The sequence below is a fragment of the Sapajus apella genome, unplaced genomic scaffold, assembly GCF_009761245.1.
Source record: "Sapajus apella isolate SASKATOON/1434 unplaced genomic scaffold, GSC_monkey_1.0 scaffold77, whole genome shotgun sequence".
In the NCBI taxonomy this organism is placed as follows: Eukaryota; Metazoa; Chordata; class Mammalia; order Primates; family Cebidae; genus Sapajus; species Sapajus apella.
Genome location: NW_022437017.1, coordinates 3,627,599 through 3,763,459, shown reverse-complemented (window position 1 = coordinate 3,763,459; position 135,861 = coordinate 3,627,599). Strand labels below are relative to the sequence as shown.

The 135,861-nt window shown below is 55.4% G+C and overlaps 8 protein-coding genes, 1 long non-coding RNA gene, 1 other non-coding gene and 1 pseudogene across 17 annotated transcripts; 7 read left to right on the top strand and 4 right to left on the bottom strand.

The window, feature by feature from the left end:
* Positions 1-17,567: 17,567 nt before the first annotated feature.
* EVI5L (ecotropic viral integration site 5 like) lies at positions 17,568-50,321 on the top strand. 4 transcript variants are annotated; one of them, XM_032251967.1, is made up of 20 exons: positions 17,568-17,731; positions 32,133-32,316; positions 33,062-33,251; positions 34,144-34,368; positions 34,482-34,556; positions 35,224-35,349; positions 36,578-36,721; positions 36,824-36,913; positions 38,384-38,481; positions 38,572-38,632; positions 41,606-41,659; positions 42,671-42,703; positions 43,753-43,893; positions 46,140-46,268; positions 47,457-47,597; positions 47,702-47,857; positions 47,973-48,119; positions 48,326-48,421; positions 48,514-48,609; positions 48,753-50,315. In XM_032251967.1, the coding sequence occupies exons 2-20, from the start codon at positions 32,180-32,182 to the stop codon at positions 49,029-49,031; spliced, it is 2,418 nt and encodes an 805-aa protein (XP_032107858.1). In that variant the 5' UTR covers positions 17,568-17,731; positions 32,133-32,179; the 3' UTR covers positions 49,032-50,315. The 4 variants fall into 4 exon arrangements, with proteins under 4 accessions (XP_032107858.1, XP_032107861.1, XP_032107860.1 ...); XM_032251969.1 differs by having other exon boundaries at positions 17,601-17,731; positions 32,137-32,316; positions 48,753-49,031; XM_032251968.1 differs by lacking the exon at positions 17,568-17,731 and adding an exon at positions 26,576-26,656 and having other exon boundaries at positions 48,753-49,031.
* PRR36 (proline rich 36) lies at positions 50,292-59,243 on the bottom strand. The gene is made up of 7 exons (XM_032251966.1): positions 58,830-59,243; positions 57,967-58,241; positions 57,744-57,846; positions 57,387-57,499; positions 54,659-57,295; positions 53,560-54,488; positions 50,292-50,834 (listed from the first exon to the last, which is right to left on the bottom strand). The coding sequence occupies exons 2-6, from the start codon at positions 58,232-58,234 to the stop codon at positions 53,971-53,973; spliced, it is 3,639 nt and encodes a 1,212-aa protein (XP_032107857.1). The 5' UTR covers positions 58,235-58,241; positions 58,830-59,243; the 3' UTR covers positions 50,292-50,834; positions 53,560-53,970.
* A 6,783-nt stretch (positions 59,244-66,026) lies between these two features.
* On the bottom strand, positions 66,027-66,145 carry LOC116532924 (annotated as a pseudogene).
* Positions 66,146-67,073: 928 nt separating this feature from the next.
* LRRC8E (leucine rich repeat containing 8 VRAC subunit E) lies at positions 67,074-80,441 on the top strand. Its single transcript, XM_032251965.1, has 3 exons — positions 67,074-67,306; positions 73,133-73,275; positions 77,071-80,441. The coding sequence occupies exons 2-3, from the start codon at positions 73,138-73,140 to the stop codon at positions 79,321-79,323; spliced, it is 2,391 nt and encodes a 796-aa protein (XP_032107856.1). The 5' UTR covers positions 67,074-67,306; positions 73,133-73,137; the 3' UTR covers positions 79,324-80,441.
* Positions 80,442-82,822: 2,381 nt separating this feature from the next.
* Positions 82,823-93,578, top strand: MAP2K7 (mitogen-activated protein kinase kinase 7). Of its 4 annotated transcripts, XM_032251957.1 has the most exons (12): positions 82,823-83,106; positions 84,844-84,891; positions 89,009-89,150; positions 89,317-89,383; positions 89,515-89,628; positions 89,717-89,836; positions 89,980-90,087; positions 90,176-90,355; positions 90,445-90,525; positions 90,638-90,780; positions 91,357-91,402; positions 91,509-93,578. In XM_032251957.1, exons 1-12 carry the CDS (start codon positions 82,983-82,985, stop codon positions 91,641-91,643), a joined length of 1,308 nt encoding a protein of 435 aa, XP_032107848.1. In that variant the 5' UTR covers positions 82,823-82,982; the 3' UTR covers positions 91,644-93,578. The 4 variants fall into 4 exon arrangements, with proteins under 4 accessions (XP_032107848.1, XP_032107851.1, XP_032107850.1 ...); XM_032251959.1 differs by lacking the exon at positions 84,844-84,891 and having other exon boundaries at positions 82,858-83,106; XM_032251958.1 differs by lacking the exon at positions 84,844-84,891 and having other exon boundaries at positions 82,900-83,106; positions 88,994-89,150.
* A 1,203-nt stretch (positions 93,579-94,781) lies between these two features.
* TGFBR3L (transforming growth factor beta receptor 3 like) lies at positions 94,782-98,648 on the top strand. The gene is given in 6 exon segments (XM_032251963.1): positions 94,782-95,492; positions 95,494-95,635; positions 95,715-96,026; positions 96,536-96,656; positions 96,759-97,179; positions 98,474-98,648. Coding segments are annotated over 5 exon segments (948 nt in total). The 5' UTR covers positions 94,782-95,358; the 3' UTR covers positions 96,998-97,179; positions 98,474-98,648.
* Positions 98,649-99,199: 551 nt separating this feature from the next.
* SNAPC2 (small nuclear RNA activating complex polypeptide 2) lies at positions 99,200-102,749 on the top strand. Its single transcript, XM_032251961.1, has 5 exons — positions 99,200-100,057; positions 100,966-101,085; positions 101,246-101,314; positions 101,581-101,890; positions 101,987-102,749. The coding sequence occupies exons 1-5, from the start codon at positions 99,875-99,877 to the stop codon at positions 102,304-102,306; spliced, it is 1,002 nt and encodes a 333-aa protein (XP_032107852.1). The 5' UTR covers positions 99,200-99,874; the 3' UTR covers positions 102,307-102,749.
* A 1,229-nt stretch (positions 102,750-103,978) lies between these two features.
* On the bottom strand, positions 103,979-105,658 carry CTXN1 (cortexin 1). The gene is made up of 2 exons (XM_032251964.1): positions 105,462-105,658; positions 103,979-105,059 (listed from the first exon to the last, which is right to left on the bottom strand). The coding sequence occupies exon 2, from the start codon at positions 105,037-105,039 to the stop codon at positions 104,791-104,793; it is 249 nt and encodes an 82-aa protein (XP_032107855.1). The 5' UTR covers positions 105,040-105,059; positions 105,462-105,658; the 3' UTR covers positions 103,979-104,790.
* Positions 105,659-106,215: 557 nt separating this feature from the next.
* TIMM44 (translocase of inner mitochondrial membrane 44) lies at positions 106,216-124,796 on the bottom strand. Of its 2 annotated transcripts, XM_032251955.1 has the most exons (13): positions 124,487-124,796; positions 122,645-122,740; positions 117,428-117,598; positions 114,613-114,693; positions 113,787-113,936; positions 113,562-113,701; positions 113,246-113,331; positions 112,632-112,724; positions 112,424-112,548; positions 110,964-111,014; positions 107,565-107,654; positions 107,145-107,255; positions 106,216-106,801 (listed from the first exon to the last, which is right to left on the bottom strand). In XM_032251955.1, exons 1-13 carry the CDS (start codon positions 124,529-124,531, stop codon positions 106,682-106,684), a joined length of 1,359 nt encoding a protein of 452 aa, XP_032107846.1. In that variant the 5' UTR covers positions 124,532-124,796; the 3' UTR covers positions 106,216-106,681. The 2 variants fall into 2 exon arrangements, with proteins under 2 accessions (XP_032107846.1, XP_032107847.1); XM_032251956.1 differs by lacking the exon at positions 122,645-122,740 and having other exon boundaries at positions 124,487-124,611.
* Positions 124,797-131,585: 6,789 nt separating this feature from the next.
* Positions 131,586-131,692, top strand: LOC116532932. Its single transcript, XR_004260999.1, has one exon. It is a non-coding gene; the product is annotated as a U6 spliceosomal RNA (small nuclear RNA).
* A 912-nt stretch (positions 131,693-132,604) lies between these two features.
* Positions 132,605-134,929, top strand: LOC116532640. The gene is made up of 2 exons (XR_004260925.1): positions 132,605-133,005; positions 134,808-134,929. It is a non-coding gene; the product is annotated as an uncharacterized LOC116532640 (long non-coding RNA).
* Positions 134,930-135,861: the final 932 nt, after the last annotated feature.

The window sequence follows — 135,861 nt, the reverse complement described above, 5'->3', positions numbered from 1 at the left end:
ACAATCTGGTAGGGCGAGTCTTTTTATATTAACTTTTTTCCCCTAAAGTGCCTTACAATTCATAAAAATTTATTCTTCCACATAAATTTTAAATAAGTTTGTTAAGGCCTTCAAAGAAATTGAGCTGGAATTTCTACTTAGTTTGTAGTAAATTTGTAGATTACATTGGGAAGAATTAATACTTTTATTCAGTTTTTGGTTTTTGGTTTTGTTTTTTTTTTTTAGACAGAATCTGGCTCTGTCACTCAGGCCGGAGTGCAGTAGCTTGATCTCAGTACACTGCAAACTCCCTGTCCCGATTCAAGTGATTCTCCTGCCTCAGTCTCCTGAGTAGCTGAGATTACAAGCACCTACCACACCTGGCTAATTTTTTGTATTTTTAGTAAAGATGGGGTTTCACCATGTTGGCCAGTCTAGTCTAGAACTCCTGACCTCAGGTGATCCACCCACCTTGGCTTCTCAAAGTGCTGGGATCACAGGCGTGCTATTATGTTAATTCTTCTGACATCTGGAAACATTAGCGATCTTTATCTAAATCCTTTTTATAGTATTATCTAATTAAATTTAATTTTTTTCTCTGCAAATGTCTTATACTGTTTCTTGTTTGTTTGTTTTTGAGACAGAATCTTGCTCTGTCATTCAGGCTGGAGTGCAGTGGCACAATCATAGCTCACTGCAGCCTGGAGCCTAGACCTCCTGGGCTCAAGTGATTCTCCCACCTGTCTTCAGAGTAGCTGGGACCACAGGCACATGCCACTACATCTGACTACCTTTTGTATTTTTTGTAGAGAGGAGGGTCTCACCATGTTGCCCAGGCTGGTCTTGAACTCTTGGGCTCAAGCAATCTACCTGCCTCAGCCTCTCAAAGAGCCAAGATTACAGGTGTCAGCCACCACACCTGACCCGATTCTTAGATACACAGTAATTTGAGTAGCTATTTTAGAGGCTTTATTTTCCATTAACTTTCTAGTTTGTTGTTTCTATTAATTTTAGTAATATGATCACTCTGTGCAATCTTTTTCTTAGTTGCAACGTTTACATTTATTCTTCTATGTAGACGATAATATTATTTTAAAATACCTGGCACATGACAGGTATTCAATGTTTGTTGAAAGAATGCATGAATATTGAGAGTTTTTGATGAGCCCAAGATGGTGCTAGGTAGACATACATAACTTCGTTTGTTTATCACAGTGTTTCTTTGAAAGAAGCCCCATCACTGTACTCTTTTCAGGGTTGGTAAAATAAAATTGGGGCTTGTAGGCTGGGTGCGGTGACTCACACCTGTAATCCCAGCACTTTGGGAGGTCAAGGAGGGTGGATCACCTGAGGTCAGGAGTTCAAGACCAGCCTGTCCTACATGGTGAAACACGATCTCTACTAAAAATACAAAAATTAGCCAAGTGTGATGACACGCACCTGTAATTCCAGCTACTCGGGAAGCTGAGGCAGAAGAATTGCTTGAACCTGGGAGGCGGAGAGGCGGAGTGAGAAGAGAGAGAGGCTCCTACAGGAGCCTGAGACCCGGGAGATGGAGCCTCGGGTGCGTGGGGGCCCTATGGTCCTTGAGGCTGGCCCCGGGGTGGGGAAGGGGGTCCCCTGAGTCCTCCCAAGTGCCCCGGCGGGCGTGCGTTTTGGGGCAGGGGTCGTTTCAGCCTCCAAGCAGACGGCGGCGCTGAGTGCCCTGAAGGACGAGGTCGGAGCCTGCCACAGCTGCTGTGAGGGGGCGCGGCCGAGGCTGTGGGCGCAGAGGCGGAGGCTTGTGACCGGAATGGAAGGGGGACCGGGGATGGGGCCTGCGGCGCGTGGGGCGGGGCGCGGTGGTCTCCAAAGTCCCGCCACATCCTCGCCGCCCTGGCCCCTCTCTCCCCGCGGCTCCCAGGCTCGGGGACGCAGGCAAGCTGCAGACCAAGCGCGCGGAGCTTGGGGAGGCGCAGGCGAAGCTGATGGAGCAGGAGAGCGCCCTGCGGGAACTGCGTGAGCGCGGTGAGGGCCGGACGCAACCCCAGCCCTGAGCCCTGGCCGCGCCCCCGAGTCCCTACCCTATCCTGGGTGCCGACACCCGACCCCTATCATGCACTCCGTCCTGACCCTGACGCTGAATTCTGACCTTGACTCCGACTCCTAGCGCCGGCCACAGCTGGACCCTGCCTGGTTGTAACCGCCCTTGACCCTGTGCTATCCTGAACCTTGGCACCCCAGGGTACAATGACCACGGACAGGGGTCCTGACCTTTAGCTAGTTATGACCCTGCTCCTGACCTTGACCCTAGCCAAAATCCCCGCTCCCTTGGCCCCGCAGTGACCCAGGGCTTGGCTGAAGCCGGCAGGGACCGCGAGAACGTCCGCACTGAACTGCTACGGGCGCTGGAGGCCGTGAGGTTCCAGCACAGTGAGCCAGACCGGGTGGGGTTGGCAAGGCGGGGCTGTAGGGACGTAAGTGAACTCTGCCCGTATGCCTCGCCGGCCCCCCTCTTTGACCTTGGTCTGGTCCTGTGGTTCCACCCCTGGCCCCGTGGGGCCAAACCCCTAACCCTTGCATCCTCTCGGTGTGCTCTCCCTGGAAACACTCGACCTCTCTTACCCTTGCCACCCCGCGGGCTCCTGTGAGCCGTGCCGCACGTCGTGGATGCCCTTCGGGGGACTCCTGCTATTTCTCTGTGCCGAAGACCACGTGGGCAGAGGCGCAGCACCACTGCGCCGATGTCAGCGCACACCTGGTGACACGGCCTGGAGGAGCCGGTGCGCAGAGGGAGAGGGCGTTCACCCGAGGGGGCGTGGCCGGGCGGTGGGGCGGGGCGAGAGGGGACAGGGCGGAGCGGACTGGGCAGGCTCAGGTGTCTCCTTTCTAGGTCTTCCTGAGTCGTCACACTAGCGGCCTGGAATACTGGATCAGCCTCAGGGCCATGCAACACCTGCGCAAGGTTCAGGGCTACCGGTCCCACTGAGTCCCACTCAGCTTCAGGTAGGCGAAGGGCTCCTGGTGAAACCTGGGGGCCACAGATTAGACTCTAGACGTGCTTTGAGGCCGAGGCGGGCAGATCACCTGAGGTCAGGAGTTCAAGACCAGCGTGGTCAACGTGGTGAAACCCGTCTCTACTAAAAGTACAAAAAATTAGCCGGTGTGGTGGGGGTACGCCTGCAATCCCAGCTAACCCAGGAGGCTGAGGCACGAGAATCGCTTGAACCCGGGAGGCAGAGATTGCAGTGAGCCGAGACCGCGCCACTGCACTCCAACCTGGGCGACAGAACAAGACTACGTCTCCAAAAAAAAAAAAAAAAGGCTGGGCGAGGGAGCTCAGGCCTGTAATCCCAGCACTTTGGGAGGCCAAGGTGGGCGGATCACCTGAAGTCGGGAGTTCAAGACCAACCTGACCAAAATGGAGAAACCCCATTTCTACTGAAAATACAAGCTTAGCTGGGCATGGTGATTTATGCATGTAATCCCAGCTACTTGGGAGGCTGAGGCAGGAGAATCGCTTGAACCGGGAGGTGGAGGTTGCTGTGAACCGAGATCGCACTATTGTACTCCAGCCTGGGCAATGAGTGAAACTCCATCTAAAAAAAAAAGACATGCTTTGGCCAGATCTCAGAGACCACTTGGCTAGGGCTCCATGCTTAGGGATGGGCAGGCTGGACCCTAGGAACTGCCACTGGATTAAATTCTGAGGGTTAGTAAGTTATATCCCAGATGTATGCTCAGGTTAGACACTTGAGTTGTCTAGGGTAGACCCAAGCAATAAACAGGCTACAGCCTGGGAAGGAAGGCAGAACCTCGGGTTCATCCTCAGCCTAGATTCCCAGCAACACCCCATTCAACTGCTGCAGCCACTGGTTACAGGGGGAACCCCGTGAATCTTGGGGGCGTGAGGACTGTGTCATGATTCTGAGCACAACCTGCCATGTGATGAGAAGGCTGGCTGGATCTGTGAGAAGAGGCGTGGCTACGGACCCCACCCAGTACCCCAGAGCCATGCCCAGTGCCCAGTGGGATGCTATCCACTATTCCGGCTCCTGGAACCCAATGCCAGGGATTTTCTTTTCCCCTCCCACCACTACTGAGAACCAATCAGCCCTGCCCAGTGCCTGCACCTCTGCTCTGACCTCATGCAGACCTAACCTAACCCAGCCTTCACTGGCTCCAAAAATCTCCATTTCTGGATGTAGGGCTGTTGGCCCCACAGGGTCGTGGGGTGTCCCTTATGCTGTGCTGAAGTGCAGGATCTAAGAATTAAAGAGACAGAACACTGAAGAACTGGTGAAGAGCATCTGGACTCGGGGGACCACGCCACAAATGAGCAGAGATAGGTGAGACCCTGAACACCCAGAAGCGTCTGTATTTATTAGGTACAAGCAGGGGGAAGGGTCATAAGTGAGGACATCCTCTATAGGCTTAGTGATAGGGCATACATAATCACATGAGTCACAAGCGAGGGGGCCACCCCATTATGTCACCTGGGCAGAGAGTAGGGGGCCGTACCGTGCGCAGTAGTAGAGGGTCCTGTACAGAAAAGGGGTCCACCCCCATTAGGTCACCGAGGTGAGGAGGTGGGCTGTGTGCAACAGGTGTCATGCACAACACTTCTTACCTGGGGGCTGGAGACTTCAAAGGATTTCTAATAGAAGGATACTGTAAGCCAGTGCAGTGGGAGCTGACAGACTTGTGCTCTTCTCTTAAGATATTTATGGGAGGATGATTTGAGCTAGCACAGAAGTGAGAAAAGACTGACAGGGTGTACAGCCACCGTGACTGGTCACACAGAGGGGTTCTTCTCCCTCGGTTACTTCCAGGATCTCAGGCCTGAGGCCCACTTTCCACAGGAACTGGATGCAAGGTGCTACAACTCCTTTATCAGGAGAGGCTCTTGCTCCAAGCCTGCCATACAGCGTCTGCCCTTTCAGGCAGGGACGCCACCGCCTGGGTCTTTGGTTCTTGTCCTGGTCTGCCTGTTTTCCCATGTACTGCTTCTGCTCTGTGACTGCTCTCAGCATTCCTCCTACTACAAACTACTATATGGTTATATGGAAGGATTCTATAAATCAGCACTAAATGTGTCAGTACAGCTCCGACTACATCCGTTATATGATTACAGAGAAAGAGTATATGGGAGTAAGTATGATTATATATATAAGCTAGATGTAAGTAAGCAGTGAGTTATACTTCAGGCACTAATTGTGCCTGGGGTCTGCACAGTTCTCCTTCCTTGGTGCCCATGGGGGGTGTTACCCACACTGGATCCCAGTGGTCTGACCCCACCTCTCCTCCTAGCCAAGGTCAGGCAACTGAGGAATGGAGCTCTTTGGTCTTCCTGCACTTTCCCCTAAAGGGGAAAATGGTACTTCCTGCAAAGCTCTCTTTACAACCTGGGGGAGCATCAATAAAGGCTTTAGAAATGGATCCAGACTCCTGGCTCTGGTGAGCTCTTCTTTTTGTTTGGATTTATTTATTTATTTATTTATATTGAGGTGGAGTCTCACTCTGTCACCCAGGCTGGAGTGCAGTGGCACAATCTGAGCTTATTGCAACCTCCACCTCCCAGGTTCAAGGGATTCTTGTGCCTCAGCCTCCTGAGTAGCTGGGATTAAAGGCGTGTGCCGCCATGCCCAGCTAATTTTGTATTTTTCAGTAGAGACAGGGTTTCACCATGTTGCCCAGGCTGGTCTCAAACTCCTGACCTCAAGTGATGCACTCACCTCGGCCTCCCAAAGTGCTGGGATTACAGGCCACTGCACTCAGCCTGACAACTCTTTTTCTTTCTTTTTTTTTTCTTTTTTTTTTTTTTAATAACAACGGGGTTTCACCATGTTGGTCAGGCTGGTCTTGAATTCCCGACCTCAGGTGATCCGCCCACCTTGGCCTCCAAAGTGCTTGGATTACAGACGTGAGCCACCACGCCCAGCCGACAACTCTTTTTCTTTTCTTTTTTTCTTTATTTCATTTTGTAGAAAGGGGAGTGTCAGGTCAGGCATCGTGGTTCACGCCTGTAATCCTAACACTTTGGGAGGCTGAGGCAGGCAGATTGCCTGAGCTCAGGAGTTCAAAACCAGCCTGGGCAACAGGGTGAAACCCTGTCTCTACCAAAAATACAAAAAAATTAGCTGGGTGTGGTGGTGCGCACCTGTAGCCCAGCTACTTGGGAGGCTGAGGCAGCAGAATCGCTTGAACCTGGGAGGCGGAGGTTGCAGTAAGCCAAGATCGCACCATTGCACTCCAGCCTGGGCTACAGAGCAAGACTCCATCTCCAAAAAAAAGAAAGAAAGAAAAGAAAAGAAAAAGGAGGGTCAGTATATTGCCCAGTCTGGATTCAAACTCATGGGCTCAAGCGGTCCTCCCACCTCAGCCTCCCCAGTAACTGGGACCAAGCACTACCACACTCAGTCCTTTTTTCAGGAAGTTTGGTGACACCTAGAGGACGAAAAGAGGTTTTTTTTTTTTTCCCTAAGAGGAGAAAAGCCAACCTGTGTTCCTGGAAGTCTCACTGTGCCAGGGCCTGAGACTCGGCTCATCTGCACCACCAGGAAATGCAGGCTTCAGAGCTGCGGCAACGGCTGACCCAGGAGCCAATTCTCCTTCTGGGAGATCTGCAGGCCAGCAGTACCAGGAGGGGCTAAGACTCAATGTGAGAGAAATGAGCAAACCTGGCGGGGCAGGGTGGCTCACGCCTGTAATCCCAGCACTTTGGGAGACCAAGGTGAGTGGATCACTTGAGGTCAGGAGTTTGAGAACAGCCCAGCCAACATGGTAAAACTCTGTCTCTACTAAAAAAAAAAAATTTTTTTTAATTGTCTTGTGTGGTGGTGCACACCTGTAGTCCCAACTACTCGGGAGGCTGAGGCACAACGATCGCTTTAACCTGGAAGGTGGAGGTTGCAGAGAGCTGAGATGGTGCCACTGCACTCCAGCCTGGGCAACAGAGCAAGTCTCTGTCTCAAAAACAAACAAATAAAAATGACCAAACCCATAGATAGGATGGTGATGAGCTCTGCAGAGCGTGGGAAATGCTTGGGAGAAGGAGGAAGGACAGCATGCCGGGTGGAGGACCCAGTCAATGCAAAGGCAAAGAGCCAGGAGTGTGCACTCTGTTCTTAGTTTTTTATTTATTTAGAGACAAAGTCTTGCTCTATCATGCAGGCTGGAGCGCAGTGGTGCAATCATAGCTCACTGCAGCCTTGAACTCCTGGGCTCAAGCGATCCTGCTGCCTCAGCCTCCTGAGTAGCTAGGACTACAGGTGCATACCACTGCTACAGGACGGGGGCTCGATCCAGACCCCAAGAGAGGGTTCTTGGATCTCACACAAGAAAGAATTCAGGGCAAGTTCATAAAGTGAAAGCAAGTATATTAGGAAAATAATTGAATAAAAGGATGGCTCCTCCATAGACAGAGCAGCCCCGAGGGCTGCCAGCTGCCCATTTTTATGGCTATTTCTTGAAGATATGCTAAACAATGAGCGGATTATTCATGCCTCCCCTTTTTAGACTATACAGGGTAACTTCCTGACGTTGCCGTGGCATTTGTAGTGTCATGGCGCTGGTGGGAGTGTAGCAGTGAGGGTGACCAGAGGTCACTCTCGTCACCATCTTGGTTTTGGTGGGTTTTGGTCGGCTTCTTTACTGCAAGCTGTTTTCTCAGCAAGGTCTTTATAATCTATTTTGTGCCAACCTCCTATCTCATCCTGTGATAGAATAGCTAACCATCTGGGAATGCAGCCCAGTAGGCCTCAGCCTTATTTTACTTAGCTCCTATTCGAGATGGAGCTCCTCTAGTTCACACACCTCTGACACCGCCACGCCTGGCTAATTAAAAAATTTTTTGGCTGGGCATAGTGGCTCACGCCTGTAATCCCAACACTTTGGGAGGCCGAGGCAGATGGCTCACCTGAGGTCAGGAGCTCGAGACCAGCCTGGCCAACATGGTAAAACCCCATCTCTACTAAAAATACAAAAATTAGCCAGGCATGGTGGTGGATGTCTATAATCCCCGCTACTTGGGAGGCTGAGGCAGGAGAATTGCTTGAACCTGGGAGGCGGAGGTTGTGATGAGCTGAGATCACACCATTGCACTGCAGCCTGGGTGACGAGAGCAAAACTCCATCTCAAAAAAAAAAAAAAAGAAGGAGACTTCCTTGAGGAGGTGGTATCAGATGACAATGAGATTTGTTAGTAAAAGAGGTGGGCCAGGCGTGGTGGCTCATGCCTGTAATCCAGCACTGTGGGAGGCCAAAGTGGGTAGAATGCTTAAGCTCAGGAGTTTGGCACCAACCGGGGCAACATAGTGAGACCCTGCCTCCACAAAATAATAATAGTAATAATACAAAAATTAGCCTGTCGTGGAGGTAGCCTGCCTGTAGTTCCAGCTGCTTGGGAGGCTGAGGTGGGAGGATTGCCTGAGCCTGGGAGGTCGAGGCTGCCGTGAGCCATGATCATGTCACTGCACTCAAGCCTGAGCGACAGAGTGAGACCCTGTCCCAAAGACAGAGAGAGGGGTGAGATAATGGAGGTGAATGGGGGATGGAGGAGATGTGTGTCTGTGTATGGTGCCAAAGTTGAACCAGGAGGCCGGGCACAGGGCTTACACCTGTAATCCCAGCACTCTGGGAGGCCGAGGTGGGTAGATCACAAGGTCAGGAGTTCAAGACCAGCCTGGCCAAGATGGTGAAACACCATCTCTACTAAAAAACACAAAAATGAGCCAGGCGAGTTGGCAGGTGCCTATAATCCGAGCTATTCAGGAGGCTGAGGCAGGAGAATTGCTTGAACCTGGGGTGTGGAGGTTGCAGTGAGCCAAGATCGCGCCATTGTGCTCCAGCCTGGGCAAGAGAGTGAGACTCCATCTTGAAGGAAAAAAAATTTGAACCAGGAAGTGGTGTGGAGCCAACATTTTACTCACTGACTTAGTTTATTCACTAGACATTTGTTGAGCACTTACTAAGTGCAAGGCACTGATGAACACCAGGCCTATGGCACAAATCAGGCTAACACTATCCCCCACTGGGAGCTCATAGTCAGAACAGAGGAAACAGATCAAAAAGCAGGGAAATGCTGCACAGGATGTGTACAAGGGGCTGGGAGAGCCCAGAGTAGGCACCTGAATCCAGGGTGACTTCCTGGAGGAGGTTTTATGTAGACGGAAAGGTTATATTCTAAAGGATGAATGCTACAAAGAGAACACAGCTGTGGGAGAAAGAGTGTTTTTCAATGAGAGGGATCAGCTGTGCAAAAATTAAGGAAGTCAGGCCAGGTGTGGTGGCTCACGCCTGTAATCCCAGCACTTTGAAAGGCCAAGGCAGGTGAACCATCTGAGGTCATGAGTTTAAGACCAGCCTGGCCAACAGGGTGAAACCCTGTCTCTAATAAAAATACAAAAATCAGCCAGGTAAGTTGATGCACACTTGTAATCTCAGCTGCTCCTAAGGCTGAGGCAGGAGAATTGCTTGAACCCAGGAGAGAGAGGTTGCAGTGGGCCGAGGTTGCACCATTGCACTCCAGCCTGGGCAACAAAGGTGAAACTTTGTCTCAAAAAAAAATCAGGAAGTCAAAAAACGGATGTAATATTTTGGAGGAACTGAAAGTTATCCAGTGAAACCTAAAAGCCTCAGAAGGGAAAACAGAGGGCTAGTCCCTAATCCAATCCCGAGACACTGAACACCAAGCAAAAGGGCTGATAACTGATTAATATGAGGAAATACCCTACCCAGGAGAAAGTATCGTGTTTGGCTTTCCAGCTGGGGGCAGGAAATTGATGTTCTCGTTCTGCCAATGTGTCTCTAGAGCTAAGAAAGTCCCCACCCCTTCAGGAAGCCCAGCTAAGCACAAAAAGCATATCAAGCTGTGCAGACCTGACCTTGGACCTCGGCTCTGCCTCTTGCTGGGTTGGCATGAGCAGGTCATCCGAAATCTCTGAGCCTCAGTTTTCCCCATCTGTGAAATGGCAACACAGACCTACTTTACAGGACTGTCGTGAAAAAGAACTTTGCTCAGGACTCTTGGCACCATGTAGGTGCCCAATAAATGTCATTTCCCTTCCACCCCCTTCTTTTTATTTTTTAAAACTTTTTTGAGAGGGAGTTTTGCTCTTGTTGCCCAGGCTGGAGTGCAATGGCATGATTTCAGCCCACTGCAACCTCCACCTCCTGGGTTCAAGGGATTCTCCTGCCTCAGCCTCCTGAAAAGCTGGGATTACAGGAATGCGCCACCACACCCAGCTAATGTGTGTGTGTGTGTGTGTGTGTGTGTGTGTGTGTGTGTGTGTGTGTGTGTGTTTTAGTAGAGATGAGGTTTCACCATGTTGGCCAGGCTGGTCTTGAACTCCTGACCTCAGGTGATCCACCCACCTTGACCTCCCAAAGTGCTGGGTTTACAGGCGTGAGCTACAGCGCCCGATCCCACCCCGTTTTCTTTAAGAAATAAAGTCTCCTCCAAAAGATCTACCACCTATTCCCAAGTGGATCTCCCACAGTCTGTCAACCATTCCACCAGTTAGGTCATTCTGGTCACGTCAACCACTTCTGCACCACAAACAAACAAGCGATACTAATTTATCAGTTTATTCCTTTAACATACATTGATGGAGAAAAAGAACCTACCACAAGCCAGGTACTGTTCTTGACACTGAGAATATACCAGATTCCATCTCTTCCCTTTGATCAGCCCTCCCCTAGTTGCTTTGTAAACAACCTTATTTACAAATAATCATTTATTTGTTTATACCTGTAATATCAGCAGTTTGAGGGGCCAGGGGGAGAGGATTGCCTGAGGCCATGAATTTGAGACCAGCCTGGGCAACATAGCAAGACCCTATCTATACAAAACATTTAAAAATTGGCTGGGCGCAGAATTACAGAATCTCAGCAATTTGGGAGGCTATATTCCTCCCAAAGGAATATCTTGAATATCTTTCAAAAATTTGAATATTTGAAAGATGTTGAAATTTTGAATATCTTTCAAAATTTATAGATAAATATAGAAATGTGTGTGTGTGTGTGTGTGTGTGTGTTCCCATTTATCTACTAAGGGCTCTTTGGGAAAATGAGACCAGCCTGGGCAACATAGCAAGACCCATCTCTACAAAAAATTTAAAAATTAGCCAGGCACAGTGGCATGCTCCTGTAGTCCTAGCTACCCAGGAGGCTGAGGCAGGGTTGGGGAAAAAAAAAGCCTGGAACATCTAGTTAGGCCAGAAAGGAATTAAAAACGATCAGCAAAAAAACCGATAGGAATACGTCAAAGGGACCCAGAAGCCAGAGAGAAAAGCTTTCACTGGCCAAATTAAAGATAATTTAAGCATCAAAGGGGAAAAAAAAGAAAGTCAGCAAAATGACAGAGTAAAATTTGCCTTTCTACAAAAGCAATGAAAAAAATGGTAAAATTTGACAGAATCAACATTTTCACAACTCTGGAAATTAACCAAAAGCCTGCAGTAATTTGCAGAGCATTTAGTTTAAAAAACACACATACACATAAAAAAAACCCAGCAAGCTCTGTAGAATTTTAACTCACTCTAGTCTTAACCCCAGCTAATGAAAAATCTTAAAAGGAAAAATGAAGGCATTAGATGTCCTGAAGAACTTCTGAAAAATTCTGACATATTTCTGGGGACACGGAAGGCCACACGCACATGTGCATGTTTAGGAAAGACCTGAGACAGGCCTAAGCTCATACCTATGGCTGACTTTGAGACTCTATGCAAACAGGAAGTGAGAGCTAAAGCCGAGTTGTAAATTTCCTGGGTGAGTGTTGAAGGCGTGTCCCTAATATGTACACAGAGCTCTTTGGCAAACACTGGGAGGCTTTTGATTCCAGACATTCAAGGAAGTCTCTGTCCAGTCATTAGCTAACCATGAAGCTAATTGAGCAGAGACTTCAGTGGCCATACATGACAGAAAATATAGACTTTACAGAAGTAGTTCAGAAAAGTGATTACATAGGCTGGGCATGGTGCTCTCACCTATGATCCCAGCACTTTGGGAGGCTGAGGCAGGTGGATCACCTGAGGTCAGGAGTTCAAGACCAGGCTGGCCAACATGGTGAAACCCCATCTCTACTAAAAATCCAAATTAGCTGGGTGTGGTGGCACGTGCCTGTAATCTCAGCTACTCAGCAGCCTGAGACAGTAGAATCGCTTGAACCTGGGAGACAGAGGCTGCAGTGAGCCAAGATTGCACCACTGCACTCCAGCCTGGATGACAGAGCAAGACCCTGTCTCAAAAAAAAAGTCATTAAACAAATAACAACTATAGCAAACAGTAATAGCGATAAATCCTGAGAAGAAAGGAAACTGATTTTTATAGTTGCTATGTTTCATTTTCAACAAAAATTATAAAACATGCAAAGAAACGAGCTAATATTACCCATACATTGTGGGGAGGGGTATTAAATAGAAACTGTCCTTGAGAAAGCCCAGAAGTTGGACTTCTTAGACAAAGACTTTAAATCAACCATTTTAAATATGTTCAAAGAGCGTAAAGGAAATTATATCTAAAGACCTTAAGAAGGGTGGGTGCAGTGGCTTACTCTTGTAATCCCAGCACTTTGGGAGGCCAGGGTGGGAGAATCAGTTGAGGCTAAGAGTTTGAGACAAGCCTGGGCAACATAGTGAGACCCCATCTCTACAAAATAAGCAATTTTTTTTTTAACTAACCAAGCATGGTGGTGCACACCTGTAGTTGCAGCTACTAGGAAGGCTGAGGTGAGAAGATCACTTGAGTCCAGGAAATCAGCTTCATAATGAGCCATGATCGTGCCACTGGGCTCCAGCCTGAGCAACAGAGCAAGGCCCTGTCTCATAAGCAAAGAAGAACTAAAGAAAAGTATTAGAATAATGTGTCACCAAATAGAGAATATCAATAAGAGATGGAAATTATAAAACAGAAACATACAGAAATTTGGGAGTTGAAAAGTACAATATCTGACATGAATATTTCACTAGATCATGGCAGATTTAAGCAAGCAAAAGAAAGACTCTGCAAACTTAATAGATCAATGAGGTCAATTGAGGTTATCCAGCTTGATGAACAGAAAGGAAAAGAAGTGAAGAAAAATTAACAGAGCCTCAGAGACTTGTGGGGCACCATCAAGTGTGCCAACATATACTAAAAGTCTCAGAGGGAGAAGAAAGAAAGAAAGGGGTATAAAGAATGTCTGAGAAGTAATGGCTGCACACTTTGCAAATTTTATGAAAAGTGTTATCTACACATTCAGAAGCTCAGAAAACTTCAATTAGCATAAACTCAAAGAGCTTCACACCAAGATAGATCATAATCACACTTTTGAGAGACACAGACAAACAAAGAATCCAGAAAGCAGCAAGGGAAACATACCTCATTATGTACAAGGGATTCTCAGTGAGATTAACAGTTGATTTGTCAACAGAAACCATGGAGACCAAAAGGCAGTGGGATGACATACCCAAGGTGCTGAAAAAGAAAAACCATCAACCAAGAATTCTATATACAGCAAAACTACATTTTCAGCCATAAACAGGAAGGAAGCACTGATGTATGCCACAACATAGATGAAACTTTAAAACATTATGCTCAATGAAAGAAGCCAGATGCAGAAAGCCACATACTGTGAGAATCCATTTATATGAAATGTCCTGAGTAGGCAAATCCATAGAGACACAAAGCAGATTAATGTTTTCCAAGGCTACAGGGAGGCAGGAATGTGGAGTGACTGTTTAGTAAGTATGCGGGGGCTGAGCATGGTGTCTCATGCCTATAATCCCAGTACTTTGGGAGGCCAAGGGAGGAGGATTACTTTAGGCTAGGAGTTTGAGACCAGCCTGGGCAACATAGCAAGACCCCCATCTCTACAAAACATTTAAAAATTAGCTGGGCATGGTGGCACATGCCTATAGTCCCAGGTACTCAAGAGGCTGAGGCTGCACTCAACCATGATCGTGCCACTGTGGTCACCCTGGGTGACAGAGGAAGACCCTCTCTCAGAAAAAAACAAAAATAAATAAGTATGGGGTGTTCTTTTGGGGTGATGAGAGTTCTGGAACTAGACAGTGGTGATGGTTGCACAACATTGTGAACATACTAAATGACACTGAATTGTATACTTTAAATGATATGCTTTAAATGGTAATGTTTATGTTATATGTATTTTACTACAATAAAGGAAATGAAGGGAAACCTTTAGGATGAAATGAAAGAACACTAGACAGTAACTCAAATCCAGATGAAAGGCCAGGCATGGTGACTCATGCCTGTAATCCCAGCACTTTGGGAGGCCAAGGCAGGTAGATCACTTGAGGTCAGGAGTGTGAGACCTGCCTGGCCAACATGGTAAAACCCCATCTCTACAAAAAAAATACAAAAATTAGCTGGGTGTGGTGTCGTGTGCCTGTATTCCCAGCTACTTGGGAGGCTGAGGTAGGAGAATCGCTTGAACCCAGGAGGCAGAGGTTGCCGTGAGCTAAGATTGTACCACTGCCCTCCAGTCTGTGTGACATAGTGAGACCCTGTCTCAAAAAAAAAAATAATAAAAACCACATGAAGAAATAAAGAACACTCTCCTACCACTGGCATTTTCTGCAATCGCCTCCCAAATAAATTTCTTTTGTCCTCAAATTTGGGTCTGCTTAGTGTAGTGGACTTGGGCAACTTGCCTAGGTTGGAATCCCAGCCCTACCACTTACAAGCTGTGTGACCACAATCGATTGTTGACCTCTCTGTGTCTCAATGTTCTCCTCTGTAAAGCAGGATAATAACTGTGCTTTTCTCCTAGTGTTATTGTGAAGACTGTTAGTGTCCCCCTCTCCTGCCTGTCAAAGGTCACCAGAATCACACGTGGTTGAACAAATGTCTTGTCTTGCCTTGTCTTTTCCTTTTCTTTCTTTTCTTTGAGACAGTCTCGCTCTGTTGCCCAGGCTGGAGTGTAGTGGTGCAATCTCGACTCACTGCAACCTCCATCCCCCAGATTCAAGCAATTCTCCTCCCTCAGCCTCCCGAGTAACTGGGACTACAGGCGCGTGCCGCTGCACCCAGCTAGTTTTTGTATTTTTAGTGAAAACAGGGTTTCACCATGTTGGCCAGACTGGTCTCGAACTCCTGGCTGCAAGTGCTCCTGCCTGCCTCAGCCTCCCAAAGTGCTGGAATTGCAGGTACAAGCCACTGTTTGCCCCCGCCCCACTCCCCTGGATTTTTCTGTTCCTCAGAAGCTCCAGCTCACACCAGACTACTATGACCAGAGGTCAGTCCTGGGGAGAAAATCGGGTAGTGGCAGCAAATCCCGAGACTTCGGTTCTCAGTCTCCCACACTGACAGACCAGAGACAGCCAGCTCAGGGATTGTCCCTTGCTGATTCTTTGACCCCACCAGCCGTGGCCTCGTACCTGCGCTCCTGCTCTAATTAATATACCCCACAACCCATCACAAACCATGTCTGATGGGGTCCTCAGCCCCCTCCCACCCAGGAATTAGAGGACAATGTTGATGAGATTGACTTCGGCTACAGACTCCAAAAATCCAGTCAACTTGTGATTTTGTCAGGACTATGAAATGCCAAGCACGTAAGCTAGCTTTAAAGGAAGAAAGGAGACCAGGTGCGGTGGCTCAGGCCTGTAATCTCAGTGCTTTGGGGGGCCAAGGCAGGAGAATCGCTTGAGCCCAGGAATTTGACAGGCGCCTGAACAACGTAGGAAGAATAACCCATCTCTACAAAAAAAAAAAAAATTTTTTTTTTGAAACAAGAGTCTCGCTGTGTTGCCCAGGCTGGAGTACAGTGTTGAAATATCAACTCACTGTAACCTCTGCCTTCTGGATTCAAGCAATTCTCCTGCCTCAGCCTCCATAGTAGCTGGGATTACAGGCCTGAGCCACCACACCCAGCCTAGTTAACAGTTCCAGAATATTAGCAGGTGCAATACAGACAGGAAGAGGGAGGGAGAGGCTGAGAGAGCTGACAGAGGCCAGGGCCATGCGTGGATGCCAGTCACTGCTTGCAAGACCACACAGAATCCTCTACTACAGAGAAGGTTGAGATCTCAGACCTTAGGAAGTCCTGACACACCCCTCCCTGGGTTCAGCCCTCCCTTCCCCATTCTGAACTTAGGACATCTACCTGGGTGAGGTGGCTAATGCCTGTAGTCCCAGCATTTTGGGAGGCCAAAGTGGGAGAATCTGGAACCAGGAGTTCCAGACCAGCCTGAGAAAGACCCCTGTCTCTACCAAATAATTAGCCGGGCACAGTGGGTGCACGGCTGTAGTCCCAGCTACTTGAGAGATTGAGGCAGGAAGAGTGCAGGAGTTCGAGGCTGCGGTGAGCTATGTTTGCATCACTGCATTGCAGACTGGGACAGAAAGCGAGACCCTGTCTCTGAAAAATAAATAAATAAAAACACACTTATGACGTCACCCTCTGCTATGACAAGGTCCCTCTCTGCCCCACCCCCTTCGGGGCCCGTCCCTGCATCTTGGGGAGGAAATATGTCCATTTTGCTCAGTCTCGCCCGCTGTCAGTAACTGTCCCTACTACATATTCCTGTCTAGCTTGAGGGATTCTCCACCCCTCCCTTCTCTGTTACGAGAGTCACGGGCCCATTCATTCACTCATCAAACGTTATAAGCAGTTCCCGCGCTGGGGACTCGAAAGAGACCCGACCTAGGCCCTGCATTCCGACTCCCCGAGGAGCTATCAGCCCGGGAGGATGGGGCATGGGAGGGCCTATCCGTCCCCACGATCACCGCGCGTTCCGAGCTTTGATGGAGGAACACACGGCGCTGTGGGCTTCAGAGAAGACACTTAACCTGGCCTGGCCTAGGACAGGGGACGGGCCTGACTCTTTTATGGGACCCCACCCCCAATCCCAACCGCACCGTCTCCAGCACAGAACTGGGCTCCTGGAGGATACAGTGCCATCACGTCCCTCTTAGTCTTCAGGATTTCTGGCCACGCCCCCTCTCAGCCCCAACCCACGAGCCCCTCCCTTACCTGACCCCGCCCCATCCCTGGCCTAAGCCACACCCTCCCTTAGCCCCACCCGCATTTCATTCAACCCAGGCCTCGAGCTCCACCGCCCAGGACGCCAATGCGCGCACCAATCACACATACCCATTAGTCAGAGAGTGCCACTTCCCCGCCCTCCTTTAGTATCATTGGTTCCCTAGGTGTCAATCTTCGTTATAGCGCCCCCAGCAGTTGCCAGGGCCCAGGTTTGAGGGGCAGATAATAATGAACGTCTCGGGATGTCTCGTTATTGGGCAGAAAGCCCGGCTCTGGGCGGGGCTTAGTGCCAAACGCTTGGCCGCGTCTACCTAATGTTCCTCAGGGCCGCAGTCTTTCCTCAGAGACACACCCCTTCCTTCCTTGCTATTGGCCTCATCACGTGTTCATCAACAGGATTCCTCATTCCGATACGCAAAGCTACTGGTCCTTCTCGCTTCCCTCATTTTAATTCGCTCGCTCCTCAGAGGCGGCAACCTTCTGACCGTAGCCAGGGCCCGCCTCACGGAATGGCCACGGATTGGTCAGAAGCCTCGTCACTCCTAGCTGGTGGGCGGAGCCATAGTGCCTAGGGGAGGCGAATTGGCGGACGGGGCCTCGGGGGCGGGGCAGCGGCTCCTGTCAGCGGGTGAAATGGCAGCGGCGGAGCCGGCGGCGGCCGTGGTCCCGGGGGGCGGCTGAGGGGGCCGGGCCGGGGCTGCGAGGCGAACGGCGCGGCTGGGATCCGGCGGCGCAGCCCGGAGCGGCGAGGCTCGGCACGGCGATGGCGGCGCGCTCGGCGCAGGTAGGGCGGCGCGGGCCGGGCCTGCCCGGCGCCTGTTCAGGCCGGCGGCTCCGCGATGCGGCCGGCGGGGATCTGGCAGGACAGCGACTCGGGCCGTCGTGCCCCGGAACCCGTGCTGGGAGCCTCGGCATCCCCAGCCCGGGACCTTCGGGGGACCCTGGCCCCTGCTCGCCCTCGCTGTGGATCCCTCCAGATCTTACCCGGGATCCCCTGCATGATCCCCCTCCCCCACTCCAGCCCCTCCCCATGAGGACCTCGCAGGCCCAGGACCCCCGTCCACCCTTTGCACTGACCCTCAGGACTCCTCTCCGGGAACCTCTTCAGGGGTCCCCATCCCCCACTCCGCCGATCAGTCCCCCACAAGCGTCCCCCAAGCCCAACAACCCCCACCCACCTTCTGCCCTGATCTCTCAGGACCCCTCCCTTGTGAACAACACTTGCCATCCCCTCCCCGCACCCCCTCACTTCACATCCTCCTATCTTCGGCCTAGAACTGCCCCCACCTCTCCCCGAGGAGACTAGCCTCAGGGCCCTACCCGCCCCCCATGCTGACCCCACAGGACTCCTCTCTGGCCTCTGTAAGTCGGACTTCCTACCCCTGCCCACAGCCCTCAGCTCAGCCTGCTAGCCCATCTCCCACCCCAGCTGCCCCATGCCCAAGGGCACCCCTAAACATCACTCCCCGGCGTCCACCCAGCACACTCTGGTAGTTCCACTGATCCTGCCCCATCTGGATCTTGGCTTCCTGAAAAATCCACCCATGCTCAAGACCTGCCAATGGATATTCTGAACCACCCCACTCCCCATTCGGAGCCACCCGTCTTTCTGAAAACCCCAATTCTCTCTCTCTCTCTCTCTCTCTCTCTCACACACACACACACACACACACACACACACACACACACACACACAGTGGGTCACTTAGATTCCCCAGCACACATAGAAAAACTTAAGAGCTCCAACACAGACCCCAGGAATATCTGCCCCTGCCCCCACTCACTCAATATCTCTGTACCCCTCCTCAGATTCCACCCGTCCAGGCCCTCCCAGAGCCCCCAACAGCTCCCCCAGCTCAAGCAGAGACTCCAGACATCTTGAGGTGCCTGCCAAGCCTTGGGAAGCCAGTCTGCCCCTCCACCAAGCTGGCGCCCACATTGGGGCCCTGGAGGGTGGCAGGGCCCCAGAATGCCCTAGCACCTGCCCCTGTGGGAACCTGCCCCAGGCCTCTGCTGAGTTATCCATTCTTCCCTGCTGTGCCCTTTCAAAGGGAAGGACGCTCACTTTCTCTCCTACACTAGTGTCCCAAAGGAACTGCTGCCCGCCCCCGATTTATGCTACCTCCTGGTGGGAAGGGAGGGGGTTCAGACAGCTCCTGGCTTTGGTCCTGAAGTCTGCCCAGACGGGTAAGACCAGCCTCCTGACCCCATCACACCTGCTGGCCTCAAATGGCAGAGCCAGCAGGGCAGTCCAGGCAGCTCCTCGGAGCTGGTCCCTGACGGCCCAAGCGAGTTGTTTCACCCACAACCAGTGTATTTGGCCAAGACAAAACAGCTTCCTTCTCTCCTGGCATTTGAGACCCGGTGGGGCTGGGTCGGGGCCTGCTAGAAGCAGGCAGCTCTTTGTTAAGGAATATTTTCAGAAGGGAAAAATGTGCTGAAGAGGCTCTGGTGGAACATGAATGAGTTGTCTGCTTCATTTTATTCCCCCTCAGCCGGGCTGTGATTGAGCGAGAGGACCCGCGTTCCTGTGTCTTTCCATCTTATGTGGCTCTTCCTGTCCATCCCACCACCCTCCTCACCCCAGCCCCGGCCTCCTGGTCCAAACTGTAGGTTCCCCGGGCTTCTGTGGTCAACGGCGGGTGGTTTGGAAGAGATTGCAGGTGGCTTGGCCCTGGCACAGGGATGAGACGAGACAGGAGAGGAGACACTGGCGCGAGACTGTGGCCAGGACTGCAGGGGGTGAGGAGGAGCTGGACCAGTCCAGCCCCACGCAGCCTGGGCACTGTGCATCTGGGGTCCTTCTGACAACATAACCGTGCTCAGAAAGCCTGAGGCAAAAAGCCCAGGCTTCCTTGTGGATATTACTAGCGGATTCTGGACTGCCCCGGGAAAAAGCACGTTTAGGCTCAGTGCCTCAACTTCCCCATCTGGAAACTGGGGTTGGGGGAGAGTGGCTAAATCCTTAGAACAGAACTTGGAACTGCAGGGAAGCCAGGAGGCTAGGGTGTGGCCCTGTGTGTTCACTGGGTGCTGTGGGGATGAGGATGGTGTCCTATGGGTGCCTGTGAATCACTGGCCACCCAGGTCCCTGCTGAGGTCTTAGGTGACACCTCATTGGATAGTGGCCATCTTCCTATAGCTGAACTGTATTGCAGGGAGCCAGCTCGAATCAGAGCTGGGAGGATGAAGATGAGAGATGGTCTGTTGCAGGATTTGTGGTTATATACAGGGGCTTCCAGGAGGATCATGGGGGGTGGGGTGGGCGTGAGGGGCTATCACATAGCCATCCTGAGTCCCAGCCTCTACCTCTGACCCCCCACCTAGACCTCTGACACCCCACATAGACCTCTGATGCTGGGTAGGAAGAGGTTTGTTCTATCCACTTGCTGAAGGAAGGCTTGGAGGAAAAGACTCCTGAAGGTCACGTGGTATCTCTTATGCACAGGAAACTAAACTCCACAGCCTCCTTAGGGTGGAGTTTTGTGCAGAGACAGTGGGCTATGAAGGCTCTCTGGGAATGACCGTGAACTCTGAAAGAAACCACGAGGAGGGCTTGTCAGCGATACAGTTTTCCCCCAGACTGGGCTCATGGAGGTGCATCTTTGTGTGCTTTGAGAGGTGCGGGAAGATGAGGAGGAATGTATATTTCAATTTCCTCATGCAGAATAGAGATGCCAGTTGTTACAGGGAAGCCCTGGGCATGAAGTCGGATGAGGGGGTATGAAGGAATGTAAAGTGTGTAAAATGTGGTCCCTGCCCTGCATCTAAAGCCCCTCTTGCTGGCATGCGACAGGCCCCGCCCACGTGCTCAGCACCATGCCAAGCACCATTGACATATTATCTCATTTAATCCTCCCAACAACTCGGAGGAACCAGGATTCCAGCGCCCGCCCTTGCCATCATGGCCTGCTGCCTGCTGCGGGGAGCTTGAGACAGAATTATGCACAGCAGGCTGCAGTGGGAGCCTAGAAAAAAGGCCTGATGCCTCCCTGGGGTGTCGGGGAAGGCACAGTGGGGATGACGTATGGACTGGGTCACAGGCAGGCGTGGCAGGGAAGGGTGTTCCAGGCAGCAGAAGTGCTTGCACAGAGGCCCAGGAGGCAGGAGCAAGCATGGTGTTCAGGGAGGTGTGTCCCTGCACATCCTTTGATGAGCTTCTTCCTACAAGCCCTTGTGTCCCCAATGCGATCTGATCTGTACACCTGGCACACACCGTGGGGAGCTCCCCAGCAAGGGGGATCTCTTGTTGGGAGAACTTGAAAAGGCAGCAAACCTGCTCTACCCAGGGAAGACTGCAGCACACATATGCTGGAAGTCCAGGCAATAGAAGGAAGGAGATTAGTTTAGGAGAACTAACTCAACCCATCAGGGTCAGGGAGGAAACTTACCCTTTTGAGGGAGATTGGGAAGGCCTCATTGGCATGACTGACCTGTACTTTCATTCATTTCTCAGCATACCACTATGTGCTTGTGAGAGTGTTTCACTGGAATCTGAGGCCTGGCGTGGTGGCTTATGCCTGTAATATCAGCACTTTGGGAAGCTGAAGCGGGAGGATCACCTGAGGTCAGGAGTTCGAGACCAGCCTGGCCAAGATGGTGAAACCCCGTCTCTACTAAAAATACAAAAAAATTAGCAGGTGTGGCGGTACACACCTGTAGTCCCAGCTACTCAGGAAGCTGAGGCAGGAGAATCACTTAAACCTGGGAGGCTGAGGTTGCAGTAAGCCGAGATCATGCCACTGCACTTCAGCCTGGGCCACAGAGCGAGACTCCATCTCAAAAAAACAAATTAAAGTTAAAAAAAAAAAAATTAAGGCCGGATGCCGTGGCTCACACCTGTAATCCCAGCACTTTGGGAGGCTGAGGCAGGCGGATCACCTGAGGTCAGGAGTTCGAGACCAGCCTGACCAACATGGAGGAAACCCTGTCTCTACTAAAAATACAAAATTAGCCAGGTGTGATGGCACATGCCTGTAATCCCAGCTACTGGGGAGGCTGAGGCAGGAGAATTGCTTGAACCCAGAAGGCAGAGGTTGCGGTGAGCAGAGATCACGCTATTGCACTCCAGCCTGGGCAACAAGAGTGAAACTCTATCTCAAAAAAAAAAATTTTTTTTAAGAAAAATGAGGGATTTGCCAGAAGGGAACCTATTATAACAGCCAAAAGTAATCTGTTGAAATTACAGAAGAGAAAACATTTTTTTTAGGTCAGAAAGGACTCCGCAGGTCAGAATACTTCACCCCTCTGATTTTAGCCCAAAGGTGTGTGCTACTGTTGCTACTATTGTTACCAATAGCAGTGATTCTAGCTTTACTGTGTTTAATCTTTAAACAGGATTACCACAGAAAGGCATGGCCTGTTGAAGAGGAGAAGTTTATTTATCCCACAAATATGGGATGCCTGTTAGACTCTAAAGATGCAGTAGTGGGCTAGACAGTGCCAGCCGCTGCCCTGGTAGAACTTTCCATCCAGGGGAATAAATATCGCAGACCAGGCTTGTCTTAAGCACATGACAGGTTTAAGCTCATTGATTCCTGTGAGGTACAAAACCTGTGAGGTTGATACTGTCATTAGCCCTGTTTTCAGATAAAGAAACTGAGGCAGGCCGAGTGCAGTGGCTCATGCCTATAATCCCAGCACTTTGAGAGGCCAAGTCAGGGAGATCACTTGAGGCCAGGAGTTTGAGACCAACCTGGTGAGACTCTCTCTCTGCAGTAATAATAATAATAATAATAATAACAACAAAATTTGCTGGACATGGTGGCAAGTGCCTGTAGTCCCAGCTACCTGGTAGGCTGAGGCAGGAGGATCACTTGAGTTCAGGAGCTGGAGGCTGCAGTGGGCTATGATTGTGCCACTATACTGCAGCCTGGGGGACCAGAGCAAGACCCTGTCTCTAAAAATAAAATAAAAATAAAAATAAACAAACAAACATTGAGGCAAGGCTGGGCATAGTGACTCACACTTGGGAGGCTGCGGCAGGATAATTGCTTGAATTCAGGAGGCAGAGGATGCAGTGAGCCAAGATCATGCCACTGCACTTCAGCCTAGGTGACAGAGGGAGACTCAGTTTCAAAAAAGAATAAAAGAAAAGAAAGGGGTAGAAGAGGGATTTGAACCCAGGCTGCAAGCTCTGAAGTTCTCACCTGGAGCCAAGAGATCTGGGATAACAACCTGCACTCCAAGGCCAGGGATATGGAACTCTCCGGGGCCATGTGGAGGGACAGTTAGACCAGGCAGAAGAAGAGGTCGGGCAGGAACCTCTGAATTCCAGCCGCTGTTCTTGATACCCAAGGGGCAGCTCACCTGTCAGTTGCCCACCCACCGCTTGCCAAGGAAGAGAGGACCTAAGCTGCTAGGTTGGGCCACTTCCCCAGGGGTCAGAGCCAGCCAGGACAGCAGCAGTCTGCCAGCCTCCAGCCACAGTGTGTCAGGTGGGACAAACCGGGGTCACGTGGCATCTTTTGAGGCTTTAGATTCAGAAATGAGTCTGTGTCCCTGGCAATCATTAGACGTGGAGGAATCAGAAATGTGGGGTAGGGCCGGGCACAGTGGCTCACGCCTGTAATTCCAGCACTTTGGGAGGCCAAGGCAGGTGGATCACCTGAGATCAGGAGTTTGAGACCAATCTGGCCAACATGGCGAAATATTGTCTCTACTAAAAATACGAAAATTAGAAAAAAAAAAAAAAATACGAAAATTAGTTGGGTGTGGTGGCGGGTGCCTGTAATCCCAGCTACTCTGAACAGGAGAAGTGCTTTAACCCAGGAGGCGGAGGTTACACTGAGCCGAGATGGTACCACTGCACTCCAGCCTGGGTGACAGAGTGAGACTCCATCTCAGAAAAGAAAAAAAGAAGGAAATAGGGGGTAGGGGAGAAAGGGAAACAACACTGAAAGAAAACTTGGGGTCTTCATTGCTGTCTCTGAAAATGCCATGGACTGAAAGATGTGTCATATGCTCTTGCCCACTCTCCCTGTTGAAAATAATGACTGCTTTCACCGAATACCCGCTGCACTTGGGGTTTTACATATGTGTATCATTCCCAAAGTAAAAGAATACAGAGAGAACTGCAGCACAGCAGGTGGATTTAGGGCAAAGGCTGTACAGTCAGAAACCCAAGTTCAAATCCTTCTTCCTCTATAGCCTAATAAAGGGACTCTGTGTGCCATATGTCACTTGTGTATTAAAGCCATCATTGGCTTTTCTGCTTACACTGTACAGATATTTCTTTTCTTTTTTCTTTCTTATTTTGAGATGGAGGCTCACTCTGTCATCCAGGCTGGAGTGCGGTGGCACAATTTTAGCTCACCACAAAGTCTGCCTCCTGGGTCAAGCAATCCTCCTGCCCCAGCCTCCTGAGTAGCTAGGATTATAGGCATGTGCCACTATGGCCAGCTAATTTTTTTGTATTTTTGATAGAGATGGGGTTTCACCATGTTGGCCAGGCTGGTCTTAAACTCCCGATCTCAAGCGATCCACCCTCCTCGGCCTCCCAAAGTGCTGGGATTACAGGTGTGAGCTACCACACCTAGCCTTTATTATTATTTTTTAAATAGATGGGCTGAAGCAGAAGGATCCCCCGTGACCAGGAGTTCAAGACCACCCTGGGCAACAGAGTGAGACCCCGTCTCAAAAATAAAATAAAATTAAAGGCCGGGCACGGTGGCTCAAGCCTGTAATCCCAACACTTTGGGAGGCCGAGGCGGGTGGATCACGAGGTCAAGAGATCGAGACCATCCTGGTCAACATGGTGAAACCCCGTCTCTATTAAAAATACGAAAAAAAATTAGCTGGGCATGGTGGTGCGTGCCTGTAATCCCAGCTACTCAGGAGGCTGAGGCAGGAGAATTGCCTGAACCCAGGAGGCGGAGGTTGCGGTGAGCCGAGATCGCGCCATTGCACTCCAGCCTGGGTAACATGAGTGAAACTCCATCTCAAAAAAAAAAAAAAAAAAAAAAATAAAAAATAAAATTAAATAAGACTGTATTTTGTAGAACTCTTTGAGATTTATAGAACAACTGAGAAGACAATACAGAGAGTTTCCATGTGCCCCATACCCAGTCTTCCCTATAGTTAATGTCTTCTATGAATATAATATATTGTTGTAATTAATGGGCCAGTATTGATACATTATTATTAACTGAAGTCCACACTTTATTCAGATTTCCTTTGTTTTTTCCCAATAAACTTTCTTCATCCCAGGATCCCACATGACACTTAGTTGTCATGTCTCCTAACCTCCTCTGGGTTGTGACAGTTTCTCAGACTTTCCCTGCTTTTCGTGACCTTGACAGGTTTTTGGTTTTTGTTTTTGTTTTTTTTTTGTTTTGTTTTGTTTTGAGACGGAGTCTTGCTCTTATTGCTCAGGCTGAAGTACAATGACATGATCTCGGCTCACAGCAACCTCCGCCTCCCTGGTTCAAGTGACTCTCCTGCCTCAGCCTCCAGAGTAGGTGGGATTACAGGTGCACGCCACCACACCCAGCTAATTTTGTATTTTTAGTAGAGACAGGGGTTTCTCCATGTTGGTCAGGCTGGTCTCGAACTCCTTACTTCAGGTGATCTGCCTGCCTCAGCCTCCCAAAGTGCTGGGATTATAGGTGTTAGCCCAGCCAACCATGACAGAGGAGGGCTGAGTAGGTGTTTTGTGGAATGTCCTCTGATCCTGATTTATCTGGTGTTTTTCCTTTTTTTTTTTTTCTTTTGAGACGGAGTCTCGCTCTGTCACCCAGGCTGGAGTGCAGTAGTATGATCTCGGCTCACTGCCACTTCGGCCTCCTGGGTTCAAGCCATTCCCCTGACTCAGCTTCCTGAGTAGCTGGGATTACAGGTGTGCGCCACCACACCCGGCTAATATCTTCTTTTTATATAGAGACAGTGTTTCACCATGTTGGCCAGGCTGGTCTCGAACTCCTGACCTCAAGTGATCTGCCCACCTTGGCCTCCCAAAGTGCTGGGATTACAGGTGTCAGCCACCGCGTCCAGCCTCTCTGGTGTTTTTCTCATGTTTGGACTGGGGTTTTGAGGAAGAAGATCACAGGGGTAAAAGGTCCTTCCTGTCACATCCTATCAAGGGTACACATTAGCCACGTGACTTATCACTGTTGATGTTGACCCTGATCACCTGCCTGAGTGACATGGAAAGTTTCATCTTCATTTATTCAACAAACATTTGTTGAGCATGTACTGAATGCCAGATGGTGCATCAGGGACTTGGAGTAGAGAATGGAGAGGCTCTTGTCCTCGAATCATGCATGACCCCATAGGGTGGGTGGGCAGGCAGGCAGGTATAGACATAATTGCCTTAGAATGTGCATTGGGCTTGGGTGAGAGCAGGAGGGTAGGTGTTTTCAGGGAGAGAGAGGGAAGTGAGCCAGGGTGCTGGAAGAAGGGAGGTTGACAGGGAATTTTTCACAAAAACAATGGCCAAACAAGCCGGGCACAGTCCCAGCACTTTAAGGAGCCGAGGCGGGAGGATTACTTGAGCCCAGGTCAAGGCTGCAGTGAACAGTGAGCTATGATCATACCACTGCACTCCACCCGGGGAGACAGAGCAAAACCCTGTCTCTAAAAAGAAAAAACAAATCCAAACCAGGTCTTGGAGAATGCCCTTCCAGTCAGAGGGAACAGAGTGTGCACAGACAACAGCAAGAGGAGACCCATGTGCCTGGAGGACTGAGTGTGCCAGGCAGGGTAGAAAGAGGTAAGGCTGGGAAGGGCGTGCATGTCTTGCAAAGACATCTGGGCTCCATCTTACCATTGGGAGCTGCTAAAGGGTCTTGGGCAGGCACGTGACCTGGCTAGAGCTGCAGTTCTGTATGGTTCTGGTGGCCCCATGGACAGAGCATCAGAAAGGACAGAAAGCCCAAAAGATGTGGCAGGCACCATCAAGACAGCAGCTTTGGCTGAGCAGGATGGCTCACACCTGTGATCCCAGCACTCTGGAAGACTGAGGCGGGAGGATCACTTGAAGTCAGGAGTTTAAGAGCAGCCTGGGCAACATAGTGAGACCCCATGTCTATGAAAAAGTAGAAAAATTAGCAAGGCATGGTGGCGAATATGAGGCCAGGCTTATTCACTCCTGTAATCCCAGCACTTTGGGAGGCTGAGGCCGGTGGATCACCTGAGGTCAGGAGTTCAAGACCAACACGGCAAAACCCCATCTCCACTAAAAATACAAAATTAGCCAGGCATGGCGGCGCATGCCTGTAATCCCAGCTACTCAGGGGGCTGAGGCAGGAGAATTGATTGAACCTGGGAGGTGGAGGTTGCAGTGAGCCAAGATTGCACCATTGCACTCCAGCCTGGGCAACAAGAGCGAAATCCATCTCAAAAAAAAAAAAAAAAAAAAAAAATTCACCCATTAATGCTTACAGTTTGGTGGCATTTATTCCAATTGTGGTGTTGTGTAACCATCGCCACTATCTAATTCCAGGACCTTTCTATCACCCAAAAAAGAAACCCTATACCCATAAGCAGTTTCTCCCCACTCCTCCCTCCCCCTGGTCTCTGGTGACCACAAATCCACTTTGTGTCTCTGTGGATTGGCCTGTTCTGGACATTCCGTATAAAGGGAGTCGGACACTGTGTGGCCTTTCGTGACTGGCTTCTCTCACTGAGCGCCATGTTTTCAAAGTTCATCCATGCTGTGGCCTGTGTCGGTGCTTCACTACTCTTCATGGCTGAGTAATATTCTACTGTCTGGGTAGACTGTGTTTAGTTGATCCATTCACCGCTGATGGACATTTGAATTGTTTCTGCTTTTTGGCTTTTGTGAATAACGCCACTATGAACAGATGTTTGCCATTCTCTTGGTTGATCCCTGGGAGTGGATTTGCCGGGTCACATGGTGACAATGTGTTTAAGTTTTTGAGGAACCCCTTGGCTGTTCTCCATCCTACCGTATCATTTACTGCAAGCATCTATCTCAATCTGAAGGAGTGTCTGGGTGATTATTTTTTGGTATCCGCCTCAGACACTCCGAAATGGCAGGGGGGATTCCTGCCCCGGTGGGGGAAACACAGAACATGCAATGCTGGGTGAGCTGGGAGCAACTCTGGTAACTTTGGCCAGTTCTTGAGAGAAAGGAAAAGCTAGTGACATACATTTGGTCATGTAAGCCCCAAGACTGAGATCGCCAAGGGCATCAAGGAACAAGGCCAAGGCAGGACCTGGGGAGGAAGAGGTGCCACATGGGGGACTGAGAAGTCCTGGCCAGAGACAGAAGGGAAGCCAGGAGCCCAGCCCTCATCAGCCAGCGGGGAGGGGGCTTCAGGAAGGAGGAAGCGTGCCTGGCAGTGCCCCCAGAAGGGACAGCAAAAGGGAGGTTTGAAATGCCCAGCATTCCAGCACTTTCCGTCCCCACACCTCCCATGACCCCCAGGCACAACCCCTTTCCAGTGCTCGGACCTGGCTCAGCTTCCTAAGCTATGAGCGGCCCTATGGAGGTGTGGCTAGAGGTGCTGCTGTCAGGGACAGGGGCCAGGACCCCCCTTCAGATGGCTGAGGAACAGTTGAGGTGAAGCACTGAAGTTAAGGACATGGAGAGGCTGCGACCCAGACCCAGAGGCCAGTGGGTGGGTCGCCAAGGTTCATGCCCATCTAGCAGGGGGAGATGGAAAAGGGGCCTTCCCGCATCACTCCCTGCCATGTCGCCTGCCAAGACAGTGCCCAGCCCTCAGGTGGCCCTCAGTTAGAACCAGGAAGGAGTGATTGGGCCAGCAAGAGTCATGGCACCGTCGAGGAGGTGCAGGGCTGCCAACAGAGTCAGGACAGCAGCCCGCCTCCATCCCAAACCCGCTCTGTTCCCAGAGGGTGAGGGCTGCTCCGAGCAGGAAGTGTGTGTGAGCGTGTGTGTGTAGAGGGGTGGGAATCAATGTGTATGTGTGTGAGTGTGGGTGGGTGAGAATGTGTGTCAGTGAGTATGTTTTGAGAGGTATGAAAGAGTATGTCTGTATGCCTGAGTGTGTGTGTATGTCCTGTGCATGTGTATGAGGTGTGTATTGAGTGTGTGTGTGAATATGCATGGATGTGTATTATGTACATGTGTATGTGCTAGTGTGTGAATGTGTATAGGTATGTGTGTATCCAGGTGTGTGTATGTGTACATGTATGTAAACAGGCATGGATATGTGTGTATCAATTATGTACATGTGTGTGAAAATGTGTGAATGTGTATGGGTGTGTATCAAGTGTGTGCACGGATGTGTGTCTGAATTGTGTGCATATCAAGTGTGGGTAAATGTGTATGGGTATGTGTATATTGAATGTGTGCATGTGTATGCATGTGAAGGTACATGGGTGTGTGTGTATCCGTATGTGAATGTGTGCAAATATACATGAGCATGTGTGTATCAAGTGTGTGCCTGTGTGTGAAGGTACTGGGTGTGTGTATCTGAGTATGTGAGTATGAGTGTGTGTGCAAGTGTGCATGGGTATGTGTGTATCAAGTGTGTGCATGTGTACGTGTGTGTGTCGAGTGTGTGGATGTGAATATGTATAGGTGTGTGTGAATCCAAGTGTGTTCATGTGTGAGTGTGTATGAATGCATGGGTGTGTATTGAGTGTGTGCATGTGTGTATGTACGTGAAGGTACTGGGTATGTGTATCTGAGTGTGTGTGTGTATATGAATATGCATGAGCATATGTGTGTCAAGTGTGTGCATGTGTGTGTGAATGTGTTGAGGTGTGTGTGAATAGGCATAGGTGTGTGTATCCAAGTGTGTGTATGTGTGAGAGTTTGTATGTGAGTGGGTGTGGGTGTGAATGAGTGTGTGTACATGTATGAGGGAGTGGGGGTGGCTGTGAAGAGTGTGTGTGTGAGAGTGCATGTGTGTTGTGCATGCACACACGCTTCAGGAGGATGGTTTCCAGTGTTGAGAGAGTCTGAGGATGAGTGGAGAGAAAGTTCCGGTGAGATCAGAAGGTTCCTGCCTCTCAGACTGCAGGTTTCAGCCCTGCTTATTTAATGCGTTTCACTTGCTGTATGAAACACACACGCATACCTGATAAACAGCTGAACAACTTCTGCTAGTGGACAGCTCCGGGGTTTGGGGATTTTAAAAATCAGAAACCGAGGCTCGGGCAGAGATTGGGTGGGGCTGATGCCCTGGGCTTTGGTTTCCTTGGTTCCAAAGCTCTCACTGCCCCCCAACTCCATCTGTGGTTCTGAAACTCCAGCCTCACCTCCATCACCTCCTCCCCATTCTCCCAGCTCTGAAGCTGCCCTCCCAGCCCCTCCCCACCCAGAGAGGTCCTTCTGATCAGCGCTTCTTGTCCACAGCTCCCGTTTCTGCCCTGCTGGCCTCAGACTTTGACTCTTTGGGAGGCCCCAGAGCAGCCCCCACTGTCCCTGTCTTGAGAATAATTAACTCCTGTTTAGGTGGTACCCAGCAGCTTGGTCTTTGGGGCAGGTAGCTCCAGCCCACTTGGCAATGAGAGAGTTCCTTCCACTCACCAAAATCCAAAACCCTCAGCACCTGGCAAACTAGGGGAACACTCAAGGGCCCAAGGTAGAACCAGCAGCCCTGGGGAGCCACAGAGGCCTGGAGGAGGGCTCTGGGTCCCCATGAGGTGAAAAAAGAATGGCACACCTCCCCCAACCCCATTCCAGGAGGACTGGGGTGGCCAGGGTCAAGTCTACCCAACTTATGGGCCTTCAGGGTTGGTTGGGGGCTGAGTCTGGGCTGTGGGAATGTGCCCAGTGACCCAGCAGTAGTCAGGCAGGTACAGAGTGGTCTGCTGTGGTCGCCACTGTCCTCCTGCCTCCTGGGGTTCCGGATGTCCCCACTCCAAGGACCCAGCGAAGCCCCCTCTGTAGGTAAAGCTGTCAGCCAGGTCAAGTGGGGCCAAGTGGCACAAAGCATGCCGGGCAGTGGGTGGAGGATGAGAGGCCATGCAAATAAGGAGGTGGGAGTAGGGTTTCCTTCCTGCCACTAGGATCCTAGGTATCCTGATCTTCTCAGATGCTGGGGGCCAGCCTGGGCTCACCAGGAAGAAGCATAAAGGAACGCCATCCCCAGCCCCTGCCTCCACTCTCATAGCTGCTCCTTTCCCCCAGATCCCCCCACTAGGGGTCCCCTGGCCATCAGCCCCTACACAGGCCACAGCAGAACCCAGGAGCCCTGGCCCCAGGATGGACAGTGATAGCCGATGCCCACGGGGCTGTCACTGAGTGTCAGGATGTTCTGACCATGTTATGTGCAGTCACATGCTGAGTTTCCACAGCCACCCTTGAGGCTAGGTCCTGTATGATCTCAGTGTATGGAGGCTCAAAAATGCCGAGTGACTGGCCCAAGGTCACACAGCTGGTGGAGGGGGAGCCACGCTTCAGATGCAGATCCATTTGAGCCGAGGGCCTTTGTTTTGACATGGCACTGATCTGCCTCTACCAGGCTGGCAGAAGACAAGACGCCAATGTCCTTGAAGCCCCCATTAGGGTCAGGCCAGATGACACCAAAAAAGGATAGGAGAGATGTGTCTGGGACTTACCCAGTACATGGCAGGCTGAGATCTGGATACAGATCGGAGCCCATAGCTCTGGTTCTGTATCTGCCAGGGCGCAGATTCCCAGCACTCTGCCACGTCCCTGGCTTCCCAGCCCAAGGGGAGTCAACTCTTCCGGCCGTTGGCAGTGCCAGACAATTAACAGTCGAGAGTAATTGCTCCTGACCATGCCAGCAGCCCACTTTGGCTGATGAGATGGGGAAAGTCAGACATTGATGTGGGGCTCCCAGGGCAGGCCACGGAGGGACGGACACTGAGCTGTTAGGAAGGGCCGGTGAAGCAGGGCTCCTGCACCCCGAGGTCCCAGCAGAGTCCGTGGAGCCCTGAGTGATGGGGAGCCTCTACCCCGGACTCTGCTCCAGACTCAGGAGTGTTGAGTTGAGCCTTGGCCTTCATGCCCAGGGACAGCAGGATGGCTTGGGTCCTGGCAATGGTCCTCCTGTCTCTATCCAGACACCCAGCCTGGCTACACAGGCAAGGATCCCAATCGCCAGGGTCTCCAACAGAAGGGGCAGAATGGCTGTCACCTGGGCTGGGGTACATGGGGATGAGAGGTGCACAGAGCAGGGGGACCAGAGGTGGGAAGCCCAGGGTGAGGAACTGTCCCAAGGGTGGGCAAGTAGGACAGGGTGGGCACCCACCCAATGCCGACCATGCGTGTCTCTGGCCCCCAGACAGAGCTGTGAACCAACCCCGCTTGTGGCTAACAAGTCCACGCACCATGGCGAGCCCCACTCTGAGCCCTGACTCCTCATCCCAGGAGGCCCTGTCGGCCCCCACCTGCTCCCCCACCTCTGACTCCGAGAACCTCAGCCCCGATGAGCTGGAGCTGCTGGCCAAGCTCGAAGAGCAGAACCGGTGAGTTGGGGGCTGAGGTAGAATCTTGGAGAGCAGCCTGGGCCCCCACAGGAGTTCCCAGGTGCCCTTCACACTCAGAGCCAGACCCAGTGTGTGCAAGGTGACAGCCACCTCCAGATGCTGGATGAGGGACACCTCCTTTCATCCTCCCAACCCTAGCTGAACATACGTGTCCCCACCCCATTGACATGAGACCGAGGGTTTGAGAGATCAACCTAGTCTGTGAATCCTCCATGGTTGATACAGCCAGGACTGGAGGAGGTATTGAGTCGGGCCTTCCTGCTTTCCTCCTCTGGCCCTGCCCCTGTTTAAAATGCAGGTTTTAGGCTGGACATGGTGGCTCATGCCTGTAATCCACTTTGGGAGGATGAGGTGGGCGGATCCCCTTGGATCCCCTTAGGTCAGGAGTTTGGGGCCAGCCTGACCCACATGGAGAAACCCTGTCTCTACTAAAAATACAAAAATTACCCGGGCAAGGGGGTGGGTCCCTGTAACCCAGCTACTTGGGAGGCTGAGGCAGGAGAATCGCTTGAACCCAGGAGGCGGAGGTTGTAGTGAGCCAGGATCAAACCACTGCACTCCAGCCTGGGCAACAAAGCAAGACTCTGTCTCCAAAAAAAAAATAGAAAAAGAGAGACCTAATCCCTGGTGTCCTCTGAGACCCCAGGGAGGATAGGCTGGTTCCCCAAGGTTTCCTGTCCCCAGGAAGTCACTGGTGCCCCCTCCGCCGGCCCTTCCTGCCCAGGCTCCTGGAGGCTGACTCCAAGTCCATGCGTTCCATGAATGGCTCGAGGCGGAACAGCGGCTCCTCGCTGGTGTCCAGCTCCTCGGCCTCCTCCAACCTGAGCCACCTGGAGGAGGACACATGGATCCTGTGGGGCCGGATCGCCAACGAGTGGGAGGAGTGGCGGCGCCGGAAGGAGAAGCTGCTCAAGGTGGGGGATGCCCAGGCAGGCAGGGCAGGGCCAAGGGTATGGGCTGGTGGCATGGTCACTCAGCCACCTGGCAATGCCAGGGTCTGTAGGGCTCCAGCCTGGGCACAGCAGCAGCAGTGGAGATGTGCAGGCACTTTGAGGGTGTCCTGCCAGGGCACAGGGACAGGAGAGAGGGAGTGAGGGTGGCACTGGACAGGCCCTGCACCTCGGGTGCCCATATGCTTGCTGCCCTGAAGTGCCCACAAAGGATTGGGGCGTGGTGGCTCACACCTGGAATCCCAGCACTTTGGGCGGCTGAGGTGGGAGGATCGCTTGAGGCCAAGAGTTCGAGGCCAGCCTGGGCACATAGTAAGACTCTAACTCTATAAAAAGTTTAAAAATTAGTCAGATAGATTCACCCCCTACCACCCGGCACTGCCTCAGTAAAAAAAAAAAAAAAAAAATTAGCCAGGTAGGCCAGACACAGTGGCTTCTACCTGTAAATTGCAGCACTTTGGGAGGCCGAAGAGGGCAGATCACTTGAGGTCAGGAGGTAGAGACCAGCCTAGCCAATATGGTGAAACCCCGTCTTTACTAAAAATACAAAAATTAGCTGGGCGTGGTGCCATGCACCTGTAATCCCAGCTACTTGGGAGCAGAGGCAGGAGAATCACTTGAATCCAGGAGGCAAGAGGTTGCAGTAAGCCAAGATCACACCACTGCACTCAAGCCTGGTAACAGAGTAAGACCCTGTCTCTAAAAAAAGAGAGAGAGAAAAAAAAAAGGATTGGGCACCATGAGTTCTGTGCCATGCTCAGAGCTGGATGAGCCACACCTGAGGAGCCAGGCCGGGTGGCCACAGGGAGGCTGCACTGGGACACAGTCCAGCCTGGCCTCCCACTCCCGTGGCCAGGAGCTGATCCGAAAGGGCATCCCGCACCACTTCCGGGCCATCGTGTGGCAGCTCCTATGCAGCGCCACGGACATGCCAGTCAAGAACCAGTACTCCGAGCTGCTCAAGATGTCCTCACCGTGCGAGAAGCTGATCCGCAGGGACATTGCCCGCACCTACCCGGAACACGAGTTCTTCAAGGGCCAGGACAGCCTGGGCCAGGAGGTCCTCTTCAACGTCATGAAGGTGAGCCCAGGGGCTCCCCACTCCCTCGGCCTCAAAGGAAGGAGCAGTTCCCCTGTTCACTGGCTGTGCTGGGTGGCGGGACCCTGCCCTGAGGATTCGCCATTCCCTTCCAGGCATACTCGCTGGTGGACCGGGAGGTGGGCTACTGCCAGGGCAGCGCCTTCATCGTGGGGCTGCTCCTCATGCAGGTAGGTGGCTGGGGGGTGGCTGGGCTCCTGCCAGATGACAGCCTACCCTGAGCTCAGTGCCCAAGAGGTGGGCAGAAGTGGCATGGCCTCTTTCTAGCGTCTCACTAGGGGCAGATCCTTCCTCTCCATCCACACCCGTGACCTCTGCCCGTCCCCAGGCCAAGGCCCAGCGAGGGGCACCTGTCTGGTTGGGTCCTGTCCGCTGTATTATCCAGGACAGAGACAGGGTTTGCAGGGACAGGTTATCTCTTTCTGCCACCTCTCAGGGTTGGACAGGAACTTCAGGCTGGGAACTTAGGTCATCCAGCATGGTGTTTATGGATCTTGGGGTCTCCTGCAGAAAAACCAGAAGGCTTAGGACAGGGAGAAAGGATGTGGCTGGGAGTGGACAGGAGGTATACTAACCAGGTGGGCGGTGGCAGTGGCCAGCCCTGGGTTCAAGTCCAGCTCCATTATTTCCTGCCGAGTAGCCCCTGACAGGTGACTTCAGCCTCAGGTTTTCCTTCAGCAAAACAGCAAGTGGGGACACAGGGACAGCAGTGTGTCATGAGGGTCTAGGGAGCCAGGTACTGACATGGACACGGGCCCCTGTACCCCAGGGCCCTGATGAGCAGTGGGATGCCCCTTTCCCCTGCCCTGAATCCCCCCACCTGCCGGTCCCCTCCAGATGCCTGAGGAGGAGGCCTTCTGTGTGTTCGTGCGGCTCATGCAGGAATACCGGCTTCGGGAGCTCTTCAAGCCCAGCATGGCCGAGCTTGGGCTCTGCATCTATCAGTTTGAGTATATGCTGCAGGTGAGCAGGGCCACAGGTGGGCAGGGCCCCAGAAGGGCAGGGCTGGCACCCCAGGCCATCCCCAGGCATCTCTTGGACTGAAAATTCCAAGCCTGTGAAATCACACCTGGGTGTTCCAACTCCAAAAGGCACTCCTCTCCCCATGCAGCCCTGCCCTGAAGGATGCTTGGAGGGACAGGAGAGCCACCACTTCAGGGGTGCTCCCAGGACCACTGAAGCAGGGGGCAGGACAGGCTGACATGGGGCACACCCTAAGCCACCCACCTGTCTGCATCTGAGTATGGTGGAAGGAGGGAAAGGGTTGTCTGCCTGCCTGATTACCGGAGAGCTGCAGACGTCTGTTTATAAATAGCAGCCCCCGCAGGGCCTGCTCCTGGCTGGCAGACAGAGCAGCTGAGGCCATGCGCAAACACACACACACACACACACACACACACCACACACACACACAGGCCTGCCCCAGCTGTCATGGCAGGTGGGGCTGTGCAGTCATTCATGGATGTGACAGCCCTGCTCCCCTGGCCTGGAGCACGTGCAGTGCTGTAGCCTAAGGGGGCCTGGTAATACCACAAGCGGGAATCCTGGGCTGCAGAAAAGACGCCACCCCACCCAGGCTGGGTAGTGGAGTTCTCCCACAGCCAAGCTTGAAAACCCAGGGCACAGAGAGCCCCTGGTGCTGGGAGGAAGCCCGGGATCCTAATGCTTTCCCCAGCCTTGGTTTCCCCAGCTGTCTGCCACTTTCTGGCTGTCTAGAGTTCAGGCCGGTCGAACACAGCTTGCACAAAGCTTTATGCTGGGGGCTGAAAGAGGTACATCAACTGGCGGTTCATGTAACAGGGTGAGGGTGGGGCTTCCCCCAGGGCTAGCGACTGTCACTCGCCTGTGTTCCACCTCTGGCTCTCCGGGTGTCTGTGGGGAGTGATCCAACTCCCCCAGCCTCAGACACACCCTCTCAGGCTGTCGTGAGGACCCCATTAACTGCCACGAGCACATGGCCTACCCAGGGCAGGCCCCCGACACATACAACTCTTGCCACCCCTGCTGCTCAAAGCTCTGGGGTACTTCGGCTTCCCCCAGACAGAGTGCTGAGGGAGCGCCAGGAAGGGAGCCTCAGGCTGCCTAGTTCAGGTCCAGGAAGGCTCCCTGGAGGTAGGGACACTGAGGCCCAGCACCCCTGGGTGGGAGGGCTTCCCCCTCACTGTGCCCACCCGGCCTCCCACCCCTCCAGGAGCAGCTCCCAGACCTCAACACCCACTTCCGCTCCCAAAGCTTCCACACATCTATGTATGCCTCGTCCTGGTTCCTCACACTGTTCCTGACCACCTTCCCGCTCCCCGTTGCCACCCGGGTCTTCGACATCTTCATGTATGAGGTGAGGACCGGCGGGGCTGGGGAGGGCAGCGAGCCGCCTGGGGGTGGCTGGAACAGGAGTCTCCCTGCCCTCCTCCTCCCACTGCTTTTGCCGCCTTTGCAGGGGCTGGAGATCGTATTCCGAGTGGGCCTCGCCCTGCTGCAGGTGAACCAGGCAGAGCTGATGCAGCTGGACATGGAGGGGATGTCCCAGGTGGGCCGGGAGGGTCAGGGCTGGTGGGGCTGCCCCCAGCCAGGGACTCCGGATCAGAGAGTGCTCTCTCAAGTGACAGAAAGGGCCTGGCTTCAAGGGCGGAAGGTGGTGTGCCTGACATCCCTGATCTGTTCCCATCTGCTCTGGTCCCCTGAGGTCTCCCTAAGGGATCAGGGGACCCCACCAGGCTCTGCCAGACACAGTCCAGGGCCAGCAGCCTGGCTGCAGGGAGATAGGAGGCCAAGGCCCAGGCTGAGCCCTGGGAGGCCCACTGCCCACCTCCAGCCCCCAACCCTGCAGGTAGCGTGAAGCCTGATGGCAAATCATGAGTCTGGCTAACCATGAGGGCCTCCCTACCCTGCCCCCGGCCTGGTGAGGGCACAGGAGGGAGTGTGGGGTCTGGACAGCCTCACACATTGCCCTGTCTTGGCCTGGCCTGCCGGGAGGCCCTGCTGCTGGCCAGCCTGCCTCCCACTGCCATTTCTCTACCATTCAGGCCCCTGCCCCCTCCCGGCGTTCTCCAGCTGGTGCTTCAGGGAAGAATGCACAAAGGCCATGGTTGTGTCCATGAACACGGGCAGGCATTGTCCACAGCTGCCAGAGGGACCCAGCTGGGCCGGGAGTGGGAACCGTGTCCCCCCTCAGCCTACCTTAACCCTTTGCACAGGCCCCCTGCATGCCCACCCTCCTTCCCCCATGAAGGTCGCCTATGTCAGCTCCCCGACCCTCAGCCTTCACTCCCAGGACAGCCTCCTTGGTCTGCTCTTCTTTTTTTTCTTTTTCTTTCTTTCTTTTTTTTTTTTTTTTAGTCAGAGTTGCTCTGTGGCCCAGGCTGGAGTACAATAGCCCGATCTTGGCTTACCGCAACCTCCACCTCCCAGGTTCGAGATTCTCCTGCCTCTGCCTCCTGAGTAGCTGGGATTACGGGCATGTACCACCATGCCTGACTAATTTTTGTATTTTTTAGCAGAGACAGGGTTTCTCCATGTTGTTCAGGCTGGTCTTGAACTCCTGACCTCAGGTGATCCACCCACCTCGGCCTCCCAAACTTCTGGGATTACAGACATGAGCCACCGCACTCAGCCTATTGTTTGTTTATTTGTTTGTTTGTTTGTTTTGTAGATATGGGGTCTCACTATGTTGCCCACACTGGTCTCAAACTCCTGGGCTCAAGCGACTCCCCCCTACCTCAGCCTCTTAAATCATCGGGATCACAGGCATGAGCCACCACAGCCAGCATCTCCCTTGCTTTTCTTCTGGAACCAAGGCCTTGGCTGCAGGCAGCCCCTCATTCCCTCTCCTCACGCTCAGTCTTTCTGTTGCTCCACAAACACTAAGGACATGGCATACAGGACATGGTGACAGCCTGGGCAGACTGGTTCCTGCCCCCTCCAGGGCAGCAGGGCTCAGGCGGCCCTGGTGGTTAGGGCCTGCGTGTCCGTGACCTGGTGACCGGCTGTGTCCCCACAGTACTTCCAGAGAGTGATCCCCCACCAGTTCGACAGCTGCCCAGACAAGCTGGTCCTCAAAGCCTACCAGGTCAAGTACAACCCCAAGAAGATGAAGAGGTCGGTGACTGCTGGGTGACCAGGGTACTGGTGGGAAGGGGGTACGTCCCGAGGACATGACAGTAACCACATGGCCCTCCCACTTTGCAGGCTGGAGAAGGAGTATGCAGCCATGAAGAGCAAGGAGATGGAGGAGCAGATCGAGATTAAAGTGAGTACAGGGGCCCAGGGGCGGGGACAAGGATGGGAGGCCCTTGGGGGCTGCCCTCCCTACTCTAAAGAACGGCCACTAGGGGGCAGGCCTGCCCAGCACAGAGGCAAGGACGGCCAGGCCTCTGCCCACCTGTGCCTTCCTTCACCTGTTAGGCCAGCGTGTGAGCACCTCCCCTGGCTGACACAGCGGTAACCAAGACAGTCAAGGTCCCTGCCCTGCTGGGGCGCCCCGGCATCACGGGAAAGCAATCAATAAACCACTGAACTAGAGTGTGGACTCTAAATGCTCCGGACAAGGATGTGCACATGGCAGGCAAGCCTGACCTGGGCAGAGGCTCCCAGCCCAGGGAGTCGAGGGCTAAAGGCCAGGGGCAGCAGTGTGCCTGGGGCTGGAGGAATTTCAAGAAGGCTGCAGTGGAGGAGCCCCCAAGCAGGGCCCAGACACCAGGGTATGTAGGGCAGAGTGCAGGTGCTCATCCGGGATCCCTGGTTCCTGGGGCATCTCGCCCGCCAGCCCTGCTAGGCCAAGGGGTTCTCCGACTGTGCAAAGCTGCTCTCTCCTTCCCTGTGCATTCTTCCCTTTACACGTGATTTTAGTTACTCAACAAGCATTTATTGCCGGGTGAGGTGGCTCACACCTGTAAAACCAGCACTTTGGAAGGCCAAGGCAGGTGGATCACTTGAGGTCAGGAGTTCAAGACCATCCTGGTCAACATGGTGAAACCCCATCTCTACTAAAAATCCAAAAATTAGGCCGGGCGCGGTGGCTCAAGCCTGTAATCCCAGCACTTTGGGAGGCCGAGGCGGGTGGATCACGAGGTCAAGAGATCGAGACCATCCTGGTCAACATGGTGAAACCCCGTCTCTACTAAAAGTACAAAAAATTAGCTGGGCATGGTGGCGCGTGCCTGTAATCCCAGCTACTCAGGAGGCTGAGGCAGGAGAATTGCCTGAACCCAGGAGGCGGAGGTTGCGGTGAGCCGAGATCGCGCCATTGCACTCCAGCCTGGGTAACATGAGTTAAAATCCAGCCTGGAGTAAAAAAAAAAAAAAAAAAAATCCAAAAATTAACTGGGCGTTATGGTGCATGCCTGTAATCCTAGCTACTCAGGAGGCTAAGGCAGGAGAATTACTTGAACCCAGGAGGCAGAGGTTGCAGTGAGCTGAGATCACACCACTGCACCCCAGCCTGGGCAACAGAGCGAGACTCTATCTCAAAAAAAAAAAAAATTTGGTTCAATTCATTCACTTCAGAGGACAAAAAGAAAAAAAAAAGGCATTTATTGAGTACCTGCTGTGTACCAAAGTCACAGCTGAGACTGAGGGCACCCCAGTGCAGTGATAGGAACAGACACAGACACAAACCCAACACAGCTGGGCTTCATCCTCTTCAGGGGCATAGCCACACAGTGGCTAACACTAGAGCCCAGCAGACCAGAGTTCAGATCCAGTTCCAACAGGCATGATGGCTCACACCTGTAATCCTAACACTTTGGGAGGCCCAGGTGGGAGGGTGGCTTGAGGCCAGGAGTTGGAGACCAGCCTGAGCAACATAGCAAAACCCCATCTCTACAAAAATATTAAAATAAATACAAAAGATACACGCAACTTCTGCAAGGATGGCTGTGCTTGATGCTGAAGCACATCAGGTTGAAGCCAGAGAGATGACAGGGAAAGCCGGGGATCAGGGCAGCAGATTGCTATGAGGATTGGAGAACTGTGCCTGAAATAGCTCTGACCCAGCCGAGCTGAGGGACTAGGGCAATGCCCTGCCACGCTTTGATGACTCAGTTTCCCCACATGACTTGCATCAATGACTATCAAGTCTGCGGTTCTCTCTAACTGAATTTGCTTCCTGGGAATGTTCTGGATGTTTCCATCACCTTTTCTTCCCAGAAGAAACCCAGGAAATACTGTGTGTCACCTGCAGTGTGGCAGGACCCTCACTCACCTGCCAATCCAACAATTTCTGTACCACCTTTGTATCAAGCAGGGGGGTGCAGGTAGACAAGATTCAACTCGTTTGCAAACCTCACCTGCTCCCCAGAGATTCCTGGGGGAACCTAAAGTACAAATATCTTTTTTTTGTTGTTTTTTTATGGAGACAGATTCTCACTCTGTCACCCAGGATGGAGTGCAGTGGTGTGATCTCAACTTACTGCAACCTCTGCCTCCTGGGTTCAAGTGATTCTCCTGCCTCAGCCTCCAGAGTAGCTGGGATTACAGGCATCCGCCACCATGCCTGGCTAATTTTTCTGTTTTTACTAGAGGCTAGTCTCGAACTCCTGACCTCAGGTGATCCGCCTGCCTCGGCCTCCCAAAGTGCTGGGATTACAGGCATGGCCGCTGCGCCTGGCCTAAAACTGCAAATATCTAACCAAAATCCATAAACACAGAATGGAAGGCAAGAGCAAGGGAGACAACTTCGAAACCCCAGCCAGGGAACAGTGAAAACCAAAGGGGACAGCTTGCTCTCGGCCAGGTCATGGGAATGTAATTGTCGAGGAAGGATGAGTGATCAGCACCCTGAACCCAGACTCCAAGAGGCGCCTGTCCCCGGAATTGAACCTGGGCTCTTGGGGCAAAGCAGTGAGGGGTGGGTGGGGGCTTCGAGACAGTGGCTTCCCCCACAACCCTGGGCAGACTGACCCACAGGTGGGATGGAGTCTTCTGAGGAGGTGTGGGTACTGACCGGCCCCCAAACACACCCAGGGCCACAAATGCACTCACTGTTATTTTTACTGAACCCAGGTTTGTTTTAAAACTTTTTTGAAAAAAATCAAGCCAGTCTGAACAGGAAGTGGCCCTGTTTTCTGAAATCGCTGACCAAGAACGTAAGATGCTGGCTGCGCCCTGACTGGAAAAGTGGCCTGGCCCTAAGGGGACTGACCTTGGCGGTGGGTGAATGAGGGGTACGTTTAGATAGGTGTGGGAGGGTGGGCTATGACGTGCTCTCCCCCCACCCCCATAGAGGCTTCGGACGGAGAACCGGCTCCTGAAACAGCGGATTGAAACCCTAGAGAAGGTGAGGGTCATGGCCACCGTGGGGACCAGGTCGCCGTGGGGCGTGGTCCACCATGCGGGGCGTGGCTGCCAACCTGGGGCCCGAATCCTCCGAGGCTTTTCCTCCCTGAAGGACTAAGTAGTCCTACTCTCCTGCCTCAGGCCCAAGACCCGACCTGAACCCGATTTGGGGTGCCCTATAACTGGGGGCGACTCGTATTGTGATTAGTCCTGGAGTGCAAGCGAGTTAAAACTCGCAGTGGCCTGCAGCCACGGGAATCCATTTGTGTTCCGCGCCCTCCCCAGCTGCGCGGATGGGGAGGGGTGAGGAGGAGGGAGAACTGCTGCTTTGATGGGCCACAAGGCACCCCACCCTGTAATTTGGAAGTCTCACCCTTAAAGGAAAGGAAATCGAGTGGAGGAGGAGTGTGGCGCCATGGTGGGGAGCCGCAGCCCGGACTCTGCTCCCCAACATGTTAAGGATGGGGGTGGAATCGGGGGCTCCCTGAGCCCCAGCCCCGGGAGCCCCCACTTCCTACTCCTCACTCGTCCTCACTTGACCCTCCACTAGCCACGGGAAGTGGGTCGGTAACTGGATTTGATTGCCCTCACCCCAAAGCCTTGTTCTGCCTTAAAATTAAAACGCACCCCTCTCCTCCCCTACTATCCGGGAGGTCCGCATGAAGCCGAAATTCCCCCTGCCCCCCACAGTTTTTCCAACCAGCCGCCTCCCGGCTGGCCCTGGAGGGTGGGACAGTGGGTTTCCCAGCCCTGCAGCCTCCCCCGCAGCCGCGGACAACCCCGACCTCCCTGCTCACACCGAACCCCTCTCCAAGATGGAGCTGGCTCTGGCTTTGGTCTTCCTCCGGGTCCTCTCCTGCTGGTTCTCTGGTCTTCCCTCCTCTCTCCCCCGCTTCTAGAGATAGTCCACTGCGTTAGTGACAAGTGGTTCTTGTCTGTCTCCCCTCTCCTGTCCCTGCGCCTTCCGCTCTGCCTCCTCCCCCTGTCGCTGGGAATCCCCTTCGCCCGGTAGGAGAGCGCTGCTCTGGCTGATAGGTTAATCCAGGTACTGTAGCTTTTTATCCCCTCTCCGGATTCCTTCCTGGCCCCTTCCCTGCACCCTGCACACGACAGCCAGTAACCACCTCTTCCCTGCCATCCTGCGGGCAGGCCTGGCGCCATGCATGGGGCAGCTGGGGACCGCTTCTGGGGGACACAGAGGCTTCCCGGGGGGCGGGGCATGTGAAGTTGGGAGAAGCGTGTGTGTGTGGGGGGTGTCTGTGAGTAGGTTTGGGTGTGAATGTCCACACGCATGTACAGAAAGCTTCCTCCAGGCAACACAGGGTGGGGACCCAGGAGGTCTGGGGAACCTAAGAGCAGATTCACATCAGGCCCTGGTGTGTGCAGTCCTGAGGTCACAAACACACACACACATACACATGCACATGCACACAGGCGCCCTGGCCCTCACGCTGCTGCTCTCTGCTCCTACCTGCAATGCCTGCTCCCACCTTCTCTAGCTCACCTGCTCCTGCTGCCACCTCATCTTGAATGGCTTTATCTGGAAGCTCCCACCCGCCACCTGGTGGCTTTGAGCCTGGGATGGGGCCCAAATTGGGTAGGGGATGAAGATGATGCGGGGGGGTGGGAAAGGGGTCTTAGCCCCAGACCCCAGGACTGGAGATGCCCCTGGGAGAGAAGAATGCCCCCTGGAGCCCAGGTCTGTCCTGCCGGCACCTCAGCTGTCCCCAGATCCTCACCTTCACCGGCAGAGTCCGGCATGAATAGGCACAGTTGGCCTCGCTGTGCCCCTGCTCCTGGATAAGGACCCCACCTGGAGCAGAGACCGAGAGACAGAGCAGGGAAGGAGATGGAGCTCTCCAAGCCCAGGGCTGGCTCTGTTCCTCCATGCTCCTCCAGGTGTCCTACTCCTTCCTGTCCCCCACCCACGTCCCCAGGCCCAGTGGGGCACCCATTCCAGGCTCTGAGTACGGGAGGCACCCCTCACTTCCCCCTTCTTCCACTCTCTGGACCTCCCCCTGTGGCGGGAGGTAGGGCCTGGGGTGGGAGCCGAGAGTCACGGCCTCCCCTTCCCCCGGTCCTCGCTGTGCTCAGGGGCAAGTGACACGGGCTCAGGAGGCAGAGGAGAACTACGTCATCAAGCGGGAGCTGGCGGTGGTGCGGCAGCAGTGCAGCTCGGCGGCTGAAGACCTGCAGAAGGCGCAGAGCACTATCCGGCAGCTGCAGGAGCAGCAGGTATGGGCGCGGGGGCGGGACTGCCGAGGGCACGCCCCGCGCCCCCGCCCCGCGGTTTTCTTTCAGAGCTCAGATCTGCCCGGTCTCAGCGCCTGGCCCTCCTGTTCCTTTCTGGTGTAAGGGGAGCCCAGAGACAAGCCAGATTCTCCCCCAGCAGCTCCACATTCCGGGACATCCTGATCTCCATTTCCTGCCACATTGGTGGGGTGTCTGCAGTATCTGACTTCCCAGCCCCCAGCCTCAGCACCGAGGCCTCTGAAAGACCGGGTGGTCCCTGCAGGGTTCCCTCTGTGTCTCAGGCAGCAGATAGGGCTGTGACTCCTTACAGAGGCCCTTGCCTTTCCCCAGGGTCTGAAGGATTGTTGGGTGTCCCCTGGGGGCCAGCCATGAAGAATGGGAGCAGGGCAGTCTGGGGCTCTTTGGGGAGCTCTGAGCCGGCAGGGTGGGGTGAGGGGGCACCCTGAATCTCTTGTGGGCCATCAACTTTGGATCCTGTGATGGGTAGGCCCACGAGCTGGGGCCCCACCCCAAGATCTGCTTTTCCTGAAAGCTTTTAGAACTTACCTGCGACACAGTGAGGTGGCTTACACCTGTAATCTCAGCACTTTGGGAGGCTGAGGAGGCCCTGGAGGGTGGGACAGTTGGCTTTCCAGATCACCTGAGATCTGGAGTTCCAGACCACCCTGGCCAACATGAGACACCCCATCTCGACTAAAAATAAAAAAAATTAGCCAGGCGTGGCGGTGGGTGCCTATAGTCCCAGTTACTCAGGAGGCTGAGGTAGGAGAATCACTAGAATCAGGGAGGAGGAGCTTGCAGTGAGCTGAGATGGCACCATTGCACTCCAGCCTAGGCCAGAAAGCAAGACCCAATCTAAAAAACAAAAAAAAAAAAAGAACTTTGCAGCTGCACCCAGCAGTTGGCCTTCCTGATAGCAGGGACCACTGGTGGCTGCAGCCCTAAGCCCTGCAGGTCCACAGCAACACATGCCCTGGAGGGGCAGGGAGGGACGCTGTAGGCCCTGCTGCCATCCTGGCCTGACCCAGCAGGGCCTGGCAGTGGGGTGTGGGTTGGAGAAACCACGGAGTGCTTGAGAAAGATGGGCCATCCAATACAGAGGTGCCCCCTCCATCCCCAGGCCCAGAGACTGTGACTCAGGCCTTGGCCCGGGAATTCTAGCTGATCCCCTGCTCCAGGGGAGGGAGAAGGGAGGGGAAGCTGTTTCTCACTGTTTCTCACTTGTCCCCATGAACCACATCGGTATGATGCTGGCGTTGTAGCCCTGACAGTCTTTGAGCACTCTTGTCCCACCTTGCTCTGAGGCAGCATGGACATTAGGGAAACTGAGGCTGGGTTGATCCCACCCACTGCATGATGCCCACTTTCAGACCAGTTAGACTCTGCCAGCCATCCCTAAGTTCTGGCCTTGGGGGATGCCGAGATCAGGGAGGCCCAGGGCCATCTCCTCAGGCCCAAAGGGAGGCCACTGCAGGCAAGATGAGGTGGCCCAGAGGAGCCACAGTCTAGCAGGGCCTCCACATGGGACCTGGATGCCATCTGGGCCAAGGCAGGGCCACTGTCAAACATGGATCTCAGAGACCCACAGGAAGAGGGTGGGTGGCTGGGAGGGCTGAGGCAGTCTCCCAGAGAACTGCCCTGCCAGGTTACAGAGCCAGTGAGGGAGCTCGGCTCCCACCCCAGGGGCCAGGTGTCCTTTTTCAGGTCCAGGTGGCAGTGTCCATCACTCGGGGGGCCCCCACTGGGAAAACTCTGAGAAGCCAGGGCACAGCAAGAGGGTGATCCCCACAAACTCTTTCCCCATCCTTCCCTGCTTTAAAATAGGGGGCAGGATGAGGGAGAGAGGTGGAGAGATAGGGGCACAGCTCCAGGCCCTACCCCAGCCCCGGCCTCACCCGCCATGTGGCTGGGACCATGACCACCCAGCGGGAACCCATCTCCCACTCTCACGAGTGATCCCGGAAAACCACAGTCACTGGGGTCCCTTGGGGCATCTGAAGGCCAATCAAGTCCCCTTTCAGAATGTCCCCTCTGTTCAGCCTTTCCAGGGAAGAAGCTGGATCAGGCCAGCTGCATGGGTGCCAGGACCTCTAGGCCCTCGGCTCCGAGCATCAGGGTGTCCAGCCTGGGACCCCTTCTGAGCCCCCTTCTCTGCTGAAGGGCCCTGGGGAGGCTGCCCATCCTCCAGCCATGGCCTGGGGCCCCACGCAGCTCTCTGCCTCCGACAGGAGAACCCACGCCTCACAGAGGACTTCGTGTCCCACCTGGAGACGGAGCTGGAGCAGTCAAGGCTTCGGGAGACAGAGACACTGGGGGCCCTTCGGGAGATGCAGGACAAGGTTCTCGAAATGGAAAAGGTGTGATGGGGAGGCAGGCAGGTGTCAGGGGGACCCTGGGGCACAGGACGGGTCCTGGGTAAGCTTTGGGGGTGACCCAGGTCAGAATCCCCCACCCCCATGCACACACGCATACATAGGCGCATACATGACCCCAAGTGGGGCATGCCCACCCCCCTGTATTAGGCAAACTCCAGCAACATGGTGGCTTCTATGAGCTTCCTGGATACCCCCATCCCACCTGTGCATGTTTTCCCCAGGTACTGGGTTCCAGGAAGGCGGGAGGGAGAGAGGAGGATGGGGGAGGGGGACAAGAAGGAGAGAAAGGAAGACCCAGACCCATTAGGTCTGCCTCCCTACATATTGCCATGGTGACACCCATCCCAGGCCTTCTGGGTCCCTCCCAAACTGCTCTCTAAGTTGGCACTGAGTCTACTCTCCCCCAGAGCTCCCAGAGGAAGGAAAGCACCCAGGGACCCATTTGCACATTCAGCAGGAGCCATGCCCCACCCCCTCAAGCCTGCACTATTTTGGGATTCCTCCCAAATCAAGGACTGAGAGGCCATCTGCTTCCAGGCCTCCATCACCAGCCAAGAGCTAGGCTCCCCTCCCACCTCCCTCCACTTCACAGGGAAGTGTGCCTCCAGTACACGCTGCTAGATCCGTCCCAGCTCTAGACCCAAACACAGTGCAGACCTCATCCAGAAAGCTGGGTTTGGGTCCTGAAGCACAAATCGTCCATCACTGAGCCCTGGGACGCCAGGACAGCAAGATTCCATCTTAAAAAATGGAGCCTGTTCCCAGGAAGAGGGACTGCCTGGCCTGGTGTGGCCTGGCCTGGGGGCTGGAGGGCAGATGGTGTTTCTGCTGGGGCAGGTCCTCCATCTGATCATGTCCCTGAGGGGATGGATCTCAGACCTGGCTGTTCTTAGCGGTCACGTGTGTGCAGGACGCCCCTTTATGGGAGTTGCCCTAGGACAGCCCTGTGAGAGTAGGTGCTATTACCACACCCATTTTACAGCCGAGGAGCTCCAGCCAGGTTCCACAGGCGGGTCCGCTCCCTGTGGGCCTTGTCCAGGGCACCGCCCTCCACCATCTGAGCCGCCCAAGGCAAAGCTCAGAAGGAAATGTGGCTGGGGACGTTGGTCCTGCAGTAAGAGCCATGCGGCTGCGCTGCTCCGCCAGGCCCTGACCCCTCTCTCCCCGCAGAGGAATAGCTCGCTGCCCGACGAGAACAACGTGGCGCAGCTGCAGGAGGAGCTGAAGGCGCTCAAGGTGCGAGAGGGCCAGGCGGTGGCCTCGACGCGGGAGCTGAAACTGCAGCTGCAGGAGCTCTCGGACACCTGGCAGGTGAGGGCCATGTGGGCGCCGGCAGACAGAGCACCCCCCTGGGGCGGTCCCCTCGGGGTCCTTGGGCGGAGGTTGACCGCCGGCCTCTTTACATCACCCCCCAGGCCCATCTGGCCCGCGGCGGCCGCTGGAAGGAGTCCCCACGGAAGCTGGTCCTGGGCGAGCTGCAGGACGAACTGATGAGCGTGCGTCTGCGCGAGGCCCAGGCCCAGGCCGAGGGCCGTGAGCTGCGGCAGCGCGTAGTGGAACTGGAAACGCAGGTGGGCTGGGGGTGGCGGGGCTGCCCGTCGGGGGAGCGGCATGGTGTCAGTGGCAGGCCCCTGGATTAGGCTCTGACCACCGCTGTCCTCCCTTCTCCCTTCCTCCCACCCCCAGGACCACATCCACCGCAACCTTCTGAACCGCGTGGAGGCGGAGCGCGCGGCGCTGCAGGAGAAGCTGCAGTACCTGGCTGCACAGAACAAGGGGCTGCAGACGCAGCTCAGCGAAAGCCGCCGCAAGCAGGCCGAGGCCGAATGCAAGGTACCTTTCCCCCGGGCCCCGCCCTGCCGGTGGCACCATCCCCGAACGCTTCCCTACATGAGGCCCCGCCCCCAACCGCCCCTGCCCGTGGCCCCGCCTCCTGATCCGCCCCTGCCCGCGGCCCCGCCTGCGCCCCCGCCCCCTGACTCGCCCCTCGTCGCGGCCTCGCTCCGCCCACTGACCAGCTCTCCTTTCCCCGACCCCAGAGCAAGGAGGAGGTGATGGCGGTGCGACTGCGGGAGGCCGACAGCATGGCTGCGGTGGCCGAGATGCGGCAGCGCATCGCTGAGCTGGAGATCCAGGTGAGAGGCGAGGGCGGGACCAGGGTCAGGGACTGGGCCGGACCCCCGGCCCAGCCTAGCGCTGACCCCTCGTGACTTGGCCCACCCGGCAGAGGGAGGAAGGCCGCATCCAGGGCCAGCTGAACCACTCAGACTCATCGCAGTACATCCGAGAGCTCAAGGACCAAATCGAGGAACTGAAGGCCGAGGTGAGCCGGCTCGGGGATGCCGGGGACAGGCCTGGGTGTCGTCGGCCCGGGACGAGCCGAACGCCGGTGCCTTGCAGAGGATGTGGCTGGGAGGGCGGGACAGAAGGCCGGTCCACGCCTGCAGCGCCCGTCCCCCGCCCCAGGTGCGGCTGCTGAAGGGCCCGCCGCCCTTCGAGGACCCGCTGGCTTTCGATGGGCTGAACCTGGCGCGGCACCTGGACGAGGACTCGCTGCCTTCGTCAGACGAGGAGCTACTCGGCGTAGGCGTGGGCGCGGCCCTGCAGGACGCGTTGTATCCACTGTCCCCGCGCGATGCGCGTTTCTTCCGCCATCTGGAAAGGCCGGCTAAGGACAGCGAGGGCAGCTCAGACAGCGACCCCGATGAGCTGGCCGCGCCCTACAGCCAGGGCCTGGACAACTGAGTCCGTGCCCCGAGCGCCCGGAGGCGGGAGGCCGCAGCCAGGGGGGCACCCGGGCGGTCCGCGTTCTGCCCCCCACCTGCCGCACTTGACAAACTCCGTGCCCTCTGTGGCTCTGCCACCCCTAAAGCGAGGCCCGGTGAGGCAGCGCAGAGGGCAGGGTCCAGCCTGGGGCTCCTTAGGACCCCAGGGCAGGCTCTCCCTCCTCAGCAGTGTTTACCCATTTTGGTCTGTACCCCTCCGGGCCCTCTGGCATTCTATGGGTGCCTGGAGGGGCTGACTGCCCTCTTAACAGGAGGGCAGAGGGCTGGGGACAGACGACCCAGAGGTCCCAGCACTGAATGAGCAGGCAGCTCCCACCTCCCAGCAGGCTTCCTTCTGGGACAGGGGCGGCACAACTGGGAAGCACCCAGGAGCTAGATGAGGCCTGAGGAAGGAGGGCGCCAGCTCTGGGCTGGACATCAGCACCCCACGACACTCCTTGGAAGGAGGTGACCATTGACTAGCCCCTGGCCGTCTCTAGGGGAATCAGGCTGCTGGGGACAGAAGGCCAGGCCGGCCTCTCCTGCCTGGTGCAGGCACCATGGCCCCTGCAGCAGAAACCAAAGTCCCCCCTACTGTGTGCTGGGCCGCCTGGGGAGTGGGTGGCCAGCGGGAAGTCTCCTTGCTTCTCTGGGGCCAGAGCAGCTTCAAGGAAGTGAAGAGACCCTTCTCCCCAGCACCCTAAATCTTCCTCTGGGAGACACTCGCGCCCCTTATCCTGGCCAGTGATGGAGGGGTATCTCTGTGGGGGTCCTTGGCCTCCATCAGTAGTACTTCCCTTTCTTCCTGTGTCCCCAGCCCCATCCTCAGCCAGGGCCAGGCCCCCGGGCAGGACCTTCCCAGTGGAGCGGCCTCCCCTCACCTCCTCCTGGTGGTCCCGTGGTCTCTGCTGAATCAGAGCTGAGAACGGTGCCAAAATCCAACGATGCCCCCCAGGCCCCTTCCTCCCTGCTCCCCACCCCCCGGGGTCTTGTGACCCTGGGGGCTGACCCCTTCGGTGCTCCTGGAGCCTCCAGTAGAGTAGCGTCACAAGCAATCTCCCTGGCGCTTCCTAGGGTGGGGACCCCTGCTCTGTCCCCGATTCCTGGCCGCCCACTCTTCAGTGTTATGAAGCCTGGGGACTGGGGCAGGCACCCTCGGGGCTCTCCCACACGTCCCCCACACTGCCCACCACCATTTTGCACACTGCCTGTTCACTCCACATGTCGCCCAGGCAGGAAAGATGGAAAATAAAGTGTATTTACAGAGTCACAGACTGGCCTGTGGGCTGGAAGGAGAATCACAAGCAGCGGTGGGTCCCCAGCCCTGGGACAGAAAACCATGCCAAGGGAAGGGATGAGCTCCTCACAGTCTCATAGAATGGGGGTGGGAGAAGACAGAAGGGCATTCGGTTTGGGGGCAGGGCCTGGTTTCCCACCTTGGTGAATCAACTTGGGCCTCTCCTGAAGGAGAGAGGCACGCTGAACTGCTGGGCTTCAGGAAGCCCAGGACCCAGTTGCATGCATTCTGCTCACACTTCCAGGGGCGTCCTGGGGTGCTCTGCCCTGTGCCTGGCTCTGAGGGTGTCTCTAGTAGAGCAGAGAAGACAAGCACTGGGCAGGGGGGAGCTTGCATTAATGTGGTAAGTGCTCAATAGACAAATGTGCAGGGAGATCAGGGAAGGCTTCCTGGAGGAGGTGGTGTCAGGACCTCTTCCAGGGAGAAAAGCATGAAGATCAAACCAGCAGGAGGCATACGGTTCCCAGGAAGGAGGAACAGGAAAGCCTGGGTGTGCAAGATCAAGAAGGGACTGCTCACATCAGGAGAGGGATTTTGGGCTTTGGACTGGGGGCTATGGGGAGCCCATGGAGGGCTTAGGTGAGAGGGCCCCATCAGATGGACCACAGAGTCTGTGAGGGAGGCTAGTGCAGGGAGGACAGTGGGTGGGGGACAGAAAGAGTCCTTTGTAGGATTCTCCACAGAGGTTCGCAGAGTCCCAGCTGTTGGGCAGCAGTGGTAGGGAGGGGGTGGAGGACAGAGCCAGGCCAGGAGTGGCAAGGCAAAGCTTCCTAGAGGCAGAAACTTTTTTTTTTTTTTGAGATGTAGTCTCACTCTGTCGCCCAGGCTGCAGGGCAGTGGCATGACCTCAGTTCACTGCAACCTCCATCTCCTGGGTTCCAGTGATTCTCCTCCCTCAGCCTCCTGAGTAGTTGGAAGTACAGGCACCTGTGACCATACCTGGCTAATTTTTTTTTGTATTTTTAGTAGAGATGGGGCTTCACCATGTTGGCCAGGCTGGTCTCAAACTCCTGACCACAGGTGATCCACCCACCTCAGCCTCCCAAAGTGCCAGGATTACAGGCATGAGCCACCCAGCTTGGTCCCTAGAGGCAGAAGCTTAATTGGGTTCAGGCAGATGCCAGCCAGGGCCTGCCCTCTGCACCCAGTGTGGGCCCACAAAGTACCCCTGCCCCCATGCCAAGTGCCCCATGCCTGCATGACAGCCAAGCAGAGGACATGACCCTGGTTGTCCCATGCACTGTCCTATCATGTGACAGCTCTCCTGGCCACACACATGGTATAGATGTAACCCTGAGACCCTGACAGTCACTGTCCATGCCTCCTGCTCCCACGGTAATTTTACCCCTGCTGGCTCCCCAGGTTGGGGCAGGATCCCAGAGGAACAGTCTGAGGTTCTTCCCTGTCCTTCCTGGCAGCTGGTTTTGAGCCCCTGGATGCCCGGCATGTCAGGAGTCAGCCTTGGGCTTGTTCCAGAGTCTGGAAACAAGGACACCCAGGTCCCCACCCCCACCAGGGCCCAGCTTGAGAGGACCCCTCTATGATTTGCCACAAAACTCTGAATTTGACCGAGGAACTGTGCTGGTGTACTCCTCCTCTAGCTCCCAGGGGTGCAGGTGGCAGCACCCCTCCAGGCCAGAGCCCATTTCTCCTCATCCCCATCTCTGGGATGGGGACAGACAGAGCTTGCTGGTCTGTGACTGACAGGAACTGGGCCATAGGAGGGCATAAGGGTACTGGGTCCAGGGGCAGAGGCAGGGCCGAGGGCGCAATGCCAGATCCCACTGTCTTCTTACCCGCCTGGGGATGTGCCATCATTCTTGGTGCCATGCAGAAGACTCGGTGGGAGGGGGGGAGGGGAGGAAAGGCCTATTGGGGAGGTCTTTGTCAGGGCAGTTGGGAACAGGGAGAGACCAGGCTCGGGCTCAGAGGCTCCAGGGTCAAGGTGACTGAGATGGGGGTTAGAGTTGGGGTTAGTTGGGGGAAGAAGGGCAGGAAACTGATTAGGCATTTGGGAATCTGATAATGCCTGAGGAAGGCAACAGGGAAAGGACGCCTGTGGGGGTGGGATGCCCCATGTGGCACTTTGAGGACACCAGGAGAGAAGGTACAATGTGAGGACTACCCCGTCTCCCACCCAGTCCTGGGAGAGGCCACTTTGTCCTGCAATCCCCTACCAGAGCAGTTGTCCCGGGACCCTACACCCACCGAGGGGACATAGGAAGGGGCCTGCATCCTTGCCTCGGTGCTCTCCGAGCTTCCCACCTGTTCCCCTGGAGTGCCAGTTCCCTGCATCGAGTTTGAAAAGTATTCCAGGCCAGGTGTGGTGGCTCACACCTATAATTCCAGCACTTTGGGAGTCTGAGGCTTGCAGATCACCTGAGGTCAGGAGTTTGAGACCAGCCTGGCCAACATGGTGAAACCGTGTCTCTACCAAAAATACAAAAGTTAGCCGGGTGTGGTGGCACGTGCCTATATCCCAGCTACTCTGGAGGCTGAGGCAAAAGAATCACTTGAACCCGGAAGGTGGTGGTTGCAGTGAGCCAAGATTGCACCATTGCACTCCAGCCTGGGCAAACAGAGCAAAACTTCGTCTCAAAAGACTAACAAATAGGCCAAGCATGGAGGCTCACACCTCTAATCCCAGCACTTTGGGAGGCCGAGGTGGGCGGATTACGAGGTCAAGAGATCAAGACCATCCTGGCCAACATGGTGAAACCCAGTATCTACTACAAATACAAAACTTAGTTGGGCATGGTGGCACGTGCGTCCCAGCCACTTGGGAGAATGAGGCAGGAGAATCACTTGACGCGAGAGGCAGAGGTTGCAGTGAACTGAGATAGCCCCATTACACTCCAGCCTGGTGACAGGGCAAGACTCAGTCCCAAAAACAAAATAAAATAAAATAAAAAATAAATAAATAAAATAGAAAAGTGTTCCAGTCACTCCTTCACCTCGGCCACACACTGGCTCATCTACTTTAGCGCACAGCCCCAGCCAGGCCCCTCCAGCGCCAAAGGTTTCCACCGGAAGTCGGACACCAAGAAGCCCAAGTTAACGCACGCGGATGGGTGCATCGCACCAGATGGCTCGGACTCCGCAGGGACCTGCAGTAGCCCCACCTGGCCTGCCCCTTCTCTCCCACAAGAGGAAAGCCGCTCTTTATCCAGAGCTCCAACCGGTTCTCGCACAGCCCTCAGCAAGGCCTTACCTGGCCTGGTCTCCCGCGCCGCTCAACCCCTGGAGGCCCCCAACCCCGGCCCTCGAGGCAACAGAGAAGGTGTGCAGGCCCCGGTGTCCCAGTTTTATTGCAAACTCAGGTTGTGCGGGATGGGCAATACAGGGGACACGGGGCGGGGCTCGGGGAAGGGGGTGTGTCCTAGACCAAATGGGCGGAGCTCGAGAGGAGGGCCTGGGTCAAAGCTGTGGGTAGGTCTCAAGCCTCCGGGGCCAAAGGCAGGGGTGGAGCTTGGGCCAAAAGACTCAGGCTCTAGGGGGCTGAGACCGATCCACCGAGCGTTTCTCCAGGGCAGTGGAGGCGGGGTCTAAGACAAACAGGCGTAGCCGGAGGATCAGATCCTAAAGCAGGGGTGGGATGTAGCAGGCGGGGCTGTGGTCTGGCTCAGTGGAAGGTCTCCACCTCCACCACGGTCCAGTCACCCTGCGGGGAGGCCACATCGTCCGGAGAGAAGCTTGTGACCGAGGTGATGCTGGCACGGGACTCGTCCAGGGGAGACAGCAGTTCTGCCCAGCGGCCGAGTTCCGCGTCGCTGAGTGCAGCTCGGGCGCTCCCCGTGACGCTACCACCACCCGCGCCTCCTGGGTCCCCGCCGCTGCCGCCAGCGGCACCCTCGGCCGCCGCCAGAAGCAGCGTCCGGCTCAGCAGGTGCTGCACGACGCTCGCCTGCAGCGCCCCCAGTGGCAGCTCGCCCAGGCGCGCCTGCTTCGGGCTCCGGGAGGACGCCGCCGCCCCGGTCCCTGCCGCCGCCTTCCCACCGCCCGCGCTGGGCCCGGGTGCGGGCCCCGGATCCGGGGCGCCTGAGGCGGGGGTCGCCGACTCGGGCCCTTCAGTCTCGTAGATGGTGCACAGACCCTCAGCAGAGCCTGGTCCGGCAGCGGGAGGCCAAGGCAGCTGCGCACCTGCGGGGAGAGACGCCAGGTGGGCCTTGGGCGTGATAAGCCACGCCCCCGTATCAAGGTCACGCCCCCTTGCCTAAGCTCCGCCCCGGACCTAGCTGTCCCGACCACGAGCTGAGAAGCCCCGCCTCCAACCCCACCCACAGCCAGGCCGGGTCTGAGGTGCCTCTTACCTGTGGCTCCGCGGAGCGCCAGCGGTGGAGCGGGGCCTCGGCTCCAGGAGGCCGGGTGGCAGGCGGCGAGCTCTGCGTCGGGAGGCGGGGAGGCTGCAGCACCGCCTTCGGGCCCGCTGTCGTAGCCACGCAGCTCCTCCGGAGTGCTCGTGGCGCTGCTGCTGTGGCCGGCAAGGTCCGGGCCGCTCAGCGTGCTGGACGGGCTGCGCGAGGGCGGCGGCGGCGGGCCAGGGGCCAGCGCCAGGGTCAGCCGTGGACCCGAGACAGAGGTATCTGGACCCGGGGTTGGGGGACGGCGTGGGGCCAGCAGGGTGGGTGAGGAAGGCGGAGAGGGAGGGACCTGCAGGAGGGGCGCGGGTATAGTGGGTGGGGCTTGTGGAGGAGGCGTGGCCAAAGGAGACATTGTGGGTGAGGCGGAGGGAGAGAAAGGGGCCTGCCCAGGGAGTGAGGTAGGGGGAGAGGGAAGAGCCTGCAGAGGAGGCGCGGCCAAAAGAGACATTGGAGGTGAGGCAGGGGGAGAGGGCAGGACCTGCAGAGAAGGTGCGGCCAGAGGGGGTGGGGCCTGTCGAGGGGGCGTGGCCAAAGGAGACACTGTGGGAGAGACAGGGGGAGAGGGTGGGGCCTGCAGAAATACGGCCAAAGGGGGTGGGGTTTGTGGAGGGGGCATGGCCAAAGGAGACACTGTGGGTGAGGCAGGGAGAGAGGAAGGGGCCTGCAGAAGGAACGTGGCCAGAGCAGTTGGGGCCTGTGGAGAGGGTGTGGCCAAGGGAGACAGAGGAGGTGAGGCAGGGGGAAAGGGAGAGGTCTGCAGAGGAGGCAAGGCCAGGGAAGGTGGGGCCTGTGGAGGGGGCGTGGCCAAAGGGGACAGAGGGGGAGAGGGCAGGCCCTCCAAAGGGGGTGAGACTAGAGCAGGTGGGGCTTGTGGAGGAGGCGGGACTATGGAAGATGGAGTCTCCGGAGGGGGCGTGGTCAATGGGGAAGGTGTTGCTTGCAGACGGAGTGGAGCTGGACAAGGTGGAATCTCCAGATGGAGTGTGGACAGGGAAGAAGAAGCTGTCTGCAGAGAGGGCGGGGCTAGGGAAGATTGGGTCTCCATAATGGGCGTGATCAGGGAAGAGGGAGGTGCCTGAGGAGGGTGGGAGGCAAGAGAAGATGGAGCCTGCATAGGGGGTGAAGCAGGAAGAGTAGAGGCCAGCCGAGGAGGCGAGGTCAAAGAAGGTTGGGTTTGACTAGGGGACATCGTCAGGAAAGGTGCGGCCTGCAGACGGGGTGAGCCTAAAGAAGTTGTGGCCTGCAGAGATGACAAACCTGGAGAGGAAGGTGCCTGCAGAGACAGTGAGGTCAGAGAACGTGGAACCTGTATTGGGTGAATGGTCTGGAGAGAGGGCGGAGCCTGCATAAGGGGCGTGGTCAGAGACGGTGGGGCCAGGGGTGAGGGCGGGGCCGACAGAGGCAGTGGGGCCAAAAGAGAGGGAGAAACTAGAGGAGGATCCTGCAGAGAGACTGTGGTCAGAGGAGAGGGAGAGGCCTGCAGAGGCAGTGTGGCCAGAAATGGAGAGTTCTGCGGAGGAATAGTGGCCAGAGTGTGGGGCGTGGCCTGGGGAAGCTGGGGCGATGGGGAAGGACTGGCCTGCGGAGGGGACGTGGTCAGAGCAGAAAGGCCTGGTCGAGGGATTGTGGCCAGGATAGGGGCCGGATTCCCCAGAGATGTTGCTGGAGAAACAGGGCCTTGTAGAGGAGAGATGGCTAACAAAGGAGGTGTGCCCAAGGGAGAGAGGAGAGTCGGAAGAGAGGGCAACGCTGGATTAGCCTGGGTGGGGGGCATACTCTGCAGAGGGGATGAAACTGATGGCGAGAATGGAGCCACAAGAGCGCCTGTGGCCACGGGAGACACGCCTGCTTCTGGAAAGGATGTAACCGGCTTTGTGGGTGGAGCTTGCGAGGGGGGCGTGGCTGGTGGAGAGGGGAGGGTCTGTAGAGAGGGTGGAGCAGAGGGAGAAGGAGGGGCTAGAGGAAGGGGCGTGGCCAGCAGGTAGGTAAGGTTCTGTGGGTGGGGCGCGGCCGGCGGGGTGGGCAGGGCCTGACTTTGGAACAGGGCTGGCGGAGGGGGAGTGACCGGTGGAGAGGGAGGGAACGTCGCTGGCAGGGGAGTGGCTGCATTGCAGGGAGGTGGTATGGGCCTCGCTTTGGTACCCGGTGGAGAGGGTGTGGCCAAATGAGAGGAAGAAAGAGGGCCCAGTGCTGGGGCTGAGTCCTTCTTTGAGGGTGTGGCCTGCGGGTGACGCAGGGCCTGGAGCCCTTTCGACTTGGGCTGCGAGGGATGCGCAGGAGCCCTGGGTGTTCCGCGGGCTGAAGGCCCAGAACGGGCTGGGGAGGAGAGAGGGGTGGTGCTGGAGCTCAGGGGGTGGGAGGCCGGCCTCTGGAGACCCCCACCGGCGCTGGGCCGCCTCCTGGCAGCGGGGCTTGGCTCGGTGGTGCTGTGCTCCGAGGCGCTGCTCACTGATTTCCGGGGACCCTCTGTTGAGGGCCGCGGCCGGGCACTCGGAGCTGGCCGGGGGAGCCCCACCTCGGTGCCCGTAGCCCGGGACCGACGGGCCATGGCCGGGGAGGGGGTTCCTGGGGTAGGCCCAGAAGTGTCTGGAGAAAAAGTAGAAGGCTAAGGGTCACCGATACCTCTGAGCCGGCCCCCCTCGCTGCCAGGAACCCCACTCCTCTCCAGGTCACATACCTCTCCGTGCCCCAGCGCTCAGGGCACTCCTTTTGGGAGCCTCCGTAGCTTTTCCTCTGGCCACAGTTTCCTCTGCTGGGGTCCGGAGTCCCTTCTGGCCAAGAGGGCCTGGCCTGGAGACAGAAGGGGCCACGCTCAAGGTAGAGCCCTAGGTCCTTGTTTGGCTTCCCAAGCCTCTATTTTCCCATCTGTGAAATCGGCATGCGTCCTCTCTAGGACCAATAATGGCTTTCACCCTATTTGTGCCCAGTGACCTGGACACAAGTGCTCCCATGCCCCAACTTGTGTAAAATAAAAGGTTCCAGACTCTGTAATGCTCACCCTGGCTTAGGGGACTGGGGAGAGGGAGCACATTACCTGGTGGTCCCACTGGCACGCCCTAGGCTAGAAACAGGACCTGGGCTGGTGTTCTTGGCAGGAGGAACACGATCGCCCCTCCCAGGGGGTGGGGGTCTGGAGGCTGCGGGGAGAAGGCCGAGTCAAAGGTGCCCCAGAAAGCTGGTGGAGGGGGGACGGGGCAGGTAGTAGGAGCAATAGGGAGGGAAGATGGGGTCAGAGCTGAGGAAGGAGGCTGGGGTACCTGGGTTCCGAGAACTTGTCCCAGCACTCCGAGTTGGTCCCGCCCTGGGAGCAGACTCGGGAATAGTGGCCCCGCCGGTGCCCCCAGCTCTCTCTGCCATACGCCTTCGCCCCGCAGCTTCCGCAGCTCCCAGAACTCGGAGGGCTGCGGGGGTTACTGGGGGAGGGGGTCGAGGAGAGCCTGGAGGCCTGGGGGTCAGAAGTCCAGGAAGGCGAGCAGCTGGTGTCCGCGCGGCGCCCCCTGCCTTCACCTTGTCCCTCTTGTCCATCTTGCACCTGAAGAGACAAACCGGTCCTCATCCCAGGTCCTGGACAGCTATGCCGCCTCCAGACACCTGGACCCTGGCACCTCGATGCCCTTTCCCAGCATCGCCAACCATGGACACCCAAACCTCGGCCTCAGCTTCCATCCGCTCTGCTCCCACACACCCACACCCACTCACCAGCCCCGCTGCTCTTCGCTGTCCCCAAGTCCCAACCCCCACCACTTTTCCCCAAAGCGGAGAGGCCCTGCCCACCCCAGCCCGCCGCCTTCCCCGCCTCCCCCGCCTCGGCTCCAATTCAGGACCGACCTCCACACTCCTACCCCTTGCCCCCTCAGGGATCCATACCGCCAGCCTCTAGAGCAGGGGACTACCACAAGCTCCAGATGCGGGAGACCGAAGTGCACGCTCGGGTCTCCCCGCCACCCTTCAGCGGCCTCCCCCGGCCTTCCCGAGGGATGCCTGCACCTGCCGGGAGGCAGAGCGGCCCCGCTGCCCGCGAACGGGCTCCGGGAGACAAAGAGCTGCGTCCGGGCCCGACCCCTCCCCCAGCCGGGCCTGGCCCGCACCCGGCCTCTCCACCTGCTCACGTCGCGCTCACCTCTGGCTCCGGCCTCCCGCCGCTCCTCCTCGCAGGGTCGCCTGGGGTGGGGCCCGGGCCGGAGCGATGCTGCGGCCGCCAGCGGCGAGGAGGCGAGGCGAGGGGAGGGGGCTGCAGGCGGCGGCGCCGGGGTAGCCGAGCCGGTCCCGCCCCTCGCGCGCGGGCGGGGGAGCCGGGGGCGCGCGCTCGATCCGGGAGCGCGGCCGGCGGAAGCGCGCCAAGGGGGATGGGGGAGAAGCGCACGTTGGAGAGAGGGACGGCTTCTCTTCGGTCCGGGAGAAGCCTGTTTCCCCTGCTGCGCCTGAGGACCCCAGAGAGTTAACGATTGGGACTGGGAGCAAATCCCTGGGGTCCTCCACTGTCCTCCCCAACACATACACCTGCCCCGACCAACACCACAACCACCTGGCGACCAAGGACTGTCTGGACGCGGATAGGCTGGGCCCTGGCAACCAGGAGGCGGTACCACCGCGCCGCTGGCCCACCAACCAATCCGGCCGCTCAGTGGCTGTGGCACTGTCCTGTCCTTCGCGTCTGTGAAAGCCAGGCCGCCCAGGGTCTCTGGAGGGCAGCTGCTCCCCTCACACCCTAAGGTGTTCCCCAGACCCCAGGAAACCCCTTATCTGATTGGGGGTTCGGGGGACTGCTAGGAGAATGCTGCCCTGGGAATTTCAGGGATGCAGAGTAGACCCCAGACTTTGGGGAAGAGAGAAAGAAAAGAGGACTAGGAGGGAGAGCGACAAGGGACACAGAATCTAGTGAGAGGTGACCCAGGCGTCTTGCAGGGTAGAGCACCCCACCCTCCACACCCTCCCAGCTCAAGGGAGGTCAAGTCAGCAGAGGCATCCTGGCAGAGCTGGGCTTCCGGAGGACAAGGTTATGTCGACCTGGGAGGTGTGAAAACAAGTACATAAGGCCAGGTGCGGTGGGTCACGCCTGTAATCCCATCACTTTGGGAGGCTGAGGCGGGAGGATCATTGACTCAAAAGTTCCAGGCCAGCCTGGCCAACATGGTGAAACCCCATCTCTACCAAAAAATACAAAAATTAGCCGGGTGTGCTGGGGAGCGCCTGTAATCCCAGCTACTTGGGAGGCTAAGGCAGGAAAATCACTTGAACCCAGGAGGCGGCGGTTGCAGTGAGCCAACATTGTGCCATTGCACTCCATCCTAGGTGGCAGAGCAACTGTCTCCAAAAAAAAAAAAAAAAAAAAAAAACAAGTTCATGAAGGGCAGAGAATATCCTGTACAAGTGTCCCAGCCCAGCCAGAGCAAGTGGAAGGTGCCTTGTTGGTGACTTCAGCCAGAGCAGGGGACTCCGCTGGAGAGCTGTGCTCCAGGACTGTGGCATGAAGAGGGTGGGAGCCTGAAGGTGGAGATGGCGATTCCTCAGGTCCCTCTCCATATAAGGAGAGTCTGGCCTTGTCACCTCTGTCGCCCAAGTCCCCTCCTCATATGGCCTCCATGAGTTTTCCACCTGGATGTCTCATCCCTTCAGACTCACAGCCACTCCTTACCCTATTCCAGAAAACCATCACCCTCTGCCCCATCGACACCCTATTGAAAGCTCATATGCACAGTTCACTCCCCCCTGAACTTCAGGGGGCCTCCATGCACAGGAAACGGATAATGCAACTTGACATTGGGTGAACTGGGGTGGAGTGGGGGAAATTGTGCCCATTTGAGGTTGCAGAAATGGAGGGTAGAGAAAAATGGCAGAACTGGATATCCTGCTTTGGCCTCCAGATTGGATCATTCTAGGCCTTATCTTCTCCCTCAGTTTACCAGTGATCACCAGTGTGAACCCCTTGTGGCATGACACCAGTCTGTTTCCCTGTCTATCCACCCACACCCACTGCCTCCTCCCAAGTCACATCCACCTACACGGATCCCTGCCCTCCTATTTATTTTTTTATGTAGAGACCAGGTCTCGCTCTGTCACCCAGGCTGGAGTGCAGTGGCATGACCTTGGCTCACTGCAACCTCTGCCTCCCAGATTCAAGTGATTCTCCTGCCTCAGCCTCCTGAGTAGCCAGAACTACAGGTGCTTGCCAGCACACCCAGCTAAATTTTTGTATATTTAGTAGAGACGGGGTTTCACCATGTTGGCCAGGTTGGTGTCAAACTCCTGACCTCGTGATCTGCCCACCTCGTCCTCCCAAAGTGCTGGGATTACAGGCATGAGCCACAGCACCTGGCCTATTTATTTATTTTTGAGACAGGATCTCACTCTGTCATCCAGGCTGGAGTGCAGTGACACTATCATCACAGCTTCACAGCTCACTGCAGCCTCGAACTCCCAGGCTCCAGTGATACTCCCACCTCAGCTTCCCAAGTAACTGAGACTATTTGGGAGGCTGATGCAGGTGGATCACTTGAGGACAAGAGTTCCAGACCAGCCTAGCCAACATGCTGAAACTTCATCTCTACTAAAAATACAAAAAATTAGCTGGGTGTGGTGGCACATGCCTATAGTCCCAGCTACTCAGGAGACTGAGGCACTAGAATCACTTGAACCCAGGAGGCAGAGAGCCGAGATCATGCCACTACACCCCAGCCTGCATGACAGACCAAGACTCCTTCTCAAAACCAAAACAAAACAGGCTGGATGCAGTGGCTCACGCCTGTAATCCCAGCACTTTGGGAGACTGAGGCAGGTGGATCATGAGGTCAAGAGTTTGAGACCAGCCTGGCCAACATGGTGAAAACCCATCTTTACTAAAAATACAAAAAGTAGCCAGGCATGGTGGTGTGCACGTGTAATCCCAGCTACTCGGGAGGCTGAGGCAGGAGAATCGCTTGAACCCGGGAGGTGGAGGTTGCAGTGAACTGAGATTGCGCCACTGTACTCCAGTCTGGGTGACAGAGCAAGACTCCATCTCAAAAGGAAACAAACAAACAAAAAAACCAAGTAGCTGGGACTAAGGGCCACCCCATCAAGCCAGGCTGTTTTGTTAATTTTTTTTTCATCTTCCTTCCCTGCCCCCTCACCAAGCTAAGTTTTAAATTTTTTGTAGAAGAACAGGGTCTCGATATGTTGCCCAGACTGGTCTTGAACTCCTGGGCTCAAGTAACACTTCCACCTCAGCCTCCCGAAGTGCTGGAATTACAGACAGGAGCCACCTCACTCAGCCTCTCCTGTCTTCTGACTGTGATGCAAGGGTTCCTCCAGGGTACACGAAACCCGCCCCGTAATTAATTGGGATCTGGACTCTGCCCTCTTATAAAAACACTCCCAAAACCTCCATCCACATGAGGGATGAGTAACATGAATCAAAGTGTCCCCTACAATGGAATGAAACTTGGCAATAGAAAGGAACAGACTACAGCTATGCTCAAAACAGGGACTAATCTCAAAAGCACGCTGAACAAAAGAAGCCACAAAAAGCACACACTGTATGATTCCATTTATAGAACATTCTAGAAAACACAAGCTAATCTGTAGTGACAGACAGCGCATCAGTGGTTGCTTGGAACAGGCTGGAAGGGATGCTGGATGAACTACCCAGCATAGCCACTGGCTCAGGTGAGGGCCAGGCAACTGTAGTCCCAGCTACTGGGAAGGCTAAAATGGGAGAATCCCCTTGAGCCCAGGAGTTTGAGGCCAGCCAGGGAAACATAAGGAGACCCCATCTGTAAAAGAAAAATAAATAAATAACAAATACATATATATTTTTAAAGTGTGAGTTTTTTTGTTTGAGACAGAGTCTTGCTGTGTTGCCCAGGCTGGAGTGCAATGGTTCAATCTCAGCTCACTGCAACCTCCACCGTCCAGGTTCAAGCAATTCTCCTGCCTCAGCCTCCGAAGTAGCTGGGATTACAGACATGTCCCACCATGCACAGCTAATTTTGTATTTTTAGTAGAGATGGGGTTTTGCCATGTTGGCCAGGCCAGTTTCGAACTCCTGACCTCAAGTGATCCACCCACCTTGGCCTCCCAAAGTGCTGGGATTACAGTTGTGAGCCACTGGGCAGGAATAATACATACTTTGTTTAAGCTAGTAAATTTGGGGGTAATTTATTACAAAGTCATAGTTAACTCACATTCTAAAATCTTAGAAGCTGGGTAGTAAGTAACAAGTACTGAAGCTGGGCGTGATGTCTCATGACTGTAATCTGAACACTTTGGGAGGCTGAGGAAGGCAAGTGAATCACCTGAGGTCAGGAGTTTGAGACCAGCCTGGCCAACGTGATAAAATCCCATCTCTATCAAAAATACAAAAATTAGCCAGGTGTGGTGGCCAGTGCCTATAATCCCAGCTACTCAGGAGGCTGAGATAGGAGAGTCGCTTGAACCCAGCAGGTGGAGGTTGCAGTGGGCCAAGATTGAACCACTGCACTCCAGCCTGGGAGACAGAGAAAGACTCCGTCTCAAAAAAAAAAAAAAAAAAGCTTATTTCAGCATGTGGTTGCAAACAAATCCCCAGGGGATGAATCCCAAGAAGCCTCTCAGAAGACAGGAAGTAAGCTGGGCATGGTGGCTCATGCCTGTAATCCCAGCACTTTGAAAGGCCAAGATGGGAGGATCTGCTTGAGCCCAGGAGTTTGAGACCAGCCTGGCCAACATAGCAAGACCCTGTCTCTACAATAAATAAATAAATAATTCACCAGATGTGGTGGTGCATGCCTGTGGACCCAGCTACTTGGAAGAGTGAGGCAGGAGGATCAACTGAGGCAGGAGGATCACCTGAGGCCAGGAGTTCAAGGCTGCAGTGAGCTAGGATCATGCCACTGCATGCCAGCCTGGACAACAGAGGGAGGAAAAAAAGAGGAATGAAGAAGAAGGAGGAGGAGGAGGAGAAGGGGGAGGAGGAGGAGGGGAAAGAAAGAGGAAGGAAGGAAAGAAGAAAAAGAAGAGAAAAAGGAAAAGAAGAAGGTCGGGTTTGGTGGTGCATGCCTGTAATTCCAGCACTTTGGGAGGCTGAGGCAGGAAAATTGTTTGAACCCAGGAGGTGGAGGTTGCAGTGAGCCCAGATCGTGCCATTGCACTCCAGCCTGGGCAGGACTCTTATCTCAAAAAATAAAATAAAGAGGAAGACAGGAAGAATTACTCCAAAGGAGAGACAAGCTTTCTCACAGGTCCCTTCCTTAAAGAGGTCTTCAAGGAAACCCTTATCCCCTGCTACCCCTTCACCTTGTTTTCTTACATACACAACAGTTGTCACTAACTGGCAATACCTTGTTCTTTCTTTCTTTTTTTTTTTTTTAGACAGAGTTTCTTGTTGCCCAGGTTGGAGTGCAATGGCTCAATCTTGGCTCACCACAACCTCTGCCTCCTGAGTTCAAGCAATTTTCCTGCCTCAGCCTCCCCAGTAGCTGGGATTACGGGAGTGTGCCACTAATTACATCCAGCTAATTTTGTATTTTTAGTAGAGATGGGGTTTCTCCATGCTGGTCAGGCTGGTCTCGAACTCCCGACCTCAGGTGATCTGCCCACCTCAGCCTCCCCAAGTGCTATGATTACAGGTGTGAGTCACCTCGCCCAGCCTTGTTTGTTTTTAAGAGCTGTGTTGGGCTGGGTGTGGTAGCTCACGCCTGAAATCTCAGCACTTGGGGAGGCCGAGGCAGGTAGATCACCTGAGGTTGGGAGTTTGAGACCAGCCTGACCAGTGAGGAGAAACCCCATCTCTACTAAAAGTACAAAATGAGCCGGGCATGGTGGTGCATGCCTGTAATCCCAGCTACTTGGGAGGCTGAGGCAGGAGAATCACTTGAACCTGGGAGGCAGGGGTTGCAGTGAACTGAGATAGTGCCTCTGGCACTCCAGCCTGGGCAAAAAGAGCAAAACACCATCTCAAAAAAAAGAAAAAAAGCTGAGTGCAGTGGCTCATGCCTGTAATCCCAGCACTTTGGGAGGCCGAGACAGGAGGATCACGAGATCAGGAGTTTGAGACCAGCCTGACCAATATGGTGAAACCCCATCTCTACTAAAAATACAGAAATTAGCTGGGTGTGGTGTCGGGCACCTGTAATCCCAGCTACTCAGGAGGCTGAGGCAGGAGAATCACTAGAACCCAGGAGGTGGAGGTGGTGGTGAGCCAAGATCGTGCTGCTGCACTCCAGCCTGGGTAACAGAGCAAGACTTTGTTTAAAATAAGGAGCCAGTTCTGTGTGGCCACCCAGGCTGGAGTGCAGTGGTGCAATCATGGCTCCCTGTAGCCCCCAGCTCCTAGGCTCAAGCGATCCTCCTGTCTCAGCCTCTCGAGTAGCTGGGACTACAGGTGCACACCCCCACAACTGGCTCATTTTTATTCACCTATTTACTTATTTTTGAGATGGAGTCTTGCTCTGTCTCCCAGGCTGGAGTGAAGTGGCGCCATCTCAGCTCACTGTAATCTCTGCCTCCCAGGTTCAATCAATTATCCTACCCCAGCCTCCCAAGTAGCTGGGATTACAGATATGTGCCATTATGCCAAACTAATCTTTCTATCATTTTATTTATTTATTTATTTATAGAGATGGGATCTCACTATGTTGCTCAGACATATCTCAAACTCCTGGGCTCAAGCGATCCACCCACCTCGGTCAGCCTCCCAAATTGCTGGGATTAAAGGCATGAACCATCTCACCTGGTGTCCTTCATTTGTTTACAAGCTTAGTGTCTCTCTCTTAGGACCGAAGCGCTCACAGAGTCGGGAGCCCTGCTCATCTTGTTCTGCAAGGAAGCTTCAGGTGCTTACAGACAACAGGTGCTCTTAAAGATCTACTAAATGTGCAAGGAACGTTTGTCTTTGGACTCCCTGTGGTGGTGCCCAGAGGGTCCCTGACTTACGAGTTTCCAACCCTAGAAGGTTCAGGTCTCATGCCGTCTGAGACCTGGTCAATGTCAGGACTTCTTTTACCCTGTGAGGGATGACTTTCCCTCTCCCACCCTAAGTCCAGGTAGGAACATTTCTGTGGATGGTTTTTGTTTTGTTTTGTTCTGTTTCGAGATGTAGTCTCGTTCTGTCACCCAGGCTGGAGGGTGGTGTCCTCGATCTTGGCCCACTGCAACCTCTGCCTCCCGTGTTCAAGCGATTCTCATGTCTCAGCTTCCCAAGTAGCTGGGATTACAGGCTCGAGTCACTACGCCCAGCTAATTTTTTATTTTTAGTAGAAACAGGGTTTCACCACGTTGGCTAGGCTGGTCTCAGGTGATCTGCTCACCTTGGCCTCCCAAAGTGCTGGGATTACAGGTGAGAGCCACCATGCCCAGCCCAACTCTTCAGCACCCGGTATTCTTAGGCAGTCTCCCATCCAAGTACTAATCAGGTCTGACCCTGCTTAGTTTCCAAGATCAGACAAGATCAGGCACTTTCAGGGTGTTATGGCCATAGACATATCCATGGTGTTTCAGATCGAGAGCCAATCAAGGTCCAGCTCCACAGGTTTGCTCATCTAAGACTCAGCTCAGGCCTCCCTAGGTGGGGTGGCCAGGGTGGGGGTGGGGAGGCAGGGAAGCTGGCCTCTGAGAGCCCTCTAGCCACTGTGGTCCCCCACCCCCCACCTGGAGGGCAGGTCACACGGTTAGACAGGTGGGCATCCCCACTCTATTCAGCTTCCATGGGTTCAGCCCAGTTCCTGCCCCATGGCCAGAGCACCAAGGGAGAAGCCCTCTCCTCCCCTCTCCTCTCCTCTCGTCCCCCAATTCCACACCCAACACCTGAAGACTCAAGTCACCTGTGCCTTGATTGGGCTTTAAGGCCAGGTGACTGGGCCTTGGGGAGCTGGAGGAAGCCTTTCCACACTTTTTTTTTTTGAGACAGGGTTTTGCTTGGTCACCCAGGCTGGAGTGAGGCGGCATGATCATAGCTCGCTGCAGCCTCTCAACTTTCCAGATTCAGGTGATCCTCCCACCTCAGCCTCCAGAGTAGCTGGAACTACAGGCACACACCACCACACCTGGCTAATTTTTAAAATTTTGTTTTTGTAGGTTTTAAAGTTTTTGGTAGAGCTACGGTCCTACTATATTTTTGAGGCTGGTTTCAGACTCCTGGGCCCAAGATATCCTTCTGCCTCAGCCTCCCAAAGTGTTGGGATTACAGGAATGAGTCACAGAGCCGGACCTCCACTCTTTCTTGACAAGGTCTGTAAGACCAGGTTCCCAGAAGGGTGGTGATAGAATGGCTTTGGGAGTTCAGGGTCTCCAGCTTTCTCAGTTTCCCCTAGGGTCCAGGCAGACTGCACAGTTGCAAAGTTCTAAGACCCCCGCATCTCCCGCCAGCGCCGAGCCCACCAGGGCAGAGTAGGATACGACCACTTTCTTCCCTCAACCCCGGAGATCGCGCGGCGCCTGGAGCGGGGTCGACCTGGGCGCGCCTGCGGCGAGGCGGGGCCGAGTCGTCGGGGGCGGGGCAGGGCGGGGCGGCTCCCGGGCTGCTGTCCCCGCCCGCCCTGACTCACCCTCGCGGCCCGCCCGGGAACTCTGCGGGAGTCCCGGCTGCTCCGCTTTGCCGCTTTCAGGAACCCAGGAGTTGGGCCCAGCGTCCCTCCCGGAACGGTGAGTAGGTGGCTCTTTTCCTCTGGGCACCCCGAGGTGGCGGGGTGGGAGTCGGGCTGGGAGTCCCAGGGCAGAGCCGCTCCAGGTGCGCTGACCCTGTGGCCGGGGCGGGCCGTCCGGACACACCAGGAGTGAGTGGGGGTGCGGGCGCAGGCAAAGGGAAACCTGACCCACGAGGTGCGGGTCCTGGGAGCCAGGCGGGCTTGGCTGATGAAGTTCAGCAGGCTGGACTTGACTTTGGGGGTCTCAACCACTTTCCCTTCCCCTTGGCATTTGGGAAGACATTGACAACTCATCCCCGGGAGCTCCTCAGAGCCCCAGAACCTACCGCTTGCGGTGGGTTTAACCAAGCCTGACCTCTGGTGCTCTTGAACTTATAGATGTCCCAAACCTTCACATCTGTTAGCAGAGGCAGCTTGGAAAAGACACGGCTGGGAGTCCACAGGCCTGGGGCCTGGCCCAGGATGGGCTACAAAGATGCCACCCTCCCCCACTCTAGACCCTCAGTTTCTCCTTTGTATAAAAGGGTTGAGGCTCAGCTGGAGACCGTGGTTTACGCCTATAATCCCAGCACTTTGGGAGGCCAAGGTGGGCAGGTCACCTGAGGTCAGGTGTTGGAGACCAACCTGGCCAACATGGTGAAACCCCGTCTCTACTAAAAATACATAAATTCGCCAGTGTGGTGGTGCACGCCTGCAGTCCCAGCTACTTGGGAGGCTGAGGCATGAGAATCGCTTGGACTCGAGAGGTGGAGGTTGCAGTGAGCTGAGATTGCACCACTGCACTCCAGCCTGGGTGACAGAGCAAGACTCCATCTCAAAAAAAAAAAAAGTCTGAGGCCAGGTGGAGTGGTTCATGCCTGTAATCCCAGCACTTTGGGAGGCTGAGGTAGGAGGATCACTTGGGCTCAGGAGTTCAAGACCAGCCTGGGCAACATAGTGAAACCCCATCTCTACAAAAAATACAAAAATTGGCTGGGCATGGTGGTGCGCACCTGTAGCTTCATCTACTGGGGAGACTGCTCCCAGCTGTTCCACTCCCAGGGACGCAGGAGGGGTTGGCAGGAGGATCACTTGAGCCCAAGAGCTACAGGCTGCTGTGAGCTATGATCGCACAGCTGAACCTCTAGCCTGGATGACAGAGCAAGACCCTATCTCTTAAAAGAAAAATGGTTGGAACTTGTGTTCTTTGAAACCTCTCTTTGGGCTTAAAATTGTTGCATGCTTTTTCCTTCTTACCGGCCTCTTAGCATGGGCTGTGGGTGGGGAGGGTCTCACTCTCCCACCCTTCCCAAAGCAGGAACTCACCACCACATTTTTTGTAGGCAAGTGGCTTGAGGGGGACCTGGGAGGGAGGAGGGGTGAGGCATTGGGGGGTGGAGCCAGGACTGGTGAGGGTCGCATGGTCTTAGCTGGCAAGACCTCCCAGCCTGGCCTGCTACAACGCAACACCGCTCTTAGGTGCTTTTGGCAAAGATGCTGTGTCTTTTTTGTTGTTGTTTATTTGATTTTTGAGATAGAGTCTTGCTTTGTCGCCCAGGCTGGAGTGCAGTGGTGCAATCACAATTCACTGCACCCTCCTGCCTCAGCTTCCCCAATAGCTGGGATTATAGGTGCCCACCACAGTGGCCAGCTAATTTTGTATTTTAGTAGACACGGAGTTTCACCACATTGGCCACGCTGATTTCGATCTCCTGAGCTCTTGGCCTCCCAAAGCACTGGGATTATAGGCGTGAGCCACCGCACCCAGCAAGATGCTGTATTTTAGTGAGAAGCTGTCTCTCAAGAAGGAACAGAGTGCTTGCTATCCTACAGGCAGGACCTGGAGCTTGGATAGGTCAGGCTTCGAAGGCTACTTGGAACTGTAGAAGCTTGAGCAAGTTATTTCTCTTCCCTGAGTCTGGAAAGCAAAGTCCCCAAATCCACGCTGCCTGAGTTTGGATAAAATGAGGCGTTGAGAGTGTCTGGTGGAGGAAGTTAAGTGTGGTCCCCATGGTTGTATTTCCCCTGGCTCTGCCCCAATTCTTCGAGCTCCTCTTTCTGGATCTTCCCACCAGCCCTGCTCAGACAAAGTGGGAGCCTGTCTTGTCTGTGGAAATTTAATGGCAGGTTCAGGATGATCAAGTTTGAGTCATGGAGACAGATAATGATAGCCCCTGTGGCTGCCCCCGGTCCCCTGAGTGTTTCTGCCTTCTTGTCTGTGATTGTGCACCTGGGATGGGTGTTGGTGGAGCTTACACCAGGGTGGCAAGGACAGGAAGTTGGTCCCTGCTTGTGTGTGTGTGTGTTTTGTGTGATTTCTTCTGCAGCCCCCAGAGTAAGTAGGTTTTTTTTTTTTTCTTTCTTTTATTTTTAATTTTTTTATTTTTATTATTTTTTCTTTTTTTAGAGACGGTGTTTCTCCATGTTAGGCTGGTCTTGAACTCCCAACCTCAGGTGATCCGCCCGCCTCGGCCTCCCAAAGTGCTGGGATTACATGCGTGAGCCAGTGTGCCTGGCCCTTTTTTTTTTTTTTTTTTTGAGATGGAGTCTTGCTGTTTCACCAGTCTGGAGTACAGTGGCAGCTCACTGCAACCTCTATCTCCAGGGTTCAAGCGATTCCCCTACCTCAGTCTCCTGAGTAGCTGGGACTACAGGCACGCACTACCACTCCTGGCTAATTTTTTTTTTTTTTTTTTTTTTTTAATTTCAGTAGAAATGTGGTTTCACCATGGCCTGGATGGTCTCAATCTCCTGACCTCATGATCTGCCCGTCTCGGCCTCCCAAAGTGCTGGGATTACAGGAGTGAGCCACCTTGCCTGATCTTTCTCTTTTTTTCTTTCTTTTAAATTTTTTTGGAGACCAAGTCTCACTCCGTTGTTTAGGCTGTGGTGATCTCGGCTCACTGCAACCTCTGCCTCCCAGGTTCAAGTGATTCTTCTGCCTCAGCCTCCCGAATAGCTGGGACTATACGCACCTGCCACCTTGCCCAGCTAATTTTTTTTTCTTTCCTAGAGACAGAGTTTCACTGTTTTAGCCAGGATAGTCTAGATCTTCTGACCTCATGATCCTCCTACCTTGGCCTCCCAAAGTGCTGGGATTACAGGCGTGATCCATCATGCCCGGCTTTATTTATTTATTTTTGAGACAGTCTCACTCTGTTGTCCAGGCTGGAGTGCAGTGGTGAGATCTCAGCTCATTGCACTTCTGTCTGCTGAGTTCAAGTGATTTTCCTGCCTCAGCCTCCCAAGTAGCTGGGACTACAGGTGCCCACCACCATGCCTGGCTAATTGTTTTTGTATTTTTAGTGGAGATGGGGTTTCACCATGTTGGCTAGGCTGGTCTCGAAATCCTGACTTCAAATGATCTGCCCACCTTGGCCTCCCAAAGTGCTGGGATTATAGGCAAGAGCCACCATGCCTGGCCCATGTCAGTAGTGTTTTATTTTCTGTTTTTGAGATAGGGTCTTGCTCTGTTGCCCAGGCTGGTTCGTGGCTCACTGCAGTCTCTAACTCCTGGGTTCAAGCAATCCTCCCACCTCAGCCTTCCGGATAGCTGGGATTACAGGCATGTGCCACCACACCTGGCTAATTTTGTATTTTTAGTAGAGATGGTATTTCTCCATGTTGGTCAGGCTGGTCTCAAACTCCTGACCCCATGTGATCCGCCTGCCTCGGCCTCCCAAAGTGCTAGGATTACAGGCGTGAGCCACCGTGCCCGGCTTTTTTTTTTTTTTTTTTTTTGAGACAGGGTCTTGCTCTGTAACCCAGGCTGGGTGCAGTAGTACAATCTTAGCTGACTGTAACCTCTGTCTCCCCGGTTCAAGGGATTATCTACCATGACCAGCTAATTTATATATTTTTCCTTCACCATCTTGGCCAGGCTAGCCTCGAACTCCTCACCTTAAGTGATCCACCCACTTTGGCCTCCCAAAGTATACTTGGCTTTTTGTATAGGGATGGGGTGTGAATGAATGTGAGGGGCAGGCCATGGTGTGAGGGACCCTGTGCTCTGGGCACCCCCTTGCACATATCTGGGTCTGGGTGAGTCACCGCCTGAGTCAGGGGACCCATGACATTTTAGGCTTCATGGTGAGTCCGAGTGTGGGCAGGCTGTACCAACCCCGTTGCCTGCCTATCCAATCCCCCAGACCAGAGTAGGGGCCTCTGAGGGGGGTAAAAGGATGTGGTCTTTGGGTACTGCCTGGCCTTTAGCCTGGTGGGTGGAGCCTGCATCCTACCTTGTTTTTACCCAGAAGTCACCCCAAAGTATTTGGGAGGCACAGAAACTGCAAAGGGAGGCTCAAACGTGTCAGAGCTGTTGGCTAAGTTGTGGGTCAGGGGGTCAGAGTTTCCCTAGATTCTTCCTGGGGAGATGGGTGGGTAGCCAGAGAGACCCCGTGATGGGCCAGATGCTCTCCTTCCTGGCCCAACCCCTGTGCCCAGTTACAGATTATCTTTTTTGTTTGTTTTTGTTTTTGTTGTTTGTTTTTTGAGATGGAGTCTCACTCTTGTCACCCAGGTTGCAGTGCAGTGGCACGATCTCGGTTCACTGCAACATCCACCTCCTGGGATCAAGACCCTCTCCCTTCAGCCTCCAAAGTAGCTAGGATTACAGGTGTGTGTGCCACCAGGCCTCGTTAATTTTGTGTGTATTTTTAGTAGACCCTGGGTTTCACGATGTTGGTCAGGCTGGTCTTGAACTCCTAGCCTCAAGTGATCTATCCACCTCAACCTCCCAAAGTGCTGGCATTACAGGTGTGAACCACCATGTCCAGTCTGTTACAGATGATCTATCTGGATAGGGACGGGAGACTCCCAGGACTGGGGGAATTTGATGTTGGCAGAAGTGGGTGGTCCAGGGGTCCCTACCCTCCTTGTTCCACCTCCAGCCTCTGGGGAAGTGGCTGCCTGCCTGAGAGAGCAACATCTCAGCTCATGCCCCATACGCCAGTGTGACTTGTGGCTGGCCTGTCTGCATCTCCAATAATGATACCTTGGTCTAAAAGGAGACCCTGGGAACAGACCGAGTGGGCCAGCAGGAGCTGGCAGCACAGCCCTGGCCCACTTGTAGGTGTCACCTGACAGCTTTCCATTTGCAAGTCCCCTCCCCCTCCAACATCCTGGCACCCATTGCCGCCTCTCAGAGCTCCAGTCTCTGGTTTCTGCCTGTGATTATGGGCTGTAGCCCCTGTAGAAACTCAGGTGTCCTCGTCACCCCGTCCCCCAGGGCTGACTAGCCTTCAGCTTGGCCACTCCCTGTCCCTGGGCCTTGGTAATCAGAGCCAGGCTCCAGCTGGCTTTTCCGGTTGGGGGTTGGAGGTGGTGCCCGGAGCACCCCTGGAGGGGGTGGGGGGCCCACACCCCGGAAGTCCTGAGCCTTGGAACGCTCTCAGGTCTGGTGGCAGTGAGAGCCCGGGCTGGCCCAGACGCCAAGCGTCTGCGGTCAGGGAGGATCAGGGCAGATGTTTTCAGGCCTTGGTGTCAGGGGTGGGAGAGGGATGCCTGGCTTTGGAGGGGGCACACGGTAAGGCTGGAGGGTGGTGGCGTTGTGGACTACCCCCCCATGCTATTCAAGGTCAAACAAGTCAGATCAGGAGCAGGGGTGCCCAGAGGGGAAGAGTGGCTGCTTGGTTCTGGGAAGGAGGTGACATCTCCATGGAGGGTGACCGAGGCCAGGCTAAGAGGGAAGTGGGGGCACACACCTCAGAGGTTCAGGCAAGTGTGGGCAGGCAGGGTCACGGGCCGATGAGGAGCACGGACCTGCCCGTGTCTGGCTCCTCTGGGACCCCCTGCAGAGCCTCCCATCCTGAGGGTCTCTGCACCCCCCGTCTCGCCCCTCCCACAGGCAGCATGATCCCAGTGGCCGAGTTCAAGCAGTTCACGGAACAGCAGCCTGCATTCAAGGTGCTCAAACCCTGGTGGGACGTGCTGGCCGAGTACCTCACTGTGGCCATGCTCATGATCGGGGTCTTTGGCTGCACCCTCCAGGTAAGGGGCTCCCCTGGGAAGGGGGCATGACCAGAGGGGCGGGGCAGGGGTATGGAGAAGTCCTGAAGCCTTCCTATCACCCAGGAAAGTGAGAAAGAGAGCTGAAGACAGAGCCCCACTCGGAAACCAATCCATACCGCTTATCTTCCTTACCTCCACCTCCCCGGTACAAGTGATTCTCCTGACTCAGCTTCCTGAGTACTTGGGATTATAGGTACCTGCCACCATGCCTGGCTACTTATTTTTTTTTTAAGATGGGGTTTCGCCATGTTGGCCAGGATGGTCTTGATCTCCTGACCCCGTGATCCACCTGCCTCGGCCTCCCAAAGTGCTGGGATTACAGGCGTGAGCCACCATGCCTGGCTGCCTGGCTAATTTTTGTAGTTTTTTAGTAGAGACCAGGTTTCACAGTGTTGGCCAGGCTGATCTCCAACTCCTGATCTCAAGTGCTCTGCCTGCATGGGCCTGCAAACGGCTAGGATTACAGGCACGAGCCACCTTGCCTGGACTTTTTTTTTTCTTTTTTTTTTTTTTAGGAGTCTCGTCTTGCTCTGTTGCCCAGGCTGGAGTGCAGTGGCATGGTCTCAGCTCACCGCAACCTCTGCCCCCAGATTCAGGTGATTCTCCTGCCTCAGCCTCCCAAGTAGGTAGGATTACAGGCACATGCCACTATACCTAGCTAATTTTTGTATTTTTAGTAGAGATGGGGTTTCACTGTGTTGGCCAGAGAAAGAAGACTGTCTTGCTCTGTCACCCAGGCTGCAGTCAGTGGCACGATCTCAGCTCTGAAAGAAACAGGCCAGGCTTGGTGGCTCACACCTGTAATCCCGGCACTTTGGGAGGTCGAGGCAGACGTATCACTTGAGGCTAGGAGTTCAAGACCAGCCTGGCCAACATGGTGAAAACCCATCTTTACTAAAAATACAAATATTAGCCGGGTATGGTGGCAGATACCTGTAATCACAGCTACTTGGAAGGCTGAGGCAGGAGAATCGCTTGAACCTGGGAGGTGGCGGTTGCACTGAGCTGAGATCCTGCCACTGTGCTCCAGCCTGGGAGACAGAGTAGGACTCCACTGGAAAAAAAACAAAAAACCAAAAAAAAAAAAAAACAGATATGGTCTTATTCTCTCATGCAGGCTGGAGTACAGTGGCATGATCATAGCCCACTGCAGCCTTGAACTCCTGGACTCAAGGGATCCTCCTGCCTCAGCCTCCAGAGTAGCTGGGATTACAGGCACACACAACCATGCCCAGCTAATTTTTAAATTTCTTGTTGATACAGGAGTCTTGTTATGTTGCCCAGGCTGGTCTCAAACTCCTGGCCTCAAGCGATGCTCCCACCTCACCCTCCCAAAGTGCTGGCATTAGAAGTGTGAGCCATGGTGCCCAGCACCACCCAGCTCTGTACTTTCCTAATGCTCAGTTTCATCCCTGGAATCAGGAAAGGACTGCAGTTGCTATATGAGTTTGTCACTTCTGCAGTAACAAAGTAGCAGGGATTGAGTGGCTTAAACACCGGAAATGTATCCTTTTCCAGTTGGCCAGAAGTCTGAGATCAAGGCACCAGCTGACAGTAAGGGAGAATCTTCCAAGCCTCCTTCCTAAATTCTCGTAGCTCCAGGCATTCCTTGGCTGTATGTAAATAACATTCTCCCATTTCTTTTTTTTTTTTTTGAAACGGAATCTTGCTCTGTCACCCAGGCTGGAGTGCAGTGGCACAATCTCAGCTCACTGCAACCTCCGCTTCCCAGGTTCAAGTGATTCTCCTGTCTCAGCCTCCCGAGTAGCTGAGATTACAGGTGTGTGTGCCACCACACCTGGCTAATTTTTGTGTTTTTAGTAGAGGCAGGGTTTCACCATGTTGGCCAAGCTGGTCTCAAACTCCTGACCTTGTGATCCACCTGCCTCAGCCCTCCCAAAATACTAGGATTACAAGCATAAGCCACCACGCCTGGCCTTTTTTTTTTTTTTTGAGAAAGCATTTTTGCTGGGCATGGTGGCTCGAGCCTGTAATCCCAGCACTTTGGGAGGGCGAGGTAGGTGGATCACCTCAGGTCAGGAGTTCAACACCAGCCTGGCTGACACGGTGAAACTCTGTCTTTATTAAAAATACCTCCCCAGGCCGGGCGCGGTGGCTCAAGCCTATAATCCCAGCACTTTGGGAGGCCGAGGCGGGTGGATCAAGAGGTCAAGAGATCGAGACCATCCTGGTCAACATGGTGAAACCCTGTCTCTACCAAAAATACAAAAAATTAGCTGGGCATGGTGGTGCATGCCTGTAATCCCAGCTACTCAGGAGGCTGAGGCAGGGGAATTGCCTGAACCCAGGAGGCAGAGGTTGCGGTGAGCCGAGATCGCACCATTGCACTCCAGCCTGGGTAACATGAGTGAAACTCCGTCTCAAAAAAAAAAAAAAACAAAACAAAAAAATACCTCCCCACCTCAAAAAAAAAAAATTACCTGGGCATTGTGGTGGGTGCCTATAATCTCAGCTACTCAGGAGGCTGAGGCAGGAGAATCGCTTGAACCCAGGAGGCAGAGGTTGCGCCATTGCACTCCAGCCTGGGCAACAAGAGCAAAACCGTGTCTCAAAACAAAAGAGAAAGAGTGTTTTTAAAGCAAGCTCTGTCACCTAGGCTAGAGTGCAGTGGTGCAATCATAGCTCACTGTAACCTTGTACTCCTGGCCTCAAACAATCCTCCCCTGCCACCCCTGCTTGACCCCCCCCCCCACTGCCTCGGAAATCACTGGGATTACAAACCTGAGCCACCGCACCCAGCCTCTCCCTGTATCCTCACATCATCTTCCCTCTATGTGTCTTTCTCTGTGTCTAAATTTCCTCTTTCTCCAAGGATGCAGTCATACTGGGCCCACCCTACAGGCTTTGTCTTAACTTCACTACCTCTGCAGAGACCCTATTTCCAAACAGGAGCCGCTTGAAGCAGCTCAAATAATGCCACATTCACAAGGATTCAGAGTTGGAACTTCAACATCTTTTGGGAGGACATGATTCAACCCAGTTCCTTTTTTCAGACAAAGAATAGTGCTTTGTCGGGTGTGGTGGCTCACACCTGTAGTTCCAGCACTTTGGGAAGCTGAGGCAGGGGATCACTTGAGGCCAGGAGTTTGAGACCAGCCTGGCCAACATGGTGAAACCCCATCTGTACTAAAAATACAAAAATTAGCCTGGCGTGGTTGTGTGTGCTTGTAGCCCCAGCTACTCAGGAGGATGAGGCAGGAGAATCGCTTGATCCTGGGATGGGGAGGTTGCAGTGAGCTAAGACTGCACCACTGCACGGCAGCCTGGGTGACAGAGGGAGACTTGGTCTCAGAAAAAGAAGAAAAAAAAAAGACCAGTGCTTAAAGGTTTAGTAAAACTCTTCCAAAGTCACAGCTAGCTTGGTGACAGTTAGAGACGGCGGGGTGGGGGGGAGTCTCCCACCTTCCACCTTTTTTTTTTTTTTTTCCCATTTTCCTCATTCTCTCTCTTTTTAAAATTATTTATTTTTGAGACGGAGTCTGACTCTGTTGCCCAGGCTGGAGTGCAATGGCATGATCTTGGCTCACTGCAACCCCCACCTCCTGGGTTCAAGCAATTCTCCTGCCTCAGCCTCCTGAGTAGCTGGGATTACAGGTACCCACCACCATACCCTGCTAATTTTTGTAGTTTTAGTAGAGACAGGGTTTCACCACGTTGGCCAGGATGGTCTTGAACTCCTGACCTCAAGTGATCTGCCCGTCTCAGCCTCCCAAAGTGGTGGGATGACAGCCCTTTTTCTCTTTTGCTCCTCAGGTGACACAGGACAAAATCATCTGTCTGCCCAATCATGAGCCCCAGGAGAACTTATCAGAGGCCCCGTGCCAGCAGTTGCTGCCTCGCGGGGGCCCTGAGCAGATGGGGGCCCTGCAGGAGGTGAAAGGCCTTAAGAACAACCTGGACCTGCAGCAGTACAGCTTCATTAACCAGCTGTGCTATGAGACGGCCTTGCACTGGTACGCCAAGTACTTCCCCTATCTTGTGGTCATTCACACACTCATCTTCATGGTCTGCACCAGCTTCTGGTTCAAGTTCCCTGGCACCAGCTCCAAAATTGAACACTTCATCTCCATCCTGGGCAAGTGTTTCGACTCTCCGTGGACCACAAGGGCCCTGTCCGAGGTCTCCGGGGAGAACCAGAAGGGCCCAGCCACCGCTGGACGGGCCACAGCAACTGTTGCAGCCACAGCAGGGGCCGGGCCGGGGAAGGCAGGGGAAGGTGAGAAGGAGAAAGTGCTGGTGGAACCAGAGAAGGTGGTGACCGAGCCTCCGGTTGTCACCCTGCTGGACAAAAAGGAGGGTGAGCAAGCCAAAGCCCTGTTTGAGAAGGTGAAGAAGTTCCGCGTGCACGTGGAGGAGGGCGACATCCTGTACACCATGTACATCCGGCAGACGGTGCTGAAGGTGTGTAAGTTTCTGGTCATCCTGGTCTACAACCTGGTCTATGTGGAGAAGATCAGTTTCCTGGTAGCCTGCAGGGTGGAGACGTCGGAGGTCACGGGCTACGCCAGCTTCTGCTGCAACCACACCAAGGCCCACCTCTTCTCCAAGCTGGCCTTCTGTTACATCTCCTTCGTGTGCATCTACGGGCTCACCTGCATCTACACGCTCTACTGGCTCTTCCATCGGCCCCTTAAGGAGTACTCCTTCCGTTCCGTGCGGGAGGAGACTGGCATGGGGGACATTCCTGACGTCAAGAACGACTTCGCCTTCATGCTGCACCTCATCGATCAGTACGATTCGCTCTACTCCAAGCGCTTTGCCGTCTTCTTGTCCGAGGTCAGTGAAAGCCGCCTAAAGCAGCTCAATCTCAACCACGAGTGGACGCCTGAGAAGCTTCGGCAGAAGCTGCAGCGCAACGCCGGGGGCCGGCTGGAGCTGGCCCTCTGCATGCTTCCTGGACTGCCCGACACTGTCTTCGAGCTCAGTGAGGTGGAGTCGCTCCGGCTGGAGGCCATCTGCGATATCACCTTCCCCCCGGGGCTGTCGCAACTGGTGCACTTGCAGGAGCTCAGCTTGCTCCACTCGCCCGCCAGGCTACCCTTCTCCTTGCAGGTCTTCCTGCGGGACCACCTGAAGGTGATGCGTGTCAAATGCGAGGAGCTCCGAGAGGTGCCGCTTTGGGTGTTTGGGCTGCGCAGCTTGGAGGAGCTGCACCTGGAGGGGCTCTTCCCCCAGGAGCTGGCTCGGGCAGCCACCCTGGAGAGCCTCCGGGAGCTGAAGCAGCTCAAGGTGTTGTCCCTCCGAAGCAATGCTGGGAAGGTGCCGGCCAGTGTGACCGACGTCGCCGGACACCTGCAGAGGCTCAGCCTGCACAATGATGGGGCCCGCCTGGTGGCCCTGAACAGCCTCAAGAAGCTGGTGGCATTGCGGGAGCTGGAGCTGGTGGCCTGCGGGCTGGAGCGCATCCCCCATGCGGTGTTCAGCCTGGGTGCGCTGCAGGAACTTGACCTCAAGGATAACCACCTTCGCTCCATTGAGGAAATCCTCAGCTTCCAGCACTGCCGGAAGCTGGTCACACTCAGGCTGTGGCACAACCAGATCGCCTACGTACCCGAGCATGTGCGCAAGCTCAAGAGCCTGGAGCAGCTCTACCTGAGCTACAACAAGCTGGAGACCCTGCCTTCCCAGCTCGGCCTGTGCTCGGGCCTCCGTCTGCTGGATGTGTCCCACAATGGGCTCCACTCCCTGCCGCCCGAGGTGGGCCTCCTGCAGAATCTACAGCACCTGGCCCTCTCCTACAATGCCCTGGATGCCCTGCCTGACGAGCTCTTCTTCTGCCGCAAGCTGCGGACGTTGCTTCTGGGCGACAACCAGCTGACCCAGCTCTCGCCCCAAGTGGGTGCCCTCAGAGCCCTCAGCCGCCTGGAGCTCAAAGGCAACCGTTTAGAGATGCTGCCGGAAGAACTTGGCAACTGTGGGGGGCTCAAGAAGGCAGGACTCCTGGTGGAAGACACCCTATACCAGGGTCTGCCGGCAGAGGTGCGGGACAAGATGGAGGAGGAATGAACCTGGGGTGGGGTCGTTTTAGGTAAAGCCTTAAAAATGTTTCCTCCCTGGAGTCTCAACCATGGTCTTCCAAGACAGGAAGCCAAGTAGGCCCAGGCCAGGAGAGGAGGGACAGACCGTGTCAGCCTTCTGGGGCCCGGGCAGGATCTGGGGCAGGTTTGTCTGGGAAGAGGGACCGGATGTTGTGGATTTGGGGTGGAACCTGGTATGGAGGGATTAACTCAGTCATGGGATTCCCGACCAAAACCACACCTGTGTCTCTGGCAGGCTGGCTGGCCTTGCTCCCATCCCTAGATCAGAACTGCTGCCTCTCCCTGGATATTCTAGCTCAATTCGTGCCAAATATGGGGGAAAGGACACATCCCAGTGGGATTTCCAATACTCCCCCTCCCATGCAACAAACAAAGCAACTTACAACTGGGGTTCTCTCCCAAGGAGAGGACACAGACACAGTTGTTTGCTGTGGATATGTGAGCTCAGGACAATGGTTCTCATTTGGCTAAGCATCAAAATCAACTCGGGAATTGGGGCAAAACAAAATATCCCAGGCCCCACCCCTGAAAGACTGACTCAGGAGGTTTGGATAGGGGCCAGGAGTCTGTGCCTAAGTAAGTGTTCCAGGTAGTTCTGGCGTAGGTAAGTGGTCCTGGGATGGTATGTTGGGAAATGCTGATGTAAAGGTATCGGGGCTGGGTGCTGTGGTTCATGCCTGTAATCCCAGCACTTTGGGAAGCCCAGGCAGGAGGACCGGTTGAGCTTAGGAGTTCAAGATCAGTCGGCAACATAGCGAGACCCCACCTCTGCCTCCCCCCACAAAAAAAATCCAAGTATCTAAATTCTGATCCCTTTTGAGGTCCTAGACCCTTTGAGAAACTGATGAAACCAGGCACCTCCTTACTCAGGAAAATGCTGGTGTACAATACACACAAAGCTCTTTAGGCAGCAGATAAATTTCCCCACAGAGCTATTCAAGGACTTCCTAAGGTGGGCGGATTTCAGGGTTAGGACACCTGCTAGAGAGGTGACATTTTTCCAAGGACAGGCAGGGACTTTGGTCTTGACTGTTCCCTATGAGAGGGAGCACATGCCAGTGGGTGCTTAATAAATAATAATTATGCGAATTCTAGTTTTGATCTCTTTTTCTTTTTGAGACAGAATTTTGTTCCTGTTGCCAATGGCGCAATTTCAGCTGACCGAAACCTCCACTTCCCAGGTTCAAGCGATTCTCCTGCCTCAGCCTCCCAAGTAGCTGGGATAATAGGCACGTATCACCACACCCAGCTAATTTTGTATTTTTAGTAGAGATGGGGTATCTCCATGTTGGTCAGGCTGGTCTGGAACTCCCGACCTCAGGTCATCCACCTGCCTTGGCCTCCCAAAGTGATGGGATTACAGGCGTGAGTCACGCGCCTGGCCCTAGTTTTGATCTCTTATGTGCACTCCTGTCATTGTCTCAAACCTTTTATTAGGGCCAGGCATAGAGGCTCGTGCTTGTAATCCCAGTGCTTTGGGAGGCTGAGGTGGGAGGAGCACTTGAGCTCATAAGTTTGAGACCAGCTTGGGCAACATAATGAGATATCATCTCTACAAAAAATAGTTGGCCAGGTGTGCTGATGTGGGCCTGTGGTCCCAGCTACTATGGCAGCAGAAGCAGGAGGACTGCTTGAGCCCAGGACCCAGGAGGTTGAGGCTGCATTGAGCTGTGATTGCATCACTGCACTCCAGCCTGGGCAATAGAACAAGATACTGTGTCTAAAAATAAGTAAACAATATTAACCTTTTATTTATTTTTGTTTGTCTTTTTGAGATGGAGTCTCGCTCTGTTGCTGAGTCTGGAGTGCAGTGGCATGATCTTGGCTCACTGCAACCTCTGATTCCCAGGTTCCAGTGATTCTCCTGCCTCAGCCTCCTGAGTAGCTGGGATTACAGGCACCCACCACCACACCTGGCTGAATTTTGTATTTTTAGTAGACAAGGGGTTTCACCATGTTGGCTAGGCTGGTCTCAAACTCCTAACCTCAGGTGATCCCCCCATTTCATCCTCCCAAAGTGCTGGGATTACAGGCGTGAGCCACCGTGTCTGGTCTATTTGTTTATTTCTGAGACAAAGTCTTGCTTGCCCAGGCTGGAGTGCAGTGGCAAGATCTCGGCTCATTGCAAACTCTGTCTCCCCGATTCAAGCAATTCTGCCTCACCTTCCCGAGTAGCTGGGATTACAGGCTCCAAAAATACCATGCCCAGCTTTTTTTGTAATTTTAGTAGAGACGGGGTTTTCGCCAGTTCGGCCAGGTTGGTCTCAAACTCCTGACCTCAAGTGAGCCGCCCACCTTGGCCTCCCAAAGTGCTAGGATTACACATGTGAGCCACCGTGCCCGGCCATAATATTAACCTTTTATTTCATGTGGCCAAGCAACACCCGTGTGCCAGAATCAAGGATGAGTCTCTTGTTCTCATAGAGGCACAGAAGGCCACCTGGAAGAGGGGAAAGTAAAGATCTCAGCTGTAACTCTACGCTTGTGTGCACTCCACCAAGTCGTCACCAGTGGAGTTCCGACAAGCCTGGAACACTCATCCCTAAGTGTTCACTCGTTGGACCAGGAGCTGGAAGGGCACTTGGCACAGTCCACCTGGTCCTGGCCACCTCCCAGATGTCTGCAAAATCGGAAATTTTCTGTCATCTAAGGGCAGAGACAAGCTGCTCTTGGGGGAACCCTGCGTTCCAGATGGGACATTTCCCCAGCACCCCTCAGACCACTTAAAGGAGTGGTTTAGGCTGCTGGGGGCCCAGGCACCGAGCACCTAACCCGAGGGCCCGTCCTCAGATAGGATAGGAATTCTGCACGTCCAGGCGCTGGGCTCACGTTTCAGGTGTGAGAGCGATAAAGGGGGAGACTTGAGGTTCCATATGAGTGAGGCCAAGAAGTCTGGCCTTGACCTTGGCCCCGTCGCCGAGGTCAGCGGTCATGCCACGGGTTCCCACGGCCGTCCCCTCCTGCCTGGCTTTAGCCAACTCTGAGCCTGGTGGGACCGGCAAGAAGGGAAAGGGCTCCGGACGGAGCCTAATTACACTGAGGAGCCGGAACCCCGCTGCCAGCGGGAGGCTAGGAGGCAATTAAACACAGGAGGAATCCCAACAAAGCACCATTCGTGAGGAAGGCATTCTGAAAGGACGCCCAAGCCGACTAGAAGAGCGAGGAGGCGGCTGAGGCTGCACCGCCGGGGAGACCAGGTGTAGACCGCTACTTCAGAAACAGGTTCCAGGAACGCGCATGCACAGAAACCACGCGCGCGAACACGGGTTCCCCTCCGTACGCATGCGCGCCGCTTCCCCCGCCCACTGCCCTCACTAGAATGATGGGTTTCCTTGCCTCTCTCCGGAGCGCTCGGGAATTGGCGCATGCGCACCACGATGGTGGCGACAAGCGGGGGTTGCACGTTGCCTGCCTCGAGCTCTAGGTGGCGTCATCCTTCGGGCTGAGCCGAAGCACGCACGCGCGGAGGCTCGCAGCTGGGGAAGGGCGGGTGCGCGCCGCGGGCATGCGCCATGTGGGGCGAGACGGCGGCTCGGCGGGGTCATCTAGACGCAGGCGCAGTGCGGTGTTTGTCTGCCGGACTGACGGGCGGCCGGGCGGTGAGCGGCGGCGGTGGCGGCGGGGAAGATGGCGGCGTCCTCCCTGGAGCAGAAGCTGTCCCGCCTGGAAGCAAAGCTGAAGCAAGAGAACCGGGAGGCCCGGCGGAGGATCGACCTCAACCTGGATATCAGCCCACAGCGGCCCAGGCCCAGTAAGCACGGCGCCGTGGGGGAGGGGGCAGGCGGGGCGGGGCGCGCGCCGCGGGAGGCCCCGCCCCCGCCGCCAGGCCCCGCCCCCGCTTCCGGGGCGCTCGCGCTCCTCTTCTCCGTCCCCCCCGTTGTGGGCTCGCGGGGCGAGAGTCACGGTGATCCGGGGGGCGTAGGGCCGGCGAGCTCCGGGGAATTCGCACCCTCAGGGCCTGGGAGCCCAGTTCCCGGACCCAGGCGAGGCCCCCCGCTGATGACCCGCCCCCATCGCCGTCATCCTTTGGGTCGGGCTCCCCGGACTCCACGCGTCCGTGATCACATCCAGGTGGCCCCTAAAACACAGACACGTCCCTTTTGACCCGATGTTACCACTCCCGTCATCTCAGGGACTGCCCAGCGCGCCCCACCCCGGCCTAGGAGTTTGTCAGCCCTTGTAGCGGACGATCCACGCACAGGCGCACGCCTGCCCTGGGGACACCTGAGGTCACTTGACCACATAGAGCCTCTCCCCATCTCTTCTGACCCGAGGATTTTCCCTCTCGCTCTCCCTGTGACCTTGTCTGGGGGGGGGGGGGGGGGGGTGGGACGGGGTCCCTTCTTCCCCCTAGTGACAATAACTTTGGCTCAGCAGACCTCCTCCCACGTATACCCGGCCCCCTCAAACCCCTGTTAACAGTTTCACTGCCACCATTTTGGTGAGCGTGTGTCTGACCTCTCCAGAAATGCATATCGACCCCCCAGCCATCACAGCAACTTTGTCACCTGGGCTCAAATGATGGCTTCCTTTCCTTCACACTTACCTGATTTGGGAACACCTGAGGCCAATATGACTTTATCTAGGCCTGCTCCCCACCCCGCAGCAGACATCTATCCACCTGTTTTCTGATGAATCCCACCAAATTGGGACCTACCTCCCTGACGTCTTATCTTCCTAGATCAGTACCTCCCACTCCACATGCACCTGACCTGGGAACACTGACCATGTCTAGTCTCCCAGCTTTTTCCCCAAGAGCCTGGTCTCTGAATTATCTGGGCTGGAGAGAATCAGATTTTCAAACCCTGTGAAAGCCACCCCTGACCCATGATCCTTTTTGTGTCTGTCTTGACCCAGTGAAATGCTCTCATGTCTCATCCAATATGACCTTTGTAGTTTATGTAGCTCTCTATGGAGTCATTATGATAGGGGAAGAAGGTACCCCCTGAATCTGGGCATCCCACCCATTCCCTGGTCACCCAGCCTGACCTTCACAGCCTGACACCCTCCTGTCCCTCCCTCTCCTGACCTGAGTCAGCATGGGATCCTCCTTGGGGAGTCTCTTGGGGGCCCAGATAAATCATGGAGGTGGAGATTCTGGTGTTGAACACTGCCTGGGACAAGAAGCCCTCACAAGACAAGGGAGATCCCTGCTAGCCCCTGGGCGCTGCCCTACCTGGCCCCTGAGTAGATGAGGCAGGGTTGGGTCTAGGGCCCCGGGTGCCTTCGGGGTGGCCGTTTCCATGCAGAGCTAGGAGGCCCTTGGCAGGCAGGCCACCGAGGAGTCCCCTCCAGGCGTCTGTGTCTGTGTCAGCTCCATCCCATCCTCCCCGTCCTCCCCATCTCTGTCGGTTCCCAGCCATCTCTGCAGTTTGGTGCCTCCCGCTCCTCCTCGTTTATGATTTGATTTCTTTTCTTTTGGACGAATTGGTCGTTTCTGTTGTGATTTATCGTGGTGTTGTTTTTTTTCTTCCTTTTCCCCATCCAGTTATTGTGATCACTCTAAGCCCTGCTCCTGCCCCGTCCCAACGAGCAGGTACCAGCCTTTTTATCATCGCTGCTTGGACATCTGCACCATTGACCTAACCGCTCCCCCAGCCGCAGAATGCTGTCCCCCAGCCCCCGTGCTCTGTGTGTCTCCCCATGTCCCCTACCCTCACTCTCACTTTCTCTCTTATTCTACTCGAGCAGCAGTCAGCCCAGCCCGGCCTCCTCTGTGTCCTCCACCCTTCCCCCGTCCCTTTCTCTCGGCTCCACTTTGAACTCCCTGGAGGGGGATGTGGGCTCCCCACTGACTGGGAGGCGGGTGCATGCCTGTGTGTATGTAACTGAGAGAAAGAGAAAGTTGGGCCTGGTGGGTGGCCTGTGCCTGTGGATCTCTCTCAACAACGACATGAACACATAGCACCCTCCTGGGTGCCACTCCTGCCCTGGGCGCCAGGGACACAGCGGTGAATAGAACAGACGAAGCCCCTCTCCTCTGTAGTGGGGGCTGCAGTAGGGGGGCCCACTGGACAGGGAGCACATTCCCACTAGAGAGAACATTCTAGCTGGGTGAGTGGCCCTGCATGGGACCAGTCTCGGGGGAACCTCTGGAGAAGGTGGGATTTTGAACAAAGCCTCTGGGGAGGCCAGGCACAGTGGCTCACACCTGTAATCCCAGCACTCCAGGAGGGCAAGACAGGAGGATCACTTGCGCCTAGGAGTTCAGGATCAGCCTAGGCAACATAGCAAGATCTCGTCTCTACTAAAAAAAAATTTTATTTTTATTTTTTTAGATTTTTTAGGACGACTGCAAAAAATTTTTTTAATTTGTCAGTTATGGTGGTGCACACCTATAATCCCAGCTACTTGGGAGGCTGAGGCAGGAGGATCACCTGAGCCCACTAGGTTGAAGATACAGTGCGCCATTATCACACCACTGCACCCCAGCCTAGGTGACAGAGCCAGATCCTGTCTCAAAAATTTTAAAAAACAGGCCAGGTGCAGTGGCTCATGCCTGTAATTTCAGCACTTTGGGAGGCCAAGGAGGGTGGATCACTTGAGGTCAGGAATTCGAGACCAGACTGGCCAACATGGTGAAACCCTGTTCCATAAAAATACAAGAGATTAGCCAGGTGTGGTGGCAGACACCTGTAATCCCGGCTACTAGAGAAGCTGAGACACAAGAGTCTCTTGAACCCAGGAGGTAGAGGTTGCAGTGAGCCAAGATTACACTACTGCACTCCAACCTGGGTGACAGAGCAACACTCCATCTCAAAAAAAAAAAAAAGTGCTGCGTGAAGTGGCTCACTCCTGTAATCTTAGCCCTTTGGGAGGCTGAGGCAGGCGAATCATGAGGTCAGGAGCTCGGTACCAGCCTGACCATGGTGAAACCCTGTTTCTACTAATTTTGTATTTCAACTAAAAATACAAAAATTAGCCAGGCATGGTGGCATGCACTTGTAATCCCAGCTACTCAGAAGGCTGAGGCAGGAGAATCACTTGAGTCCAGGAGGCAAAAATTGTAGTGAGCCGAGATCACACATTGCGCTCCAGCCTGGGTGACAGAGTGAGCGTCCATCTCAAAAAAAAAATTTTTTTTTTAAACCCATCTTGAAGGAGGTGAGGGGAGAGAAGACAGCCCTGCTGGGGCCCTGAGCTTGCACACCTGTGTTGGAAGAGAGGCTAGATGGGATGTCCGGCTCTGTGTGTGGTTGTGAGTCTGTGTGTGTCTGTGTCTGTGTGTGTGTGTGTGTGTGTGTGTGTGTGTCCCCAGTGGGCAAGGGGACTGTGTCCTGGCTGCATGGGTGTTGGAGCCATGGCACCCCACGTGTGTGTTGTGGGTGTGTGCATTTGCACGATGTGTGCATGCATGTTGATGTGGCAGCCTGCACACTTGTGGCTCATGTTGGCAGATGCGTGCCCTCTAGCCTCTCGCTGTCTCTCATCCATTCTCTCTCTCTCTCATCCTCACCCTCTTGCTCTCACTCCACCCTCCTAAGCCGCCATGTGGCTGTCACCACCTCTGTGGCCTCTGTTCTCAGGTCCTTTGTATACTTCCTTCCTCCCACGCTGACCCGAGCCCTCCCCTACCTACATTCTCCTGTGCGCTAGTCTGTGGGCCGGCAGCCTCCTCCCTGGGCTCTGGGGCCACCCTCAGAAGGCCTGGTGGCCTGCGCCAGGGAGGGGACCCACAGGACTTCTCCAGGGATGTGGTCCTTACCCCATGAGAGCCGATGGTGTGGGGCGGGAGCAGGACTCGGATAATCTCTGAGGGTGGGAACCAGGCAGTGTCTGAAGAGACGCCAGGTGCAGAGGGGTTGGGGACTGGGTTTGCGGGGAGCACAGGCCCTCAGGAGCCAGAGAGGGATCAGGGCTGTGGCTCAGGCCATGGGTAAAGCAGAGGTGCCAGGGACCTGAAGAGGCAGGTGGAGAAACCTAGCCAACACAGCAAGACCCCATCTCTTCTAAAAATACAAGCTGGGCATGGTGTTGGGCGCCTGTAATCCCAGATACTCAGGAGGCTGAGGCAGGAGCATGACTCGAACCAGGAGGTGGAGGTTATAGTGAGATGAGGTCACACCACTGCACCCCAGCTTGGGAAACAGAGCAAGGACCTACCTCAAAAAAAAAAAAAAAAAGCACAGGGGGTGCCGATGTGGCGGTGCCAAGGCTGCAGTGGCCAGGACGGTGGGAGGGGCATGGGAGGCGAGGCTCTAGGCCAGTCCTGAATGCTGGGCCTGGCTGTGTCCTGGGTCCCCAGAGCCCTTCCCTGGCCCCTGTGTGGTCCTCTGGGAGGGGAGCTAAGGGGCACTGCTGCTGCAAGAGCTGGCGGGACCAGGTAGGGGCAGTGCTGGACCTCCCACATTGGGACTGAGGTCAGGGTCTTCCTGCCTCTCCTGCTGCAAGAGATCAGGGTCCCAGGCCCACAGCAGAGGGACGGAGCCCAGCTGCTGGCGTGGGGTGAGTTTGTCTGAGTTAGACCAGGAGCCCGCAGAACTGTGGAGAGAAAAGGCAGACGAGGCAGGAGGAAGAGAGGAGGAGAGAGGGAGAGGGGTGTCCTCAGAGGGCTTTGGCAGGATGGCAGGCCCCAGCCTCTGTGGGAGCAGTGCCTTGGGAGGCGTTTGTAGCCGTTTCCAGGGCCTCTAGGGTGTGAGGTGTCAGGACTGGCTCCTCTGGAAGCCACATGAGCCTCCTGGCCTCTGTTACTGTACCCGGTTGCCAGCCTAGCCAGGGAGACCCCTTGCTCCTCCAGGAAGCTGCCCTCCTGTCCCAGGCCCCTCTCTGGCCTGTCTCTGCAGCGCCTCCTCTGGGCACCTGGGCCAAGTCTTGGCTCCTCTCTGTCTGTCTCCTGCCCTCCCACCCCTAATACTGCCTTCCTGCCCCGGGGTGCCCGCTGCCTGCCTGCCGCCTGCCCACCTGCTGTAGCATGCCCAAGCTGCCCGCATGCAGGCTGCTGGATGAGCCGACCCCCGCCTGGTCCAGCATTGCCCCTACCTCGTCCTGCCAGCCCCTGCAGGAGCTGTGCCCCCAAGTTCCCCTCCCAAAGGATGCAGGCCCCCTGAGGTTCTGTTCTGCCCCCATGGGTCCCAGCTCTGCAGGCCAGCCCACAGGCCCAAGGGGGCCTTCCCCGACCCCGGAGCAGAATGTGGGGCAAGGCAGCCTGAAGCCTGAGTCTCGTGCCCACTGCCTCCTCAGGGTGGCCCCCCTCACTCTTGTTTGGGTGCCACGTTCACTGCTACCAGCAGGGCCATAGCTTGGGCCAGCCCCGGCAGGCACTCCGCCCTCGCCTATCCAGCCTGTGGGCACTGTGGCCCTGGGCCTGCTTCCTGGGCAGAAGTGGGAGGAAGTGGACACACCCGCCAAGGAGGCCGCCCACCCAAGGGACACCCCAGGTTCCCGTCTCAGTTCTCTGTCAGCGTAGACTTGGGCCCCCTCTCCCTGCCAGCCTCCTTCATGGTCAGGGGATGAGAGAAGGGACTCTGAGGACAGTCTGGGGTGGGAGGGAGACCCCAGCTTCAGCCCTGCAGGGCAGGGGGCTGTGCCGGGCTAGCTGGGGAAGTGCTGTAGGTGAAGCTGAGGGTCCTGACCCCTCCCTGGAGTGCCAGATGTGGAGCTGAGACCAGCTGGATGCTGACCCCCCTTCCCCGCCACTGGTCTCACCCCCCCAGCCCTGCAGCTCCCGCTGGCCAACGATGGGGGCAGCCGCTCGCCATCCTCTGAGAGCTCCCCGCAGCACCCCATGCCCCCCGCCCGGCCCCGCCACATGTTGGGGCTCCCGTCAACCCTGTTCACGCCCCGCAGCATGGAGAGGTGAGCCAGGGGCCCCACAGGGTGGATGGGCAGCAGTGTTGAGGGGGCTACCATGCCAGCCCTGGGAGGAGGATGGTTAAACTGGTGGGAACCCCAGTGTGGGGGTCTGGGGTGGCCTTAGGTTGGTCAGGACCTGTCTCCACCAGCACCCGCTCTGTGTCCCTAGCATTGAGATTGACCAGAAGCTGCAGGAGATCATGAAGCAGACGGGCTACCTGACCATCGGAGGCCAGGTACCACCTTCACTGAGGCGGTGGGAGGGAGGAGGCCCAGCCAGGCAGGGCCCATCCTGAGGGTACCGGTGGGGGGCAGGGGGGTGGTGGCAGAGGCCCCGGGGATCCTCCACCTCTCCCTCTCCTCCCAGCGATACCAGGCAGAAATCAATGACCTGGAGAACTTGGGCGAGATGGGCAGCGGCACCTGTGGCCAGGTGTGGAAGATGCGCTTCCGGAAGACGGGCCATGTCATTGCCGTCAAGGTGAGCCTTGGCGGCCACCCGGGCCGGGCCCTGTGTACCGGGCTGGTGCTAAGGCTCCCTCCCATTCCTCCTGTCCCTGCCCTTGTAGCAAATGCGGCGCTCGGGGAACAAGGAGGAGAACAAGCGCATCCTCATGGACCTGGACGTGGTGCTCAAGAGCCATGACTGCCCCTACATCGTGCAGTGCTTCGGCACCTTCATCACCAACGTGAGTTCCCTGCCATGCCAGGCGCCCCCTGCCCCCCACGTGCAGGGTCTCCACCTCTCTCACCCGTTGTCCCTTCCCTGGGAGCAGAGCTTCTGGGGGGAGGGCTGGAAGACACAGCTCCCCTGCGTGCCCCCTTCCTGCAGACAGACGTCTTCATTGCCATGGAGCTCATGGGCACCTGTGCTGAGAAGCTCAAGAAGCGGATGCAGGGCCCCATCCCCGAGCGCATCCTGGGCAAGATGACAGTGGCGGTGAGCAGCCAGGCGGGGCATGTGCTGGGCGGGTGGCCTTGGACCGTGCCCCCGCCCGTCACACACCCCCTCCCCTGCTCACCTGCAGATTGTGAAGGCGCTGTTCTACCTGAAGGAGAAGCACGGTGTCATCCACCGCGACGTCAAGCCCTCCAACATCCTGCTGGATGAGCGGGGTCAGATCAAGCTCTGCGACTTCGGCATCAGCGGCCGCCTGGTGGACTCCAAAGCCAAGACTCGGAGCGCAGGCTGTGCTGCCTACATGGCTGTGAGTGGGGGCCCTCCAGCAGGGGAGGGGTGGGTGCTGGGAGGCCGGCCCCAGCCTTGGAGGTACATCGTCCCCTCCTCCCCTTGCAGCCTGAGCGCATTGACCCCCCAGACCCCACCAAGCCGGACTATGACATCCGGGCGGACGTGTGGAGCCTGGGCATCTCATTGGTGAGTTAGTGCTCTGCCCCTGCCTCCAGCCAGGGACGACGGCTTCTGTGGGATTCAGAGGGAGAACACAAACCTGTCCCAGCTGGTCCAGCCTTGCCCGTCTCCCTCACAGGTGGAGCTGGCAACGGGACAGTTTCCCTACAAGAACTGCAAGACGGACTTTGAGGTCCTCACCAAAGTCCTGCAGGAGGAGCCCCCGCTTCTGCCTGGACACATGGGCTTCTCAGGGGACTTTCAGTCCTTCGTCAAAGACTGGTGAGGATCTCCCCTCTGGGAGGTCAGGGGCAGCCCGCCGCCCTGGGCAGCTGGGGAGGCCAGGGCGGGAGGGGAATGGAGGCCCCACACTGGGATGGAGTGGGTGCGGCTGCGGGCAGGCTCATGGCTGGCAGCTCCAGACAGGAGCTGGTGCTGGTGCCCAGGGAGCCCCGAGTTGAGTTTGGAGCTGGCCCAAGGGGACAGCCAGCCCTGTGGCATTTGTTTGGCAGGGTGGCCTTGGGAAGTCATGAGCACCCTTCTTTAAGCACAGCTACAAGTGCAGGAGCTCCATGTCTGCTTTTCTCAGGGGAGCCCCACCTGCCTCTCTAGGGGACCTCAGCCAGTTCTGGCTCCCCAAGCCAGGCCCTTGCCACCTGACCTAGGCCACAAGGCTCAGAAACACACAGTTGCTCCCAGCTGTCAGCAGGGGTCCTGAGGACATCTGCAGCTCCTTCCCCACACAGATCTTGGGGACCCCTGGCTCTTCAGGGAGGACCTGAGCATAGGCACGGTGGGGGGGGTGTTGCCCACCATCCCCTCCTCCCTAGCTCTCACATCTGTTTTTTCTTCCTGTAGCCTTACTAAAGATCACAGGAAGAGACCAAAGTATAATAAGCTACTTGTGAGTACCTGTGGCCCTCCCAGTCCCAGTCCCATCCCTGTCCCTTGGAGGCTTGAGGCCAGGAGGGAAGACCCCCGTCCTAAGCCCCACCACATCGGGCCCACAGGAACACAGCTTCATCAAGCGCTATGAGACGCTGGAGGTGGACGTGGCGTCCTGGTTCAAGGATGTCATGGCGAAGACTGAGTCACCGCGGACTAGCAGCGTCCTGAGCCAGCCGCACCTGCCCTTCTTCAGGTAGCCGTGTGGCATCGGCCAGCCCCACAGGGGGCCAGGGGCATGGCCAAAGGCCCCCTTCCCCACCCGGCCACCCAGCTGCCCTCGAGGGGAGACCTGGGACCTGGACGGCCACTGAGGGCTGAGGACAGAGAGTGGGGGGTGCCCATCCGCTTCCCGCCCTGGGGTCAGCCGGCCACGTGCGTCCCCCGACAGACACTGTGAACGGAAGACAGCAGGCCGCGAGCAGAGTCGCTGTGCATTCAGCTGCAGCCTCTGGGCCACGGCGGCCCCCAGGGGCCAGGAGAGAGCCCCCAAGTCCTGCAGCCACCAAACTCCCAGCGTGCCATGCCCTCCACCACCCTCACACGCCCATTCCCCCTCTGTTGCCCTCTGTCCCCTGCTCTACCTCTCTGTCCCTGTCTGGCTCTCCCGTCACCCTTCCTGCCTCTGTCTCTCTTCTGGCCTGAGCTTGGGCCCAGTCCCCTCCCGACGGGACCCCTGGGTCTGCCTAGGTCTCCCATGGAGCAATGAGTCAGTGGCCCCCAGAAAGGCGGTGTGGGCATTTGGACTGCGGCTGGACAGGGCTGCACTCTCTTTTTCTCTTTGATCTCAGGGGGTCCTTTTTGGAGTTTATTGTATTTTATTGTACTTGGTGGGGTGTTTGGGGTGGGGGTGGAGGAGAGCTTGTTTTCAAGGGGTTTGTCGGTACCTTCAGAAACTTTTACCAAAGTCACGTTTAGCTGCTTGTGGTGGGGCCCCCAACCTCCGTCGGGCACTGGGGGGCTGGGGCTGCTGCTCTGGGGCCACAGCTTGGGGGTGAAGACCTCGGGGTGCAGTGGGGTCTGCGGGGCCCTGGCCACACAAGATGGCCTTCAGGGAAGGTGGGCTTGGGGCAGAGCAGGTGACCAGAGGGACTTGGTGACAGAGCAGGGCCATGGGCCAAGGGAGGGGTCTGGAAGGAGTCAGGGATCGAGGGCAGAGAGTGGATGTGGGGGTTCGAGGACGGGTGACAGGCCCCGGCAGGGGCTGGGCTGAGGGTGGGGTGTGAGGCCATCACCCTCCGTCATGCCCCTGGCTGTCCCTCTACTCACGCACACCTGGCCCAGCCTCCGATGAGACCCGGGACTGGGAAAAATCGGGTGTGCACTGGGGGCCCAGGCCAGGGTGCCCCTGGAGCCCGCTGGGGTGGCCAGAGCAGGAGGGGGTATTTTGTTTTTGTGGGTGTTGCATGCAAATCAAGTGGACAAGAAAAAAAAAACCCCGTAAAACCACAAAATAACAACACAAAAGGCGTGGAAGCTGGCTGGCCCTGGCAGAGGCCGCACAGGCGTCATTGCTCTCCTCTCACCTAGCCTGTTGACTCCTGTTACGATATTCACAAAATGCCGCATGTTTAAAGTCATAGACGTCATGGTTTCTCTGCTCCCAGGGGCAAGGCCACCTTCTCTGGCCTGTTGGCCTCTGTGTCAGGGGTGGGGGTCTGCTGGCTGGGGGAGGGGGGGGTGAGGGCAGTGCCAATATGCCTGGCCCTTTCCTCCTCCCCTGGGTCCAGCTGTGGGGGCCTCTGGGGATTGCTGGAAGGTCGCATGGCTGGTCCCAGGGCCCGAACAGGCCCAAGACCAGGCTGCCTGGTTTTATTTAACTTTATTTTCTGTTTCCTGAGTGTGTGTCCGCCCACCCTCACCCGCTTCAGTGTTAACTGGGGAGCCCTGGGGGAGTGTCCTGCTTCCCTGCCTCTCTCCCAAGACCTCCCCCCTTGTCACCAGCCATCCCTCTGGATCAGGCAGACCGGGTGGGCAGAGGCCTGGGGGCGGCTCAGGCCAGCCCACCAGCCAGCGGACTACCAGCCAGCGGACTCCTCAGGCTGCTAGTGTTGCCCTGCCCCTTTTTAAAACAAAATGCCCTCGTTTGTAAACCCTTAGGCGCTTGAGAATAAACCCCTCCCTTTTCTTCCACAGTCTGTGGTGTGTTGTGGGTCTGGCAGGGCGAGGTGGAAAGGGGGTGGTGTGTGTGTGTGTGGGGGGGGGGCATTCTAGTGGATGAGGCCTTTGCATTGAGGGGAGACTGAGGCAGGTTTGGGAGCTGGGTGCGAGGTATCAAGCAGCCAACATAGGGACACCCCTGCCCCCATTATTCCCAGGTCGGGCAGCGGAGGATCCCTTAATCCCCCCAGGCCTTGGTCATTGGCTCTGGTGTCAGCCCTTAGTCTGCGCCACCCCCGCTCCCTGCCTCCTTCCTGGCCAAGGACGGCCACCTGCCCACGTTCAGGGCCTTGGTGCAGCCCAGCTGGTGCGTCTGCTCTGGCCCCAAACACTCCAACCTCAGCCAGTCAGCATGCTGGGCACCGTGCTGCTGCTGCTGGCCCTACTCCCGGGGATCACCACTGTGCCCAGCGGGCCACCTGGTATGTATGGGCAGGGAGGTGATGGGTCTGTCATGCTCCTAGCTCTGTGTCACTATCTTTTTTTTGAGATGGAATTTTGCTCTGTCTCCCAGGCTGGAGTGCAGTGGCGCATGATCTCTGCTCACTGCAACCTCCACCTCCCATGTTCAAGTGATTCTCCTGCCTTAACCTCTTGAGTAGGTGGGACTACAGGCATGTGTTAGCACACCCGGCTAATTTTTGTATTTTTAGTAGAGATGGCATTTCCCCATATTGGCCAGACTGGTCTGGAACTCCTGACTTCAGGCCATCTGCCTGCCTTAACCTAAAGTGCGAGCTTACAGATGTGAGCCACCGTGCCCACCATCGTTACCCTCTTTCAACTAGACCTCTGGTCCTCCTCCCCCTGGGGGTGGGGGGCAGGGGAGTGGGGTGGGATCTTCCTCTGTCTCCCCATCCCAAGGATGGCTCACATCCCCACTTCAGCAAAGTTCCCTGCAGTCACAGAGAGGGCCAAGGTTGTGGGAAGCGGCCAGCCTAGCCAGGTGCTCTTCAGGAGTTGGGGTGGGGGGGAGTGGGGATGGAGGCGGGGGGTTATGCCTATAATCCTAGCACTTAGAGAAGCCAGGAGTTGCAGACCAGCCTGGGCAACATAGACTCCATATGGCTGTGGTGGCGTCTATGGTCACAGCTACTCGAGAGGCTGAAGTTGGAGGATCGCTGGAGCCCAGGAGTTGGAGGACTGCAGTGAGCAGTATTTGCACCACTGCACTCCAGCCTGGGGGACAGAGGTAGACCCTGTCTCAGAGTGGGGGGAAAAAAAAAAAAAAAAACGGATGTGATGTACAGGTGATCTTTTGTGTTTGGAGATTATCCATTTTACCAGAACCCTGCTCAGCACCTCCTGAAGACAGACATCAGTGTGTGTTTAGGGTCACGGAGAGAAGAGGGGACCCCATGACTACCCTCAGCCTGGACAAGTTGGAGTCCCAATCTTGGTGGCTTAGCTGGGCTTTGGCTGTGCCTGTGAGAGCCTCTAGGGAGGGTATCCTCTTCACTCCCCTTCCCTGTTGGTGACAGCACCTATATACCCTTAGAAAGGGGAGTCGCAGGTCCTGCTATGTCCCCGAGAGCAGCCAAGGGGAAGGTGGGGGGCCTCTCATTTCACTCAGCCTGATCCCCCCATCTGGTGCTCCTCACTGTTTCTCTTCCGCCCCAGGGAGGCCCTTGCCAACTTCCGAGGCTTCTCTAGGGGTGCACGGCTTTGCACCCTGCTCAGCTGCTGGGCTGTGCGGGTCGCTGGGGTCGGCAGGGGGCGCATTACCGTCAGGGGTAACGTGGGGCAGAGCCCAACATGGGTGAATCCGCTGCCGCAACCATATCCCTTTTCCAAAGGCGGCGGCGGCGGGGGCGAGGTGGTCGGGACACTTTTCCCAGAGGCCTAAAGGGCAGCGCACGTTCTCTCTCCTCTGGGCCGCCATTTACCCCTGCCAGCGCCCCAGTTCCCCGCGGCGCCCGGCCCCTGGCTGCGCAGACCCCTCTTCAGTCTGAAGCTGTCCGACACAGAGGATGTCTTCCCTCGCCGCGCGGGGCCGCTCGAGGTCCCGGCCGACAGCCGCGTGTTCGTGCAGGTGGTTACCAACCGTGGACACCAGGGGCGGATGGGGACGGTGGGGACGGGCGATCTCTGATGGCGCCTTCGTCCCCCAGGCGACATTGGCCCGTCCCTCCCAGCGCTGGGGCCTGGCTCTGCACCGCTGCTCAGTGACGCCGTCCTCACGCCCGGCCCCGGGGCCGGCCCTGGCGCTGCTTCGCGAGGGCTGCCCCGCCGACGCCTCGGTCGCCTTTCCGCCACCGCCACCGCCGAGCCCGGGTTCCACCCGCCCTGTGCGCTTCAGCTTCCGCCTGCGCCCAGTCTTCAACGCCTCAGTGCAGTTCCTGCACTGCCAGCTGAGCCGCTGCCGCCGCCTCCGGAGAGTCCGCCGGACACCTGCACCCCTGACTCCCCCGCCGCCATTGCGGGTGCGCAGGCGCAGAGCCTGGAATCTGGGTGCCGGGGCCCCTCGGGAGCTGGGCACAAGCCAGTTTGGTGGTGGAGAGAGGATACCCTCCGGGTCTGAGAATCTGGGGGTGGGGGTGGAGGGGTTGGGCATAGTGGCCCATCTCTGTCAACAGTTTCTCTGGGGACAGTGTGGGCACTGAGTTCCCTCATGGACGGCTCTGGGATCCTTCAGAGCTGGGGGCTGGATGCAGAAAGCCACTAAGGGGACACATTTCTGGGAACCTGGGGTTGGGTCTCACATGCTAGGTCGTGGGAGAGACAGACCATGTGATCTTGTGGGGCTGGGTTGCTAGCCACTTGTATGCATAGCCACTGGGCGCAGGGACCTCTAAGCAGCCGGATTTCCAGGGGTTCCATCCTGGCTGTGGTGGAGAGCTGGACTCAGGTCTCTCTCGGGGGCACTAGGGACAAGAGCCAAGATCCCGGGGCCCTGATGTCGCCGGTTGTTCCCCACCTCCCTCTCCCCCAGTGTCTGCCTCAGGACGAGGCGTGCGCCGGCGGTGGCAGCGTCGAGAGCCTGGCTGCCTACGGCCCCCACCTGCATACGCTGACGCAGCCTATCGTGGTCACCGTGCCGCGGCCGCCCCCCAGTGAGCACGCAGTCCTCCTCCGCAGGGGACGGTGGGGCGGCAGTGCGGGGTGGGAAGGACACCTGGATCCTGGACCCAATCTCAGCGTGGCACTTCCCACAGGGCCGCCCAAGATCATCCCTGGCCGCCCCGTGCGCCCTGAACCTCCCGCACCGGCCCCCGCGGCCCTGGAGCCCGCGCCGGTGGTGGCACTTGTGTTGGCAGCCTTTGTGTTGGGCGCCGCGCTGGCCGCCGGGCTGGGCCTCGTCTGCGCGCACTCAGGTACAGACCTCCGCCATGCCCGCAGCCTATTCCGGTGCGTCGAGACAGGGGGCGGCCGCGATCCCTCGTGCAGGGCCTGATCAGCCTTAGCCAGACCTGCCTCTGCGAAGTCCGCAGCAGCACCCAGGGGTCGCCCTTAGTCTGGCCTGGCGCGCGGCAGCGCTTCTGCAGCCCGCCTCTCCCTTACAGCGCCCCTAGCCCCCGGCGCGCCCACGAGAGCCTCGCCCAGCGGCCCCCATTCCAGGAGGCCCTAAAGAGGAAGGTAGGTATGGAGGTGGGGGGAGCTGGGGGGAGGGAGGAGATGACAGTCCCCTCCCCCCTTTTTTTTGAGACAGAGTCTTGCTCTGTTGTCAGGCGCCAGTTTGGAGTGCAGTGGCGCGATCTCGGCTCACTGCAACCTCTGCCTCTCAGGTTCAAGCAATTCTCCTGCCTCAGCCTCCCAAGTAGCTGGGATTACAGGCCAGCTAATTTTTGTATTTTTTTTTTTTTTTTTTTTTTTTTTTTGTTTTTGAGACGGAGTTTCACTCATGTTACCCAGGCTGGAGTGCAATGGCGCGATCTCGGCTCACCGCAACCTCCGCCTCCTGGGTTCAGGCAATTCTCCTGCCTCAGCCTCCTGAGTAGCTGAGATTACAGGCACGCGCCACCATGCCCAGCTAATGTTTTTTGTATTTTTAGTAGAGACGGCGTTTCACCATGTTGACCAGGATGGTCTCGATCTCTTGACCTTGTGATCCACCCGCCTCGGCCTCCCAAAGTGCTGGGATTACAGGCTTGAGCCACCGCGCCCGGCCACAATTTTTGTATTTTTAGTAGAGATGGGGTTTCACCATGTTGGCCAGGATGGTCTCGATCTCTTGACCTCATGATCCGCCTGCCTCAGCCTCCTCTTTTTTTGGGAGACTAAGTTTTGCTCTTGTTGCCCAGGCTAGAGTGCAGTGGTGCGATCTCAGCTCACTGCAACCTCCGCCTCCCGGGTTCAAGTTATTCTCCTGCGTCAGCCTCCCGAGTAGATGGGATTACAGGCATGTGCCACCACGCCTGGCTTATTTTGTATTTTTAGTAGAGACGGGGTTTGGTGGTCTCCATGTTGGTCAGGCTGGTCTCGAACTCCCGACCTCAGGTGATCCACTCGCCTCCCAAAGTGCTGGGATTACAGGTGTGAGCCACCGCACCGGCCCCCAAGCACAGTTGTAGATGGTACGCCTATGAACTAACCGAATTCCCTTAACAACCTCCAGGTGGACACTATTATAATCCCCATTGTAGGAGAAAAATGAGGCATTCTCTGAATTAAATAACTTGTCAAAAGTCACAACACTGGGTGGAACTCGAATTCGAACTCAGGCAGTGGGTCACCCCCAGCTGGCGCGGACTCTGGGTCGAGCCAAGGGCATTAGGTGAGGAGAGGCAGTAGGTGAGGAGAACTCAGCAATCAGACCTGGCCCCCACTCTCACCGGACATACAAACTGATGGAAGAGGCCAGTGGTCTGCTGGGAAGGGGGTGGCCCGTGTAGCGTCTTCTCCATCGCTGAACTTCAGCCTCCCCTCCCAGGGATGATGCGCCCCCAACATGACCCAGTGATGCACCCAGCTACCGCTTCGAGACCAAGACCAACAGGACCGGACCCACCTCCCTGGACCTCGGACCCGATGGGGCCACGACCCCTGGGCTTCTCTCCTCCCCCTGTTCCTCCCACCTGTGCTCAAAATAAACCTCTAGACTAAGTTCTGGCGAGTGCGCAAGGTGTGGGGTGGAGAACGGGTGGGAAGGCTTGGGGAGAAAGCTGGGAGCAGGACTTGGGGGGATTCCTGAGAAATCCTGACAGAGGGGCGGAGCCTGTGGCGGGGAGCCATACGCCCACATACCCGTGTGCACTCAAGGGCCATGGGACCCTCAAGGGCGTTTTGTCTCAATCAGAAAGCGACATCCGGCCGGGCGCTGTGGCTCACACCTGTATCCCAGCACATTGGGAGGCCAAAATGGGTGGATCACTTGAGGTCAGGACCAGCCTGGCCGACATGGTGAAACCCCACCCCTACTAAAAAAACACAAAAATTTAGCAGGGCGTGCCTGTAATCCCAGCTAATTCGGAGGCTGATGCAGGATAATCACTTGAACCTGGGAGGCGGAGGTTGCAGTGAGCCGAGAGATCGCGCCATTGCACTCCAGCCTGGGCAACAAGAGCAAAACGCCGTCTAAAAAAAAAAAAAAAAAAAAAAGAGAAAAGCAAGAGACACCCAACCCCACAAGCCTAAGTTTTAAAATAAGCCCTCCCCATTCCCTCCTCTCCTTACCCGGACACCTGCCCATCGGCCTCCTGTGATCTTCTTCAAGCCAGGCCTTCTCCGCTCTCCACCGGCCCCGCCTGGACCCTGCCCTCGCTCAACCTCGACCTTCTGCTTCTGCTCCAGTCTCCTGGTCTGGACTTTGCCCTCTTCTTAGACTGTCAGTCTAGTCTAAAGCTCCTTAAATCCCTCCTGCCTGAGCTTCACTCTCCTCTTCATAGACAAGAGTGGGACTGACTACCAGCCCTAGTTTACAGAGGAAGAAACTGAGGCTCGGCAAGGCTAAATCACTTGCCCAAAGTCCCCAGGCCTGTCTAATCCCAGAGCCCAGGCTCTTGACCACGACTTGACCTTTACTCTGCGAGAAGCAAAGCACACAGTAGTACTTCATGAGCTAGTCCAGCATCAGAGGGAGGCACGAGATCCAAGGTGTTGTCTGTACTTCATTAATGAGATAAGGTGCAGGCTGAGGGTCTCCTTCGCCCCGCCCCAGTTCTGGTGCCAATTTCCCCTTCACCTTCATTGGGGCGGGTCCCGGGGCCCTACAAACGCGGAGCCACGCCCCCACGTGCGTTCGCCTCTGCGCGATGCTTTGTGGCCTCGGCGGCCCCCGTAGCTCCGCCCACTGGGGAAGCCGCTTCAGAGCGCCTGCATCTTCGTGATCGGCATGAAGCCACCTCCCAGGCGGCGAGCGGCCCCGGCGCGCTATCTGGGTGAGGTGACCGGCCCCGCGACCTGGAGCGCTCGTGAGAAGCGGCAGCTAGTGCGACTCTTGCAGGCGCGGCAGGGCCAGCCGGAGCCGGAGGCCGCTGAGCTGGCCCGGGAGCTGCGAGGACGGAGCGAGGCTGAGGTGAGATGCAGTTCTGGGGACCGGAGCGAAGCTGGAGGCGGGGCTAGGGTGGGGCGGGGAGTGGGAGAGGCTGTAGCAGGCGCCAGCGGGGCGGGGCCAGGAATGTAAGCGGTCGGGGGTGGGGCGTGGGGCGTGGGGCTGAGGTGGGGGGGACGTCAGTGGGTGAGTTTGGGCGGTGCGTGGGCGGGAAGAGAACGAGGCCTAAGGGGCGGAGTATAAGTGAAGCGGAGGGGCGGGGCGATGCTGGGGGCTGGGCGTGCGTGCCGCTGAGGGTTGGACTGTGGGTGGGTGAGTTTGGGGGCGGGGCGGGGGCGGGGTGATAGCAAGCCTTAAGGTTGTGGCGAGCTTTAGAGTAAGATGTGGGCGGGGCATAAGCGAGACAGAGGGGCGGGACAGTGCTGGGGCGGGGCGTGGGCGGGATGAGAACAAGACGTAAGGGCAGAGCCCGTTTGGGAGTAAGGCGTGGGCGGGGCGTGGGCGGGATGAGCGCCAGCCTTCAAGGCAGGGCTAGCCCGGGAGTAAGGCGTGGGTGGGTCGACAGCGAAACTTAGGGGCGGAATGAACTGGGGGTAAGATGCAGCAACTTACGTTGTTGGACCTGGTACAAGGTTGAAGTGAGAGTCAGGGAATGGTGCAGAGGGAACAAAGAAGGGAGTTGAGTAGGGTAGTAGTCAGCATAGGGTTGAGTCCTGGCTGCGGGGAGGAGCCGGAACTGGCCTGGGGCTTACACCTTTCTTAGGAAGCTGGTCACACTCTGGGTGGGGCTGGGGCCTGGGCAGTCACTGGGACTAGCAGGAGGTAAGACGCAGTGGCTGGGCCCAGAGCAGGCAAGGCACTGGGCTTTCGCTTTTGTGCTGCAGCCCTGAGCTCACAAAGCCTCATTCGCCCTCCTCTGCTGTCCTTCCTAGATCCGGGTCTTCCTCCAACAGCTCAAGGGCCGTGTAGCCCGGGAGGCCATTCAGAAGCTGCATCCGGGTGGCCTTCTGGGACCAAGGCGCCAGGAGGCACAGCCCCCAGCTCCCATAGAGGTGAGGCAGATGAACAGGACGAGGCTGCCCAGGGCCAGCCCCGGGGGGTAGGTGGGAGTTGCAGGGATAAACTGGTTAGGGTATCCCCTGGAGGGGCAGGGCTTGGGGGATCCCTGCAGGCTGATCTCTGGGCTGACCTTGTACCTCTGGCTTCACTCAGGTCTGGACGGATCTGGCTGAGAAGATAACAGGGCCACTTGAGGAAGCCCTGGCAGTGGCTTTCTCACAGGTACAGCCATCCCCCAGGCAGGTCAGGGTATCCCGGAGGACAGGGTCACATGAGCCAAATCTTGTGAACCTGGGTCCAGGGCCCTTCCCGTTGCCAGCTCTGTGGCGTCCATCAGTCACTGGACACCTGGATCCTCAGTGTCCCTGGCTCTGAGGCCATCTCCTGTCTAAGCAGTCTGTCTTACAGTGGCAGGGAAGATGGGGGAATGTGTAGATGGTCGGAGGACTTCCCAGCTCCCCTTCCTACCTGATTGCTCTGCCTGCCAGGTGCTCACCATCGCGGCCACGGAACCCATCACCCTACTACACTCCAGGCCCCCCAAGCCCACGAAGGCCCATGGAAAGCCACTAATCCTGAGCGTCCCTGGAGGGCAGGAAGACGCTACCCCTGAGACACCTAGCTCCGCCCCCAAGGCACCTAGCTCGGCCCCAGACACTTCTGGCCCTGCCCCTGAGAAACCTCCTGAGTCCTTGGCTGGTCCTTCCACTGAAGACTTCACTGTGGACTTTGAGAAGATCTACAAGTACCTGTCCTCTTTCTCCCGCAGTGGCCGCGGGCCTGAGCTCTCAGCAGCTGGTGAGAAGGATGACAGAGGGGGCAGGGGCAGAGGGATCAGGGTTCCTGGTGGCAGGCAAGGGTGTCCCCTTATCCCTCTCCTCCATCCATCGCTAGAGTCCGCTGTGGTCCTCGACCTGCTCATGTCACTTCCAGAAGAGCTGCCTCTCCTGCCCTGCACAGCCCTGGTTGAACATATGATGGAGACATACCTACACCTGACAGCCCCCCAGCCCAGCCCCACTGGAGGGAGCCTGGACCCTGCGGCTGAGGGGGACGGGGCTGCCTCCAAGGCACCAGAGGAGACCCGCCCAGCCCCTGAGAAGGCAGAGCGCAGCAAACTGAAATCGCCCTGGCAAGCAGCTGGCATCTGCCCTCTGAACCCCTTCCTGGTGCCCCTGGAGCTTCTGGGTCGGGTGGCCACCCCTGCTAGGTGAGGGGCATGGTGGGCAGCAGGCACACCAGGCCCCCTGCTCTGGGCCTTGGTTCTGCTCAGCTGACACTGGCTCGTTCTGAGGATCCCGTCATGGGGGAAGGTGATGGTGCTCAGCTGTGGGGTGGGCCTCAGATACCCCATACTTTGGGGGTCTCAGAAGTGGAAAACCCCATTGTACAAGGGTTTGGTGGGGGTTACGGGACTCCACTCACAAGCTGCCTGACCTCCAGGACAGGCAGACAAGGCTGTGCCTTGTTCTCTACAGGGGGGCCATAGCTGGCAGTGCATACCAAAAACCCCCAAGCACATGTCCCTCCTTCCTGTACCCCAGGACAAGCATCTCACCTTCTTCAGAAACTGACCAGTCACGGATATTCCCTGCCAGCAGGTCCTTCCCCTCCTGTGGGTGTTCTGTGACCATGAATAAAGTTCTTACCAATATGCTTCCTTCTCTTTTGCCTGTGACTTAAAGGTGGGCGTGGGGGCCCTAAAGTGCCAGAGCTTGGGGTTACAGCGCTGGGGGTAGTATCAGGGAGGAGAGCTGCCATCCCATCTGGTCTGATAAGGCCTGGGGTGAGGAGCCCTTTGGCAACTGTGGAGGTGACAAATGAATGGGAAGAGGAGAGCCAGCAGGCTACCTCGGGTACAGGTGTCAGGGATGGGTTTCAGAGTATGGCAAAGTCACATCACACAGATGGAGGGAAGAAGCCAGCAAAGTGGGGGTGGCCTGGTGAGAGGAGCAGAGCCCCAGGCTGAGGGGTTGGAAGAAGGTAGGGGTGGGCTGTCCCAAGTGGCAGGAGGCTGGAGGGAGGGAAGTGTGTCCCCTGGGGTGGCCTTGGGACCTCAAGGATCCCTAGAAGTGGGGAAGGAGGAGCACTGGAATTGGGGCTGACCCCAAATCCCTGGGGGTGCTGCTGGGCCCCCACCTGGGGCCCCTCTATCAGCTTCACCTGTCCTGTGGGTGTGAACTGAGAGTCAGGTCCCGGGGAGGGAAGCAGATGTCCTCCCACGGCACTGCGCCCAACGCCCAGCTAGTCGTCCAAATGAGTAAATTCGCTGTTCGTGGAGCCTGTGCATTCACCCAGCCTTCCTTTTATAGAAACACTCATTCCTCCCCACACACACTGCACACGACTCCTCCAGGCTGCACATCTCCTGGGAGGGCCTTGGAGCCAGCCCACTCCGTCCGTTGGTGCTCACTGCCCCACCGTGCCAGACCCACAAACGCTGCCAATGGTGGTGGGCAGGGGGAGGAGGCTTAGGAGGCTTGGGCTGCAGTTGCGGTCCTAGCCTCCCTCCAGGAATGGGGGTTGCACCTCCCGCCTCCCCGCAGGGTTGAGTATTTCTCACCACCCCCAGAGCCTCCCCAGGTCAATAGAATTGTGTGTGGATGAGAGGGAGCCGGGAGCATGGAGATGGTTACACACCAGCCCCCACAAAGCTGGGGGAAAGGTGCTTGTGATCTTGGTGTCTTTGCATCTCTGGGAAGCTTTAGAAACATGCAGAAGCCAGACCTGGGTTCCACTTCCAGCCCTACCAGACTGGGCAAGTCACTGGAGCTGCCTGGCCCTCGGTCCCTGGGCCTGTAGAATAGGAATGCTAACGGGGCCTGGCTCATTCTCACGATCCCTAAGAGGAGACAGGCTATAAACAGGAGGCGCCAACTCAGCACGCTGCTTGGCATGCAGTAAGCGCTCAATAATAGCTTTTATTATCATCTTCGGCTCAGAGGCAGGGAGGAATGGAACGGAATGGGAGGGCTGCGGGAGGCGTGGCAGGGGAATCAGGAGGAAGTGGCAGGAAGGCGGATGGGGGGCAGCGGTGGGCACCGGGGCAGGGCGCGCTGACCTGTCCTGGGGCCCGGGCTGGGGGCGGGAAGGCGCCTGCCCGCGCTCTCCCGCCATGGCAGGCGCCACGCATCCTCGACGCAGCCGCCATGGCAGGCTTTCCGGCTCCGTCTCCAGGACAGGCGGTGCAGGGCATATTGGTATGCAGCGTCCGCCCCGTGGGCCCGGGAGAGCCTGCCCCGCAGGGCCAGAGCCCAAGGACGGGCGCAACACTCAGTCAAGGTGGGGTTGACGACGGCCAGACGACAGGGGAGGAGGGACAAGGGGGTCCCCACTTCCAGGAACACACAATAGCAGAGCCACTTAAACGCTGGGGAGGGAGCGGTGCGGGGTCTTCCTCCCTCCCGGGATTCAGAGTCGGCGGGGCGGGTGCGGCGGGGGAGGCAAGCCGGGCGGGTGAGATGCGCAGAGAGGAAGGGAGAGGGTGGATAAAGGCACGAGGTGGGGCTCCGGCCAGGCCAGGAGGGGACATGGGAAGGGTCTCGAGGGGGAGGGGCTGGGCTTCTCCCAACTCCCTCCCCAGTCCGGGCTGGGGGCTCCGGGGAGGGATCCTGAGGGCAGCCCTGGCCCCGCGGCGCCCCCCGCCGGGCCGGGCCTGGGAGACCCCGCGCAGGGCCGGCTGGGGGGCGCCGCGCCCCTCACACTAACGCGTAGTCGAACTGCCCGCGCTCGAGCGCCTCCTTGTGGTCGGTCCAGGACGAGGCGGGCATGCGGCTGTAGGGGTCGAGCAGGATGCGCACGCAGCGCACCATCAGCAGCACCAGCACCACGAGCAGGCAGAGCACGAAGGCGAACACTGTGCGCTGCTCGGCGTCCAGGCCCGCGCCCACCGGGGGCCCCGTCGACGGCGGCAGGGGCTCCGGTGACAGAGTCCACGTCGCGCTCATGGCTCACATCGCCGCGCGCCCTGCGGAGGAGGGGACCCGCCCGGGGCGCCAAGGCTGAGGCTGCGCCCTCCCTCCCGCGCCTCCTCCGCTTCGCCCCCTCCTGCCGCTGCCGCCGCCCCCCTTACCGTCCCCGACCCCATCCCCCGCCCGTGCCTCAGTCCCCGGGCTACGCCCATGCCCGGCCAGCCGGATCGCCGCCACCACCACGCGGGGACCCAACTCCGGCCGTGCGCGCAGGTGGGGGCGCTGAAAGCCGGGAGAGCCGCACCCGGCCCGAGCCGCGCACAACAGGTGCGAACGCGCGGCCGCCGGCAGGGCGCGCGGCGTGGAGATGGTCCCTGCGGCCCCTGCTCCCCGCTCCCTTTGTTCTCGGCGGCCCGGGACCCCCTCCCCCACCGTCCCCGCCCTAGCGCGCCCCTCACCCTGGCTTCGACCCGGACTGGGACCGACCGCCCGGCGGCCGCACTCTCTCCGGGACCCGCGCCGGCTCCGCGTTCGGTCTCTCCCCAGCGGCGGCGGCGGCCCGGGCTCTGGCGCAGCCCACCCCACCCGCCCCTGGAGCGGCGGAGACCGAGGCAGGCAAGCAGCGCGCGAGCCGGGCCGCCGCGGCTGTTCCCATGGCGACGGGGGCGGGGCCGCAGCGGGGGGCGGGGCAACGGGGGGCGGAGGCTGCGCAGGGAGCGGCGCGCGGGCCCGCGACCCCGCCCCGGCCTGCGGGAGGGCCGAGCCCTAGCCCCGGGGATCCGCGAGCACTCGGGACCTCGCTGGGGCGTGGGCAGCTGCCACTCCCACCTCCACTGCCATCTCGGACACCCCAGCCTGCCTGCGCCTGCATTCTCGTCCGCCATAGATCTCACTCCAGACTCCTTGTTTGGGAAGGGGACCTCAGTGTCCCTAAAACACTCATATGGGTGATCAAGCTCCCCAGGCCCTGGGGACCTCAATCCTCAAGAGAGCTCCGGCAGGTCACTGTGACGAGCAAGGCCGCTAGTTTTGTCTGACACTGGCCTCCTCTTCCTCCCTAGAAACAGGGTCCAGCCCTAGGCACAGCATTCACACGCTGCGGCTGCAGTTCCTTGCTCGACCTTGACAGCCTCCCAGAGCAGCTGTCTGCTCTCACACCTATCCTCACTACGGCCACTCCCGCGCCAGGGAAGACACTTTAGACTCCGGAGGTGCTCTTCTGCAATTCGGTGTTTTATTCTTTCCAAATCTCAGGCTTATGCACAGATTGGAAAAGCATTGTTAAAATAAAAAATGGACCTAAAGTGGCTTGGCTGAGACGGCCAGTGGGCCATTGAACGGTGGGGCCCAGGTCCCATCCTGCTGCTGGGGGAGTCCCTGGAGCCTCTTGGCACTATGTAGCCTGTGTGCACCCCGGGTGACCAGGTCCGGGACCCCTGCAGGGCAGAGCGACAGGGCAGGGGCCAGCCCTGGGGGGAGTGTCTCCAGTCGCAGGGAGAGTATCTCCAGCAGCCGCCCGCCACCCACTCCCCGGCCAGCTGGTCTTGCAGCCGTTCTGGCAGAGCTGGGGGCAGAGCCTGCAGTCTTGTTCCCAGAGGTCTGGAGTTGCCGCAGGTGGTGTCACGGTGCCTCTGCGCCTGATGACCCAGCCTGGGGCTCCCTGGCTTCTGGGCCATAGTCAGAGGATCTGCTCTGTGCTGGAGGCAGAGATGTCCAGGAGCCGCCAGGCTGCATAGGGGTTGAGCTCGTCCTGGTCTCGACAGAGCGCCCACACATACAACATCCGCAGCACCTTGTCCTGTGGGGTGGGGTGGGAGGGGCACAGTTGAGAGACGTGCAGGGACCCAGGCAGCTCTGGGAGGGGCCAGGCTCTGTGGGGCAGGAGCCACCCACAACCTCCCCAGGGGCTGGGAGCAGAAGCCGGCACAGCCGCCTCGACTCAGGAAGCACTCAGGCCTTGGTAAGGACAGGTCTGCTGGTCTCTGACCTCCCTCAACCCCAAACTCCGGCCCAGGTTTCTCCGCATCCCCACCTGGTTCCAGAGCTTCCAGCTCTGAGCTGGTGTCCCTGCCGGGTGGCCACACACACATCCTGGGGACCGGCAATGCTGTGTGCCTGCCCAGTCCCACTCCCTCACTCACCGGGTCACCCTCTACCACCTCTCCTTTGGGGTTCCTGACCAGCATCACCAGCTGTGCCTGGAAGGTGATGATCAGCACCGGCCCTTGCTCCATCATCTTGCCCATGGCCAACTGCAGAGGGGCCGAGAGGGTGGGTGGGCTTCAGGGACTGCCCAGCTGCTCCCCTGGAGGCAGAAACCCCTGCACCCAGGCCCTGCTGGGAGAAGGCTCCAGCACCAGGCCCAGCACCGCCCCCTCCCCCTGGGCCCTGCTCCTCAGACCAGGACCAGGCCTCCCTCGAGACCCTCCCCTCGGACAAGCCAAGGCCTCTGGGATTGGCACACAGCCCCCAGCCCCTGGCAAGGCCACCTCCTGGGCCCTGTCTGGGCCAGAGTCCCCACCCCTGATGGTGGCCTAGGCCCTGGCGAAAGAGGTGCTCACATCAACGTTGTCGATGTCTAGGATGCGAGAATGGAACTGGAGGCCCAGCGCCTTGGCCTGCTGGATGGGGTGGGCCAGCTGGCTGTAAGTCTGCAACGAGAGACCGACCCACCTGTGTGATGCCACCCAGAGCGGGCGCCATGCCACACAGAGCCACTGCCCACACACCCTGGCGCCCGGGTGCCCTGCTGCCAGCCAGCAATGGCAGAGGCCAAGAACCCAGGTCCAAGTGGGGAGGCAGTGCCACCCACTTACTGGCCCAGATCACACATTTCCCTCTCCTGGGAACCGCACTCTCTCCAGATGAACCAATGAAAACAGGATTAATCAGCAAAGTGGGTGATTCTCTTGGAACAAAACCCCAAATCCACTCCCAGGGCTAAGCGGGCGGCCCCTTGGCTGATCTCTAATACTTTCATATTCACCGCACTCTGAATCTTGGCCTGAGATCAAACGCCTCTTCTAGGATCTGTCCTCAGCCCGAGGCTGCCTCTGTCACTGACCAGCCCCAGTGTCACCCTCAACCCCCTTGTGCCTGCGCCAGGCACCGGAAGCAGCCCCCGAGACACGTTTTCACTGGAAGCTTCTCTGGGCTTGGCATGAAACCGTAACAGAGAAGATGTTCCGATAGCATCTACTTTTTATGGAAATGACTGATCTGCTGAGGAGAGGAAAAAAAAACAAAAAAAACCCAGCCAATCCTACTTGTTCGGCTTCTTAAAGGTGACATTTTAAAAACAACACCTCTGTGGACGTGGCTGGACCTTCAGCTGTGTTTCCGGGGGCACCAGGAGCTCCCTGACAAAGCGAGTCAGCTGTGGCGTGATGATCCCAAGGTAAAAACAAAACCAAAAACCAAAAACCAAAAAAAAAAAACGATAAAAAAGCAGAAAATCAAATCCACATCGAAACTCATAAATGCCTGCTGGATTAGTCACCATGCAGGGGAGTATTTAAAAAGAAAATCTGACATGTTCTCCTCTGCGTTTTCCAAGTTGTTTATGAGCTGGGTACAGAACAGAATTAGCCAAGATCTGGATCACTTAATACGAAGAAGCTGGGGCAAGAAACCACACAGGTCAGGGAGCGAACAGGGTGAGATGAGGTGGTGTGAAGACGCAGGAGCTGAGAGCCCCACAGGGATGGGGACAGGGGCAGGGACGGGGAGGCTGCCAGGGACGGGGAGGCTGCCCAGCTGCCGACAGCTGGGCACGGTGCTGCCAGTGGCCCCAGGACCCCAACCTTGACTCCGAGAAGCAGCTGGGGTCTCATCAGGACACACAGCTCCTTCCTGGTGTGCGAAGACTGTCAATGTTTTGTTTTGATCTGTGTTTCAGGATCGTGTCATGAGGACAGCTAATGGGTCTGAGAAACTCAGCACACCCTAGAGGCTCCCCGGGCCTGTGGGGGGCACCCAGTGCTGCAGCCCCCACCTGTGCCCCACAGGTAGTGGCTGGGGGTCACTGAGGAAAGCTCCCGCCATCTTTCCAGGGGCTGTCTGGTTGCCAGGGTTACCTCTGTGGGTTTCCTCTGGCCTGGGGCCAGCACTGCCCTGGTTTCTGTGACCACACTTCATTGTCACAACCCCTGGGAGGTGAGCACAGAGACTCTGCTCTGGTCTGGGAAGTGGGGTGGGCGACGCGTTAAAACCCCACTTGGCTCCCACCTCCCACAGTCACGTGTGAGACACACATTCACCCTGACCCCTGGCCCCAGCCCGCACCCCAGGCCACTGCAGCCACCTGAAACAGGGTAGTCAGGCCCCACTGGAGACCTCGTTTTACTTCATGGCTACAGTCACCTCTCCTGGGACTCTCCCTCGCTAAAATTCTTTTTTTTTTTTTTTTTTTAGACAGTGTTGCCCTGTCACCCAGGCTGGAATGCAGTGGTACAATCTCGGCTCAGCAACCTCTGCCTCTCGGGTTCAAGCGATTCTCCTGCCCCAGCCTCCTGAGTAGCTGGGACTATAGGGCACCTGCCACCAGGCCTGGCTTCTTTTTCTATTTTTAGTAGAAATGGGGTTTCACCATGTGGGCCAGGCTGCTCTTGAACTCCTGACCTCAGGTGATACGCCCACCTTAACCTCCCAAAGTGCTGGGATTAACAGGCTTGAGCCACCGCGCCCAGCCGACTATTTCCTTAATAACAATAAGTGACAGAGTCTTGCTCTGTCGCCCAGGCTGGAGTGCTGTGGTGTGATGACTCACTCCAGCCTTGACCTCTCCTGGGCTCAAGTGATCGTCCCACCTCAGTCTCCCTAATAGCTAGGACAACAGGTGCCTGCCATCACACTTGACTCTTTATTTTTTGGACACAGAATCTTGCTCTGTCACCAAGGCTGGAGTACAGTGGCATGACCTAGGCACACTGTAACCTCTGTCTCCCATATTTAAGCAATTCTGTGTCAGCCTCCCCAGTGGCTGGGATTAGACATGCTCCACCACGCCTGGCTGTTTATTTTAACAGAGATGGGATTTCACCATGTTGCCTAGGCTGGTCTCGAACTCTTGAGCTCAGGCAGTCACCTGCCTTGGCCTCCCAAAGTGCTGGCGTTACAGAGCCACCGAGCCCTGCCACTTGGTTCATTTTAAATTTGTTTGTAGAGACAGGATTTTGGTATGTTTCCCAGGCTGGTCTTCAACTCCTGGGCTTAAGTGATCTCTCACCTTGCCTTGCTGGGACTGCAGTCACGGGCCACCATGCCCAGACCTAACCAAAATTATTTTAAGATTGGAGGAAGGCCGGGCATGGAGGCTGTAATCTCAGCCTCCATGTTAGCCTGTAATCTCAGCACTTTGGGAGGCCAAGGCAGGCAGATCACTAGGTCCAGGAGACCATCCTGGCCACATGGTGAAACCCCGTCTCTACAAAAAAATACAAAAATTAGCTGGGCATGGTGGCACATGCCTGTGGTCCCAGCTACTCAGGAGGCTGAGGTAGGAGAATCCCTTGAACCTCAGTGAGCCAAGATCGCACCACTGCACTACAGCCTGGTGACAGAGCAAGCCTCCGTCTCAAAAAAAAAAAAAAGACTGGAGGGGAAAAAAAGACCCAGTAAAACTGGCAGCTTTGTGATCTCTCACGAGCATGGGGGACACCCCCAGCCATCTCTTAGACACAAGCCCAGAGAGGGATTATCCCTGAGGAGTTTACAGTCTGAAAGCAAAGGACTGGCGGGTGACACGGTGCCCAGCCTGAGAGCCCAGATGTGTCACACGCTGAGGAATAGGGGGCAGGGTGGGGTGGGGTGTCAGGCTCTCGGAGAGTGAGACAGGAGGATTCCCCCACCGGGAGCCCAGGTCCTGTCTGTTGGGAGTTACCCCAATGGAGCCACCGAAGCAGAACTTCTCCATGGTAATTTTTTTTAGGCCTTAAAGAGAAAAAAAAAAAAGTACTCACCGCTTCATAGCACCAGTCTTTGAGAATGTCAAGCTCCCCAGAAATCATAGCCTAAAAAGGAAAGAGAAAAATAAGTGCCAGAACGACAGTGGGCTATTAAGGCATCAGGCAAAGTCCTGAGAACATTCTCCAGTGGTGGGCGGTGGTGGTGGGGGGGGAGTTCCTCGGATACCCCCGGCTGCCACCTGTGGGGTGCGGGTGGAGCTGTGGCACTGGGTGTCCCTCTCCAGGCCCTGGGAGCCGAGTCCCTGATGGTGTGCGTGCCTGGCTCTCTCCTGGGTGCAGGTGGAGGGCAGGCTGCAGGCGACCACCCAGGAGGCAACCCGCGGTGGGACCCCCCTGGAACCTTGTGTAGAAAGAGGGTGGCTGGGGACACAGCTTTCAGCCTGGCCAGGAATCCGAGCCAGGGAGATGAGGACCCACACTGTGGCTCCATGGGCCCACATCCTCTGTCCCCCCAGGAGACCATATTTTGGACTGCAAGGCCCACCATGGGACTGGCTGCCTCCTAGCGGCTGGGGGCAGGGAGAGGGAAGGGTGGCCTGCAGGGGGCGAGCCTAGGCCAGGCGCTGTTTCCACAGGATCCCAGAGCTGGGGCTGGATCCGGTGAGGGGGAGGGAGGTGCCTGGAGCGGGGAGAAGAGCGGGAAGGAGCCGGATGCCGTGCTGAAAGCTGTGAGCGGCAGGGCGAGGGTGGCCGGAACACTCAGCACCCATCACCCATCCTGGAAGGCACTGCAGCGCTCAGGCTACTGTTTTGGGCCACGGCGCCCATCTGCACCGCCTCTTAGCCCTGCCTGAAGTGGGGAAGGACAAGGGAAACTGGAGGAGGAAGAGGAGGGTCAGGCGGAGGCCGGTGGGGCCAAGGATGGAAAGTCCCATGAAGGAACTCCTTTGACTGGGTCGAAGGTGTCCAGGCTCCTCCTGCATCCCCAGGGCTGCAGAGGGGCAGAGACTGCAGGGAAGACCAAGCTCGGGGAGAGGCTTTCGGGGGTCAGGCTGCAGCACGACCTTAAGCAAGACACCCTCCTTGTCTATAGACACAAGGAGGGCTTTGGTTGCCAGGGACAGCACCGTGAGGGAACCCCCGTGGCTGCAGGTCTGGGTCAGAGGCAGCCCGAGGCCAGCTCTGATGCCTGAGGACAGACGCCCAATTCTCTCAAGGGTAAGGGGTTCCAGGCACCTTGGAGACAAACTCTAGCTCCAGCAGCTGCTCCCAGCAACCTCGAAGGAACAGCCTCAGGCAGGAGGAGTGAGGGAGACCGGAGGCAGCAGTAAGGCCCAGGAGGTATGTTGGGCACAGCCCGTGAGGCAGCTGCAGCTGGGCAGGAGCCCGTGTGCAACCAGCCTCCTCAGAAAACAGCCTCGGCCGTGGAGTTCCGGCAGCACCCAGGATGCCGGCTGAGGTGGCGGAGGTGGTGGAGCCAGGACCCGCGGCCTGGGAGGGCACACGGCACCCACCTCCAGGACGTTGGGGATGATGTCGTTCTCACATTGCTTCAGAAACCGGTCCTTGTCGAAGGCCGGGTCCACCCGGAGGATCTCCGTGAGTACCTCCGACATCTCTGTCTTTGAGAACAGGCCCCCTGCAGAAGCAGAGCCTGGAGTTTGGCTGGGCCTCGGACCCCGCCCCGCCAGCAGCCTGCAAGCCTGGGGGTGACTCACTCACCGAGCAGGTCGGTGACCTTGTCCGTCAGGGCCCGGGACGCCCGGATGAGTGCATTGTCGCTTTCGTCGTACTTCATCTTCATCTCGAAGAACCCTGCGGAGGATGGGGCAGGTGCTGGAGGAGAAGGGGCCCCTTTCAGAAACACGCCCCTCCCTCGCAGCTTCCAGGGGCTCCCTGTGGCCCCTGCAGGGTCCACCCTGATGCAGGTGGGGTCGGCTGTGGGCCTGTGTCTTCATCTGTGCTTGGGGACTGCTGCCTGCCTACCTACCTGGCCGTGGCCCTAACAGGGCTGTGTAAATTATGGAGCACCACCCTGCTGGCTGTTGATTTCACTACAAAGGAAACACATGCCTCTAGCGGTCCTCACAGGACAAGGGACAGGGGCCTGCTGCTGGTTCTAGGGCCCTGACTATGCTTGAGGGAGCACCTGGCTTCTGGCAGCAGAATCTACAGCTGCACCATCAGGTGACCTGAAGGAAGTGACCGGCCCACTGGGACCCCAATCTCCTCCTCTGCAAAATGGGGCTGTCTTGCAGCCAGTGCAGGGGGATCACCGTGTGGTCGGTCGGCTGCCCAGGCCACTGCCACCCGCCCTCCAAGGTGCCCTCACTCACGGTTGAACACCACGTTGTTCTCCTTGAAGTCTTTCCACTGCTGGTACCACCTGGAGTCCTTGTGCAGAACGACTCCCAGGGCCTCCCTGGGGAAGAGGGTGGGCGCTGGGGGTAAGTGGCAGCTGAGACCTCAAACCCAGGGGCTGCGAGGACCCCGCCCTCACCTCTCACCCTCCAATTCAAGGGTGCCGGAAAGCTTGCGCAGAAGGCAAATTCGAGAAACGGACTCTGGAAGTAACCTTTGATAGGCCCCCAAAATAGACGGTAGTGACAGCTGCTCAAAATGGGGCAATGAAGGCCATGGGCTGGCACCTACTCGTTTGGTTCAAACACTTTCTCCTCCTTGAACTTCTCTCCTGCAAACTCCGTCCTCTTCCGGAGTCGCTGGGGCCTTCGGTAGGGCCCTGTCTGCCCCAGGACACTGTCGTCAATTTCCTTCTTCACGGACTCCACCCCCTGTGAGAGAGGCACAGCAGGCCTGCGGTGGGTGTCTGGATTTGGCCGCCCCGGGCCGCACACCCTGGCCCAGGCCTGGGCTCACCTGGGAGAGGGCTCTGAAGGCCGCCGTCCTGCCCAGCTTCTCCCCACCTTTGGACATTGACTCAGCTGACTGCTTGGCGGTCTTGGCCACTTCCTCCACACCCTCCTTGATTTTCCGGCCAAGATCACTTTTACTGACTTCATGAAGGCTCTACTGAGACAGACAGAGAGGAGGCGTTGGCACTGGCCCCAGGGGCAGGGGATACAGGAGAAATGAACTCCTGCTGGAGGGAAGGGCAGATCTGGCTCCTGAGGCGCACAGAACTGCCAGAGCCACGAGAACACCACCATGGCTTCCTGGGTGCTGGTCCCTAGGCTAGGGGTGAGATGCTGGGTCAACGGCCCCCTCCTGAAAATGGGCAGGAGTCCTCTGGAGACAGAGGAAATGCTCAGCAGCAAGGATTCCCAAGGAGAGGACCCGGGGGGAAGAAGGGCAGTGAGGGCACCCGATGCTGGGCAAACCCAGACAGAACAGGTGACAGAGGAGAGCCCGCAGCACCCCAGGAGCCCTCCCTCCTGCCTCCACCCTTGCCTGGGGATGGAAGAGGCCCCTCCCCTCCTGTTTTTAGGCTGGAAAAACATTTTCATTTTCTCCTCCACTCCTGGCTTACTGCTGCTGAGTTACAGGGTCAACTGTCATGCAAGGTCACCAGTCTGACCTCACCCTGTGTGTGCCTGGGGAACTCCAGAAGCCTTCATGAGGGTGGTCCCAGGCCCCATGTCACCCACTGCTGCCAAGTCACCCCCCACCCGGGAGCCGACTCTTCCTTCAGCAGCAGGGGGACTGCAGTGGCCCCCAGGGGCTCCAGGTGGTGTGGGACTCTTACCTCCTTCATGGTGCCTGTCAGCTCCCCAAGCTTCTTCCGTAGCACCTCACTTGTCCGCACGGTTTCTGACTCCATGGTTTTCTAGGTAAAGAGTGTTGTGTCTTTGCCTGGCTAATTTTTGTATTTTTAGTAGAGATGGGATTTTACCACCTTGGCCAGGCTGGTCTCAAACTCCTGACCTCAAGAGATCTACCTGCCTCAGCCTCCCAGAGTTCTGGGATTACAGGTGTGAGCCACTGTACCTGGCCAAGCTTTGTGTCTTTAAGTCTGTTTGTTTTGATACAGCAGTGACATTTCTCTTATAGCCAAAGGTCCAAGAAGCATTTTCTCGGCAGCCCCTCCCTCCCCATGCCTGCCAGCATGCGCTGCCTCCAGGGCCCCCGATGGCCCATGTGGCTCAGATTGAGGGTCTCAGCAGCTAGGAGCTCCCTGCCCAGAAGGCTGGCAGACTCAGACTCCGGCGTGGCAGCTACCTCCTAAGAACAGGAGGCCCAGTTTGCCTTTCACTGGGTGGCAGGAGGTGACCTTGCCTGTCATCACTCTGCCCCTCATCCAGCCTCCAGCCACCACAGCTTGGTCTTATGTCTCCCACATCATCCATCCCACCAAACCCAGCCTGCACCGTCCTCAGATGACCCCTGCCTTAATGCTAAAGAGGGGCTGGGCATGGTGCAGCTATAGTCCCAGCAATTTGAGAGGCTGAGATGGGAGGATCACTTGAGCCCAGGAATTCGAGACCAGCACGGGCAACAGGGCGAGACCCTGTCTCTACAAAAAATAAAACAAATTAGCCAGGCATGGTATTCCATGCCTTTAGTTACACCTTCTCAGGAGGCTAAGGTAGGAGGATCACCTGAGCATGGGGAGGTCAAGACTGTAGTGAGCCGTGATCGCACCATTGCACTCCAGCCAGGGCGACAGAGCAAGTCCCTGTCTCAAAAAATTAAACTAGGCCAGGCATGGTGGCTCATGCCTGCAATCCCAGCACTTTAGGAGGCCAAGGTGGGCGGATCACCTGAGGTCAGGATTTCGAGACCAGCCTGGCCAACAAGACGAAACCCCCTCTCTACTAAAAATACAAAAATTAGACACTCGTGGTGGCACATGCCTGTAATTCCAGCTTTTTGGAAGGTTGAGGCAGGAGAATGATTTGAACCCAGGAGTCGGAGGGGCAGTGAGCCGAGATCATGCCACTGCACTCCAGCCTGGGCAACAGAGCAAGATTCTGTCTCAAAGAAAACACACACACACACACAACAAAAAAACCCACAAACTAAGTCAAACGAAAACAAAACCCCAAGGGACCTTTGGCAGGTGCCTGCATCTCTGAGGCTCAGCTGCTCATTGGTAAGCTGGGGACACTGTACCTGCCTCGAAGGGCCCTTACAAATAAAGGAAAGCAAAGCCATTTCCAGAAGCCAGGCCTTGGCAGCTGTTCAAGAAGAGAATCATCACAGGCTGGGAGCAGTGGCTCACACCTGTAATCACAACACTTTGGGAGACTGAGGAATGCAGATCACTTGAGGCCAGGAGTTCGAGACTAGCCTGGCCAAAATGGTGAAACCCCATTTCTACCAAAACAAACAAACAAACTACAGGGCCAGCCGCACTGGATCACTCCTGTAATCCCAGCACTTTGGGAGGCTGAGGAACACAGATCACTTGAAGCCAGGAGTTCAAGGCCAGCCTGGCTAACATGGTAACACCCTGTCTTTACTAAAAATACAAAAATCAGCTCAGCAGTAATGGTGCGTGCCTGTAATCCCACCTACTCAGGAGGCTGAGGCAGAAGAATTGCTTGAGCCTAAAAGGCAGAGGTTGTGGTGAGCTGAGATCATGCCACTGCACTCCAGCCTGGGTGACAGAGTAAGACTCTATCTCAAAAGAAAAAAAAAAAAAGAAAAGAAAAATCAGCTGGGTGTGGTGGCAGGTGCCTATAATCTCAGCTACTCGGGAGACTGAGGCAGGAGAATAGCTTGAACCCAGGAGGTGGAGGTTGCAGTAAGTCAAGATTACGTCACTGCACTCCAGGGCAATGATGCCTGGGTGACAGAGCAAGATCCCATCTCATAAAATAAAGTAATTACACCAGCACCATCACCCAGTTTCCACCCGGCTTCACTCAGAGGGCGATAGCTGGGAGCTCTCAGGAGCACTGCATCCCACAGCTGATATGCATGCGTTGCCTGGGGTCCTGTGAAGATGTGGACGTCAGCCTGGCAGTTTGGGAGGGTGCGAGTGTCTGCATCTGGCACCCGCTCCCAGGAGCAGCCACAACTGCTGGTCTGGGGACCATGCTTGAAGGTGCACAGAATGATGCGTGGTTTCATGGCAGAACCCAGAGGCCCGGGGACCTGCTCCTGTCCCCTGGCTGCCTCTCATTAGTGCATCAGAGCAGTGACCTCACTTCCTCACGAGCCACCCTGCCCCCAACCGTCTGGCCCTGAGCTCCTCTGGCTGAAGCTGGCCTGGAGTAACCCTGGCTCTGGAAACAAATGTCAACCAGGAAAAATAAGAAACAAAGGAACCTGACAGGGTGGCTCACGCCTGTAATCTCAGCACTTTGGGAGGCCCAGGCGGGCGGATCACCTGAGGTCGGGAGTTCGAGACCAGACTGACTAACACGGAGACTCCTCGCCTCTACTAAAAATACAAAATTAGCCTGGCGTGGTAGTACATGCCTGTAATCCCAGCTACTTGGGAGGCTGTGCAGGAGAATCGCTTGAACCTGGGAGGCGGAGGTTTCGGTGAGCCAAGACTGTGCCACTGCATTCCAGCCTGGGTGGGGGAAAAATAAGGCAGCAAAGGGACTCACGTATTTCCTTCTGGCCTCCTGGAGTGCATCTGATTCTTCCAGCCTCCTGGCCTCATCGCGGAATTTTTTTATACTTTCTTTCATTTCTTCATTTTTGGCTAATTCTTGTTTGATATTATCTAGCAAGCCAGACAGAAAGCCTTTTCTGTTTCCAGAAGAATATGATTTGGACTAGAAAGAACACAAAAGAAAAAAAATTTAAAGAACACAGTAGGGCCAGGCACAGTGGTTCATGCCTGTAATCCCAGCACTTTGGGAGGCCGAGGCAGGCAGATCATGAGGTCAAGAGATTGAGACCATCCTGGCCAATATGGTGAAACCCCCTCTCTACGAAAAATACAAAAATTAGCTGGCCTGTAGTCCCAGCTACTCAGGAGGCTGAGGCAGAAGAATTGCCTGAACCCAGGAGGCGCAGGTTGCAGTGACCTGAGATCATGCCACTGCACTCCAGTCTGGCGTCTGGCGACAGAGCAAGACTCTGTCTCAAAAAAAAAAAAAAAAAAAAAAAAAAAAGTAAAGAACACAGTAGAAGAACATACAACAAAAAGCCCCACAGAGGGATTCTAAGGGATTTTTGTTTTGTTTTGAGAGGAGTCTCACTCTTTCGCCAGGCTGGAGTGCAGTGGTGCAATCTCAGCTCACTATAACCTCTGCCTCCCAGGTTCAAGTGATTCTCCTGGCTCAGCTTCCCAAGTAGCTGGGACTACAGGTTCGTGCTACCACGCCCAGCTAACTTTTGTATTTTTAGTAGAGATGGGGTTTCACCATGTGGTCAGGATGGTCTCCATCTTTTAACCTTGTGATCTGCCTGCCTCTGGCCTCCCAAAGTGCTGGGATTACAGGCATGAGCCACTGCGCCCAGCCTCTGAGAGATTTTTTTTTTAAATGTTCTCTTTTCTGTTGATATACATTTAATGATGATTAGCTATCTCTTTTATAATAATAATAAAAGACAGGCTGGGTGCAGTGGTTCACACCTGTAATCCCAGCACTGTGGGAGGCCAAGGCGAGTGGCTCACAAGGTCAGGAGTTCCAGACTAGCCTGGCCAACATGATGAAATCCCGTCTCTACTAAAAATACAAAAAAAAAAAAAAAAAAAAAAAAAATTAGCTGAGCATAGTGGCAGGCGCCTGTCGTCCCAGCTACTCAGGAGGCTGAGGCAGGAGAATCACTTGAATCCAGGAGGCGGAGGTTGCAGTGAGCTGAGAGAGCACCACTGCACTCCAGGCTAGGCGACAAAGTGAGACTCCGTCTCAAAAATAAATAAAATACAATAAAAGACAAAAAGACAGCAGGTGGAAAGTGTGGTATATCCAGATAACAGAATATTATTCAGCGCTGAAAAAAAAATGAGCTCTCAGCCGGGTGCTGTGGCTCACACCTATCATCTCAGCACTTTAGGAGGCTGAGGTGGGAGGACTGCTTAAGGCCACGAGTTTGAGACTAACCTGGGCAACATAACTCTGTTTAAAAAAACAGGCCAGGGGCGGTGGTTCACACCTATACAGGTATTGATCAACTTACGACCTATGCAACTTACGACCATTCGACTTTACGACCACAATAGCTAGCCATGACTGTTCCGCGTCTGGCAGTGCAAACGTTGCCCAGCTGGGCGTACGACAGTGTGGACCAGCTTCCGGCAGCACTACCATCTCCGCGTGCATATAGCCTACTCAACTTACGACCAAATCGTGTTATGACCAGTCTGTCGGAACCAACTGTGGTCGTAAGTCGAGCACTAGCTGTAATCCCAGCACTCTGGGAGGCTAAGGTGGGTGGATCACCTGAGGTCAGGAGTTCGAGACGAGCCTGGCCAAAATGGTGAAACCCTGTCTCTACTAAAAATGCAAAAGTTAGCCAGGCATGGTGGTGTGCACCTGTAATCTCAGCTACTCTGAAGGCTGAGGCAGGAGAATTGCTTGAAATCGGGAGGAAGAGGCTGCAGTGAGCCAAGATCACACCACTGCACTCTAGCCTGGGTGACAGAGTGAGACTCCATCTCAAAATAAATAAAAAAAATTTTTTCCACATATCCTTTCACAGACAAAATTTTTTTTTAAAAAGTCAGTTTTTTTAAAAAAAGGGAAACTAACAAGAAATAAGCTCACAAGCTATGAAAAGACCTTAAATGCTTATCACACTCAGTGAAAGACGCCAATCTCAAAAGGTTATGTACTGTCTGACTCCAACTATAGGACGTTCTGAAAAAGGCAAAACTATGGATACAGTAAAACTATGGATACAGTGGTTGCCAGGGGCTGGTAGGAAGAGGGTGGGACAAGTGGGTGGAACACAGAAAAATTTTAGAGCAGCGTAACTACTGTTATCATGCCGTAATCACGGATACACGTCATTACATATTTGTCAGAGCTCAGAGAATGTACACCACTAGGCGGGAACCGAAGGTAAAGCATGCCTTTGTTAATAATAATGTATTGGGGGCCGGGGCGGTGGCTCATGCCTGTAATCCCAGCACTTTGGGAGGCTAAGGTGGGTGGATCACTCGAGGTCAGGAGTTCAAGACCAGCCTGGCCAACATGGAGAAACCCCATCTCTATATTAAAAAAAATATTTTTTGTTGAAAGAAAAAATAATAATGTATCAACATAGAGTCAGTTGTAACAAATCCGCCACACTAATGCAGGAGATGGAGAACAGAAAACTGGGTGCTCATGGGAGAGGAGGGGTGTGGCAACTCTCTGTACTTTGTATCCAATTATCTGTAAAACTGAAACTGTTCAAAAACATAAAGCCTTGTGGCCCAGCACAGTGACTCATGCCTTTCATCCCAGCACTCTGGGAGGCTGAGGCCGGTGGTCAGGAGTTCAATACCTGCCTGGCCAAGATTTAGTAGAGACGGGTGAAACCTCAACTCTACTAAAAATACAAAAGTGATGTCTGTCTCAAAAAGAAAGAAAAAAAATAAAGCCTTGTAAAAGCAAAACAAGGCCAGATGCGGTGGCTCACACCTGTAATCTCAGCACTTGGGGAGGCCAAGGTGGGCGGATCACTTGAGGTCAGGAGTTCCAGACCAGGCTCCCCAACGTGGTGAAACCCTGTCTCTACTAAAGATACAAAAATTAGCCAGACATGATGGTACATGCCTGTGATTTCAGCTGCTCGGGAGGCTGAGGCAGGAGAATCGTGTGAACACAGGAGGTGGAGGTTGCAGTGAGCTGATATCATGCCACTGCACTCCAGCCTGGGTGACAGAGTGACCCATCTCAAAAAAAAAAAAAAAAAAAAAAAAAGGCAAAGTAAAATGCAGGCTGCTTTTCCAATAAAAGAAACACGAAGGACAGGAGACAGCCTCGACCTGAAGACCTCAACCAGGCAAAGGTCAACACCCAAAGGGGCCTCATCACAGTGCTGGAGTGGGAAGGACTCTGGGGTTCCTGATCCCAAAGGACACAGCACAGGGGATTCCTCCCGAGGATTCTGGGGCTGGGAGGATTTCCTGGTCCTAGAATCCTGCCAGTCCCTCCGGGAGAACTGGGGCCAGACCTAGCTCATGTGACCCATGGGCCTGGGGCCTGGCTCAGAGCTCCCTCTCAGCCTACAGGATGATAGTCACAGAGAGCCCCAATTGATGTTCTCCCCCTTGGGGAAAACCAACACACCCGGGGGCCAGCCCTGAGGTCAGGAGAGAGGCCAAGGCTCAGCTCTGCATAAAGAGTCACTCTTGCAGACTGCTCAAAGACACAGCCTTCAGGGCCAGTCCGAGAACCTGTTTCATCACGTGTGTAAGAGTGGTGGGCTCAAAAAAAGAAACAGCGGCCAGGTGCAGTGGCTCACACCAGTAATCCCAGCACTCTGGGAGACCAAAGTGGTTGGATCACTTGAGGCCAGGAGTCCAACACCAGCCTGGCTAACATGGTAAAACCCCATCTCTACTAAAAATACAAAAATTAGCCATGTGTGGTGGCGCATGCCTGTAATCCCAGCTACTCAGGAGGCTGAGCAGGACAATCACTTGAACCCAGGAGGCAGAGATTGCAGTGAGCTGAGATCTCGCCACTGCACTCCAGCCTAGGCAGCAGAGTGAGACTGTTTCAAAAAAAAGAAAAAAGGAGAACCAGCTTAATGAATGATCATAGGATAATCAAATCAGGGGGAAGTGGCCACCTGTAGTCAACTTTTCCACAGCTGTGTTGGGTATACAAGCTCCAGGTGGGATCCCCTCTCTGGCTCCTGTCAAGCCACAAGAAACAGCTGCATCCAGCTTGGTGCCTAGGTGTGGAGGCGCACACCTGTGGTTCCAGCTACTCAGGAGGGTGAGATGGAGGATTGCTTAAGCCCAGGAATTCATGGCTGCAGTGAGCAGTGATTGTGGCACTGCACCCCAGCCTGGGCCACAGAGTGAGACCCTGACTTAAAAAAAAAAAAGCCCAGTGCTGCTCCCCAGGACAAGTGGCCAGGCCTCCTACTGGCAGGCTGCAGTCCCATTCAGATGCCACCCTGGCCAGCCTTTCTCCAGGGGAAGACCAGGTTCTAAGCAAGACTATCCAGGATCATACTCCCTTATGGGAGTATGGCAGCCCTGCCAGAGACTCTCAGGCTATAAACCTCAGGTGTGTGGGTGTGTGTGACGGGGGACTGGAGAAGGGAAAGAGTCACAGGTCCTGTCCCACACCCACGATGGCCCCAGGACAGGACCAAGGAGGCAGCTGAACTGAGACTCTGGGCGCAGAGAGAGAGTGAGGGAGACAGAATGTGCACACTGCCCAATTGCACGGCTCTGGGGAAGAGAGTCAGGTTTTGGGTCTCTGTCCTCACGATGCTGAGACATCAACAGGAGCAACCAGGAGAAACTGAGGTCTGGGTGTGACAAGGTGACTGACTCTGTACCAATGCTCAAAGGGCTATCTCCCAGAAAAGGAAATAGCCATGTTGGTGAGGGACCCACGGGCGGAAGTCACAGGAATATAGAATTCAGTTCAATACAGGGGTCTCTTCCAAGCAGGAGAACCAACACGATAGGCCAATCTGATAGCATCTTATTCCCTAACATCAAGCAAGAGGCAAGTCAAGTGTTTCTGGGACGGAGAAGGCCAGGCACACTGGGCTCTGTCACTCTGAAGGCCCCAGACACAGAAGGCCCACCACTGAGATGGTGTGAGCCACCTCTGCAGCTCCACCCATCTCCTGCCAACAGGATCTGAATTTTCAGGTGTCCCCTGTGTCTGCTGTCCTGAGCATCCTGAGTCACTCACCAGTGGCAGCTCTCCGCCCGGCCGGCGCATCTGATAGGTCAACCCATGGGGTAGACTGTGGCTGGAAGGAAACTGGATTCCACCGCTGAGGCATCTCTAATTGGAGGGAGAGAAAAGAAAGATCCATTCTAACAAGAGGTTGACTGAGAAGTAAGCAGACCACACACAAAACAGCAGGAGTCACCTGCCACTCACTGGCCAATTTTTTTTTTTTTTATGACATAGTCCTGCTCTGTTGCCCAGGCTAGAGTGCAGTGGCGCGATCTCAGCTCACTGCAACCTCCGCCTCCCAGGTTCAAGTGATTCTCCTGCCTCAGTCTCTCGCTTAGCTGGGATTACAGGCATGTGCCACCACGCTCAGCTAATTTTTGTATTTTTAGTAAAGATGGGTTTTTCACAATGTTGGCCAGGCTGGTCTTGAACTCATGACCTCAAGTGATATGCCTGTCTCGGCCTCCCAAAGTGCTGGGATTACAGGCATGAGCCACCACACCTGGCCTCATTGGCCAATTTCTACCTTATGCCTGATGCATGCCAGGCCCTCTGTAATCTTCCCAAAGTCTGAGAATCGAGTAGAAGCTGGTGGAAAGAGAAAATGCTGTGTCTGTACTTCCAGGGCCTACATCTACCCTTGTGCCCCTGAAACTGGGGAAAACAGACAGGTCCCAGGAAATGCCAACCCATGGTGGGAAGAAGGCTAAATGTACCAGTACAATTTAATCCCATAGCCTGAGAATAGGCACACTAAGCTTCTATGCTAGTGGCAAGCAATCTTCTCTCGAGAGCCCACCCCATTTCTGACAGCCTCCAAAGGTGAGAGAACTGGATTTTCAGAGACAAATGTCGATAACTTATTGCCCCAAAGACAACTCTGGAATAAACCTACAATGTCCCGCTCAAGGGTTGGGCTATAAACAGAATAATGCAGGGGAGTCACTCTGGGCAAAGACTCGGCTGACCTGATGTAAAAGACACATTCTGGCTGGGTGCGGTGGCTCACACCTGTAATTCCAGAACTTTGGGAGGCCAAGGCAGGTGAATCAAGAGGTCAGGAGTTTGAGACCAGCCTGGCCGATATGCTGAAACCTCGTCTCTACGAAAAATATAAAAATTAGCCGGGCGTGGTGGTGGGCACCTGTAATCCCAGCTACTCTGGACGCTCAGGGAGGAGAATCCTTTGAACCCGGGAGGCCGAGGTTGCAGTGAGCCAACATCGCGCCGCTGCACTCCAGCCTGGGCGACAAGAGCAAAACTCCGTCTGGAAAAAAAAAGCAAGAAAGAAAACTAAAAGAAAAAAGAAGTAACTTAGAGAGTGAGCAATATGAAGTGCTACTTTTTGAGTGCGCGTTACACGTCTTGACTCCCACTGCCCTGTGGACCCAAGAGCCTGCAAGGGCGCGAACCACCTCTTGCACGTCCACAAAGAATGTTAGAAGAAACCATACAGGAAGAGGAGGACCTAGCATTAGCAAGCTGTTAATGTCACGTTTTTTTGTTTTTTTTTTGGCCTTCCCCAGTCTACTTTTTATCCACCGGGCGCCGCCGCCCCAGCTACCACTCACTCTCTCGTCTATTCGGGTCTGATGAGAGGGTGAAGGGTGATCAGCTCCTGCCAGGCTCTGCGCGTCGCCGCCCCCTGCCCGGTGCGCTCGGTCCCTTTCCTCAGGCCTCGCTCTTTGCCCCCTGTCCTGGCCTCTGCTGACCCAACGACCCAACCCCAAGCTTTCTACCAAGCCCAAGCAAGGGTCGCGAGGGCCAAGGGCCCGAGAAGAAGCAAGCCTTGGTGGCCGAAGGCCCAGAAGACCCCTAAGCCCGCCCTGCCAGCACCGCATCGCCGCTCACCCGCGGACAGCGGCACCAGCCACTCCGCAGCGCCGCCGCCGCCATGTCGAAGGACCGTGTGACCTTCTCGCCGCGCGGCCCGATTGCGTCATCTGCCGCTTCATCCTCGAGTGGTGCAAGCCTGGGAAAAGCCAGCGGGGGGCGGGGTTTCGGAGAGGTCCAGCCCTCGGATTGGGTCCATCATGGGGGCGGGGCACTAAATGGGTAGGGAATTCCTAGAGAGCTTGATCTCTGATAGGGCAGGGTTTTGGAAGAACGGGGCCTGTGACTAGATGTGGCCCCGGGGGAGCGTGCCCTCCTGGAAGGGTCAGATCTATGATTGGGAGAGACTATGAAGGGGCGGATCCCAGGGGCGTGGTTTCCGTCTCCTGCGGTGATTCGGCTACAGATCGCACAGGGCGGTGGCTGCAGGAGGTACTGACACGTGGATCTACCCACCGCAAGGGCAGATTCGAATGGATTTTGACTGACCGGCGGACCAGCTCGCGAGTGATAGTCTATGGCTGTCCCCGCAACGATTGATTGGTTGAAAATGACTGAGAGACCAGCAAGTGAGTCGCTCCAGGAAACCGAAGGATCCCACTCTTGTGCCGGGCTTTAGGAAGACGCCTGTTGGTTTTAGCCCGGAATAGGAAGGAGAAGCTGAGATCAGGCTGACTGTGGTCCGGTCTACTTCGATTCAGTGTGAATTGCCACTCTGTGCCCTGAAGACTCCCAGGCCGTTGTCATTTCAGCACACCTGATGCTATTTTCCATTCGAAGAATGCCGCCACCAAGTGGCGGTATTTTAACATAGCCTTGCAATCCGGGGATGAGGAAAGAGGGTTGGTCCCCTGGGGAGCTAATGCTGTATGTTGCTGTTGCTGTTTGTCTTATCGAAGCCCTTTGGTTTTTTTTTTTTGTTTTTTTTTTTAGAGCGAGAGTCTTGCTCTGTCACCCAGGGTGCAGTGTCGTGGTCTAGCTCACTGCAGCCTCCAATTGCAAGTGATCCTCCTGCTTCGGCCTCTGAGTCCCTGGAATTACAGGCATGAGCTACTGCGCGCGGTGCTTTTGCACTATTAAGCTGTGATATGGGTTTATGGGACTTCATTTTTTGGAAGTGAGGTAGCTTGGCCCTGGAGGGCATGCATTCCCTGGCTTCTGGGCTGGACAGACGTGTTCCATCTCAGGAGCTGCCCCTCGAGGTGGGAATAAGAGATGAGGGCCTCCACTCTGGCTTTTTTCGAGATATCTTTATGCCAAGAAGAGCAAACTAGTTAAGTGGTTGGTGTACACAAGTGTGTTGCTGAGAATAAAGTCTGGGCTAAAAGAAATTGGGATTTTGTTTGTTTGTTTGTTTGTTTTTTCTGAGACAGAGTTTTGCTCTTGTTGCCCAGGCTGGAGTGTGTGGGCACCACACAAACAGAGGTTGCTCACCGCAACCTCTGCCTCCTGGGTTCAAGCAATTCTCCGGACTCAGCCTCCGAGTAGTTGGGATTACAGGCATGCGCCACTGCACCCAGCTAATTTTGTATTTTTAGTAGAGATGGGTTTCTCCATGTTGGTCAGGCTGGTCTCAAGCTCCTGACCCCAGGTGATCCACCCGCCTTGGCCTCCCAAAGTGCTGGGATTACAGGCATGCTCCACCGTGCCCGGCCCAAAATTTTGATTCTTAGTTGTGGTTGAAACTATGGAGTTTGGCAGGTCATGGTGGCTCATGCCTATAGTCTCAGAACTTTGGGATGCTGAGGAGGGAGGATCTCTTGAGCCGAAGAGTTTCCAGCCTCAGCAACATAACGAGACCTCGTTTCTACAAAAAATACATACCATTAGCCTGGTGTAGTGGCACGTGGTTGTAGTCCCAGCTATTCAGGAGGCTGAGGTGGGAGGATCGTTTAGACCATTTAGGAAGTTAAGGCTACAGTGAGCCGTGACTGTGCCAATACACTCCAGCCTGGGCAATAGAGAGAGACCCTGTCTGAAAAAAAAAAAAAAGAGAAAGAAAGGAAGGAAGGAAATTACAGGAAATGAAATGACAGCATTGGACAATGGTACCCAGGGGCAGTGAGTGTGTTCCATGAGCATGTCAAAGGCCCAAAGATCAAGTGGGGACAGAGGAGTCCTTTAAGCCAAGATCCATGGCTCAATCCTATTATCCCAGCAACTCAGGAGCCTGAGGCAGGAACATCACTTGAGCTCAGGCGTTCCAGACTAGCCTGGGCAACGTAACCAGATCCTGTCTCTACAAAAATAAAAAAATAAGCCAAGTATGGTGTCTCTCACCTGTAATCTCAGCTACTCAGGAGGCTGCGTTGGGAGGATCACTTGAGCCCAGGAGTTGGAGGCTGCAGTGAGCTATGATCATACCACTGCACTCCACCCTGGGTGACAGCATGAGACCTCCATCTCTTTTTTATTTTTTGAGATGTGGTTTCACTCTTATTGCCCAGGCTGAAGTCTAATGGCACCATCTTGGCTGGTCTTGAACTTCTGACCTTAAGTGATCCAACTGCCTCAGCCTCCCAAAGTGCTGGTATTACAAGCATGAACCACCGTGCCTGGCCAGGAGTTGGTTGTGACTACAGAGGCCCGAGTGTGTTTTCATGCTGCGCTGGTAGGGAGGAAAGAGTGGAGGAGATAGAGTAGGGCTGGGGTGCCCTAGGGAGCAGTGTGTCCACTACTGTTTCTCTGGGAGGAAGTGGAGAGAGGAGAGGGCAGGGGCTGGGAAGTTTGCTCATAGCCCGAAAGGATGTAGGAGTGTGCATTTCTGCTTTATTCCAGCCTGGGAGGAGATGAACCCCTGCGCTGCGGGAATGGGCAGGGAAGGGGGCTGGTGCAGGCAGGAGGATGCTCTTCTGGGAGCCCCAGGCAGTCACTTGGGGACCTGACCATCATGTCTTTTTTTTTTTTTTAGATGGAGTCTCAACTCTGTCACCCAGACTGGAGTGTGGTGATGCAATCTTGACTTACCTCCGCCTCCCAGGTTCAAGCGATTCTCCTGTCTCACCCTCCTAAAGCTAATTTTTTTTTTTTTTTTTTTTTTTGGGACGGGGTTTTGCCTTTGTTACCCAGGCTGGAGTGCAATGGCGCGATCTCGGCTCACCACAACCTCCGCCTCCTGGGTTCAGGCAATTCTCCTGCCTCAGCCTCCTGAGTAGCTGGGATTACAGGCACGCGCCACCATGCCCAGCTAATTTTTTGTAGTTTTATAGAGACAGGGTTTCACCATGTTGACCAGGATGGTCTTGATCTCTTGACCTCGTGATCCACCCGCCTCGGCCTCCCAAAGTGCTGGGATTACAGGCTTGAGCCACCGCGCCCGGCAAAAGCTAATTTTTGTATTTTTAGTAGAGACGGGGTTTGGCCACATTGGCCAGGCTGGTGTCGAACTCGTGACCTGAGGTGATCCATCTACCTCAACCTCCCAAAGTGTTGGGATTACAGGCATGAGCCACCACGCCTGGCTATTTCAAAATGAATGAAAGAGCCTCTGCTGGCACAGTGGCTTACTCCTGTAATTCCTGCACTTTTGGGAGGCTGAGGCTGGAGGATTACTTGAGGCCGGGAGTTCAAGACCAGCCTGGGTGACATTGTGAGACCTCATCTCTACAAAAAAAATTCTTTTAAAGAAAATTAGCTGGGTATGGTAGCGCATGCCTGCCTGTAGTCCCAGCTACTTAGGAGGCTGAGGCAGGAGAATAGCTTCAGCCCATGAGAGTGAGGTTGCAGTGAGCTATCATTGTGCCACTGTACTCCAGTCTGGGTGACAAAGTAAAACCCTGTCTTTGTTGAGTAATATCAACACCAGTAAACATTTATTAGCACTGCTCAGGCACCAGGTTCTGTACCAAATGCTAACCATGTGTAATCTCTTTTAAATCTTCCAACAATATCAGCTACTTGGGAGGCTGAGGCAGGAGAATTGCTTGAGACCCAGAGGTCAAGGCTGCAAGTGAGCTATGATCGTGCCCCTGTACTCCAGTGTGGGTGACAGAGCAAGAGTGAGACCCTGTCTCCAAAATGACAAAAAAGCAAATAAACATTCTTCTAACAATCTTGGGTAGATAGAGTATTAATTTTTCTTTTCTTTTTTTTTTAGAGAAAGAAAGAAAGAGAAAGAATAAGGGGGAGAGAGAACAGGATTCTTGCTCTTATTACCCAGGCTGGAATGCAATCTAAAAATAGGTAATAAAAACCTCTTTTATGCCGATAATTGTACCTAACAATGGAGACAGGAAGGAATGAGGGAATAAAATAACAAACAAACAGCCAACCAATATTTCATTTAAGTCTGTGAGATACTATGCAAATGCTGAAGAGTGATTTACTTCCAATTATGTGGTCACTTTCAGAATAGGTGTAATATGATACTGAGAAAAATGTATGTTCTGTGGACCTGGGGTGGTGAATTCTATAAATATTCACTGAGTTTACTTATTCCAGGTCTAAATTCAGATCATAGATGTCCCTATTAATTTTCTATCTCGTTGATCTGTCGAACATTAACAATGTGATGTCAAAATCTCCCGTTATTATTGTGCGGGAGTCCAAGTCTCTATAAGTCATTAAGATCTTGTCTTCTGGGCCGGGCACGGTGGCTCAAGCCTGTAATCCCAGCACTGTGGGAGGCCGAGGCGGGTGGATCACGAGGTCAAGAGATCGAGACCATCCTGGTCAACATGGTGAAACCCTGTCTCTACTAAAAATACAAAAAAAAAAAAAATTAGCTGGGCATGGTGGTGCGTGCCTGTAATCCCAGCGACTCAGGAGGCTGGGGCAGGAGAATTGCCTGAACCCAGGAGGCGGAGGTTGCGGTGAGCCGAGATCGCGCCATTGCACTCCAGCCTGGGTAACAAGAGCGAAACTCCGTCTCCAAAAAAAAAAAAAAAAAAAAAATCTTGTCTTCTGTATCTGGGTGCTCCTATATTGGGTGCATATATATTTATGATCATTGACTCCTGTTGTTGCATTGATCCTTTTACCATTTGTAATGTCCTTCTTTGTTTCTTTTAGTCTTTGTTACTATTAAAGTCTATTTTGTCGGAGACAAAAGTTACAACTCCTGTTTTTTTTGTTTTGTTGTTGTTGTTGTTTTTTGCCCTCCATTTGATTGGTAAATCTTCCTCCATCCCTTTGTTTTGAGTCTTTGTGTGTCATTGCTTGTGAGATAGATCTGGATACAGTGTACCGATGGGTTTTGACTTTTTATTCAATTTGCCTGTCTGTGTCTTTAATTAGGGCATTTAATCCATTTAAATTTAGGATTAATATTAATATTTGAGAGTTCAATATTGTGATTTAATGCTAGCTGGCTATTTTGCCCATTAGTTGATGTAGATTCTTCATTAGGAGATACTCTTTACCTTTTGGTAAGTTTTGGGGATGACTGATACTGGTTGTTCCTTTCTGTGTATAGTGCTTCTTTCAGAAGCTCTTGTAAAGCAGGCCTGGTGGTGATGAAATCTCTGAGTGCTTGCTTGTTCGTGAAAAATTTTAATTTTCCTTCACTTATGAAGCTTAGTTTGGCTGGATATGAGATTCTGGGTTGAAAATTCTTTTCTTTGAGGATATTGAATACTGACTCCCACTCTCTTCTGTTTGTAGGGTTTCTGCTGAGATGTCTGCTGTGAGTCTAACAGGCTTCCCTTTATGGGTAATCTGACCTTTCTCTCTAGCTGCGCTTGGAATTTTCTCCTTTATTTCAACCCTAGTAAATCTAGCAATTATGTGTCTTGGAGTTGCTCTACTTGAGGAATATCTTTGTGGTGTTCTCTGGATTACCTGGAGTTGAATATTGTCCTGGCTTACTAGGTTAGGAAAGTTTTCCTGAATAATATCCTGAAGAATATTTTCCAACTTGAATTCATTCTCTTCATGACATTCAGGTACACCTGTCAATCGTAAATTAGGTCTTTTCACATAGTCCCATATTTCTTGGAGACTTTGCTCATTCCTTTTTACTCTTTCTTCTCAAATCTTGTCTTCTCATTTCATTTCATTAAGTTCGTCTTCGACCTCTGATATCCTTTCTTCTGCTTGATCAATTCGACTGTTAAAACCTGTGCATACTTCGCGGAGTTCTCGTATTGTGTTCTTCAGTTCCATTAATTCACTTATATTCCTCTCTAGATTGTCTATTCTCGTTAGCATTTCGTCAAACCTTTTTTCAAGGTTCTTAGTTTCTTTACATTGGGCTAGAACATGTTCTTTTAACTCACAGAAGTTCCTTATTATCCACCTTCTGAAGGCTAATTCTGTTAATGGAACACACTCGTTCTCCATCAGGCCTTGTTCCCTTGTTGATGAGGAACTGTGATCCCCTGTGGAGGGAGAGGCATTCTGATTTTGGGTGTTCTCAGCCTTCTTACGCTGGTTTCTTCCCATCATTGTAAATTTGTCCACCTGTCGTCTTTGTAATTACCGACTTTCAAATTAGGTCTCTCAGTGGACGTCCCACTTGTTGATCCCAGCGCCGGAATCTGAGCGACCCACTGCGCCGGCCAAAACAGCGGCGTTAAGATTCGTGGTGCGTTTCTGCCCGGGAATCTCTGGTCTGGCTTCCTTCTTGAGTCCCCTTTTCAATCAGCTGAATAGGTGACTCTGCCTTCCTGGAGCTCCAAACGTCGACCAAAAGGGGACCCAGTCCCGTTTACTCTGCACCGAGAACCGCCGCGCCGGGGAGTCGGCAAAACCGCCACGCTGGCCATGCTGGCGACCCGTGGGGCTCCTCCGCTGGGAATCTCCTGGTTCGTGAGCAACAAAAATTCGTCTGAAAGTGTGGTGTCCTCTCGTTCTCTGCGCTTTCACTGGGAGCTACAATCCCGAGCTGCTGGTAGTCAGCCATCTTGGCGCTCTCTCTTTTTTTTTTTTTGAGATGAAGTTTGGCTCTTGTTGCCCAGGCTGAAGTGCAATGATGCAATCTCGGCTCACCATAACCTCTGCCTCCTGGGTTCAAGTGATTCTCCTGCCTCAGCCTCCCGAGTAGCTGGGACTACAGACAAGCGCTACCATTCCTGGCTATAATTTTTCTATTTCTGTATAACAAATTACCACAAACTTAGATGCTCAAAACAATAGCCATTTATCATCTTGCCATTCTGTAGGCCAGAAGTCTGGCTGGGTACTTGCCTGGGCAGTGCACATGCTGAAATTGGAACAAGAGTGAAGAAATTAGCATGGCCCTTGGCCAAGGATGACGTGCACATTTGTAAGGCATTCTAGATTTTTACAACAATATACACATAGTTAATGCTGCATTGTACACTAAAAATTTGGTGAAGAGGCTGGGCATGGTGGTTCACGCCTATAATCCCAGCACTTTTTGGGAGGCCAAGGCGGGTGGATCACCTGAGGTCAGAATTCTGGTTCAAGACCAGCCTGGCTAACATGGTGACACCCCATCTCTACTAAAAATAGAAAATTAGCTGGGCGTGGTGGCATACATCTATAACCCCAGCTACGTGGAAGGCTGAGGCAGGAGAATTGCCTGAACCCAGGAGGCAGAGGTTGTAGTGAGCCAAGATAGCACCACTGCACTCTAGCCTGGGAAACAGACAGAGACCCCGGCTAAAAAAAAAAAAAAAAAAAAAAACAACAACATTAGTGAAGAGTAGCCAGGCATGGTGGTACATGCCTGTAATCCCAGCTACTCAGAAGGCTGAGGTAGGAGAATCACTTGAACCTGGGAGGTGGAGGTTGCAGTGAGTGAGCTGAGATCACACCAGTGCACTCCAGGCTGGGTGACAAAGTGACTCCATCTCAAAAAATAAAAATAAAAAATAAAATAAAAGTAAATAAACAAAGAACAGTGAGGTTATTAGGGTGTGGGCCCTAATCCAGCAGGACCAGTATCCTTATAAGAAGCAGAGATTAGGCCAGGCAAGGTGGCTCACACCTGTAACCCCAGCACTTTAGGAGGCCGAGGCAGGCAGATCACAAAGTCAGGAGATCAAGATCATCCTGGCCAACATGGTGAAACCCTGTCTCTACTGAAAATACAAAAATTAGCTGGGCGTGGTGGCACACGCCTGTAGTCCCAGCTACTCAGGAGGCTGAGGCAGGAGAATCGCTTGAACCAGGGAATCGGAGGTTGCAGTGAGCCGATTGTGCCACTGCACTCCAGCCTGGATGACAAGAGTGAGACTCCGTCTCAAAAATAAATAAATAAAAATTTACAAAGCAGCAGAGATTAGGACACGGACACACACAGGGGGACGACCATGAGAAGACATGAGAAGGTGGCCATCTACAAGCCGAGGAGAGAGGCCTCAGAAGAAACGGACCCTACTGTCACCTTGATCTCAAACTTCCAGCCTCCAGGACTGTGAGACAATGCACTTCTATGACTGAAGCCATGCAGTCTGGGTGCTCTGTTAACTGCAGGTGCCCCTCAGCCTCCCTCCTCTGGCTCACGGCCCTACCCACTCGCACTGGCTGCTGCCCGCAGGTCCCTGCCATCTGTCTGCCTTCTGCCTGGCTTCCTTTCCACTTCTGTACTGTCTACCCAGTGGACTCCTCCATCTCCGGTTCTCCTTCTCGAGGTATAATTATAGCTGCTAGCACTAGTGCCCAATGCCACTGTGCCAAAGTGTCTGCCTGGCCTTCGGAGGCTGTATCTTATTTAACCTGGCGACCCTGGGAGGCAGGGGTTATCATTAGCCCTCTTATACCAATGCGATGCAGCACCCAAGGCTTCCCGAGTGGAAGGGGGTTGCCCAGGGCTACACTGCTAGCATACAAAGAGAATCTGTCAGCTGGGCATGGTGGCACATGCCCGTTGTCCCAGCTACTTGGAAGCTGAAGTGGGAGGGGTGGTTGAGCCCAGGCATTCGAGGCTGCAGTGAGCTGTGATTGCACCACTGCACTCCCACCTGGGCAACGGAGGGAGACCCTGTCTCAAAAATTAATATAAAAGCCAGGCATTGGCCAGGCGTGGTGGCTCACACCTGTAATCTCAGCACTTTGGGAGGCCAAGGTGGGTGTATCACGAGGTAAGGAGATTGAGACTATCTGGCTAACATGGTGAAACCCCATCTCTACTAAAAATACAAAAAATTAGCCTGGTGTGGTGGCATGCACCTGTAATCCCAACTGCTCAGGAGGCTGAGGCAGGAAAATTGCTTGAACCTGGGAGGCAGAGGTTGCAGTAAGCCCAGATCATGCCACTGCACTCCAGCCTGGGTGACAGAGTTAGACTCTGGCTAGGGAAAAAAAAAAAAAAAAAAAAAAACAGGTGCAGTGGCTAACACCTGTAATCCCAGCACTCTAGGAGGCTAAGGCAGGTGGATCACAAGGTCAGGAGTTCAAGACCAGCCTGGCCAAGATGGCCAAACCCCATCTCTACTAAAAATACAAAAATTAACCGGGCATGGTGGTAGACACCTGTAATCCCAATTACTCGGGAGGCTGAGGCACAAGAATTGCTTGAACCCAGGAGGCAGAGATTGCAGTGAGCCAAGATTGTGCCACTGCATTCCAGCTAGGCGACAGAGCGACACTCCATCTCAAAATAAATAAAATAGCAGGGTGTGGTGGCATGTACCTGTAGTCCCATGTACTTGGGAGGCTGAGGTAGGAGGATCTCTTGAGCCTGGGAAGTCAAGGCTGCAGTGAGCTATGATGACGTCCACTCTAGCCTGGGCAACACAGTGTGAGATGATGTCTTTCAAAAAATTTCAAAAATGGCTGTGGCCAAGGTGTCATTTCCTCCCACTTGGATTCCAGACTTTCCAGAGGCCCTTGGCCCTACAGGGGTTTGGGCATCTCTCTTTAGAGGCCTCAGGTCCATTATAGCACCTTGCCTGGCCTTTTTTTTTTTTTTTTTTTACTAAAAAATCTTGGGTGTTTTTTTCCTCCCCCCACCGGAGGAGAAAGAGTGGTGTGGCGGGAGCTGGGCTCACCGCATCCTCCACCTCCCAGGTTCAAGTGATTCTCCTCCCCCAGCCTCCTGAGTAGCTGGGATTACAGGCATGTGCCATCACGTTCAGCTAATTTTTGTGTTTTTAGTAAAGATGGGTTTTTCACAATGTTGGCCAGGCTGGTCTTGAACTCCTGAGCTCAAGTGATCAGCCCACCTTAGCTTCCCAAAGTGCTGGGATTACAGGCATGAGCCACCGTGCCCGGCCTCATTTTTACACTTTTTGTAGAGACAGGGTTTCAGCATGTTGGCCAGGCTGTCTCTAACTCCTGAACTCAAGTGATCTGCCTACCTCAGCCTCCCAAAGTGCTGGGATCCCAGGCGTGAGTCACCGTGCCCAGCCACTGTGATGTGATAGTAATCACATGCCTGTATCAACATATGTCCTGTAGCCAGTGAGTATATACACCTATTATGTACCCACAGATTTTGAACTCCTGAGCTCAAGCAATCCTCCCCCCTTGTACCAGCTCTCAGCGCGGGCTGCCTCCCAGAAAGTCCTCAGGCTCTGTCCACCCGCCCCCAGTACAAACACTCTCATGTCATGACTCGGCTCACAAACTGTGGTTTTCTGGACAGTGCAGGTATCTATGTTTCTCCTTCTCTTCCAGAAATTCTTTTACACTGTGCTAATAAATTACTGAGGTTGAAACACACACACAAAGCCCAAGGGAAAAAGGATACAGGCCTCAGACCCTTGACATTGAAGGGAGCAAGGAAAATAGCCCCCACAAAGGCAGGGGTCCGGAGGGTCTGGTGGAGCTCGAGCATCCACCGCCAGGCACAGGGCCCTCACTCGGGGCTGGGCCTTTCAGGCCCTGAATCCTGGGGTGAGGCGGGGATCAGAAACCATCTCTTCTCCTTGGAGGGGCTTGAGGGGAGATTTCCTTGCTTGCTTTGCAGTGGCTGCAAGAACTGTGGCGAGAGGTTGGGGGTATCCAGGCCCCCCTGGTGTCTGACCCTGAGCCCATGAGCCCCTTCTACCCCTGCAGGTCATGCAGGCAGTACTCAGCCTCCTGCCCACCCTCAACTTCCCACCCCTGTCTAAACCCTGAAACAGTGCAGAGGCACAAAACTAAGGGGGCGGCCGAAAGCCAGGATGCTCTACGCCAAACTAAGAAAATGATTGCCAGCACAGCATGTGCTTTCCAATCCGCCGAGTTCCACGGTGTCATCTGTGAAATGCGTGCATGAGGTCAAGTACTGTGTAAAGCAAAAAGCTAACATTAGCCATTGCATCCTTCCTGGTACAATGCTACTCCCCTAAAGGCCCTGCCCCCACTGCTCAGAGCACCCTGAAACTGGGCACCCCTACTGTGTGGGGTAGGGGTTCCCATTCTGCTCTCCCTGTTGCTCAGTGTGTGGGTCCCCATAGGTTGGCCCACCTGGGTGGGGTAGAACATTTTTAGGTCCTTAACCTGGGACCAATGCTCTCTTGCCCACAGGGCTGCTGCGAGATTTCAAGGTGGCTTCCTGGCCC

Excerpts from the sequence above, each read along its gene's own strand:
- EVI5L (XM_032251967.1), top strand. The coding sequence starts at position 32,180 with ATGGCGAGCCCCACTCTGAGCCCTGACTCCTCATCCCAGGAGGCCCTG. Across the intron at positions 36,722-36,823 it reads TCGACATCTTCATGTATGAG|GGGCTGGAGATCGTATTCCG; the intron begins GTGAGGACCGGC and ends CCGCCTTTGCAG. Across the intron at positions 48,422-48,513 it reads TCGCTGAGCTGGAGATCCAG|AGGGAGGAAGGCCGCATCCA; the intron begins GTGAGAGGCGAG and ends CCCACCCGGCAG.
- PRR36 (XM_032251966.1), bottom strand. The coding sequence starts at position 58,234 with ATGGACAAGAGGGACAAGGTGAAGGCAGGGGGCGCCGCGCGGACACCA. Across the intron at positions 57,500-57,743 it reads CGTGCCAGTGGGACCACCAG|GCCAGGCCCTCTTGGCCAGA; the intron begins GTAATGTGCTCC and ends TTCTGTCTCCAG. Across the intron at positions 54,489-54,658 it reads GGCGCTCCGCGGAGCCACAG|GTGCGCAGCTGCCTTGGCCT; the intron begins GTAAGAGGCACC and ends CTCTCCCCGCAG.
- LRRC8E (XM_032251965.1), top strand. The coding sequence starts at position 73,138 with ATGATCCCAGTGGCCGAGTTCAAGCAGTTCACGGAACAGCAGCCTGCA. Across the intron at positions 73,276-77,070 it reads TCTTTGGCTGCACCCTCCAG|GTGACACAGGACAAAATCAT; the intron begins GTAAGGGGCTCC and ends TTTGCTCCTCAG.
- MAP2K7 (XM_032251957.1), top strand. The coding sequence starts at position 82,983 with ATGGCGGCGTCCTCCCTGGAGCAGAAGCTGTCCCGCCTGGAAGCAAAG. Across the intron at positions 83,107-84,843 it reads CCCACAGCGGCCCAGGCCCA|TTATTGTGATCACTCTAAGC; the intron begins GTAAGCACGGCG and ends TTCCCCATCCAG. Across the intron at positions 90,526-90,637 it reads GGAGCCTGGGCATCTCATTG|GTGGAGCTGGCAACGGGACA; the intron begins GTGAGTTAGTGC and ends TCTCCCTCACAG.
- SNAPC2 (XM_032251961.1), top strand. The coding sequence starts at position 99,875 with ATGAAGCCACCTCCCAGGCGGCGAGCGGCCCCGGCGCGCTATCTGGGT. Across the intron at positions 100,058-100,965 it reads GAGGACGGAGCGAGGCTGAG|ATCCGGGTCTTCCTCCAACA; the intron begins GTGAGATGCAGT and ends TGTCCTTCCTAG. Across the intron at positions 101,891-101,986 it reads GCCTGAGCTCTCAGCAGCTG|AGTCCGCTGTGGTCCTCGAC; the intron begins GTGAGAAGGATG and ends ATCCATCGCTAG.
- CTXN1 (XM_032251964.1), bottom strand. The coding sequence starts at position 105,039 with ATGAGCGCGACGTGGACTCTGTCACCGGAGCCCCTGCCGCCGTCGACG.
- TIMM44 (XM_032251955.1), bottom strand. The coding sequence starts at position 124,531 with ATGGCGGCGGCGGCGCTGCGGAGTGGCTGGTGCCGCTGTCCGCGG. Across the intron at positions 113,702-113,786 it reads CCTTCAGAGCCCTCTCCCAG|GGGGTGGAGTCCGTGAAGAA; the intron begins GTGAGCCCAGGC and ends CCTCTCTCACAG. Across the intron at positions 106,802-107,144 it reads AGGTGGTAGAGGGTGACCCG|GACAAGGTGCTGCGGATGTT; the intron begins GTGAGTGAGGGA and ends CCCACCCCACAG.